This window comes from Musca domestica, unplaced genomic scaffold, assembly GCF_030504385.1.
Source record: "Musca domestica strain aabys unplaced genomic scaffold, Musca_domestica.polishedcontigs.V.1.1 47, whole genome shotgun sequence".
NCBI classification, from domain to species: Eukaryota; Metazoa; Arthropoda; class Insecta; order Diptera; family Muscidae; genus Musca; species Musca domestica.
In genome coordinates this window covers 1,279,509-1,416,260 of record NW_026712338.1, presented here as the reverse complement: position 1 = coordinate 1,416,260, position 136,752 = coordinate 1,279,509, and the positions used below count along the sequence as shown (strand labels likewise).

General features: G+C 35.4%; 12 protein-coding genes across 17 annotated transcripts; 5 read left to right on the top strand and 7 right to left on the bottom strand.

The window, feature by feature from the left end:
- Positions 1-12,340: 12,340 nt before the first annotated feature.
- LOC101900790 (histone deacetylase 6) lies at positions 12,341-25,651 on the bottom strand. Of its 5 annotated transcripts, XM_059127670.1 has the most exons (11): positions 25,118-25,650; positions 22,499-22,684; positions 22,291-22,421; positions 19,084-19,267; positions 18,876-19,012; positions 17,753-17,887; positions 16,988-17,688; positions 16,213-16,913; positions 15,533-16,150; positions 15,303-15,390; positions 12,341-13,594 (listed from the first exon to the last, which is right to left on the bottom strand). In XM_059127670.1, exons 1-11 carry the CDS (start codon positions 25,118-25,120, stop codon positions 13,179-13,181), a joined length of 3,300 nt encoding a protein of 1,099 aa, XP_058983653.1. In that variant the 5' UTR covers positions 25,121-25,650; the 3' UTR covers positions 12,341-13,178. The 5 variants fall into 5 exon arrangements, with proteins under 5 accessions (XP_058983653.1, XP_058983654.1, XP_058983655.1 ...); XM_059127672.1 differs by lacking the exon at positions 15,303-15,390 and having other exon boundaries at positions 13,451-13,594; positions 25,118-25,651; XM_059127673.1 differs by lacking the exon at positions 15,303-15,390 and having other exon boundaries at positions 13,451-13,594; positions 15,578-16,150; positions 25,118-25,651.
- A 5,260-nt stretch (positions 25,652-30,911) lies between these two features.
- Positions 30,912-33,301, bottom strand: LOC131804651 (26S proteasome non-ATPase regulatory subunit 5-like). The gene is made up of 3 exons (XM_059127709.1): positions 32,149-33,301; positions 31,448-31,631; positions 30,912-31,379 (listed from the first exon to the last, which is right to left on the bottom strand). Exons 1-3 carry the CDS (start codon positions 33,107-33,109, stop codon positions 31,016-31,018), a joined length of 1,509 nt encoding a protein of 502 aa, XP_058983692.1. The 5' UTR covers positions 33,110-33,301; the 3' UTR covers positions 30,912-31,015.
- A 5,338-nt stretch (positions 33,302-38,639) lies between these two features.
- LOC101899010 (structural maintenance of chromosomes protein 6) lies at positions 38,640-43,340 on the top strand. The gene is given in 19 exon segments (XM_059127705.1): positions 38,640-38,885; positions 38,949-39,180; positions 39,237-39,340; positions 39,398-39,510; positions 39,569-39,695; positions 39,979-40,056; positions 40,115-40,287; positions 40,346-40,549; positions 40,615-40,814; positions 40,875-41,006; positions 41,009-41,199; positions 41,259-41,581; positions 41,632-41,851; positions 41,913-42,083; positions 42,173-42,529; positions 42,589-42,672; positions 42,736-42,960; positions 43,020-43,150; positions 43,213-43,340. Coding segments are annotated over 19 exon segments (3,189 nt in total). The 5' UTR covers positions 38,640-38,786; the 3' UTR covers positions 43,238-43,340.
- Positions 43,341-45,501: 2,161 nt separating this feature from the next.
- Positions 45,502-47,200, bottom strand: LOC101897809 (transcription initiation factor TFIID subunit 8). The gene is made up of 5 exons (XM_005183272.4): positions 46,640-47,200; positions 46,284-46,570; positions 46,076-46,223; positions 45,892-46,014; positions 45,502-45,833 (listed from the first exon to the last, which is right to left on the bottom strand). Exons 1-5 carry the CDS (start codon positions 46,782-46,784, stop codon positions 45,568-45,570), a joined length of 969 nt encoding a protein of 322 aa, XP_005183329.2. The 5' UTR covers positions 46,785-47,200; the 3' UTR covers positions 45,502-45,567.
- Positions 47,201-50,364: 3,164 nt separating this feature from the next.
- On the bottom strand, positions 50,365-52,742 carry LOC131804650 (uncharacterized). Its single transcript, XM_059127708.1, has 2 exons — positions 52,611-52,742; positions 50,365-52,338 (listed from the first exon to the last, which is right to left on the bottom strand). The coding sequence occupies exon 2, from the start codon at positions 52,292-52,294 to the stop codon at positions 50,519-50,521; it is 1,776 nt and encodes a 591-aa protein (XP_058983691.1). The 5' UTR covers positions 52,295-52,338; positions 52,611-52,742; the 3' UTR covers positions 50,365-50,518.
- Positions 52,743-57,570: 4,828 nt separating this feature from the next.
- On the top strand, positions 57,571-60,919 carry LOC131804648 (dystrophin-1-like). 2 transcript variants are annotated; one of them, XM_059127707.1, is made up of 10 exons: positions 57,571-58,065; positions 58,127-58,249; positions 58,319-58,535; positions 58,613-58,862; positions 58,975-59,265; positions 59,330-59,612; positions 59,677-59,770; positions 59,883-60,000; positions 60,074-60,245; positions 60,302-60,919. In XM_059127707.1, the coding sequence occupies exons 1-10, from the start codon at positions 58,053-58,055 to the stop codon at positions 60,664-60,666; spliced, it is 1,926 nt and encodes a 641-aa protein (XP_058983690.1). In that variant the 5' UTR covers positions 57,571-58,052; the 3' UTR covers positions 60,667-60,919. The 2 variants fall into 2 exon arrangements, with proteins under 2 accessions (XP_058983690.1, XP_058983689.1); XM_059127706.1 differs by having other exon boundaries at positions 57,572-58,065; positions 60,071-60,245.
- Positions 60,920-61,021: 102 nt separating this feature from the next.
- On the bottom strand, positions 61,022-65,790 carry LOC131804647 (probable ATP-dependent RNA helicase DDX46). The gene is given in 7 exon segments (XM_059127704.1): positions 61,022-62,280; positions 62,367-63,367; positions 63,742-64,017; positions 64,020-64,836; positions 64,899-65,186; positions 65,432-65,490; positions 65,555-65,790. Coding segments are annotated over 6 exon segments (3,444 nt in total). The 5' UTR covers positions 65,449-65,490; positions 65,555-65,790; the 3' UTR covers positions 61,022-61,235.
- Positions 65,791-68,692: 2,902 nt separating this feature from the next.
- Positions 68,693-69,952, top strand: LOC101898143 (glucose-induced degradation protein 8 homolog). Its single transcript, XM_005183274.4, has 4 exons — positions 68,693-69,007; positions 69,074-69,299; positions 69,357-69,528; positions 69,585-69,952. Exons 1-4 carry the CDS (start codon positions 68,890-68,892, stop codon positions 69,756-69,758), a joined length of 690 nt encoding a protein of 229 aa, XP_005183331.1. The 5' UTR covers positions 68,693-68,889; the 3' UTR covers positions 69,759-69,952.
- Positions 69,953-70,431: 479 nt separating this feature from the next.
- On the bottom strand, positions 70,432-71,766 carry LOC101898317 (nucleoporin Nup35). Its single transcript, XM_005183275.4, has 2 exons — positions 70,774-71,766; positions 70,432-70,705 (listed from the first exon to the last, which is right to left on the bottom strand). Exons 1-2 carry the CDS (start codon positions 71,655-71,657, stop codon positions 70,561-70,563), a joined length of 1,029 nt encoding a protein of 342 aa, XP_005183332.2. The 5' UTR covers positions 71,658-71,766; the 3' UTR covers positions 70,432-70,560.
- Positions 71,767-78,622: 6,856 nt separating this feature from the next.
- On the top strand, positions 78,623-80,683 carry LOC131804660 (solute carrier family 35 member E1 homolog). Its single transcript, XM_059127721.1, has 5 exons — positions 78,623-79,214; positions 79,317-79,525; positions 79,695-79,820; positions 79,882-80,121; positions 80,190-80,683. Exons 1-5 carry the CDS (start codon positions 78,881-78,883, stop codon positions 80,406-80,408), a joined length of 1,128 nt encoding a protein of 375 aa, XP_058983704.1. The 5' UTR covers positions 78,623-78,880; the 3' UTR covers positions 80,409-80,683.
- Positions 80,684-81,115: 432 nt separating this feature from the next.
- On the bottom strand, positions 81,116-82,660 carry LOC101899689 (uncharacterized). The gene is made up of 5 exons (XM_005183283.4): positions 82,508-82,660; positions 82,162-82,445; positions 81,855-82,090; positions 81,594-81,791; positions 81,116-81,425 (listed from the first exon to the last, which is right to left on the bottom strand). The coding sequence occupies exons 2-5, from the start codon at positions 82,426-82,428 to the stop codon at positions 81,209-81,211; spliced, it is 918 nt and encodes a 305-aa protein (XP_005183340.2). The 5' UTR covers positions 82,429-82,445; positions 82,508-82,660; the 3' UTR covers positions 81,116-81,208.
- A 21,843-nt stretch (positions 82,661-104,503) lies between these two features.
- On the top strand, positions 104,504-113,387 carry LOC101899862 (protein tilB). Its single transcript, XM_005183284.3, has 6 exons — positions 104,504-104,610; positions 104,677-105,523; positions 108,188-108,390; positions 112,958-113,000; positions 113,069-113,156; positions 113,216-113,387. The coding sequence occupies exons 1-5, from the start codon at positions 104,526-104,528 to the stop codon at positions 113,148-113,150; spliced, it is 1,260 nt and encodes a 419-aa protein (XP_005183341.2). The 5' UTR covers positions 104,504-104,525; the 3' UTR covers positions 113,151-113,156; positions 113,216-113,387.
- The last annotated feature ends 23,365 nt before the right edge of the window (positions 113,388-136,752 follow it).

Genomic DNA, 136,752 nt, shown 5'->3' with positions numbered 1-136,752 from the left:
GAAAGACAATCGGACCCTTACATTACATTTTATATGCATTATAATTTTTTAAAATGTTGACCATTTGTAGGGTAGGTACTTGTTAAAATGGACCGATATTGTCCATTTACGCACCTGACCTAGCACTGATGCAAATATTGGGATTTTTCTGTGTATGTTTTTTTTTTTTGAAAATTTCGACCTTTTGTGGTACCTACAAGGAGTGGATCGATATTGTGCATCCCCGAACTCGATCTAAATTTGATAATAACATTACGATGTACCAAGTTTGGACCAAATCAAATACTCTCTTCGAGAGTTATCGTGCGCACCAGACTCCAAATGTCCTGAAACGGATTTGGTTCATTAGGGTCTAAAACCGTTATTTAGACTGGGCACGTTTTGACCAAAAGCGTGGATCTATACATGCTATGTTTCGCCACCGGAGCTGGAACCTATTATGACCAACAAATACCAATTTTTAGACAAACCCATGAAAAAATGTGGCAAAAATCGTCAAAATACCGAATATCGGGAGGTACCGTTATATGGGGGGTAAAACCAAAGCGTGGACCTATACATGCAAAGTTTCGCCACCGGAGCTAGAACCCATTATGACCTACAAATACCAATTTTCAGACAAATCCGTGAAAAAATGTGCAAAAAAAACTAAAATACCGAATATCAGGAGGTACCTTTATATGGGGCTATACCACAACGTGGACCTATACATGCAATGTTTTGCCACACGCTCAGGGGCCCGTTATGACCTACAAATACCAATTTTCAGACAAATCCGTAAAAAAATGTGGCATAAATCATCAAAATGCCGAATATCGGGAGGTACCGTTATATGGGGACTATACCAAAACGTGGACCGATATATCTCATTTTCAATACCAACCATCCTAGACACAATGAAAATTATTCTGCTAAATTTTGACGCTCTATGTCAAATAATGTGGTGTCGTGATTTCAACAGACAGACGGACACACAGACAGACAGACAGACAGACGGACATCGTTAAATCGTCTTAGAATTTTATGCTGATTATGAATATATATACATTATGGGGTCTACGACGAATATTTAGGGATGTTACAAACGGAATGACAAAGTTAATATACCCTCCTTTCCAAGGTGGAGGGTATAAAAACATGATTTACGTTATTCATATTTTTATTTGAATAAATTTCGAACAAATGAATATAAAACATGGCAATATGAATACATGTTGACCTTTTATGGGTCCGAATTTATACCCCTTTCAGAGGCATGCCCAATATACTTATTAGCATACGTCAATGACATTTCGATTGCAGCCAAATCAAAACAACAGATAAATGAAAATTCTGAAAGAAAATGTTGAAATTAAAAATCTTGGAGAAGTTGATCACTACTTGGGTCTTAAAGTTAGGAAAGTCTATGGTAACTTTTACATTCCTCAGAAATGTTGTATTAACAAACTTCCAAAAGAATATGGGCTTCAAGAAGCCAAGATAGCAAAGTTTCCAGTTGATTCAGTCCTTGGAAAAAAACGATCTCAGAGAAATAAGGTAATAATAACTGGCATCGGAAACTAATCGGATCTTTAGATGTTATACTGGTGCGAATTGGGCCGAAACGAAACAGATCTAAAATCCAACACAGGATTCATTTTTCAATTTAACAGTGAATCTATATCATGGCGTTGTCGGAAGCAAACTCATGTAGCTCTGTCATCTACTAAGTCCGAATTTATATACATTTCAGAGGCATGTAGATAAGCAATCTAGATACGAAAACTCCACAACTAAATGCCACAAAATTTGCGAACATAATCAAGGATGTCTTTTTATGATTGAAGAAGTGAAAATCAGTAATAGAAGGGACACATATTGACATCAAAATCTATTTTATAGAGCAATATATCGCGAATCGTGGCATAATATGTGAATCTAGATGAAACATCTCAGTATTAAAACAGGAATACTAGCCATTTGAGGACTGATATTATACTCTACCAAATTCGACTTGTGATACGAATCATACAATTATATCATAATAGGCTTCCGTAGTTGGATTTAGCAACTAAGCCTACCTTCTCTTCATTGTACCATGGTTTTTATATAATCTTCAATAAACCGTACAACACAACGTATCCAAGATTTCTTCGGAGACAGCGAGGTCCCAAGGTCAAATTTTCAAAGTCATCATTGTCCATTTTCACACTCCTCTTCACTATAGATCTATGGTTGACAAAAATATTGATATACGTGAAGTTTGAAGTAATTTTCGATTTGTTTCGCATTTTATGATATAATTATTCAGAATTTTCACCCATTCTGGAGGAGTGGGAAGCTAATAATACGATAATAACCAAATTTCATTTTTTTATAATTACAGGAAAAACCCAGTGCTATGAATATGCTAAATGCTTTTCATTATATGAGAACATGTTTTTTTTTGCAAAAAAAAGCAAGCAAGCTGGAATGGATACATTTTTTGTTCCCAAATTCGAAGAAGGCTGTAAATGATGGTCCACAGCAAGTGACTCTTATAATTTTTGGGACAGACATCGTAAAATTTTCCCATCTAGAAATATTGGGATGTACGAAATTTGAAGACAACTCCCTCTCCACATTTTATATGATATACAGGGTGAGATGAAAAAACTGCAACCAACTTCAGACTGCTGTCATTTCTAAACCACTCGTCCGATAGTTGTTAAAATTATTCCAGTGACAGCTCACTGTATTGTTTACAAGCGAACACAAGCACTTTGGTGAGAATTTTCCAGAAAAAAAGTTATTCGTGATGGCTGGAAAACCACATGTGGCTATCCAGCATTTAAATGTGAATAAATCTTCCATCTTAAAACCATCGCTCGTTACCGTGATACTGGTAGCGTAGCCCGACGTCAAGGAAGTTGACGGAAGAAAACAACAACATCGGCAGAAATGGTTCGAAAAGTAAAGAAGCGACTTGATCGAAACCCACGTCGCAGTGGCCGAAAAAAGGCTTGTGAGCTGAACCTATCGCAATATTCCATTCGGCAAATATTGAAAAATGAGCTCGGGGTAAAACCATTGAAATTCCAAAAAGTCCAAGAACATACACCGCAACAGAAAAAAATAGACTTAAAAGAGCTAAGAGTTGCTTCGCTTGGCCGAAAGTGGCGAACTGCAGAGTTTGGTTTTCTCCGATGAGAAAACATTCGTTGTCCAGCAGTTTGTAAACAAACAAAATTATTGCCAAAGAGGTCAGCTGAAAATGTGCACCTTCGGTTGGCCACCAAAACTCAAGCGCCGGCCATGGTGATGGTGTGGGCCGCCATAACAGCCGATGGTCGCTCTCCGCTCCTATTAATCGACCGTGGCATCAGAATAAATGCCGAATATTATCGCGAAAATATTCTGGAGGGTGTATTTGTCACGCAAACATTTTGGCCGCAGACGCTGGACATTCCAACAGACTCAGCACCATCGCACACACCACGCGCCACCCAAGAATAGTTACAAAATGAGGTTCCTCGCTTAATTTCCAGCGCACAATGGCCACCAAAATCTCCGGATACCAATCCGTTGGACTATTGTGTCTGGAGTATTTTGGAAAGCAAGGTTGGCATACGAAAAATACGAAAGCTTCGAATGAGCAAAATACCGCAGAGCAACATTCGAGCAGCGTGTGACGGTTTCTTTGGCCGTTTGAAGGCCATAATTCTCGAACAAATCTAAACTTATTCTAAAATTTGATGCTATTTCCGACATTTTTCGCTTTCATTCAATAAAATTAAAAAAAAATGTAAAAATGTATGACTTTGTTGCAGTATGAGGTTTTGTGGGGGAGAAGCCAAAATGAAGTTATCCCAACTCGCACTAGGTCCTCTATTGATGAAAATGTTAAGGTGTGCCGTTCAAGTCGCCTTTTATGGGCGTCATTGTTATTCAAAATTTTAATCCGCAGGGAAGGTACCAGCAGGAGTGGTCCGTTCTATCCATTCTTCATATCCAATTTAGTTAGTAGAAATATTAGAACCTACGAAATTTGAAGACAATTGGAGAAACTGGAAGAAGCCAGTCGGTATTGTCCCTTTTCACCTGACCGGGAACTGGTGCCAATATTAGTATTTATTTTGAAGGAGTTAACCAGTATATGTCAATCCTTGCACACAATATATGTTATTGTTTTCTAAAATTTGATACTCTTCTTAAGTGGCCGGCGTTCGGATGAGACGTGAAATCTTCTCCTATAGAATTTGTCCAATAATTCCATAATATAATAATCGTTAAGGTTGCTTCCCTTGAGTTTTTCCTCTGCAGTGTATCCAAAACAGGCTACGGAATCAAAGTTTAGAAATAACGAGGAAAAAAGTGCAATTTGGGAATCTTCGGAGTCCCATGACCCTAAGCTCAGAGTTCTCCCTGGAACTTTTAAACGACTTCTTTCTGAGAGAGTAAGGTAATTTGATTCTCTTTTGGAAGAAAACTTTGAAATGTTAACAAGCGGAATCCCTTTCAGAGCTTGCAAGCTGGTCAGCTGATTTGTGCAAACAAGACAAGTTGCCCCTCATAAAGGGAAACAAAACACCTACAAATGTTTCATTTTATAAAAATTGAAAAGAAAAGTTTTCAACAACAAATCAACGGATATCCAAGAAGAAAGAAGAGTTGCAAGTGATTGCAAAAAGAAATTTGTCCGACAAGAGTTTTCAAACTCTCGGTACAAGAATAGTTAAAGTGTTTCTCTCTCGAATCGCTCTTGTTTTGCAGAACTTTTGTGTTAACATACGTCTTCCACAATCAATTTACAACAATTGTTTCAATTGTAACCAGACAGACCTAATATGCCTTAACGTTTAAAGGTGGGAATACATCGGCTGGCTTCTTCGAAATGAACAAAGGAGCCTAGGGCCAAAATCGAACTAAGTCAACCTAAAATATCTTTGTTCATCTACGAAGAAGCCAGCCGATGACTTAAGCACCCAAATATGGGCTTTATGTATTTCCACCCTAAATGCAAGACGAAGCTAATCTTCGGAGTATCACCTTTAACTAGTATGATAGATGTACAGAATAATGAAAAAGAAAGTCATAAAAAAATTAAATATATGTGTTTATTTCTCCTTCGAGATGAAGTTAATGATCTGAAATTTGCACTGAAAAGTAAAGACAGATAGACACTTGGTAAACATTTTCAAACTAAAAAATAATCCGTGCGTTTATTGATGTTTCAATCATGACGGAGGAATGTTGTACACCTTTCTGCATAAAATCATCTTGACAAGTGCATTACATACGTTACATGGTAGAAGAATACAGGTAGATGCATCAACACTTGGGAACATTGATATATCAATATTTTTAAAATGTTCTGTCAACACTAAGTGGAGTTTTATGTGTTTTCTTATACGACGTCAATAGGAGGTTATAATAATACGCGTATTTCAATAATTTTTACAAATTTGAAAAAATTTGCATTCAAAAATTTCAAAATTTGTTTGACAGTTCATTGTCCCAGCAGCTGTGTCGATGCGTCTACCCGTATTATTCTACCATGATACGTTCCACCTTATTTACACAACATATTTATTTTAAATTTATAGTATTTCCCGCTGCCAAAAGATTTTATATGTAAATAATTTAATATGTTTTTATATTTTTTATAATAGATCATAAAATTGCCGTAATGGACTGACTGACTGACTGTCTGGATCCCTAAACCATATGCTTACAACTGACAAGAGTCCAATATTCTCTTGCGCGAGTACTTCAACTAGATTATTGCAAGTGCATTCAGACGTTAACCTTAGCTTACGAAAGACAAGAAACCCGAGTTCATGTATTGGCATCCATATAGTTACAAAAACAATAAAAATGCTCTGCTCCATAACCTGCAAGTATCTACTTGTTTTGCAATTATTTTTTCTATATCGTAAAGGAAATATTAGTTGTCCTAGAAACAAATTATAATCGGGAATTCATTGTACAAAACTTCACAAATTAAGCCATATGAATCACCATAACACCCTACGCATTACCAGACGTACTCCTTTAATGTTTTCACCTCTAGATTTGAATGCATGTATTCACATGAATGCTATGGAAATGCGTCGAGCGCACATAAATTTCAAAGTTAAACAAGCTGACAGAATTTATTTTTCTATGATCAAAATAAAATCAATTAAAACCAGTAAAAAGAGTCCTAAAGTCGGTCGGGGCCGACTTTATGATACCCTACAACACTTTGCTAATTTAGTAGAGCTCCACATAAAAATTAAAAGTTTTTATGGGAGAATTCAATCATACACGTTATGATTATAATTATAATTTAAAGTTTAAAGGACTAAATATTCCGAAGCATTTGTATCTTTTAAATTTGGACATAAATTAATTTGAAATCAGATAAAAATATATATGGGAGCTTTATTCTGAGCTGTATTTGATATATTTCCCTGAATATCGTTGTTACGGAGTGCATATTACGGCTGTGTGTAACAAATACTACAAATCGGATGAACAATATATATGGAAGCTATAGCTATATCTGAACCTATCATTTCAAATTTCACATACCAAATTTCACATACTAGTTTCTTGACTCAATTCGGTCGTAAGTGCCGAATTTCATCCTATTTGGACAAATATTAGACGTTTGGTGCACAATAAAAGGTAAGTCGGACGAAGTTATATATGGGAGCTATATTCAAATCTGAACCGATCTCGATAAAATTTAGCAAAGGTATTTCTGAGCTGCATTTGATATATTTCCCCAAATATTGTTGTTACAGAGTGCATAATACGGCTACGGAGGACAAAAATAACAAATCGGATGAACAATTTCGATTCCGATTTCGATAAAATACTTATTTTCAGGCCTAATTTGGTTGTATGTGTAAAAGTTCATACTATTCGGGCTGATATTACACGTTTGGTGCTCAATAAAAGGCAAATCGGACGAAAATATATATGGGAGCTACATCTAAATTTTTACCGATTGTCTCCAATTTCAATAGGGTTCGTCCTTGGGCCAGACAAATGTTGTTTGCAAAATTTCATTTCAATCGGATAACAAATGCGACCTGCACTTTGTTCACAAGAATACATGGACAGACGGACTGACATGCATAAATCAACTCAGAAAGTGATTCTATGGAGATCCTCAAAAGTAACTATGGGTCTATCTCGCTTCTTTCTCCCACCACTATGTGGTGCAGGGTATAAAAAGATAAAATGCAAATGTTTGGAACTGGATAAGACCATGGTACAATGAAGACAAGGTAGGCTAACTTTGAAAAAGAGGTCTACCTGTTTGTGAGAATTACTAGGTGTGTTTCATGGTATAATTATTACAGGTAACAGCAAGTCCCAGCTGATTTGACTCTATAGTAATACTAGTGTCAAATTCGATATGACGTTTCGTCGTTTAATTCCATTTATTGATATACAATAGGTATACCCTTTTTATACCCTACATCACATAGTGGTAAGGGTATTATGTCTTTGTGCATTTGTCTGTAACATGGAGAAAGAAGCGAGATAGACCCATAGTTACTTTTGAGGATCTCCATAGAATCACTTTCTGAGTTGATTTATGCATGTCAGTCCGTCTGTCCATGTATTCTTGTGAACAAAATGCAGGTCGCATTTATTATCCGACTGAGATGAAATTTTGCAAACAACATTTGTCTGGCCCAAGGACGAACCCTATTGAAATTGGTGAGAACCGGATCTCAGTTAGATATAGCTCGCATATATATATTCAACTGATTAGCCCAAATGATCTGAATTTTTGGTACATCCGACCAAATTCTGTCTGGAAGCAAGCACATCAAATTTGAAGAAGATCGGTTCAGATACTGCTATAGCTCCCATATATATGTTTCATCCGATTAAGTGTTTTAGTCCCTCACATTCGTAATATGCACTCCACAGGAATGATATTTGGTACCAGATATCAGATAAAGCCCATAAATAGTTGATTTTAATTTTATTAAAATCTGTGCAGATTTGGATATACCTCCCGTTTATATCTTCATCCGATGTCGGGTTAATTGTGCACCAAATGACCAATATCAGCCCAAATGGCATGAATTTTGGCACATGATATAAATTTTCACTGCAGGGCAACGTCAACATAGTTTTTGCCTAAGAATAGAAAAAATTGTCGTTGTACTTAACAAAACGCCAAAAGCGATGGTTCGGATTTTTTTCGGTTAAGGAACAGCGACACCACATTCGATAATATACTCGTATATTTCATGTCTCCCTAAATTGCAAAATGTAGAATACTTTATGTATGTATGCTGTTTGGTTTCAACTTGAAAAGGATGTTGAATTTTCCACGATTTTCTAGCGATTGCTTGAAGTGTTGAGAGATTAGGACCAACAGCTAAGAACTATACATTCAGGGGAATGACGTGAAAGCATTAAAATAAAATATTTTAAGAAATATTATTTTGCATTTTTAATTTAATAATTCAAATTCCAAAAATGTATATGTTTGTGTTTAAAATAATTTATTGAAAATCAATTATTTTGTTTACATTTTGGACATGGCACTTGTATTACGTACAAAATCAAATTTGTATGTGGTTGTTGTTACGATTGTTGTACAACAACACTTGCTGTTACCTATGGTACAATGATATCAAGGTAGGGCTATGATACCATATGATTTCAATTTTTATACCCTCCACCTTGGAAAGGAGGGTATATTAACTTTGTCATTCCGTTTGTAACATCCTTAAATATTCGTCTTAGACCCCATAAAGTATATATATTCATAATCAGCATAAAATTCTAAGTCGATTTAACGATGTCCGTCTGTCTGTCTGTCCGTCTGTATGTCTGTCTGTCTGTCTGTCTGTCCGTCTGTCTGTCTGTTGAAATCACGATACAGCCCACATTATTTGACGTAGAGCTCCAAAATTTAGCAGAGCTATTTGCATTGTGTCTAGGATGGTTGGTATTGAAAATGAGATATATCGGTCCACGTTCTGGTAAAGTCCCCATATAACGGTACCTCCCGATATTCGGTATTTTGATGATTTATGCCACGTTTTTTCACGGATTTGTCTTAAAATTGGTATTTGTAGGTCATAGCAGGTCCCTGAGCGTGTGGCAAAACATTGCATGTATGGGTCCAAAATTTGGTATAGCCCCCATATAACGGTACCTCCAGATATTCGGTAATTTGATGATTTTTGCAACATTTTTTCACGGATTTGTCTGAAAATCGGTATTTGTTGGTCATAATGGGTTACAGCTCCGGTGGCGAAACATTGCATGTATGGGTCCATGATTTGGTATAGCCCTCATATAACGGTACCTCCCGATATTCGGTATTTTGATGGTTTTTGCCACATTTTTTCACTGATTTGCCTAAAAATTGGTATTTGTGGGTCATAATGGGTCCTAGTTCGTGTGGCGAAACTTTGTAATTATAGGTCCACGTTTTGGTGTAGCCCCCATATTACGGTACCTCCCCATAATCGGCATTTTAATGGTTTTTGCCACATTTCTTCTAATGTTTATTTTACCCTAAGGTGGAGGGTATTAAAAGTTTGGCCCGGCCGAACTTAATGTTTTTTTACTTGTTTTATTTTCTTGGCTTAATATGTCATCTTTATTTGTTTATGTATGTGTTTTCTTTACAATAACAAAAAATTGTTCAGAAAACATTCAAATTCGGATGTTTTCAAAATGTTTATTTCATCATATGCATCGACAAAATCTAGAGTTTTTGTAGCGAAATAATCCTTTAGAGATATATAGAACCTGATTTTGAAAAGAAGTGTTGACCTTTCATTCAGTTTTCGCGGTTTTCAATTATTTATTCAAAATAAATACAACAAGTTGTTTGATTTTTTATTGTTTTGATACTAATTTTGACATTACAAGCCAAACAGGTAGACCTCTATACTTGCGATTTTTTCAAAGTTGACCTACCTTCTCTTCATTGTACCATGCTGTTACCTGTATTTTTCTACCATTGGTGTGTCTAGTTACGCTAAAATTGTTGCAAATTGTTACTGGAAGTCGTCTGTTAACACAAAATATCTTCAAAAGAGAGCGATTTGAGAGAGCAATTTTGACAGTTGACAAATTTCTTCTTGCAATCACTTGCAACTCTTCCTTTTCTGCTTTCGGCGATATATATTTTGGCAAGAAATTTTAAAACATATTTACTTAAAAACAAGTAAAAAGCTGTACGTTCGACCAGGCCGAACCTTGAATACCCTCTACCATTTGGAACGAATTTGGCAATTCTCAAAAACAAAAAAATCCGTTGAAAATTGTGTTAAACTCGTAAAAATACCGAATGTAGCTGTTATTTTAGGGTCTATACGACGACATGGACCTGCATAGGTAACTTTTGTCAAAAGCCATCACAATATTCAAATGCGAAACTTAAAAAAAAATTGGTGAATAGTGTAGCTAAAATAATCAAAATACCGAATATCGGTAGGTACCGTTATATGGGGACTATACGAAGATGTGGACCTGCACAGATAATTTTCTGTCTTCCGAACTTCAAATAACAAATTTGAAACAATTCCGGTAAATAATGTCGCTAAAATCATCAAAATACCGAATATCAGGTAGTACCCATGGTACAATGAAGAGAAGGTAGGTCAACTTTGAAAAAATTGCGAGTATAGAGGTCTACCTGTTTGGCTTGTAATGTCAGAATTAGTATCAAAACAATAAAAAATCAAACAACTTGTTGCATTGATTTTGAATAAATAATTTAAAACCGCGAAAACTGAATAAAAGGTCAACTTTTCTTTTCAAAATCATGTTCTATATATCTCTTATGGTTTATTTCGCGACAAAAACTGTAGACTTTGTCGATGCATACGTTGCAATAAGCATTTTGAAAACACCCGAATTTGAATATTTTCTGAACAATTTTTTTATTATTGAAAAAAAGACACACACATAAGCAAATGAAGTTGACATATTAAGCCAAGAAAATAAAAAAATTGAAATCATATGGTAGTTCTGCCCTACCTTGAATTCATTGTACCATGGTAGTACCGTTATATGCGGGCTATACCAAAACGTAGACCTACATGACCCATTTTCAATACCAATATATAGGGAGGTACCGTTACATCGGAGCTATACGAAGACCTGGACGTGCATAGACAATTTTCTCTTACATCCTGTAGCATCCAATACGAACTTCAAAAACGACATCTCCAACAATTTCAGTGAATATTGTACCTAAAATCGTTAAATTACCGAATATAAGGAGGTACTGATACATGGGGCCTATACGAAGACTTGGATCCACATAGACAACTTTCTGTTATAGGCTGTAGCATGTTACAATGATATCAAGGTAGGGCTATGATACCATATGATTTTAATTTTTTTTATTTTCTTGGCTTAATATGTCATCTTTATTTGTTTATGTATGTGTTTTCTTTTCAATAACAAAAAAAAAATGTTCAGAAAATATTCAAATTCGGGTGTTTTCAAAATGTTTATTTCAACGTATGCATCGACAAAATCTAGAGTTTTTGTAGCGAAATAATCCTTTATATAGTACATGATTTTGAAAAGAAGTGTTGACCTTTCATTCAGTTATCGCGTTTTTCAATTATTTATTCAAAATAAATGCAACAAGTTGTTTGATTTTTTATTGTTTTGAAACTAATTCTGACATTACAAGCCAAACAGGTAGATCTCTACACCTGCAATTTTTTCAAAGTTGACCTACCTTCTCTTCATTGTACCATGTATATATCCTTGATCAGTATAAAATTCTATGTCGATTTAGCGATGTCCGTCCGTCTGTGGAAATCACTCTAGCTTCCGAACGAATTGAAGTAAATTTGGTATTGAAAATGGGCCATGTAGGTCCACGTTTTGGACCATATGACGGCACCTTCCGATATTCGGTATTTTGATGATTTTTGCGACAATATTCATCGGAATTCTTTCAAATTTGGTATTTGAAATTTGAAATGAATACCCATGGTACAATGGTACCTCCCCCACTAAGGTTCAAAGTTTTGAATAATATAATAATATCCGAATCCATTCCAAACTTGGTACATCTCTATATTTCCATCAACACAAGATCTGTTAAAAAAATGGCAGAGGCCGGACCATTTTTTTTACTACCTGTCCCACATAGGGTTCTAGATTTTGAAAAACAAAACGCGCAAAAAAGCGAATTAGGCATCCAACTCTCCTCAAATTTCGCACATACAAACATTTTTGCTAATACAAGATCTGTTGTGAAGATGAATATATGTCTGGTACCTCACCCACAAAGGGTCACAATTTTAAATAGTTTTATCTGTCATCATGGGATTTTTACCAATTATTTCCATAAATTAGAAACTCCCACAAATAAAACAGCTGATTATTTTAGAGTACACAATAATTAATTTAATTTGTCCGTTAAATGTTACTTCCGATTTGTTTATTTTTGTTGTTTTTCTATAACAAAACTAAAACTATTAATGTGTTTTGTGTTTTTCTTTCTTTTTGTAATGAAACTTAAAATGTACAACATCATTCCTAATTTGTTACAATGATTATAGTCAAGTATGATTATAATGGTCATATTGATGTGGATGCAATTGAATATGTATTTGTTAGGGCTAATTTGTAATTATTTTACAATCGATCTAAACTACATTTATGATATTTGTTGTATTAAATTAGTTAGTGTATATCTATGTCTAGTTTAATTTTCTTCGTACTTGTAAACGTTAGAGATAAAAAGTCAACATTATTTTGTGGTTTTGTTTTAATAACAAATAATTGGTCGTATAATGAAAATTTAAATCAACATAAATCCAATAATACTAATAAAATTGGGTAAAGTTTGCAATAAAAACATTTGTATATAGAGTTTTAGGATAGCAAATATTAAGTATAACAGAAACAGAATTTGTAAAATTGTAAAGAATGTAACAATTCTTCGAGTTTCAGTGTGGAGGTGAAAGGGGCCTTCATTGTTGAAGACACAATTAGTTTTCTTAACAAGGACATGCATAAAAAAGTATTGGCATGGTCAGCAATTTAATCAAAGCTACAACTAATCAATTCGCCATAAAATAATGCAAAATATGTGTACACAGACGTTGTACCAAGGGGCAAATGTAGTGCAAAAGAAATTGAAAGACTGGACGCAACGAAGGAAACAGCGAACACAAATGATGCTGCACTGTCTCCACCAGTGCAGTGAGTAAATGTCAGTTATTCGAATCTACATTCAGTTGTATGTAATAGTTTTGCTGAGAGCCAAATGGTCGACTGCAACTGCTGCTGTCGTCGTCGTCATCATCATCATCACTGTCGTCATCTTTGCGTTTGCTCTTGTCCGGTTGTTCATCTTCCTCATACGCCCATTGCATTTCCTCGCCAAATTTATTTAAATGTGCTAGATTTTTGTATACATGTAGTTGTCTATTGTCAATGTACGATTCACAAGGATAACACCACACGGATAAATCACTAAAGCTCAAAGCCATCGGATGGGATGTTTCTATATTGTGGAACATCATATGTTCCATTACATAACGACCGCACAACACTTCGTGGCAACTGAGACACATCCAGTTTTCTGCCACCGAGGAACATTCATTACATGGTTGGTTTGTATTTATTGCTGTGGTTAAAGAGAAAAAGGAGAGAATTTAAATGTATTATTGAAAAATATTATTTAAAAAAATCCAAAATAATAAACACATAGAAAGAATATTTGGGCAAATTTACAGAGCACAAAAATAATAATTAATAATATTAAAATAAAGTAGATAAGTGCGAATTGCAGCAATGAAATCCTGATATGAAGCGATGAAAAAATTGAATAAGGAAAATAAAGAAAATATGTCTCTATGGACTCTAGTGCGATTTTTTCTTTACTTGCTCTTTCCAAGGATTCAAATGATACGGAACCTATTCAAATGATGCGGATCCTATTGTCCTTCCTTATCTGTAACTTACCAAAAATTATTTTACTTTTATTAACTTCTTAATGTAGTATTTTTGTCATGCTCGGATGTGTTCCAATTTTGTAAAGGAGTATATATATATAAGCCGTTGTAGTTACAAATTAAACCTACCTTCCAACCTTATATATATATTTTCTAGATGACTACCAACAATCTTGTTTTCCTACAGTATAATTGCAGCATAATTGAAACAGTATAATTGATCGATAAACAATAATTTTAATACCCTCCACCTGAGGGTATAGGAAACATTTTTATATAAAAATAAAAACCATAAAGTGAGTGGGCCGTTATATGGGGAAATTCCAAAACGGGAACCTCTATGGAAAATTATATATATACTTGAAGGATTGTCATCTATCAAATTGTCTAAAATACCAAATATGAAATAATTTTGTGGGTAAATGTGACTAGGATACCAAAATACGGCGGGTATCGTTATATGTGCGCTATAGGAAAACGTGGGACTAAATATTCAATGTTCTGTCACCGGGCTAGAACCCATTGTGAACTACAAATACCGATTTTTATCAAAATATCGAATATCGGCAGGTACCATTTTATGGGACGTGGACCTATACATACAATGTTTCGCCACGCGATATAGAACCCATTATGACCGCAAAAAATGTGGCAAAAATCATCAAAACATCGAATATCGTTATATGGGACTATACAAAACGTGGACCATACAAAGTTTCGACATACGATCTTGAACCCAATATAACCTACTAATACCAATTTTTAGACAAATCCGTGGAAAAATGTGGCAATAATCATCAAAATATCGAATATCTACAAGTACCGTTTTATGGGGTTATACCAAAACGTGGGTTTTCAAAACCAACCATCCTAGACACAATACAAATTGTTCTGGTAAGTTTTGACGCTCTACGTCAAATAATGTGGGCTGTATCGTGATTTCAACAGACAGACAGACGGACATCGTTAAATCGACTTAGAATTTTATGCTGATTTATGGGGTCTACGACGAATGTTTAGGGGTGTTACAAACGGAATGACAAAGTTAATATAGCATCCTTTTCAAGATGGAGGGTATAAAATCGAAAGAAATAGAAGACAAATGATTGAAAAATTAACAAAACAAAAGGTTCCAATTCTGCAAGAGAATAAAAAAACTTCAATGTAAGCAAAGAAAATGTATTAAAATTAGTATGAGTCCACCAAAACACAAATTTTGAAGCTCTACCTTATGAAAAATATGAAAGTTAGAAGCATAATACATATATAGGAACTATGAATGCGTAATGAATGAAATTATAATTACAATAATCCGATAAACACAGAACCAAATTAAAAAAGAACACATTAACGTTTATCATGTCGATATATCTTGCTTACATTTTGGCGCATCCTCAGGATGCAGCTGTGACAAATGAGGACAATGCTTTAAGGGCACAACAGCAAACATTTCATTATTTTCAAATGCCTATTGGAATGACGTTGTGTTGGATTAAATTGCCAAGTAAGTAATTGGAGGCGATGCATTGCAAGAAATGAAACAGACAAATGTTATATTTGGGATTAGACAATCAAGTTTGAGTCTGACATAGACGTTAGAAGTAAATTACCTGCATGTGCTCTGTGAGAAATTCTGTTAGGGTTTTAACTTTTACCTTCGGTTTACTGCCACTTGCCTCTAAAGATATATCCTGTTGGGCGTCGCCAGAACCACCAGCAGCACCCTGAACATCATCCCTTGTAATATCTAAATTTTGTAAAGTAGCAGAAAGAAAATCCTCGTTGTTGTTTTCGCCCGACACCTGGGGTAGCCGTTTTCCAAAGGCTAGACTTTTCCAATAGCGCTCCTGAACACTTATGCAGTTCTGTAACGTTTCGATGCAACTTAAATAGGCCGCCGTAGGTGGACGTATATAACTGCCATTTAACTGCACCGGAGGTATAGGATCTCCCAACAATGACTTTGTGCACATAGTCATGGCATATGATATTGAATTGACATTATAACCGCCTTCCAGGCAGACTATTATCCGGCCATTAGCCAGTGCCGATAACCAGTGTGTAAAAAGCCCATAAGCTTCCGGCGTTACCTTGCAACCGCCAAGAGGATCTCCAATGGCAGCATCGAAACCGGCCGACACCAAAACTAATTGCGGATCAAATTCATATGCAATTGGCATGATTATGTGCTGGAAGGCCATTATGTATTCCAAATCGCCCATGCCTTTCTGTTAGAAGCAAACAAAGAATGATTTATTATAATTGCAATGACATTGCCTACAAAGCTAACCTTATTCCATGGAATGTTTACATTGAATCCAATGCCAGCGCCCTTGCCAACACAATCAAAGTTGCCATCTTTACTCTTGGGGAAGAAGGAGGCATTGTCGTAACGATGTATACTTATGTATAAAACATTCGGATTCGACTCGAATATATGCTGTGTACCATTGCCATGATGAACATCCCAGTCAACAATAAGAACTCTTTTCAGGCCATGATCACGAATTGCGTATTGGGCAGCAATAGCCACGTTATTGAAAATACAAAAACCATGTGGTACATCAGATTCGGCATGATGGCCCGGGGGTCTTACAATGCAAACACCACTACGTGCCTCTCCCTTGACCACCTTGTCCACAACTTGCAATACTGAGCCCGCTGCCAGTGTGGCGCACTCGAATGTTTTAGGATGGAAGTAAACTGAATTAAACTTGGCACCCATATTCTGGAGCTCATCCTTTTCCCCAATACGTCGAATCGAGTTCAAATGCGACCTCGTATGGGCCAAACAAACTTCATCTGTTGTTGCTGAGCGAGATGGCAGCTTCTGCATGCGTTCTAATAATTTGTAATCTTGATGCATTTCGTAGATTCTTTGTATGCGTGCAGGTTGCTCGGGATGTCCCTCTTCGTAAGTGTTGGCATGTTGTAACATAAGTTCATCATAGACATAGCAGACCCGAACCTTAGGCGAAAACAATTTGGTTTCTAATAGAGTTGGGGAGAGGAGAAAGCGAGAATTCAATATAAATACGTTTTTATTATCTAAATTCACATCATACCTGCTTTAAGTCTTTTTAAACGTTGTGCATTGCGCTCAATCACATCCAGTGGAATTTTGGGAGCCGTATCTCTTGTCGGAAAACGTTCTGGCAGAGGCGGACCTCCGACAAACAACCGGCTTACTTTGTGTAAATTATTTTGTGGATTAACATTGTTGATGTCTTCCATGGTATAGGTACCTTGTGCTTGCAAGCACTTCCAGTACGATCGATGGGCATAAATGCAATTAAAAATGGACTCTTGTATGGAGGGACACGGTGGCTCCAGTTTCTCTACCAAGGCCGGACAAGGTTCCCCCAAAAGAGCTCTCAGTGTTAAGGCAGCACCTTCGGCTAAAGATTCCAAACAGTAACCTCCCTCTAAAACTACGGCCAGGCGGGAATTAGCCAACTTTAAAAGAGGATTTATTAGATGACTGTAAAAGGCAGGTGTAACTTCCATTTCGCCCTCGGGGCAACCCAGGGCTGCATCATAGCCGGCAGAAACGATTATTAATTCCGGTTGAAATTCACAGGCCACAGGTATTAAAATCTGTTGAAATATGGCTAGGTAATCGCCGTTTGTCATGCCGGTTTTATTCAGTGGTAGATTGAAATTATAACCTAAACCAGGACCATAACCGATGGCATCGAAATCGGACTCCTTGAGATTCGGCCAAAAGGTGCCGTGTTCAAATCGATGAATCGAAAAATATAAGACTCTGCAGTTACAAATACAATTTTTTAATTTTTTATTTAGATTTAATTTGATTTCGTGAGACTTACCGTGGATCGTGATAGAAAAAACGCTGTGTTCCCTGGCCGTGGTGCACGTCCCAATCAATAATCAAAATCTTATTTACTTTAAGTATATCCAAGGCATATTGTGTAGCAATGGCCACATTATTGAAAAAGCAATATCTTTAAAGACAAGACGAAACGTGATTAAGTGTAGATCCTTTTTTATTTTGCATTTTCTTCGAACTTACCCATGGTAGAATAATACAGGTAACAGCAAGTGTTGTTGTACAACAATCGTAACAACAACCACATACAAATTTGTTTTTGTACGTAATACAAGTGTCAGAGTTATATGTCCAAAAATGTAAACAAAATAACCTTTGTTTATTAGTGGAGAACGATGGTAATGTTTACCAGGGGGTAAGGCAGGGAATACCTAGGTTTCGGAAAGAGCCACCAATCCTCATCAGTTCCCTTGTTTTTGTCTGGGATATTCTCCCCAGAAGACAACAATAAAGGGATAAGCCTGACCATTTTGCAACAACAAAATACTACGGTATCCCGAACAAACAAGCCACACTGTTCTAAACAAAATAACTAATTTTCAATAGATTATTTTGATTTCAAAAATATACATTTTTGGAATTTTGTATTATTTAATTTAAAATGCAATCAATTATTCATCAATTATTTAATTTGAATGCTTTCATCATTCCCCTGAATGTATAGTTGTTAGCTGTAGGTCCTAATCTCTCAACACTTCAAGCTATCGCTTGAAAATCGTGGAAAAAAGCAACACCCCTTTTAAATTGAAACCAAACTGTAAACACACATAAAGTGTTTTACATTTTGAAATTTTAGGAAACATGAAATATACGACTATATTATCTAATATGGTGTCGCTGCTTTTTAACCTTGAAAAAAAGCTTTCGCACGATCACCATTAGCGTTTTGTTAAGTACAACGGCAATTTTTTCTATTATTATGCAAGAAATATGTTCACATTTCCCTGCAGTGAAATTTTATATCAAAAAACGTATACCGATTGTATATCAAAAAAATGAAATTATATCACAAAACGTCATATCGTGTTTGACACTAGTATTACTATTGAGTCAAATCAGCGGGGACTTGCTGCTACCTGTAATTATTATACCATGGGACTTACCCATTAAATTCGGCTTTCATGGCATGATGTCCCGGTGGCCTTATTATGGCCATGCCATTTTGTATCGTACCGCTTACAACATTTTCTACTAAATCTATGGTTGAACCAGCTGCCAGTAGTGACAAATCAAATGTGGTCTGCAAAAGCAAAAAGAGCAATTTAAAACCATACATGCTTTGCATTTTAAATGTGTATTGCAGAAACTTACTGGATGTATATAAACTGAGTCATAATGTGAACTAAAATCTTCCATTTTCTCATCGTCATGTACCCCTGATGTCTTTTCCAAAAGTTTGTAATGTTCCTCACTGTGCAAAAGCATGATTTCATCTTTTGTTGCTCGTCTCGATGATATGAGCTGACATCGTTCTACCAAATTCAATTCTCGGCAACTAAAAATTGAGAAGTAAAATTATTTTAAATGTTGTACATACATATGTATATATTATAATAAATCAAGAAGGATAATCAGACCATACAATGTAAAACAACAAAAAAAGGCCTAACTAAAAGTTTCTTGTCTCCATACGATAAAAACACAAGTTAACTAAAATTCATTTAGAACAAGTAATAATGTGAGGTATTAAAACCAAGTATGGACATTTTTTTAAGTTCATTATAAATGCTAATGAACTACAAGTACATACACATTCATACAAATGTAAATGAATACCCACCGCAAGAACTATAGCGAACATACTAGGAAAAAGTTATAAAACGAATGAAAAAATATAAATTAATTAGAACGAAAAAAACGAGTCATGTCTGTTGGATGAGTTTGAATGTGGAGAGAAAATACAATTACACCATTTCAAGTCAAATTCTAAAAAAGAGCTATGACAAAATCAATGTACCTAAAAATGCATGTAATTTTGTATCGTTCAAAAAAAATAAATCTGGTGTTAGAGGAAAGTGTAATAGGGTAAGGGATATGCCACCGAACGTTAAATAATGGCGGATGGTAGAATATAAACTCCATTCTTGTCGTTGGGATATTAAAAATCTTCATCAAACATTTGGTTTAGCATGCGAATTTTCTTAAAGACACAAAGCATCGACGAAATTTCGACTTTCCTTGTTATGGTACTTGCTTCGAAATTACCCAGAGCTACGCTATGGACCTCAAATGCTGTTAAAACAGACATTCTACCAAACCGACTGGATAAATTGTAAACAGACATGGGGGGAGATCGTGCTAATATACGAAAGGCAGTACAAGGTGAGATACAAAAACTGCAACAAAGTCAAACGCCATAATTTTTACATTTTTTTTTAATTTCAGTGAATGAAAGCAAAAATGTCGCAAATAGCATCAAATTTTAGAATAAGTTTAGATTTGTTCGAATTGGAGACCTTTGACACGAATTATGGCCTTCAAACCGCCAATGAAACAGTCGCACGCTGCCCGAATGTTGCTCTGCGGTATTTTGGCCCGTTCCCGGCGAAGCGCTTGCTTGAGGTGATCAACACTTTGGTATTTTTTAGTGCCAGCCTTGCTTTCCAAAATACTCCAGACACAATAGTCCAACAGATTGGTATCCGGAGTTTTTGGTGGCCATTGTGCACTGAAAATGAATAGAGGAACCTCAGTTTGTAATCATTCTTGGGTGGCGCGTACTGAGTGTGATGGTGCTAAATCCTGTTGGAATGTCCAAGGTCTGCGGTCAAAATGTTTGAATGCCCAAGGCTTTAATACACCCTCCAGAATATTTTCGCGAGAGCGACCATCGGCTGTTATGGCGGCCCACACACACCTGGTTGCCAATCGAAGGTCCACATTTTCAGCTGACCTCTTTGGCAAGTAAACACGATCATTTTGTTTGTTTACAAACTGTTGTACAACGAATGCTTTCTTATCGGAGAAAACCAAATTCGACAGTTCATCACTTTCGGCCAGGCGAAGCAACTCTTTAGCTCTTTTCAGTCTATTTTCTTTCTGTTACACCACTTCTTGCACTTTTTGGAATTTCAATAGCTTTACCCCGAACTTATTTTTTAATGTTTGCCGAATGGAATATTGCGATATGTTCAGCTCATGAGCCATTTTTCGGTCACTGTGACGCGGTTTTCGATCAAGTCTCTTCTTTACTTTTCGAAACAATTCTGCTGATGTTGCTGTTTTCTTCCAGTATCACGGTAACGAGCGATAGTACGAGACACAAAAGATTTATTCACATTTAAATGCTGGAGTGCTCTAACTTGTGGTTTTCCAGCCAAATATAAAGAAATCACAATATCACGCTTGAATTCCATCACGAATAACATTTTTTCTGGAAAATTCTCACCAAAATACTTTTGTACGCTTGTCAACCATATAATGAGCTGTCACTGGAATAATATTAACAGCTGTCGGACGAGTGGCTTAGAAATGACAGCAGTCTGAAGTTAGTTGCAGTCTTTTTATTTCACCCTGTACATCAGAGTGGGAACTTGTTTGGTAATTGGCTTGATAAACGATAAGTCTGAAGCAGTTGTGTCATTTCACTGTTCTTAAAGTTTAAATTCAAGGTACTTTGGTTTTTGGCGTTACCTCTTTCCGGGCCCTTCTCATGTTAGTTCAGAGCTACGATATGATCCTCAAACGTTGTCTAAATGGACATAAAAACGTGCTACTATATCAAAGTGTACTTCAGAGTGGGACCTATTTTGCAATTGGCTTGGTAAACGATAAGTAAGAACTGCAGTATATTCCAGGTGTATATCTTTGCTATACTAAGGACCCTAGTCTGATGCAGTTGTATCATTTCATTGAGGAACTCGTCAAGCTCTTATCGGACAATGAATCGCTTCGGATCTGGCCGAATACACTAGAGGTGGTAGAACTTGATCCATGTTTTCTCTTAGCTAGTTCCAGATCAAATCATGGTTGAATGTTGAACTTTGAAGTGGGACGGAATGGATATACGTTTTGCATGCTATTTGAGGACGAGGGGAGTCAAAGACACCTGCGTTGTACTTAGCTTAAAGGCAAAAGACAGAGAATCATGGGTGAGAAAAAATTCAAATTCTATCCTGTGGTTAGTAGTTAATTCCCTTTGTAAAAGTGACCAAGATTTTTTACTAGATCTGTTTTGAGCTATATTATTGGACTCTGTATATATATTTCCTAGTTACCGTAAAAGTCACAATATAACTAAGTATTGCCTTTGACTACTCGTCCAAACATTATTTTGGTCGTTATCTTCATGCCAATTTCAGTGAATGACAATAACATAGATTTACAATTTTTCTGCTTTGTTCCGGCTACAGAATTCTAACATTTTTGTTTTGGTAATCACATAATACTTTAGCAAATTCAAATACAAGCAAAGTGATGTCTACATCAGTTTAAACAACTCATCTAAAGTAATAGACTTCAATGTGTATGATATACATTTTTTTGGTAATTGTTTAAAATATATGAGGAATTACATACCGATCCAGTACCCTTATAAAACGCTCGGGACATTCTGGATGTTTGTCGTCCCATAGGCAACGGTGTTGGGACATTGATTCGTCATACACCAAACCCGTGGGACGTTGTTTCATATATTTTGCGTTAACAGCCTGCAATGGAAAAAAAACAAGAATAACATCGTTAATTGAATGTAGAAAGCGTCACTGCGGCATTTATTCATATTTACATTTTGAAATATATCCTTAACTGTTCCATCCAATTGTGTGGGTTGTTGCATTTTCAATAGCTTAGCTTTCCGTTTCGCCTCCATCAATGCTGCATTCGGCTTGCGATTCTCAACTGATGATTTGACCATGGCTCGCGTTTGTATTTTAGCTTTTTGTGCTCCCCGCCTTGTCACAATTGGCGAACTCTGATAAGAATTAAAATAATTTACTTTTATATGTCACAGCAGTTTCTCATCAAAAACAATACACTTGTTGACGATAGATAAGATTATTCCTATATTTTATTGGGTTATCAAAATTTGCAAAAATAAAAACATAAAAGATTCCTCTTGGAAAATTGTTTATACTTTGCTGTGTTTTAGTTCTTCAGCCGACTGCCAGAAGCCAACAGCTATGATTAAAAGCCGCAAATAAACTGATTCATTCAACAACAAAATGCTCGAATCCAGTTCAGTTTACCTTGTACTTCTCATGCTCCCACATAAACGTGAATGAACAGCTCAACCGCCGGTGGTATCTTTTGTTTTGCCGTAAAATATGCACAACAACAAGACAAGCTTTTGTTTGGGTGTTATGGCGTTCTTAGTTTTGAATTTTACTTTTATAGAGGAGTATGTATGTACATGTGTACATAAATATGGTATATATTAGTTTTAGCCGTCACTCAGCGGTGAGTTTTCGCGCTTTATGATTTATAAAGATATGAATTATTTTGCCACATCTAGAAATGGTATTTGTCTTGACGTCATTATTTTGCTACGTTTTCGGACGAATTAAAATGATGACAATTTTCATACACAAATACATATGAACATAGGCAAGTTCACTTAATTAATTATTAGTAATTTTTCTTTGAGGAATGGAGTGAATGTGAGCCCATAAAAAACCTTGAAAAGAAATAAATCACGACTTGGTTTGAATGTATTAGCTTTACTGGGGAGCGTGCTTCCCGAGCTACCATGCATTACCTACAATCCAAAGGAGGGTTTTGTTCCAGTAGTATAAAGAAAATACCAGAGAATGAAAAATAAGTAATAACGACGAACCGTCCTGAACGTATTTGAGCCAAATCTACCCTGATTTGCCATGGCAGACGGATGGGATGTACTATAAGGATGACATTTATACTGTAATATTTAACTACATCAGCGACTGCATTTGGATGAATGCTATTCTTCATGCAAATGGTCCACAGAATACTTTTGGCAGGTCTGAATACTTTTCCATTGCATTCCACCCGTATTCGGTTCGGCCCGGCTTATATTTCATATGGTCACTATTAAGAGAAAATGGTTTGGGCCCACTGTGGGAAAATGGTCAAAGATGCACCTTTGTGGTGTCCAATTTTGGAAGAGCATCGAAAATGCTCCTAGACCACTGATTTGGATAATATTCTGGATGGGGGTATTTAAGCCTTGGGCACGCAAACATTTTTGCCGCAGACCTTGGACATTCCAACAGGACTCAGCGGGCAGCGTGTGACGGTTTTATTGGCCGTTTGAAGGCCATAATTCGTGCCAAAGGTTACAAATTCGAACAAATTTAAACTTATTCTAAAATTTGGTGCTATTTCCGACATTTTTTGCTTTCATTGAATAAAATTTAAAAGAAATGTGAAAATTATGGCGTTTGCCTTTGTTGCAGTTTTTTATCTCACCCAGTATATCTGCTGGTCGAACACCCGAAATAAGACCAAATTTCCCAGCAGAGGCAGTCCCGCTGCGAATAAGCGTGATGATCCCAGAATCAGTGAACTGACAGTGTAAGTCAACAGGTTGGTAAAGGAGCACAAGCGGAAAAAGTGGATAGACCCTCAGAGGTGTTGCAACATTGGAACGACGTAACGTGACTGATCTGAAGAGGTGCCCAAGGCGTTTTAATCGCCAATTTGTCGAGCATCCCGAGAGTGATAGGGCGAAGCGAAGAGTCTTACGACGCATAGGATCTCTTCCAAAACGCTAAGTCATCCAAAGCGTTTGGCCCAGACGCAATATCAATTGTAATGTTGAAACAGTTGGATGCACCGGAAGTTGAGTATCTCACTCAAGTACTGCCATTCGTTTGTCTGATTTGTTATCACCCTTGGAGTCAAGGGTCCGTCCCCAAGAAAAAATTGTTTCTCGGAATCAGGGTAAAAATACCTACCTCTGGAAAAATATCGAAGAGTTTTTACTAAACTAGAGTTGTTCTCAGAAATTGTCGGGTATTCCACTGTCCAATACTAAATCAATAGCAACAAACATCGCCTCTTCTTACTTCACAAAAACCGATGACTTGAGCCAACATTTCTTCATCATTCAAAAGAATAAACCAATAAACTGCTGTACATTCTGACTATCCCATAAGCCGTCCCGGTATTCAATGTTTTCAAATGCCAAAAATATAATATAAACATATACTTCGGTCCGGGTCGGGGATTGTTCGAAACTTCTTTTGACGTTCGCTGTAGTAATGGGTTTTTTTTCTTTTTGACGTTTGCCAACACTCTCACATTGCAATAATAAACTACAAGAACAATTTTCTGGCGACAATCAAAACGACAAGAAATAGGACAAATGATGAATATTTACATACTCTTATTTTACAAACACACATACACACACATATTTTTCGCTTACCATTCTTGATTCTTGTGCGTGAATTTTCAAAAAAGAAATCCAGACAGACTGACTGGCAGGAGGCGGCTGGCAAAATGGCAGGTGATTTGTTGTTGTTGCTAAATTTTCTATTTTCCACAGATAATATATTGTAAACACTCACGCACGTTGCTCAAACCGAAAACGACCACTATGGTTGATTTTGATTACAGAATTCCGAAGAATGTTGAAAACATTGGCTTGCTTGGCTTTCAAGTTGACTACAAAATTATGCGATCAATTGCAGAGACACTATTTCACTATTTATATGCGTATGTATGAAACACCAAAGGGATTATTGATTTTATTATATTCTAGTTGCCATTTATTCTAATTACATACACACACAATTATTTTCTTAAATATTTTTACTCATTTTCTTTTAATTTCAAATCACAGATAGATATTTTTTCTTTTTCGGATGTTGTGTTTATAATTGTATCCCCTTCTAAATGTTTTTACGTGTAATTTTGCTCTGCTCACTCCCGGAAAATTCTTTTACATGAGGCAACCATAATAAAATAATACAGGTATGCGCATCGGCACAGCTGCTAGTGCATTGAAATGCCAAACCGTTTTGAGATGTCCAAATTTTGAATAAAAGACTAATTAAATTTGCTAAAATTGTTGAAAAATATATATAATAACAATCTCCAAAGCGCGTTTTGTAAGAAAACATATAAAAGTAAACTTATTTCTGCACAAACACAAACAAAATTTTTTGACAAATCAGTGTTCAGAAGTGCAAAAGCATCTACCTGAATTCATCTGTCATGGAGTTGCCACAATAGACACGGGCTGAACACAAAGAAACCGTTTTTCGCACAGCTTTCATGGCAAATCCGCAAAAGTTTTTTTGCTATGGTGTTGGCAATAGCAATTTCGAAGACACAAACATAACTATTTTAAAATAAAAAAAGACTTCAACTTTTCTAATAAACTTTCCAACTTCTCCCTTGGTTATTTTTTCTAAATTAAAAAAAAAAATCTGTTCAAGTAGACGACATCAGTCTAAATCATGGTAGAAGACCATGGTCTAACTTTTGCGCAAGGTTGCCACAGTTGGTAGAATGATGCCATGGCGCAATAACAAGGTGTTCCTGCAAATTATTAACATCAGATTAAATGTCAAAATTTGTTCACACTTTCTAGCTATTGTTTATGTTTTGTTCTGTAATTTGAATGACAATAATGCATTTTAACATTAAATTTGTATTCAGTTGGCTGTGTGTATACAATATGAACATTTTGACAATAAGATGTTTTTTTATACCCTCCACCATACATAGTATGGAGGGTATATTGAGTTCATCATTCCGTTTGTAACTCATCGAAATAATCATTTTAGACCCAACAAAGTATATATATTCTTGATCAGCGTAAACTAAGACGATTTAGCCCTGTCCGTCCGTCTGTCCGTCTGTTGTAATCACGCTACAGTCTAAACGAATTAAGATAGGAAGCTAAAATTTTGCACAGATCTCTCTTTTGTCTGCAGGCAGGTCAAGTTCGAAGATAGGCTATATCGGTCCACGATATCGTATAGCCACTATATAACGGTACCCCCGATATTCGGTATTTTGATGATTTTACCCACATTTTTCAACGGAATTGTCTGAAAATCCACACATGGAGTTCCTTGTGGGTACTTTATACCTCGACAGAGAATTATCTATATAGGTCCGCAATATCGTATAGCCCCCATATAACGGTACCCCCCGGTATTCGGCATTTTGATGATTTTAGCCACATTTTTCAATGGAATTGTCTTAAAATCCACACAAGTAGTTCCTTGCGAGTACTTTGTCCCCTGAAAGAGAATTGTCTATAAAGGTCCACGATATCGTACATCCCCCATATAACGGTACCCCCCGGTATTCGGCATTTTTATGATTTTAGCCACATTTTTCAATGGAATCGTCTGAAATTCCACAAAAGGAGTCCCTTGTGGGTATTTTACCCCCTCAAAGAGAATTGTCTATATAGATTCACGATATCGTATAGCCCTTATATAACTGTACCCCCGATATTCGGTGTTTTGATTATGTTAGCCACACTTTTCAATGGAATTTTCTTAAAATCCACACAAGTAGTTCCTTGTGGGTACTTTATACCTCGGCAGAGAATTATCTATATAGATCCACGATATCGTATAGCCGCCATATAACGGTGCCCCCGATATTCGGTATCTTGATGTTTTTAGCCACATTTTACAACGGAATGATCACAAGGGGTTCTTTGTACACAAGGCGTTCTTTGTGAGCAATTTACCCCCCGACAGAGAATTCTCTATATAGGTTAACGATAACGTATAGCTCCCATATTTTGGTATTTTGATGATTTTAGCCACATTTTCCAATCGTGTTGTCTTAAAATCCACACACGGAGTTCTTTGTGAGCACTTTACCCCCTGAAACGGAATTGTCTATATAGGTCCACAATATCGTATATCCGCATATAACGGTACTCCCCTATATTCGGTATTTTGATGATTTTAGCCACTTTTTCCAATGGAATTATCTGAAAATCCACAAAAGGAGTTCCTTGTTAGTACTTTATACCTAGACATAGATTTGTCTTTATAGGTCCACAATATCGTATATTCCCCCATATATCGGCGCCTTCCTATATTAGATATTTTAAAGATTTTAAAAGAAATTTTAATGGATTTTATTTTTTTGAAAATTTTCTAATTCGTTCCAAATGGTGGAAGGTATTCAAAGTTCGACCCGGCCGAACTTACTGCTTTTTTACTTGTTTTTAATTGTATGGAGTTAAATTTAAGCAAATGTAAGCATATGTGCTTCTCCAGATCTTCTTCTCTGATATTGCAATATAATATTGACGGTCATTCATTATCAACTGTTGTTATTTTTGTAGCAGTAGTACATGCATGTGTTTGCGTTCTGCTAATATGGCTTCAGTTCCAGGTTTAGAAATTCGGCTACTTTAACGGGCTGTAGCCAGAGATCTTCTGGAGTGAGTTGAGTAGGTTTGGCTGTGCAATTAAAGAGGTGTAGCGTATTGTGCGTATTATCAACTGTAGATTCATTTGTCGATCTTGGCCTCTTGATGGATCCAAAATTAAATTAAACGGTGGGCAAAAGAATTTTCTGATCCATATATAACAAAACAGTTATTTACGTCTCTTGTTAGACCTATAATAGAATATGGTTCTGTTGTATGGGATCCTCAATATGCAATATACTCGGATAAAATAGAATCGGTGCAAAAACAATTTCTGCTATTTGCCTTACGAAATTTAATAAAAAAAATTGTTGCACTAGTTTCGGAGTTGTGTTTTTTCAAAGTGAATTATAATGATTGTGTCATGATTCTATCAATTATTTTTAACTTGCTAGCTAACCATAAAAATATATTTAAGAAATAACCAAGTTACTGAGTTTATGTTACTGAACGAACAGAGCTTTTGTTATTGAACGATCGTAATAGAGCGTTTAGATGCAACATTTTATCCGGGTTAACCCACATTATCAGGATTTATTGCTTAAAAGCGCATCTATACTGTAGAAGATTAATCTTGTGTATTTAGATACACCCTACGAGACATAAATTCTGAGGGTTTTTTAAGATGAAGGGTTTAAAATCTCTATTTTTATAATTTTAAATATAAAACCAGATAAATGAATTCGGTAAGCTATTATTTATTACTTTTGTAAAATTTGCCACTGGTCAAACGTTAGTACTACAGTCATAAAAATAAATTTTATTTGAAAAATTATAAAGAGTTACCCTATTCGATTTAGCAAATGAGTCTACCTCTATTGTTTTTCCATGCTACAAAAGATGTATCCATGGTAGAAGAATACAGGTAGATTCATCAACGCTTGGAGACATTGACATCAGCAATAAGTAAATTTTTATATATCCAATCAGAGGTTATTACGATATGTATTTTTCAAAAGATTTTACAAATTTCAATAATTATTCATTGAAATTTTTCAATTCCAAAATTTGTTTGACAGTTCATTGTCCCAGCAGCTGTGTCGATACTACTACCTGTATTCTTCTACAATTTTACAATTACCAAGGTTTTCTCATGCAATTGTATGATTCAATTTTTTTATTTGATGTTCCTTCGATGTCAAATTTACATTTTGTAGTTCCTCCTTAAATATGGGCGTACAGTTGAAAGAAATTTAAATATTGTGAAGATTTTGCCAAACTATCCGAGCACCCAAATAGCTTGGCCCGCCAACTCCTACACTCTTTCTATCTCATAGGTTATGTTTGTCTTACTCTCTCTTTATTTTCAGCTCTTGTCTGGTTTTTTTCGTCGCCCACTGTTATAATTCTACAGGTAGTAGTATGCTAAAAGGGAAGCCGCTTCTGTGAAGAAATCGGAAGACTATTACTGTAGTCCGCGCGATTATTAGATATAACTGTATCTAAACAAAGCAACATTATATCCGTAAAACTATTCTTGTAGTCCGCGATTCACTTAGATATAACCATGGTACAATGAAGAGAAGGTAGGCCAACTTTGAAAAAATTGCAAGTATAGAGGTCCACCTGTTTGGCTTGTAATGTCAGAATTACTATCAAAACAATAAAAAAGCAAACAACTTGTTGCATTGATTTTGAATAAATAATTTAAAACCGCGAAAACTGAATGAATGGTCAAAATTTCTTTTCAATATCATGTTCTATATATCTTTTATGGTTTATTTCGCGACAAAAACTGTAAATTTTGTCGATGCATTCCTTGCAATAAGCATTTTGAAAACACCCGAATTTGAATATTTTCTGAACATTTTTTTATTATTGAAAAGAAGACACACACACATAAGCAAATGAAGTTGACATATTAAGCCAGAAAAGTAAAAAAAATTTAAATCATATGGTAGTTCTGCCCTACCTTGAATTCATTGTACCATGGATATAACTGTATCTAAAATAATCTGAATTACCCACTCAATTAATTCATGAATATAACTGTATCCACAACCCCACAAAAACACACATCTATATCTTAAAAAAATAAATAAAATTAATAATAATTAATATTTAAAGCATGAAAAAATATAGGGTGATTGTATTGACAACCTCCCTATAAAAAATAATCGTATGTAAGATATGAAACCTTATTGTTATTTTCATTGAAATATATGAAAGATTCAACAAATAATAATAATAATAAAATAGCAAATGAGTTTACCTCTATTGTTTTGCCAAGCAGCGTTACCTATTGATTACCTATTGACGTACTTGGTCGACGTAACTACTGAAATGCACTTACTTTCCGTCAGAATTATTCAAAATGATATACAACAAGTTGTTTTTATTAAGATAATATTTTACCTTGTCTTTTTAAATCAGTTAAAAAGCATGAAAGATGGCTGAAATGCCGGGAATTTCTTTCAAAAATATGATCCAAAGCGTTTCTAATTTTCTATTCCAACATTTTCTGTTTTTATACAAAACTGTTACCATAAATTAAAATTATAAAACCAATATTTCTTGAAACAAAATTGTGACACATATTTTGGAAAGGCAAGAGTGTGCACTATAGTTTGCATTGTAGTTCCTATTGTATATTCCCATAATGCACCATTTTCGTCGTTTTGGGGGGTTTTCCGATAAGAAAATATGGATTTTCTTCTAATGGAATGGTATTTCATAGTATCTTTTTATCCGGTTTACCGGGTTTTATCTCCAGAATTGTCCATATGTGATAAAAAGTTCAGTTAATCAGTTATTTCAGTTCCAATCCTAATATCAGTCTGCATATGCTCTTTAATTCTATTACAGTTAGTTATGTAGTTTTTAAGGATATATTTTATTGTAAAAATTGTTATGCATAAATGGTTGAATTACATTTACATTGTAAAATAAATGTATAAAGTCAAATAATTTTATTCAATTCCCCTCTACAGCAACATCCATGATTGACTGCACATAATAAGGGCCCTCGTTGACATACGTACGCAATTGGTTGTTTGTCTCAACATCAAAAGCACAGCTTTCCGCTAAAATTTTGATAACACAATATTTTGCATATTTCGCTTCTTTGTCGAATTCAATTTTACGATCTAAAAGATATTCCAAAAAGCCAGCTGTATTTTTCAATGTCTCAATACCCCAGGGGTACAGGCATGCAGCACCAATTAAATTCAGTGTAGAAATTTTAATATCCGGGAATGGATTGCGACAAAAGTCCATAAGAAATTGCATATGTTTTTCTCCGCCATTCAAGTGACCAAACCATTTGCGCAAAATATCACTTAGCCAAAAATAATTAAATTAATTCGAATTCTAATTTGTTAAAAGAATTTAAATAATCTAACATACCTCACATTATTCGAAACGGGTTCATCAAATGTAAATATAATTTCCAAACTACTAAATGCTCGATTTTTTAATTCTGATGGCAAGTTCCTCAAATAAGAACTATAATCCTCTAAACTTTCCTTAACATCATTACTATAGTGTTCCTCCAACAGAACGACACCTTGTTGAGATTGGCATAGATTAGCTGAAATATGTAAAGCAAAATGAATTTGAAAATATCAACGCAATGTGGAACGGGGTTTCTTATAGGCTTAGATTAATTAATTTATCAAAATTACAAACCAGACTGGTCATGTTTAACCTTCGGATTTTCTCATAGAAATAAGTCACCATTTAGGTTAATTAGTTTCTGTCAGTAATTTTAAACCGACTTTCACAGAACTATATTACTTTAACTCGTCGTAAATTGTATATTTTGCAAATAACATTGCAATACATTTTTGGTTGTACCTGGCTCATGGTGAGTAAGCGATCCTTACCCTAAGGGTAATTGCAATTGAATTCTATCTATGGTCGTGTATGGGTAAAACTCTGAGAATAGCGACTACGTTAACCAAAAACATTTTATATTATTTCTTAAGACTGGAACTTTCGATACCATTAAAATGTTGTAGTGTATTGCATTTTACGAAATTTCTTTTTTAAAAGACGGGATTATTTTTGCTGAAAAAATATTAAACAAAAAATAAGAGAAATATTACCCAACGTATCGAAAGCTGCTGGCAAGAGGGATACATCTCCAGAGTGTAAACACTCAAACAAACATTGTATCATTCGCGGATAACCAGTTATGATCTTCTGCGGTTGTATACTTGAAATTTTACCGAAGAACTTCATTATGCCTGGTACCAATAAACGATCTAATGGATTCTGTTCGATAAGCTCAACTTTTTTGCTAATGACATCAAAAACTTGCTGCTTTTCCAAAAATGTTATACCATGATTTTGTTCAGCCAGCGAAGCAAGAATTTCCAGGATATTTACTTGCAACAAAACATCATCGTTGTCTAGTTCCGACAATGCATGATCAAGTACGAAACCCACTTTTTCTAAAGTTGCAGCAGATCCTTTTGAAAGATTAACAGCCAACTCGTAAAGTCGACACTTGACTACTTCAGAACCCTTTAGTGCTTCTAAAAATGTATCTTTTATAAAGGGCTTTTCCAAATGATCTTCTAAAACAATGGTCAGAATTTTGAGAGCCGGACTGCCTAGTTGTGTCTCAGGTTCTTGCAAGGCTCTTAACAGGTGTCGTAGTAGGTCGTCAGAAATGGCATCTCCCATATTGTCATCACTTATTTGATTTTCTAATTCCTTGAGTATGGCATTCAATGCTAAGGCACGTATTCGTGGCCTCTTGTGCTGCAATGCTCTGTCCAACAGTTTTGGTAAATCGTTTTGCCTCAAGGATAAATTGGACATACATATGGAGAGAATGTCGCTCACCAAGTTCATAGGATCAGCGCTGGCATCTACTGGCGCCTCATCATCCTCCACTTCCAAGCAGTCATATATTTCGGGAGATGTTAGCAAACGGTTTGTAACCTTAGATGCTAAGTTGGGAGTTTCATTAAGACGACCTCTAATCTCCTCCAAGGTAGACAAACGATTCTCCTTTATTTTTAAGTTCTCCAGTTTTTCGCAACACCATTCTTCAGTCATTTTTGGAAACTTTCAAACTGCTTAAAAAGTGGTTTTCAATTCGGACTTTTGAAAGAAAGTAAACTGCAAACTAATCTTTGTTAGGGATCTCAAATTTGAAAATTGACCGTGGGAGTCTGTCTAATAATCTGACAGGCGTACGACGTAAGCGATTACGCCGCATCAGCCGTTACATGGATTTTTGAATTTTCAATGGTTTCTTTAAGGTTGTTATCCTGACAATTGAAAGTCGATTGGTATTAGAAAATCTGACACAAAAATAACTTATGTTCGTAATGAAATAATAGTAACAGCGTTACCTATATTTAAACGTAGCGTACACTCTACTCAACATCCCCACTATGGTAAAATGTTTTGTGAGTCCACATTACCCAAATACGCCATTGAATTTTCAATGGTTTCTTTAATGCTAGGAACACAATTGGAGCGAACGACGAATTTTTTCGCGGCGTATGTTCGTCGTCAAAAATAAAACACATATGTGTATATGGAAGTGCACACAATCACGGCACCGGCGAAAATTTCGTCGGTCGCCGCGAACTCAATTAGCTTTATTTCTATTTCATACGCCGGCGACCGGCGAACAAAACAGTACAAGGTGGCCATACTTGTACGAATTTTATGTGTTTTAGTAAATAAAGTTACTTTTTACTTTAAAATTTGTTATGGTCACTCTACTATCTGTTACTCGTATAAAAAAACATAATTAATTTGTTTATTTATTTGTGTACTTGCGCCTGAGTGAAGATGGATATCAGTGAATTTATAATAGAGAAGATGGACATAAGTGAAATTATAATAGAGAACGTAAAGAATTATGTGTTCTTGTATAATTCATTGTAGTCAACAAATGAGCAAAAAGTAAACAACTTCATCAGCTGTTTTATAATGCTAGGAACACAATTGGAGCGAACGACGAATTTCGCCCTACGCGGCGACAAAATGAGCCGCGAAAATTCGTCGTATGGAACACAATACCGACGAAATTATAAAACAGCTGATGAAGTTGTTTACTTTTTGCTCATTTGTTGACTACAATGAATTATACAAGAACACATAATTCTTTACGTTCTCTATTATAATTTCACTAATGTCCATCTTCTCTATTATAAATTCACTGATATCCATCTTCACTCAGGCGCAAGTACACAAATAAATAAACAAATTAATTATGTTTTTTTTTATACGAGTAACAGATAGTAGAGTGACCATAACAAATTTTAAAGTAAAAAGTAACTTTATTTACTAAAACACATAAAATTCGTACAAGTATGGCCACCTTGTACTGTTTTGTTCGCCGGTCGCCGGCGTATGAAATAGAAATAAAGCTAATTGAGTTCGCGGCGACCGACGAAATTTTCGCCGGTGCCGTGATTGTGTGCACTTCCATATACACATATGTGTTTTATTTTTGACGACGAACATACGCCGCGAAAAAATTCGTCGTTCGCTCCAATTGTGTTCCTAGCATAAGGTTGTTATCCTGACAATTGAAAGTCGATTGGTATTAGAAAATCTGACACAAAAATAACTTATGTTCGTAATGAAATAATAGTAACAGCTTTACCTAAATTTAAACGTAGCACTCTACACTCTACTCAACATCCCCACTATGGTAAAATGTTTTGTGAGTCCACATTACCCAAATACGCCAGGTCCACATTTCAGAATCTACCAAACAAAAATATTGTAAAAATTAATACATTTTTCAGTTCAATTCCAATTTCTAACATTAAATTTTTTGTATTATTAAGTTATATCATGATAGAACTAAGAACATATTTTTAGAAATGTATATTTATATATCCATTGTACATACACATATACATACACAAAAAAAAGAAATTGTATTAATAAATAAGTAATATCATGGCTCAATAAGAAAGGTTGCTCAACTTCAAAGAAACTAGAAAAATGCAACTCTGTAACTTATAGTGTTAAATATAATTTTAAATATGCAACAGTGGTTTTGTTCATATTTATTTTTTTTTTTACAAAATTCTTAAATTTGCAAAAATCCGCGATACTAGAATGGGCTTATTCTACGAGATTGAATCTAAAATAATAGGACAATACAGTTTTATTCCAAAATTAGGTCCATTAGCGTCGTGTTTTGACAGAATACAGCACAAAAGAAAAAAAATTAAAAATAAGAAAATCAACACACAGAGTTTTGTTTTTGTGTCTCCGTAGATTCTTTATGCTATAAAAAGTAAATAGATCGCGAGAATAATGTTATGCACTGTTGTGTCAAATGCCTACTAAAAAACGAAAAGCTATTCAATTCAATCAACATTAGACATCTTATGGTTTGTTTGTTTTAGCTTCTTGACCTTAGGTTTTATATACAAAATAAAACAAAATTATTTTATTTTGTATTTTATTCCCGACGTTTCGTCGCTTTTTTGGCGACTTCTTCTGGGGAATTCGTCTATTTAAATAAATCAAAAATTAACATTTCAATTCCATATTAATTCACAAGATGGGATAAACTTACAATATAATTTTTAAGACGAGTTTACATAGAACATATAATAAACTACACTACTTAAAAATTAGTATCACAGTTTTTTACTTTATTGCCACTCCATAGCACGAACTTATGTTGTCAGTATCTTCTTTTAGGTTCATCGTCTTGTCAATATGTTGTTGTATTCTATTTATATTAAATTCATGGTATAATCAAGAAGAGCTACCTAATAAATTTTTTTCTGGTGAGTACATAAACTGCTTGAGGTCTTTGCATGACATATTTTGTGACATATCATAAAGAGATGCCAACGCAGCACTCGAATCCTATTATAATTTGATATTAAAATGCCTATCCATGATCCCAAGCCGCTCATGTACCCTCACCTTAAATGTACCCGACTTCTGTCATTGTTGTGTATGTATTTTTTGTTTTGAATAATAAAAACAACATATTTTCAAAACTGATGATTGGAAGAAAAGAACATTGCCGGGCGTGCATTACAGAGATTTACAAGTTTTGTCCATGGTAAATAATAATAATTCGTAAAACTACAGAAAAACAGCCCTTAGGCTATGCCCGCTTCCAGTCAGACTCATTCAAAATTATACACAAGTTATTATTTTCTTTTCGTATTTTTCCTTTTTTTCGTATTTTTTTTAAAATTAGTTAAATTGCGCCAAAAGTGGATGAAATGCCGGGATTTTCTCTTTCAAAAATAAGTACATTTTAAAAGTTTTGTTATACGACACTAATGGTTAATTAGAAATATGAATAATTTTAAATTTAAAAATTGGTTTAACTGTTCATTTTCCCAGCAGCTATGCGATGCGACTACCTGTATTGTTCTACCATGGTTTTGAAGTTTGTTTTGGTTGCAATGAATTCAAATTTAATTGGCAGATCGTTTGGTAATCAGCTGAGCTGGAAGGGGGACCTAATACTTGGATCATGAGTGAGAGTTTTCGAATTCTTCATGGTAGAAAAATATAGGTAGACGCGTCGACACTGCTGCTGGGACAATGAACTGTCAAACCAATTTTGGAATTAAAATGTTGAATGAAAAATTATTTAAATTTGTAAAAATTGTTCAAAAACGCGAATTATAATAGCCTCCGAATGACGTACTATAAGAAAACATATTCTTCTTCTCATTCGTCGACATTCAATCAGATGTTTTATATTGTTTATTTATTTCTTTTTGTGCTTTCAATCTGAATTGTTTTTGAATTAGGAATACTAATTGTTTTTGGAGAACAAGTTTACAAAATTTGAAAAACGTCGTTTTTCATTATAATTTGGCATTAATATGCCTAGCCATGACTTCAAGCTTTTTATGTATTTGCAGCCTTAATCATCGGCTGGCTTCAGGGCCTAAATCGAACTAAGTTAACCTAAATCTCCTTTGTTCCTCTACGAAGAATCCAGTCGATGACTTAAGCCAGTCAAATAAGCCCTTAATGTATTCCCACCTTTACTCTCTAAGAAAGATGTTGCTGGACAATTCCTGTAGGAAAAGTAACCAGACACACCTTATATTGATAAAATTGTCAACATATGATTGAATGACTTTATCTTCTTAATTCTATATAGCTTTTATTGATATTAAATAATTATATAAATTAGAGTTGTTATAAAAAATAGTTGCAAATGAATTTATTTTTCCAAAATTGATTAAATATTTTTGACATGGCAATCTGCATCTACCACGAACTCTCTTCTACTTTATTTTGCGCACAAAAGAGAAACAAGGAACCCCTTTGTGTGAATCACAACGTAGCTCTAGATTCTAGAATTGCATTTTTGTTTGTGTTTTCATTTCTGATTTTTATACACTCCACCATACTATGGAGGGTATATTAACTTTGTCATTCCGTTTGTAACTCCTCGAAATACTCATGTCAGACCCAACAAAGTATATATATTCTTGATCAGCGTAAAATTCTAAGTCGATTTAGCGATGTCCATCTGTCTGTCTGTCCGTCCGTCCGTCTGTTGTAATCTCGCTTTCATATAGCCCCCATATAACGGTACCTCCCTGTATTCGGCATTTTGATGATTTTAGCGACATTATTCACCCGAATTGTTTCAAATTTGGTATTTGAAGTTCCAAATGGATACTACACCCTAAGATAGAAAATTGTCTGTGTAAGTCCATGTCTTCGTATAGCCCCCATATAACGGTACCTCCCGATATTCGGTATTTTGATGATTTTAGCGACCTTTTTCCCGGAAGTAATTTAAAATTTGGTATTTGAAGTTCAAAATGCATACTACACCCTAAGACAGAAAATTGTCTGTGCAGGTCCACGTCTTCGTATAGCCCCCATATAACGGTACCTCCCGATATTCGGTATTTTGATGATTTTAGCGATATTATTCACGGGAATTGTTTCAAATTTGGTATTTAAAGTTCAAAATGGATACTACACCCTAAGACAGAAAATTATTTGTGCAGGTCCACGTCTTCGTATAGCCCCCATATAACGGTACCTCCCTATATTCGGTATTTTGATGATTTTAGCGACATTATTCACCGGAATTGTTTCAAAATTGGTATTTGAACTACAGTCTATGACAGAAAATTGTCTGTGCGGGTCCAGGTCTTCGTATAGGCCCCATATATCAGTACCTCCCTATATTCAGCATTTTGACGGTTTTAGGTACAATACCCACCGAAATTGTTTGAGATATGGTATTTGAAGTTCGTAATGGATGCTACAGCCTGTGACAAAAAATTGTCTATGCTGGTTAAGGTCTTCGCACAGCTCCAATTTAACGGCACCTCCTTATATACGATATTTTGATGATTTTAGCTACATTATTCACCGTTTATTTCAAGTTTCGAATTTGAATATGCTAATGGCTTATGACAAGCAATGCCTATGTATGTCCACGTCGTATAGAACCCAATATAACGGCTATATTCGGTATTTTTAAAATTTTAACAGAATTTTTTAAGGATTTTATATTTTGAAAATTTCCAAATTCGTTGTAAATGGTGGAGGGTATTAAAAGTTCGGCCCGGCCGAACTTACTGCTTTTTAACTTGTTACTCTCTGTTTTCTTATTCAGTTATAACATAATGCGCATTAATTCTTGAATATTAAATATTGAATATTTGTTGAGTTTAAAACAAAAGCAAAAATAATATTAAAGGCATCATATGGGCACCAAAGACAACTTGTATCACTTTAAAGAGTCGAAATGAGTTTAAGCTTGGTTCGCAAGCGGCGGATTTCCGGCGGTGGTGTAAATGATTCCCAAACAGCACCTACCAAACGACGATTAACGCAAAACAATTCTGTGAGATGAACAAATCTATTCATAAAAGAACAAGATTAAAGAAACTTATCCAAAATATTCTAGACACAATCTCAAGGAGCCAACACTAGTATAATCCAGGATAAGCGATGTGGAAAGATATTGTTGATGCATCTAACAAACTTTATGTGTCACTCTAATCTAACCGTTGAATTTCATTCTCGAGTAAATTTTTTGGTGGGAAGCAATGGAAGTGGCAAAAGTGCTATACTTGCTGCTTTGGTGTTGGGATTGGGTGGAAGTGCCAGAACGACCAACAGGTCTCGAAGTGCAAAAGGTTTGTTTAAAAAAGATAATCCACCAGTTATTACTTACCACCTCTTCAATCACCAGCTTTTATAAAGAATGGGGAAACCAGCGCAAAAATTGAAATAGTTTTGGCGAATGATGGTGCCCAGCCGTATGAGCCCGACGTATATGGTGACAAGATTATCATAGTAAGAACTATTTCATTATTCTCCGGTTCGTATGTAATAAAGAGTGATTCTGGACAGGTTGTCAGTAAGAAAGTCGATGATTTGCACAGAATTCTTATGTATCATAATGTGCAAGTGGATAATCCGGTTTTTGTACTAAACCAGGACAGCGCTAGAGAATTTTTAAAGGAGTATGTTTCAAATTGATTTCATTTAAAAGTAATTTAATTGGAGTATCGTATATTTCAGATTGGAACCTTCAAAAAATTATCAGCTTTTTCTAAAAGCGACACAAATTGATGTCGTTCATGAAAAACTAGCCGATTCCCTTCATTTACACAAAGATCACATGGAAGAATTAAAAAATTATGAAATTGTAAGTACATTCCCCATAGACTACGATAATTTATTAAACAAATATAAACTAGGCAAAAATTAGATATCATGTAAATGTATTTTGGGGGTGAAATCTAAACTTAACCCGAAATCTACCACTTGAAGTTTTATTGAAATAGAATATTACATTATTTTAAAGGGCTTTTCGTGAATTTTCATTGATTTTAAGTATGCTTTAAATTTAACACATTACAATATGTTTACCGATTTTCTTATTAAGGAAGTTTAACAAAGAGTCCTATTTATATATTCTATCCTTTCAGAGATTAAAAAAAGAAAAGGAAGATATAGCCGAACATGAAAATAAACTGAAAGAGCTTTTATCATTTGAAAAACTAATGGTAATTATAGAAATAGAGCATTTTTGTGTTCAATAAGTAGAAAAAATCTCTATTTAAGGATGTTCTTAAACGCTTGGAAATCGAGCATGCATGGCAAAAAGTTCAGCAATGTGAGAATCAACTTCATGAAATAAGCGATAAACTTGCAAAATACGACGAAAAGGAGCGTGAACTTAAAAATCTAATACAGAACAAAGATGAAGTTTGCCAAATATTAAGTCAGGAAATCAGGTAAATAATAACTTGTGATTAAATAAATACTTGATTGGAGACTTAATTTATATTATAGAAAAGATGAAGAAGGAATAACGTTGAAAAACAGTAATTATGATAAAGTCAACAGGGAGTACAGGGAGTTAAAGAATAAAGATGATGAGATAAACAAGCTAACATCCGAATTTAAAAACTCCCTAGACATACTAAAAAAGAAAAAATCTCGGTTGGAGCATCAGATTGAAGAAATTAAGAAATATATCGATGAAAAATCTCAAGGGTAAGTTACATAACATAACCGCTGAAGCGAGTTCATATAAAATATGTGTCTCATAACTTTTTTAGCAATCAAGATGATGTAGATACTTTACGTGCTCAAAACCAAAATGAAATTTTAAAACTTCGCCAGCAATGTGAAAGTCATGTAGGCCCAATGATTGAAAATATTAAGCGCGAACTTAAACTCCATAATGATAGCAAGGCACAAAAGGAACAAGTAGTAAATGAAATTAAACGCCAACAAAGGGAGTGCTTAGACGAAATACGTAAGTCGCCAAAAATAAATTTGAAACTACGATTTGCCTTAACCTTTGTTCCCATTCCAGGTCTTCGAAGTGTAGAGATAGCCAATGTAAAAGCCAGTGCCAAAAATAAGATATTAATATACGGAAAGCATATGCCCGAGCTTTTGACAGATATTCGAAAAGCACATTCACAAGGCCTTTTTTCTACGTTACCAAGGGACCTATTGGCAGTTATGTAGATGTGGCCAACAGCCAATACCGAGATGTTATTGAAAACTCCATCGGCCGTGGATTGCTGGGAGCATTTCTAGTAAACAATGCAAAAGATAGGCAAATCTTGGAAAACATTTTTACTAAATATGAAAATTGTCGTCCTATTATAATAACTGTAGCATTTTCCGACAAGGTAAGAAATTTTGGTATTGCAATTTTTTCATCAAAGTTTACCGGCTTGTTTCTTGAAAGGTCTATGATGTTAGTGGTGGGTGTGTAAACCCACCGAAAGGCACGCATTTGCTTCTTCACGAAATCAGATGTTCTGATGCAACTGTAATGAACTGCCTTATTGACCGTCTTGGCATCGAATCTATTTTGCTTACAAATAGTAAAGAAATTGCCGAAACAATTACTTCGCATATTGAAAATGTTCCCAAAAATCTATCGAGGGTCTTGGTTCTCAAAGAAGGCAACAGTTGTATGGAATATTATCCTATGCCGAAGTATCGAATGTATTCAAATAAAGTTAGACCAGCCAATTACATACAAGTTAATATCGAAGAACGTATTAGGTAAGTCGTTTTTTTATTTAATTGAAAAATACAAATAATGTTGGTTATAGGCACTTGGAAAATGAAAAACAATCACTAGAGCTAAAGAATAAATCATATGAAACCGATCTGAGTCAAATGAGCAATCAAATACCTCAAGTTATTAAGCTCATACAAGAGCAACGGGAACTTTTATTAAAACAAGAAAATGCCCACCGAGAGATTATGGAAAAAATAGCGGAACTGGACAATATAGAATATGCTGATTATAGTAACGAAATTCAGTTCTTGGTAAGAATAAAAACGATTAGCACAATTAAACTTTTTAATGGCACGTTTGTTTAAAAAAAAGGAAAAAGAAATGGGTGATTATGAAACTCACCTAGCAGAAATTGAACAAAAAATAAGTGAAACGAGAGGTCAATTATCGGATGTTGACAATGAAAAAATTCAAATTGGAGCGGAGCTGCAATCCAAAGAAAATGAACTTCAGAAAATAAAAAATGACATAGAGGCTTTCAAGGTTTGTTAACTTTCTAACAACATTAACTACATTTATTTTGAAAACATATTAATATAAGAAGCAATCGTTAGTTATAAACAAATGTTCAGTCTACTGTAGATCGAAAGAAAATGAAACTCCGTAGTGTTAACAACAACGATTCTTCGTATCGCGTCAAATTGTCGGAAGTGCAAGACGTCATAAATAAATTGAAAGCTGAGCATATGGAAATGTCAAGAAAAGTTGATGCTTGTACAAAAGATGCTGCAGAAAAAGGTGAACGAATTGAAAGCGATCTAAGTGGAGATCAACTCCAAGACGAGATATCAAAAGTAAAGGCAAAAATTAAACATGGTAAGCCAGTGAGCTTGGACCCACGGTCCATGCGACAGCTAATTATGACAAAGAAAGAGGCATTACTAGCCAATGAAGGCAAATATGAGAACATAAAGCACTCCATTTATTCGGTAATTGACTAATAACCGTTTAATTTACACTGGGTTTAAAATATCTACTCTTCACACAGCTAAGAAAATCTTTAAGATTCCGTTTCGACTTTTTAAAGAAACTGAAGGAACACATGGCAATGCTTTTACAAATATCGTTTAACGTAATTATCATCCAAATTAGAGCAATGACTTGGAAATTTTAATATGTTTTCTCTTATTATTAGACGATTCTGCGATTGCGCAACTTTGAAGGTTCATTGGATGTAAATCACCAGCAGAAAACATTGAAGCTTTCGGTTATACCACGCGGTCATAATAAAAATGCAGTTTCCGACACGAAATCTTTGTCTGGAGGAGAACGGTCTTATAGCACTGTAGCTTTTCTCATATCTTTATGGTCATGTGTTGATCATCCTTTTTGTTTTTTGGATGAGTACGATGTTTTTACGGTGAGCATAAAGGCATCCGATCTCATATTTTTGTTTCTAAATACGATCGTTTATATTAGGATGAAGTGAACCGAGAGTACATGACACGTCTGCTCATCGATGAAGGACGTAGACGTCCACTTCGACAGTATTCTTTCTTAACGCCTCAAGATATGACATTGATGTCCGAAGACTTTATAAAGATATTACGGTAAGTATTTTTTTGCATTTGTAATTAAAAATTGAAAGTAATTGAGATTTTCATCTTAACAGATTGGAAGAACCAGAACGCATTTAATGTATTATTTAAATTTGTTGGTTATTTTATAACAGCAACTGGAATTGCAAACATTTTATTACACTAAATATAATATGCATATGTACCTTTTTATTACTTTTTATACCAAATATTTTGTATTGGTATAATTTTGAATACGTTTTTATGTGTCATTGAAAAGACACGAAGTCCAATAAAATGCTTTTTCATAAATGCCGGGTGTAAATGGGTCAAATTTCAATAAATAGTTGCTGTGACAACTAAAATATGTCAAAGACATGTAATTCGTGGCCTATGATAGGAAAATTATGTTTATTATGTGTTTGATCTTATGAAATTATTTTTTTATTTTTTACAATTATACATATAGTTAATGTAAGGATAATTACACGGAGTGCAGGAACATTAGCTACAAAGTCAAACGCCAAAATTTTTACATTCTTTTTTAAATTTAATTTAATGAAAGCAAAACATGTCGGAAATAGCATCAAATGTTAGAATAAGTTTAGATTTGTTCAAATTGGTCACCTTTGGCACGAACTGTAGCCTTTAAACGCCAATGGTGCTCTGCGCTATTTTGACCAATTCCCGACAAAGCACTTGCTTGAGGTGATCGACACTTTGGTATTTTTAGTGCCAACCTTGCTTTCCAAAATACTCTAGACACAACAGACCAACGGATTGGTATCGGGATATTTTAGTGGCCATTGTGCTCTGGAAATGAAGCGGGGAACCTCATTTTGTAACCATTCTTGGGTGGCGCGTGCTGAGTGCGATTGTGCTTAGTCCTGTTGGAATGTCCAAGATCTGCGGCCAAAATGTTTGCGTGCCCAAGGTTTTAATACACCCTCCAAAATATTTTCGCGATAATATTCGGCATTTATTCTGATGCCACATTAGATTAATACGAGCGAAGAGCGACCTTCGGCTGTTATGGCGGCCCACACCATCACCATGACCGGCGATTGAGTTCTGCTGGCCAAACGAAGGTGCACATTTTCAGCTGACCACTTTGACAAGTAAACACGATCATTTTGTTTGTTTACAAACTCCTGGACAACGAATTTTTTCTCATCGGATAAAACCAAAGTCGGCAGTTCACCAAGCGAAGCAACTCTTTAGCTCTTTTGTGTGCCAGTATCACGGTAACGAGCGATGGTACGAGACACAAAAGATTTATTCACATTTAAATGCTTGAGTGCTCTAACGATATCCACTTGTGGGTTTTCAGCCAAATGATAGTGTGATTTCTACTATCACGCTTAAATTCCATCACGAATAACTTTTTTTATGGAAAATTCTCACCAAAATGCTTTTGTACGCTTGTAAACAATATAATGAGCTGTCACTGGAATAATTGTAACAGCTGTCGGACGAGTGGCATAGAAATGACAGCAGTCTGAAGAAAGATGCAGTTTTTTCATCTCACCCTGTATATTTAATTGTTTTTCAAATGATTAAGTTGTTTCGTGTTATGTACATAAATATTGAGTTTACATTTTTTGAGTGACGGTTTTAAGTAAATCAACGCCTCTGCTCTGCAAAAGTGTGCGTTGTTGTTGGGATAGTTTGCGGCAAGAAGAATGTGTTTGACGTCAACATCAGGTCCGCATTTGGGACATTATTATCCGTATTCTTATTAATTAGGTGTTGGTAGCATTGTATGCCCCTATTATTATGTTTTCAAAATTTAATCATAATTTCCATGAAAAGATTATTTTATGATCATTCAAATTCTTGATGGTGATCGATTTATGCCAAAACGAGTCGACATTGTTTCATCAAAATTCCGTTAAAACGAGCAATTTTTCATTAGGATTGTAGTAATCCATTGTCAAAAGAACGTAGAAGCCAATAATATGATATAAAATTTTCCACGTTGGTGAAAATAAAGAAAAAAAAATAAATCATTTTGATGTTTCATCTACTATGTGGCACATTGTAAAATTGAAATCTCTTTAGCATTAAATGTGAGCATAGTCAACCTGCCGAGAATGTTATAAAAGCAGACCTAAAGTCGGCCGAGCTCTTACACATTTTAAGAAATAAAAATATTAGTTTTTCTATATTATATGGACAAATAACACAATAACAATGCCGAATCAGTTTTCTTAATTAAAAAAGTAAAAAGTAAGGCCTTGAAGGCTTTAGTATTAAGTATGAATTAAATACGATCTGCCGACCACAGCACCATGACATACCGACATTTAAAAAGCAGTGGCAAAAAATCATTATTTTACATAATTTCAAGTTTTCACCAAATTTGAATAAAATCACAACTCTAATTGTGTTACTATCAAATTCTTTTAATGCACAAAAATATCGACTTTTTAATAACACCATCATGTACATTATAATGACACCGCCGCCAAGGGATCTGGTTTTGTGCGCTTCGGTAGCGTTGCCGCTCTTAAATACGGATTGTCAATATTGGGATTTTCTAAAATGGCTTTATTTGTTGTTGAGTTTGGCTTTATGTCATTTTCTGGCTTAACTTCCTTTTCCGGTTTTTCTGATTTTTTCTCCGCTTCGTCAGTAACGCCACCACTACCGCTACCCCCTCCATTATCATTGCTTCCACCTTCTTCATCATTTCCGCTTTCATTTTCATCATCGTCTAAGAAATTAAAGAATATGCAAAAAACCGGCATTGCTGCAAATCTCATTTAAAATACCTTTGCAATCTTCTGTTCTATTGGCCACCAAATAGTGATATTCCAATTCCTCAAAATCAAACACTTGGTCTGTGGGATTTAAAGCGGCTAGATAAGTTGGAAACGCTGGTTTGCAAGCAATCACTATAAAATAAAAAAGGCCTTAAATTAATGTTCTTTTAAAAATTATATTAATATTGCTTACGAGGAAACATATTATCTTCAGTGTCAAAGAGACTGTGAGTCTCCGATGTTTTTGCCAAAAATTTTGTTAGAGCCTTTTCGATGTCTCTTTTTTGGGTAGCTGCTTTTTCTCTAATTGCTTCGTATTCTGTTACGGGTTGTTTGTGGGTCTACAACATGACATGTGAAATTATTTGCAAATCAAAATTGACCAGACCAACACATCTTACCGGTGTTCGGACATAGGCATGAGGATCTGGGAAGAGTGGCAGATACGGTAAAATATGTGGAGGATGCTGGGATTTTGTACCAGCTTGTAATAACGGTAATTGTTTGTTAGATTGCTGTTGTGGCGGCATTGATATGATTTGTCGACCTTCTCGCTTGGCAAATGCCTCAATGCCCTGCAAAGAAACTCCCATATTTACCAGAGCAACAACCACATCACCAACTACTGGGATAGTACGTCCTGATAGTTCACAGTAGCTTCTGGCAGATTGTCCTACTTCAACGAGTACTAAAAGAATAAGGCAAACGCATAATGTATAGTTTTTAATTATTATTTCAGTAAAGATTTCCCACTCACAACTTTGTAACATCTCCGTCAGTGTTTCCAGGCATTCCTTGTCAGCGCTGTCGAATCCCTTTTCCATAAGAATTTGCGAAACAGCTAGACTTAATATTTTACGTCTAGCATTACCAGTGATCTGAGTGCTTTCAGTTTTTTCCATTTTTAAACAAACTTACAAAGTTTATGTTTATAAACAATCAAGCAATGGAACTCACAAAAGTAGGTCTCTCCAGATCGAAAACGGGTGGAATTAACAAAGAAAGCGAAACAAATGCTCTGTTCCAGTCTCTGCACGAATCTACTAGTGTTGCAACTTTAACATTCTTGCAGCTCTGGAACAGACCAATATTTAATCCCTTTTCCTTGTTGCTGTTAATCCCTTTTTGTAGCCTAGAAGGAGTGGAAAGATATATGTCCTTCCCTTTTCTACACGAAGAATTGTTGTTGGGAATGACAATGAAGGAGTGAAAAATATATTTCCTTCTCCTTACTTGGTTTTTGGTCGTTTGAAAATTTCACTGATAAGAAAACGGTTCTAGGCTTACAAAAATCGCCATTTTGAGTTATTATATGAAGCTGAGAAAGATATAATTTAAAAATCAACCCAGTGAACATGGAAGAATTATGTTTGCCACGTCCACTAAAAGAGGAAAATCTTTTGGCTTATAAGAAACTAGAAAAATGTAACTCTGTAATGGAGTCTTATATAGACTTTTAAATATGCAACAGTAGGCTTTGTTTAATTTTAATTTTTTTTTTACAAAACTCTTATATTAAGGAAAACCCGCCAAACAAGAATGGAATTTTTGGGTTATTGAACAGGGTTGAATCTAAAATTGTAGGATAATAAAGTTTTATCACCAAAAGAAAAAAATTGTATTTAGGGGGTAGCTTTTTTCTACATTCAGTTATTTTGCCATGGCTTAACTCTAGTAAAAATTCTTCAAGATTTTTGCATCCTTTCTTTTTTTTTTTATTTCGCGTAGCCGGCGTTGGACTTACTAAAGTATCATATTTAGAAAACTTTGTTTCGTGTTAACCATTGTGGACATACCCAGAGCAGAACATCTCAAGCCCCGGCCGAAGGCCGTATACTTGCAAAAAGTATCAAATTTAGAAAACTTTGGCTCGCGTTAGCCGGTGTCAAATTTGATATGACGTTTTGTGAATTAATCCCATTTCTCGATATACAATAGGTACACACTTTTTCTACCATCCACCTTGAAAATGAGGTCATCATTCCATTTGTAACATACCTAAATGTTCCTCGTAGACCCCATATAGTATAAATGTATTCATAATCAGCATAAAATTCTATGTCGATTTAACGATGTCCGTCTGTCTGTCTGTTGAAATCATGATACAGGCCACATTATTTGACGTAGAGCGTAACGTAGTATATTAGGTCCACGTTTTGGTATAGCTCCTCCTGTTATTCGGTATTTTTGCCACATTTTTTCACGGATTTGTCTAAGAATTGGTATTTGCCATAATGGGTTCTAGCTCCGGTGGTGAAACATTGTATGCATAGTTGCACGTTTATATATAGGTTTCAAATAACGGTACCTCCCGATATTCAGTATTTTGATTATTTTTGCCACATTTTTTACGAATTTGTCTAAAAAATGGTATTTGTCATAATGTGTTCTAGCTCCGGTGGCGCATTGTACGAATATGTACACGTTTATGTACCTTCCAATATTCAGTATTTTGATGATTTTTGCCACACATTTCCACGGATTCTAGCTCCAGTGGCGGAACAAAGTAAGTATAATTCCACTTTTTCGTATAGCCACCACATAATAGTACCTCTGGATATTCAGAATTTTGCCACACATTTCCACGGATTTGTCTAAAAATTGGTATTTGTAGTTCATGGCTCTGGCAGCAGAACATTGGATATTTAGGTCCACGTTTTCCTATACCGCACATAAAACGATACCGATATTCCCGTTTTGGTATGGTCCCTTCATGGTTTTTAGAAAGTTTAACAGCATTCTCCAAACGATCTTACTGGTATTTGTAGATTGAAGTGGGACACGTTAGAATCCAGATACTATATCCAAAAGTGGAGGGTTTTAAAAGTTCGGCCCGGCGAACTTAATGTTATGAGATAAAATTTAACTGCAGGGCAATGTGAACGTATTTTTTGTCTAATAACAGAAAAATTCGAAACGCCAATGGCGATGGTGCGGAAACTTTTTTCGTGACACTATATTAGATAAATTGCGCAATCTAGAGTACTTTATGTATGCAGTTTGCTCCAATTTGAGAGGGATCTTGCTTTTTCCACGATTTTCCAGCGATTGCTTGAAGTGTTGAGAGATTTGGACATACAGCATTTTTAATTTAAAAATCTAAATTCCAAAAATGTACAATTTTAAAATAAATTTAATTTATTGAAAATTACTTGTTCTTTTTACTTGTATTACATACAAAAACAAATTTGTATGTGGTTGATATTTAAAACGAATCGGGAGTTACCTCTAAATTATCGATTTTTTGGACTAAACTAGAGTTAAACCCTAAAGGATCTGTTAGGACGCGTAAGAGACTGAAATGGTCGAACATTTTCTCTGTTCAACTCTCTCCGATAACCCAAAAGCGCGAGTAAAGAGAGCAATTTTTGACACTTGCGTTACCTAGAGTTTGAAAAAACTTATTGGAAAGAACGCTAAAGGTTGGAGGGAGAGACAGCTTGTTTGACCATGATATTCACACTAAACCAGTTTTCTCACAAGGGAAGTTAGGCGAATACATCTTTTCATATTCCTCGCATGGAGGAATAAGCCAAGTCCTGGCAGAGCAATAATCCACATAAGTAACGTCTGGAGGATATAGAACCCCGAAAATATGAAGATTAAACAGTGCCACTCTTCGGGGTTTGGATTTCTCGTTAATTATCCAACGTCTCAAACTTAGACGGAGGGTAGTTCTCTTAACTTTCTTAAACTGTGTGAAGTGTTTGTACTGTTATAGATATAACACACCGTAGTACTTTTCGTTTCAACCAGGGCCTTCGGTCACTGTTACGTCGTTAAAGGTGACTGAGTTTCTATCACCACTCTCTAGGACCCAATAGCGACTTACGCGCTACCCACAACTTATACGTTCGTTTTAAATTTATATGCAATTACAGCAATTTTTACCCTTTTCTGTACACGAAATATTTTATATCGAAAGACGTTTTGACCAAAGTGATCACTACATTTTCCATAGGAAATGTTTGTAATTTGATATTCTATCCTGTAATGTGATATTCTAGGTGTATAGCACATTCTCGCTGTTGTAAACCAACAAACTTACATGGTTATGCTTCTTCGTTCAGGTAGAACGAAAGCATAACAAGTGGAGAAAGATGTAAATGTTTGTAAGTGCGGTTGTAAGATTTAGAAGATTTTCCAAAAGAATTTTAGTTTTATTTAATTCTTTGGTTCCTCCTCACTTGGATAAAAAACGTTTTTGTCATAGAAGTTATATAACTTCTGGGGGAGAATATACCAGACGAAAAGAACAAGGGAACTGATGAGGATTGGTGTCTCTTTCCAAACCTAGGTATTCCCTGCTTTACCCCCTGGTAAACATTGCCATCTTTCTCCACTAATAAACAAACGTTGTTTTTATAAAAACAACAATAAAGGTATAAAGCCTAACCATTTTGCAACAACAAAATACTATGATATCCCGAATAAACAAAGCCAACACTGTTCTGAAGACGGAAAATTTAAAAGACAACTGGATTTATATTCAACGAAACGGTAAATTCTAAATTGAATGTATTTAAAAAATTGGTAATTGGCTCTATATCATATTACGTTTCCAAAAAGTAAAGATTTCAATTTAAAAAATAACCTAAGATAAAGCATATTTACACAATTTTATTATTACATACATTTACGAAGCATTCAATGTTTCGTCTTTCAACCTTTTAAATATTTTGTCAGAATTCAATTGAGTACTTTGGAATTCAGAAAATAATTTCGACCACTGTTCAAAATTTCCCTCAGTTCGTTCCTCCTTAAAGAGTTCCATCAGTAGTTTGAGTTCCTCCCTCAAAGCGTTTTCAAATTCTACAACATTTTGGGCAGCAGGCAAATACTTTCTAACATTCCGAATTGTTATGATGTTACACTTAAGCGTAGCTAAATCACTTAAAAATATTTTCATAAAAACTACAGCATTTTCCACAGTGGGGATGTAAAATTTCCAACAAGTTATTGAGTAATCATTTTCATCTTCTTCTATTTCCTTGTAGCGCAAACACACACATCCATACCACTGCGAGCTTCGAAAATGATTGTAGTATATAGTATGATGTAAGGTATCTTCTGTAAAGGATGGTAATTTTACAAACTGGAATTTTTCTTGCAAACAACTTTCAAAAACATCCAAATCATTTTGAAGTTGGAAGGTAATTTCTAAATTCAGTTCAAACGAAGACATAGCTGTAGCTAAGAAGTCTTGATGTAGAGCGCTTTCTTTAAATGATATTTCGTAATCGGTACGATGTCCATAAAGTATGTCGTTGAAGTCCAAAATTCCCAAATATATTTGTAAAGTTGTATTGGAGATTGACGATCCATAGTTTTTTGATACGTCATATTGAAGCAGAATTGGACATTGATTAAGGTCAACAATGTCGTACACTTTAAATTTCATAACAAGAATTCCAAACGACTCGGGGAGTAGCTGACAATCTACACTTGAAATCCATGTTTTCTTTTGAAAATCCTCATCCTCAGATTGTAGAAATGTTTCAATGCTATCCAAGTCATAGAATGACAATTTAAGTTGATACAAACGATATTTGATTGACGTTGACGATTCTTCATTACCGGAACCGACATCCAAAAGAGGATATATATTGTGGATTATTGTAAGATTCTGTGCAGAACATTGATTTATTAATGGTACTCCAACTACTAGATCATTCTGCGAAGTAAGTCTTTTCCATATATCGCCACAACGTGCCAATATCTGCTTCTCTTCCAACTTCAAACTTCTCACATGTGGAAGACCATAGGTTAATTTATCTTGTAGTCGATCGAAAGATTGTGCGGTTAAGCTTTCATGTAGCTTCAACTCTGACTTAGCGCTACGAATGCGATCCAACAGTTGCTTCAATTCCGACCGTTGATTCTCAAAATCATTTATTTCTATTTTCTCTTTTTCAAAATCACATTTTAATACCGATCCGCCAACAAACTCCAGCTCCAATACTGTTGAGTACTTCACGGATCCATGCACAATTCGAAAGCCATAAAGATTTTCATGTTCACCAATTATTGTAAATCCACCCTTATTGGGCAAACGCTGCAATATAACACATTTATCCCAACACTTTACTATTACATAGACTTTCAGCACATTCAAAGTGTGAAAAACGTATTTTCCAACGCAAATATTAAACGAGCTTGGCACAGTATTCTCATCATAAGATGAATATTTCGGGCCTTCATACGCCATTATTTGATCCTTTACATTTTGTAGACATGTGTTCGAAAGATTTACACTGGCCACAAGTGTTTTGCGATAAAATTCAAAGAACTTTAAATTTTTTGTAAATACCCACCAAGTCTTCTGCCTTTGAAGGTCAACAAAACTATCCACAAATGCTAAGTAGTGGCAAACAAATTCAGGTATTTCTCGTTTAATATTAGCGGGAATCATATTCCTTCACCTTTATCGCTTCATTCGAATATCCTGTTAAAAATCTAAAATGAAATTATAAAATGTACGGAATAAATCAAATTACGAAATAATTAAATTATTTGTTCTTGAACTGGAACAGAATAGACAAATGTTTAAAAATTTCGCGCCCTATATGACACCAAAATTGTAATTGTAGAAATAAAATACATTCAAACGCTGTGCATTTGGCAGGAATCATAATACTCTGGCGTTTAGATTCTGAAGCCCGAACCGAAATAAAACTGTAGTGTCTTTAACTATTTATTAGTTTTTCGTGGACGTTTTTAATACTTACTTGCTACGAAGTGCCCACGTTAAAATAAGGGGTGGATGCTGCTTTGTTACCAGTTGCCGGTGTTTTGTTTTGTTACGAATGTCTGGTGAAACCAAAATAAAAAAAAACGTCCACGAAGAAACAAAAAGAAGAAAATTAGAGGTTCTCTTGTTTACGAATGAGTTTAATGTATAACTTCGAGGGCAATGCATTCAGTAGTAAAATTCATTAAAACAACCCACTGAACTAGTGTACTAATGAAATTAGAGGAGAAATATTATTTTGAATCTGCATCATTCCTGGCTTCTGTCCTCTAATTCGTCTTCTTGTCATCTTCGCGGTAGAAAACGATAAAGTACAGACAATTCCTTGCCCTTAAAGGAGAATTAATATGTTATATCTTATAGATAATGACGGAATCACAAAATATATGGACAATCCGTATCATTCTGCCATGGTACAATAAAAAGGTAAGGTAGAGCTCCCATCTGGTTGCAATTTTTTTCTAAGTGTGCCCGACTTCTGCCTACTTTGTGTATGTATTTGTTGTTTTGAAAAATAAAAACAAAATATTTTTAAAATCAATGATTGGAAGAAACTTGAAATGCGAGGCGCGCACCGAACACATAGGATCATATTTTTGAGGGAACATCCAGGCATTTCATTCATCTTTCGCGTTATTTGACTCACTTTAGAAATGAACAAAAAATATCAAAAAAATGAAAACAACTTGTTACCTATAATTTTGAAAAATTCTGACAGGAAGCGGGCTGTATTTCTGCCTCAGGGCTGTATTTCTGCAGTTTCACGAAGCTGTTCTACCTCCTTACTGTACCATGCTTTCTGCCAAGAGTATGGGGAGCTTTATACAATTACCAAGGCAATCTCATGCTACCACACGATTACATTTTTTTTATTTTATGTCCCTTCATTGTCAAATTTATAATTTTAAAGTATGGACGTGCAGCTGGCAAGAATTTTGCATTTATTTCGGACCAAATATTTTCTTATATTCACGCCTTTTAGCGGGTATAAAAGCCAAGGAAGAATATAATCTAAAACTGAAAACTACAATATTAGTCTGATAAGTCAGTAAGACTTAATTATGGAATGGTTGATATCATGGTATAATTATTACAGGTAACAGCAAGTCCCAACTGATTTGATTCTATAGTAATACTAGTGTCATGCTCGATGTGACGTTTTCTGATTTAATTCCATTTCTTGATATACAATAGGTATAACCTTTTTTGATATAAATGTTCACTGCAGGGCAATGAGAATAGAAAAAATTGTCGTTGTACTTAACAAAACGCCAAAGGCGATGGTTCGGAATTATTTTCGGTTAAGGTACAGCGACACCACGTTCGATAAAATATTCGTATATTTCATGTTTCCTAAAATTACAAAATGTAGAATACTTTAAGTGTGTATGCAGTGTGGTTTCAATTTGAAAGCAATGATGTTTTTTCTACGATTTACTACTGATTGCTTGAAGTGTTGGAAGCTTAGGATCTACTGCACATTCAGGGGAATGATAATAAGGCATTCAAATTAGATAATTGAGGAACTATTCTTCTGCATTTTAAATTTTATAATCTAAATTCCAAAAAAGTATATTTTTGAAATTAAAATAATTTATAGAAAATTAATTTTGTTGTTCCGAAATAGTTAGGTTTAATCCCATTATTGTTGTTTTTATAAAAGTAACGTACGTTTATTAGTGGAGAATATGATAATGTTTAAAATGGTTAGTATTTGTTTTTATAAAAAGTCGAGTTCTTCAGAAAATGGTTGCCATATTCAATTTAGCAAATGAGTTTATGTGCCCAGCAACATCATTTTATTATCTATCGAAAAGATGTAATAACCGACCTATCTCTATAGTTTTGTCATGTGTGAACTTATTGCGCATTCATGCTACTGAGGATGAATTCTAAATTAAATTTTAATATCAATGTAATAACAATGGTAAATAAAGCAATTGGTGTTCTAGGTTTTGTTAAATGGTGGGCCAAATAATTTTCTCATCCATATATAACAAAAAAGTTATTTAAGTCTCTTGTTAGACCAATATTAGACTACGGTTCTGTTGTATAGGATCCTCAATATGAAATATACTCAGATTAAATAGAATACGTGCAGAAACAATTTCTGCTATTTGCCTTACGAGGTTTAAATTGCAATAGTAATTGTGTTTTGCCTTTTTATACTAAAATTAATTAGATTACCTTGATTCTACCATGACTAGATCTAAACAGAACATTAACTCTAATTGATGTGATTAGGAAATCTGAAATGAGGAAATCAGATTTCCTAATCACATCTATTAGAGTTAATGTTCTGTTTAGATCTAGTCATGGTAGAATCAAGGAGGTAATAAAAAAATTTCCGAAAATGCAGAGATGGGCATGGTACAATAAGGAGGTAGAACAGCTTCGTAAACTGCAGAAATACAGCCCTGAGGCTAAGCCCGCTTCCTGTCACAATTATTCAAAATTATAGGCAACAAGTTGTTTTCATTTATTTGATATTTTTTGTTCATTACTAAAGTGAGTCAAATAACGCGAAAGATGAATGAAATGCCTGGATGTTCTCTTAAAAATATGATCCTAAGTGTTCAATGCGCTCCTCGCATTTTAAGTTTCTTCCAATCATTGATTTTGAAAATATTTTGTTTTTATTTTTCAAAACAACAAATATAACAAATAATTTTACCATGGATTTAGTAGATACTATAAATTATTGTGGACCGATTTTCACCGCACGAATTACTCAATGGGCGAACCTCTTAGTAAAATGTGCGTTGACTTTAATTTTGTGTACTGTAATGTAGAATTTGGTATGAGTTTAGAAGTTATTAAGTCTAGAATAATTTTACTTTTGAACAATTAATCATGGTAAAATTAAGGATGTAAAGTCATTTCAAATAAGCATATCCATCTCTGCATTTTCTGTAATTTACCTTGTCGAATTTCACTGCATAAAAAACAGGTTTCCATCTCTGTTTTCTTTTTTACAATAAATATAAATTTTGACATTGAGATGCTGTTAAGTGAATAATTTCGAAAAAAATGTGAACATATGACTGCATGACTATACCCAATGAATTAGCTTCTGTAGGCGTGGGAACGTTCGAAAAAGAAAAGATTAACCCCTGGATTTAATAGATCCAGTGGGTTAAACATGGGTGTTTAGATACACCCATGGTAGAAGAATACAGGAAGATCCATGGCTCAATAAGAAGAAAGGTTGCTGAACTTCAAAGAAACTAGAAAAATGCAGCTATATGCTGGAGTCTTATAGTGTCAAATAGACTTTTAAATATGCAACAGTTGGTTTTGTTTATTTTTGATGTTTCATCAAAATTATTCTATTGGAAAACCCCGCTAAACAAGAATGGAATTTTTGGGTTATTCCTCAAGATTGATCTAAAATAGTAAGACAATACAGTTTTGTCCCAATATATTACTATGTGTTGCTCATAAACAACGAAAGCATGCATTTATTTTGCAACCGAATTTGAAATAATTTCAAAACATTGTTTTTTTATTCAAAACAATGTTTTGACATAATAAAGACACTAAAAGAAAAAATTGTATTTAGGGGGTAGCTTTGTTCTACTTCTGTAATTGCGCCATGGGTAGATCCATCAACGTTTGGGAACATTGATATGTCAAAATTTTTCAAATGTTTTGTCAAAAATGAGTAGATTTTCTTATGTTTTCTTATACGACGCAAATTTCAATAATTTTTCAATCAACATTTTCAATCCAAAATCAGTTTGACATTTCACTGTCCCAGCAGCTGTGTTGTTGCGATTATTCTTCTAGCCACTGGGCTAATTATGCTATGTTCTCATTACACTTTCAATCACGTTGTTCGCTCTCAGAGTTATGTACACGAATTAACCCGTTCATACGGCACGATTCGTAGTTCATAGTAAAATAATTCCTTTTTTCAATAAAATTGTCTCTTGATTTTAATGGGAATTTATAGGAAAATACATCAAATTCTCACTAATATGAATAGAAGAAATTATATTTTTTCTCCCAAAGATTTATAATATCATTAATTTTACAATTTTCATTCACGTTTTCAGCTTTGTGTGTAAATATTGACATTTTGAGAATATTTTTGTATTTTTAAATTCAGCTGGAGAGACATTGTCAAAAATTTTTTCTGCCGATACAAACATTTTGAAAATATCGCCTTTTTTGTTTGCAATTTTCTGTGGAAATTCCAACTCGTGGACAAAATGCGTACCTCAAATGAGAGAAAACAAAATGTATTTTCGTTTGAATGTACATACGCCATTCAACATTGTAGTTTGCATACATAATTTTCAGTCTTCCCAAAATAATTTAAAATGCGATTAAATATTTCTATTTTTAATTTTTAAATGTCATAATTTATTTTTTAGGTAAATGTTCTCATTTGTTAGGATTGTTTAATGTTTTATCAAAAATAAGTAGATAGGTAGATAAGTTTTTTTTTTCAATAATAAGTTAATTTCTTTATAATTATATTTGACATTAATATACCTAGCCATGACTTCAAGCTTCTTATGTACTTACAGCTTAAATCCTGATAATGTGGGTTAATCCGGATACAATATTGTATCTATAAAATTTTACATCGCGTAAATGTGTAAATAGTTTATGTAAAGTACAATAAAAAGGTGTTTCATGGCTACACGTTGATTTATTTTTTTTTTTTTTCCTGAATATGCCCGAATTCAGTTTCTCCTGTTTCTGTATTTGTTATTTGAATAAAAAACAATATTTTCAAAGTTAGTGGTTAAAAAAGTATTTATTTTGTCTGGTACAATAAATTCCAAGGTATTTTTTTTGCGCCTGAACACATTATTTTTATTTTGGCAGTCCTGTAATGTCAAAATACATAAACAGTTTCTGTATGTGTACGTATAATTTTAAATAGTATAATAAATTATTTTGAAAGTGTTTAAATTCTGTCGAAATTTAAATTCACATATACCATTTTTGGGTATATGCAAAAGCATATTAGGAACTCGATATAGTGAGCAAATCGCGGCGTACCAGGAGAAAAGTGGTAGATAAACAATAGCAAATATGAAATTACCTGATTCTAGCTTCAGGGTTGTGTTTTTCAAAGTTAATCAACCTGCTCTTCCTTGTAATGATTGTATTACGTTCCCATTATCTGAGTTAATGGGGCTGCCTGTATTGTTACACCATGATAGCAACACAGCTATTGTGATTGACGAACAGTGCGGGTAACATTGCGTGACAGAAATGTAAACAATATTCAAAATTGACTTTGACACTTCTTTTAACGAATTAAGCGGGCACTCAATGAATAAAAAGAATTAAAAAGTGATTAAAACGCGATAAAACCATAAAAGTGTGTTGAAGGAAATACCTCATAGAATTAACATTAGGAATCTTTAGTCTTCCCTGGTCAGCCCTTAAGTGAAGAAACATGGAGGAAACAGGTTTGAGAATCTATTTCATTTCCAACTCATAACTAACACTTGCTTTCCGTGATCCTAACAGGTGGTTTTCATTTTCCTACATTAACCAATATCCTAAATGAACTTCAGGCTGAATTTGAGGGATACAAATTTACAGTATACAGATGTGCGGCAAAATTTGTTAAACTGCAGAAAATTGTTTTCAGTGAGTTATATTTTTGATTCCAACTTAAAAATTATTTATAAGTTTTATTATATTATTTATTCCTCTTAGCCAATAATATTCCGTATAAGTTGGTGCTCGCTGTTATGGATCGTCATGGAATGCATGATGATGTTAATTTAATGGTACCGCCATTTCAATTGACGTCTTTAATACATGATATTTTCTTTGCCTGCGAGAAATTAGGACATTTTACAAAAGTGTCCACATATTCCTTGGAGTCTGCAACTGCAATTCTTTCGAATCTTTTTTGGAATATATTTGACCCGTAAGTATGAACCAGGGTCATAATGATGAAATATCTAATGCATACTCATATTTATTACATACTCTACATTGTGACAGACATAGACGACATTCTATTTCTTTACTTGAAATAAAGATGACATTCCTCTTACTCTGCAAGCTCTATGCCTCCGATCAGATGGTTATGGAGTTTTATAGTCTTTTAAAAAATTATAAAACGAAATGTGTTTCCAAACTTAATTTTGAATATATGTTAAGCATTCTGGCCAAAATATTTGCATATCTTGGAGAAGGAGCTGCGTATGGTGCACAGAATATTGCTTTGATTTTGGATCAGTGTTATTCCAGGGTAAGACACTTTTATCTCCGTTTCGTTAGTTGTTTCGGATAAAATATTGCTCTAGCAACTCCACTGTTTTTAGTTCTGTTGGACTTTATAATAACATTTTTTTTATTATCAGTGCCACAACCTGTCTGGACTGACGGACTATCAATTCCTTTGTTTGTGGACCACAACACAAACCCGATTCCTTATATATGCTAATCTGATTGCATTAATCAAGCGAATTGAAGATACGGAAAGACTAATTCATCTCAACACCTGTGCATCGTGCTGTTTGGATAAAATTACAGGAATTCGTTTCAAATGCCAGACGTGTAAAGACTTATCACTGTGTCTAAAATGCTTTGCAACTGGTTATACAAATAATAAGCACGGAATCGGTCACCGCATGTATGAAGTTTTTACAGAAGTAAGCGTTTAAATAAAAAATAAAAACTTTAATACTTTAATATTTAAATACTATAATCAAACAGGATATACCACCAAAAAAATTTTCATACTATTTGTCAAAATTATGTAGCGGAGTATTTTGTGCGGCCAAAAAATCGAGCGAGGAAAGCAAAGGGTTTGCGAATGAAACAATAACACAAAATGACACTGAACTTGTTACGATAGCCACAAACAGATCATCGAATGCATCTACAATTAGCGTTAAGACATCTCATGCTAAACCGATTTCCATTGAGAAACCAGTTATAGTAGCGAAGGACAAGGCAAATATTCAGATAAAACAAAGTCCCAAGTCAGACGTCGATGGTACGAATAATTAAATTTTCTATGATTCATATATTTCTTATATTTTCATTTGCATTATTTATAGCTTCTATAGCTTGTCTAACAACAACAGCATCGACGGCTGTAAATGTCTCTGAAAAGTTACAAAACATAATTGACAAACTTTTGCATCAGAATGAGTAAGTTTAACCCATAAGCTATTAAAGCAAAACAGCGAATTATACGACACTAACAAGATATCTTATCAATCTAAACTTTGAGTAAAAGATAATTATCTTAATTTAATTGCAGAAAACTCGAAGATCAACTTAAATGTATAGATACATCAACAGCAGATGAAATCTCTGTGTTCTTAAGAAAACATCAGCAATTTTTGAATGACATTATAATGGAAATGCGAAATTTTTCGGTAAGAATAACAGTAATAATAATAGATTTAGAAAAAAGTACATAATGATCCATATAATTTTCCTGTACAGCAGAATTCATCGGCAAGCATTGAAGCATTTCCCCCCTCCAGTACACCAAATCGCTGGGGCCATCTTACCACATCTCCTAATATCGACAATGTAAGCGCTGTTGTGAATGTAAAATCGATATGCGGAACGAATCTCCCTATTAGCTACACTACTAAAGATAATTTAACTCATTCCAGTAAGTGATTTCAAATTCTAAAAAAGAAATTGATGTTCTTAGACCAAATTTTCTAGTTAATGGAGCCGATCTAAATCGCACTTACTTAGATGCAAACAAATCCGATTACTCAATCAATGATTTGAGTTCTTGGTTTAACCAGAGGCGCTTCTCATCACTTCCACCAACTTCACTGAACTCGAATCAGCAACCTCTATCCGTACTAGCCGAAGTGCCGTCACAACACGAACTCACTTATTACGGTGTTAATCCACGTGAAACAGAAATGGCGAACTTTAAGCTTTTATTAAATAAAGTTAAGGAAATTGTTGATGACTCCCACAGCGACAATACGGATTTATCCGAAGCAACCCAAAACTTAGAGAACGTATTGGACTCAATTATAAACACTGCTGAATGTCGGAGAAAAAGTCTGAATTGAGATGTAATTTGAACAGTATTATTAGGGCAAGAAAACTTACAATGTATTTAATACTCCAAGTTGTATGAAATTAAACGTGCCTTTTAAATTTGTTTTACCTACATGATTGAGAGTATAGCGAACTTCCAGATTTCCAATAGCGATGTTTAGCATAGAAATATTAAAGCTAAAATAATTAGTTAAATAAGGATTGTCTACATATTTTCTAAATAACAGTGTAATGAGTAAAATAAAATCACACGAAGTAGTTAAATGGAAATGCATTTATTTACAGTAAAAAACAGTCTTGATCTTTACCAACAAAATCGAAGGAATCGTACCTAATGCAACCAAAAAATAATAATAAAAAACACGGTTCTGGTCAAAATTGGAAATATTCCAAACATTTGGATCTTCTCCCTTTATTAGTTTTTTAGGTCTTTAAAAATCGTTACGATTCTTTGTCTTATATTTCTAGAACTTAGACCGAAAAATAGAGCAATTATAAAATGATCAAATAGTTTCTTAACTAGATTTACCGCAAGTCTATTGTGACCGTTATCATTAAACTGCGAATCTTGTCTGGCCATTTATAAAACTTTATATCTGCCTTTATTGAAGACATGATGTGCTGAGCTCAGTTTCAACAACTCCTCTTTGATAAGGCGGGTTATTTCTCGCTTGGCTTTCTGGACAGCTAATTCGCTGCAGCTTTCTATTGCCAAATACAATTTACGTTCGCCTTCGGGTGGATTCTTGCCTGGCGGAACATACGTTCCACGCACTGTGAGACCAGCTTCGGAATATTCTGATATTTGGGCCAATGCCTCTTTCGACGTTACCTTCCAACGTGCCTGCTGTGGGAAATCGTTGATCTCCAGCTCTTCCTCATACTTTGTGAAGGAGTTAGCTTGATTTGGCAAAAGGCCCGATGCAGCACCTTCCTCGTCATCTTTAGGCTGATAGTTAAGTTTGTTATTGAGTTTGGCAGCCAACTGTTCTACTACGGAACGGGCAGTAATCATTGGCTGTGTAGCACTGGAACCCTTAAGTATGGCTTCGGCTGCAACTTGTGTACATGCCTTACCATCGGCACCCAAATTCTTGTTGGTACTAATTTTGGAAGCCAACCGTTTGGCTAACTCAAGCTTGTCAGAACCAACAGGATTGGCACCTGCTGCAGTATTTCCACCAGCAATGACAGTACTGCCAGACGCAGGAGCAGTGGCTACCATAGTAACGGCTGGCGTTGGCACTGATGTATCTTTCACAGTGCGCTTAGCTGCAAATAGTTGCTCGATTTGTTGATCAATATCATTCTCTATGTCTTCTTCGTCATCGGAATCCGCCAGGCCCAATGCAGCCTTTTGCAGTTTTTTGCTCTCCTTAGCCGCATTGGCTTCTTGCTCGTCAAATTTAAACCCTTTACCGCTAAAACCACCTCCTGTGTGTACTTTCTTTCCTTCGGCCTCCTGGCCAGCTTTGTACTCATTCCAAAGTTTCTGCAGCTCCTCAGGAACCGGAGTTTCTGATAATTCCAAAGCTCTTATGATATCACCAGCATAGCGGCCTTGGTCATATGTCAAAAATGTCCATGCGCTTCCTTTCTTACCCGCTCTACCTGTTCGACCACATCTAAATAATGATAATAATAAAAATCAATATATTTGGTTTCGTTTTAACACGGAATCCTAATGAATACCATTTCAATGCCAACATACCTGTGAACATAGTCCTCATAATGATTGGGAACATCATAATTTACAACTAAAATCAAATCCTTGACATCTAAGCCACGCGCTGCTACAGATGTAGCTATTAAAAGACGCACCTTACCAGATTTAAAATCTAATATCGTTGAGTCTCTATCGAATTGATCTATTCCGCCATGTAAACTCATACACGGGTAGGAAGCCTTCATTAGGTCTCTCAAAAGAATATCGGCGTTCTCTTGCTTATCGACGAACACAATAATGCTACCCTTTTCTTGGTAAATGCCCAACAATTCCAACAGCTTGAAGAATTTGGCATCGTCTTCCATTATGGCTACATGTTGTTCCACATCTTTGCAAACGACGGATCGTCCGCCAACAATTACTTCAATTGGCTTCTTGAGAATACGTCTGGCTAAAGCCTCCATTTGTCTTGGAAAGGTTGCACTAAACATAACCGTTTGACGGTCTGGCCTTACATTATCAATGATACGCATTACCTGAGGTTCGAAACCCATGTCGAACATACGATCAGCTTCGTCCAAAACAATGTAGGTGACACGACGTAAATTAGTCACCCGGCCCGAATTGGCTGCCAACATATCTATCATGCGCCCTGGTGTACAGACAATTATTTCGGCTCCACGTTTCAGCTCGGCGATCTGTTCAAACATGCCCGTACCACCATAGACGCAAACGACGCGCAAATTCAAACTTTTGGAGAATTTTCGAATATCCTTGCCGATTTGCATACACAATTCACGGGTCGGAGCCATTATTATCGATATAGGTCCATCACCATCTTCCAGTTCTGGCTGATCGAGAATGTGCCTAAACATGGGTAAAATGAATGCTAGCGTTTTGCCACTGCCAGTTTTTGCAATACCTATTAAATCTCGCCCAGACATAATTGCCGGAATCGCTTGGCACTGGATGGGTGTGGGCTTGTCGAAGCCTAATTTACGTAAAATGTCCATTTCCTTTTTACTGACGCCACAGTGTGCCCAAGTCTGCATGAAAAAAATAAAAGAATCGATTGAGAAGGCAAATCCCAAAGAAGAAAGTAACAACCATGGATTAACAAAATAAACTACATTCGAAATAGAGCAACTATATTAACTATATTTTTTAAGACTAAAAACAATGCCAAAAACAGTGTTTTAAGTCTACTTTTTAGGTATTAGCATTTCAGGCAATTTCAAGGCAAGATAGTAATAAAATGATTTTAGGAAACGAAACATTTGCAATATGAAATTAATTTAGGCACACAAAAAAAAAAACATTTTGAAAAAAATCGAAAATTTACGGGCGTACTGACAACAACCTATATCCAAAGCCTAAAATACACTAATTAGGTAAATCGCGTATAAAAGAAAAACATTACCTTAATGGGTTTGGGACAACCTTTGCCCTTGACCTGTACGCCTTCCAAATCAGCTCGATATTTTTCCACTTCTTGTTGTGTCATACGTGCCAATTCGGGTACCTCAACGTAAAAGTTTTTACGAAATGATGCATATTCAACGCCGGAATGATCTATTTTGGGCAAGTCCTTGCGATGTTTATTTGCCAAGCTAGCAGCAGTATCTTTAATATCTTCCAGTTCTTCTTCACTCGAATACTCCAAGCTGTCCATATTTTGCTCTATTAATTCTCCTTTGTTTTATTTACCGTGGACTTCTTTTTGGCCATGCCGGTCAAAATAACAACACCCTGCTGTTTTTTGGGTTGCGTAATGATATGATTGACTTGTCTCACTTCTTTGGCCACCTCCTGCATATAAGCATCCAAGGGATCAATCTCGTCGTTTTCTTCGGCCTCAGCCGACAATTTTGCGGCTGCCGCTTCTTTTTTGGAATATTCCTCTTCTTCTCTGACCTTTTTCAACTGCTCAACTTTGAGTTCTTCTTCTTCTCGCAAAGCTTCAATTTTTGCTTTCGCGGCAATAACAATGCTCTTCGATGATTTTAGTCTATCAACTTTTTCATCCTCATCGTCATCCCTAGGTTTCTTTATACGATGAAATTTTGAAGGTGGTGAGTCGGGCTCTTTACTGAGATCAACTGTGGCAATTGTGTTGTCTTCTTCTTCGGATTCATCTTCAAGACTCCATTTTTTGGAAACAATATTTGTAGTGGGCGGGGGCAACAACGATTTTAGGTCTTTTTTATTGGCTTCCAGTTCTTTAAGCTTTCTCTCAGCACGCCAACGTTCAATGCGTTCACGGCGTTTTATCATTTCCAGCTCCAGTCGTCGTTGTTCTTCTTCTTTATCAATTTCTTCCTCCTCCGGCGATGAGCTGCTTGAATCTTCATTGATGACAATTGTTGCGGGAGGAGCTGGTTTTGTCTGGTTTTCCTCAACAATCTTTTCACGAATAAGTTCCCGTTGACGTTCCCGTTCTTTGTCCCGTTCTCTTTCGCGATCCCTTTCACGTTCTTTCTCTCTTTCCCGATCACGTTCTCTTTCCATTTGACGCCTAAAAGCGAATAATTTCATAAAAATGATTCTGGGTTATTTCTGAAACAATTTGTTGCTTACATCTTTTCCCGTTCGTATTCCTTCAACTTTGATTGGGATGGTGACTCCCTTCTTCGTTTTTCCTCCCGTCTGCGGTCAAAATCGCGATGATCACGCTCGTTTCTATCCCTCTTTCGTTCATCGCGGTTGCGACTGCTGCTACTCGCACCGTTTCCATTGCGGGAAGATCGCTCCTTTGGAGACCTAGACCTACTCCTTGAATAACGGCGTTTTCTCTCGCGATCTCGCTCACGTTCCCTCTCATAATCTCGGTCCCGGTCACGTTCTCTTTCGCGGTCACGATCCCTTCTACAAGAAATATAGGCATTAAAAATGGAATATAACAAAGCATTTCTCTAAAAATTGCCCCGTGAAACGAAAAACACAGATTTGCGATGCTCAATTTGGGCCATAGGTGTCCACAAAAGTAAAGACCCTTATTTCGATAGAATATGAGCAAGATTTAAAATTTATCTTCTTCTCCTTAATTCTAAGGATTCGCACACCATGCCAATTGTTCCTCGGTCACTATTGCAAATGACTTGAAAACTTACCCAGAACTTTTCGACATTTTTAAAATCCCGCGTTGCAAGATAACGTATGGAATAGGATACTGCAATGGAATTAAACAAAATATCATAATATTTCTTAAAATTAAAATAATGCAATGCACAAACTTGGGAAACAACAGGAAAATGCCGGACCAATAATCGCACAAAGCTTTCACTCACGGCACTCACGGTATTTGTTCGCTTTGTATTTAAAAATCGTGTATTCTTAAGATTGACACACAACTGTTGATATTTTTTATGAAAATTTATTTAATTTTCTTAATTTTACCAATTATTTTTTTTATTTTGACAGCAGCACTAACCACACAAGAATGTTGTTCGATTTTTTCTCCGGTGCAAATGGTTCCCGCAGCCGCTGCCTAAACAATTACGCCGTTTAGACACGGGAGAATAAGGAAATAACCGATAAAGGCCAATAATCAGAACAAAAGAAACAACGTAGCTAGGCTTTCACAGATCGACATATCGATGTAGGGCATTCGTGCGCAGAACAATGCGTTTGCGTTATTTCTCTTAAGTGGGTTCTTAGCGATCGTTGTTGAAACAGCAATAAATCAATTTTAGTATTTAGGATGGTATAATAATGACGTTACAGTAATTCAGCGCCTAGGCTATGCCCGCTTCCTGTGAGAATTATTCAAAATTATAACCAACAAGTTCTTCTCATTTATTTGATATTTTCCTCATTATTTTCTTTCAAAAACATGATTTCCCAATATAAAAAGAGTTGAAATTTGGCAAATGAAACTACGTTTTTTATTCCGCATAGAACTTGTTATTGTATGTAATGCTTATGCCGCAATGTTGGGCCATGGTTATCCTTATTTTATATGTCATTTTTTGTTAATTTTTTGTTAAAAATATAATTTTTCTTTGTGCATAGTTGACAACATGATAAAATTATATAATTTTATAATTATATAGATTACCCATGGTATTTAAAATAAATGACTTTACCTCCTTAATTTTTTCTAATCATGGTAAAATGAATGAGGTAAACTCATTTTAAATAAATGCACCCACCTCTGCATTTTTTGTAATTTGCTTTGTTTAATTTCACTGCATAGAAAACAGGCTCCCGTCTCTGATTTGATATGCAATGATTTTAAATATGCATTTTGACAATGAGATGTTGTTAAATGAATAATTTTGAAAAAATTGTGAACATATGATTGCATAACTTTACCTTCTTAATTTTAGCATGATTCTAATATCGAATGCAGAGCTGCTTGTCATTTGATTCAAGTTGTCTTACATATTTACTGAGCGCATCGATATCTGTATGTGTGGGTCATAATCTTTACTATCACACACATTATTTTATGCGACAGCGCATAAGGTCATTTATTTTTAATTGTTAGATTTTCCCTGCGTCTCACCCGATCTCAAAAGAATGTACAAAATACTTTGTACATATGGTGCAATAAGGAGGTAGAACAGCTTCGTAAAACTACAGAAATACAGCCTTGAGGCTATGCCCGCTTCCTGTCAGAATTATTCAAAATTATAGGCAACAAGTTGTTTTCGTTTATTGATATGTTTTGTTCATTTTTGAAATGAGTCGAATAGCGCGAAAGATGAACGAAATGCTAGGATATTCTTCAAAAATATGATCCTAACTTTTCAATCCTTCAATTCCATGGCAAATCTGGTTAATATCATTAATGCGTGCCCCGCAATTTAAGTTTCTTCCCATCATTGATTTTGAAAATATTTTGTTTTTATTTTTCAAAACAACAAATACATACACAAAATTTGCAGAAGTCAGGCACACTTAGAAAAAAATTGTAATAAAAAAATTGCTAGCTCTACCTTACGTTTTTATTGTACCATGGTAACATATGATTTACAATGTTTTTCGTAGCATTCAAAATTAAAAAAAGTAAAAAAAGCGTGATGTTCAACCGGCAGATCTTTATGAAAATAAGATTTAATTTTGCGAAAGACCACAAAGTAAGCGTTACCATTATATGGGACTATACCCACAAGGACAATCTATGGCGAGTTTCACATAGCAAATTTGCAACAAATTCGTTAAAAAATGTGGCTAAAATCATAAAAATTCCGAATATCGGGAGGTACCGTTATGTGGTGGCTACCCGTTATCGTGAACCCATATGACATATATTCGAACTTGACCTACCTGCAGACTAATTAAATCTCTGTGTAAATGTAAGCTTCTTATCGCAAGTTTCAATGCAGAATAAGGTGGAGAATTATTTTTTCCTAAAAATAGAACAAAGTTTGTAGAATTTGCAGAATTCCGCTAAAGGCCGCTCCTCTTTCGTACTCGTGCTAATATGATCTTCCTCTGTCAAATTTGGTAAGCTTCCTTCGCAATGTTCTGACCTTCAAGAAATGCGGTGGTTTTTCGACAATGTGGTTCAACAACTATTCACACGGCAAAGAAAACATTCTGAATTCAATTTATATCTCTAAAACGTTTTAATATATTTAGCATATCAATATTAACAAGTCCTAATGCATATACCTGCTTTCCTCTGCCCTACTCATGGTAAAATTAAGAAGGTAAGGTCATTTCAAATAACCATATATAAATATATGGTTATTTGATAAATACATATCTTGACAATGAGATGTCAAATAATTCATTTTGAAAAAATTGTAACAATATGTTTTCATGACTTTTCTTTCTTAATCCAACCATGGCCATGCTCTTTCTACTAGTTTTACGTACGATGCGTAAAAATAAATACGGTTGCATTCATGGTACAATGAAGAGAAGGTAGGAAAACTTTGAAAAAATTGCAAGTATAGAGATCTACCTGTTTGGCTTGTAATGTCAGAAATAGTATCAAAACAATATCAAAATCAAACAACTTGTTGCATTTGTTTTGAATAAATAATTGAAAACCGCGAAAACTGAATGAAAGGTCAACACTTCTTTTCAAAACCAGGTTCTATATATCTCTAAAGGATTATTTCGCTACAAAAACTCTAGATTTTGTCGATGCATACGATGAAATAAACATTTTGAAAACATCCGAAATTGAATGTTTTCTGAGCAATTTTTTTGTTATTGAAAAGAAAACACATACATAAACAAATAAAGATGACATATTAAACCAAGAAAATAAAAAAATTAAAATCATATGGTATCATAGCCCTACCTTGATATCATTGTACCATGGTTGTATTCTTCTTTACAGAAAAAAAGTTTCTTAGCAAATATCTTGTTTTATTGGCAACCCTTGTTGCTCTTCAACCAAAGTCGACTTCTGCTTCCCTATTTAACAAACCTAAACACAAAGAGGAGTTGTATGTGTATGTGTGTGTATTTTTTTATTTTTTGCCTGTAATCAACGTCGTTTGCCTTAAAAAAATAAAAATACGCGTTAAGTTGTTAACAATCAGCATTAGTTTCTTTTCATTTGTTTAAAAACGGCTTCAAAATTGGAAAAATAAGGAAAAACAAGAAAATGAGTTACAACGACAAGAACGATGGGATTACTAAAGAGGAATGGATGATGCGTTTGGAACAATTCCCGTTTAAACAAGCAGACATGAATCGATTGATCATGAATTACTTGGTAACTGGTAAGTTAGCTAGTGCTTAAAACCTCTTTGATGCATTTTTTACATCTGCAATTTGATGTCTCCTAGAGGGTTTCAAAGAGGCGGCAGAGAAATTTCAAGTTGAGGCTGGTCTGTTGGAGCCTTCGGTGGAGTTGAATTCATTGGATGATCGTATACTGATACGCGAAGCCATACAAAATGGACGGATTCAGGAAGCGACCCAATTGGTAAATCAACTGCATCCCGAGTTGCTTGATAGCGACCGATATCTATACTTTCATTTGCAACAATTACAATTAATTGAACTTATAAGGTATAAATATTTACCAGTAATATGCGTTTGACGATTTTAATTAGATTACTGTTTTAGGGCTGGAAAAATCGAAGAAGCTTTATCCTTTGCTCAAACTCGCCTCTCGGAAGCCGGTGAAGACATACCAGAGGTGTTGTGCGAACTCGAACGTACCTTGGCTTTATTGGCATTCGAAAAACCGCAGGAAAGCCCATTTTCATATCTTCTTGAGCAGTCGCATAGACAAAAAGTGAGATGCAGTTGCATTGTATTATTTGAAAATTAATAATAATGTATTTGTTTCAGATTGCCAGTGAACTGAATGCAGCTATCTTAAAGAGTGAGCATAGTGCTGATTCTACACCCAAAATAATGTTTCTGTTAAAGTTAATTATGTGGGCACAGTCGAAATTGGATGCCCGCGAGGTCAATTATCCGAAGATGAAAGATCTTGAGAATGCAATCATTGAGCCTAAATAAATTATTAGTTTACGATTAGACTACACGTACATGTTTTGCAATACGAAACGATTTGATGGCTTGAGTGGAGAGGAAAGTAAATCTTTAGAAAATCACATATAATTTTAATGTACCTATCATTATATAAATCATTTGTTTACATAACATATTTTAAACCCGTAGACTTAAAATATATAATATAAACCCTAATACAATATCAAGGTGTTTTTAGAAATCTTGTTTAAATTTGACATTTCTTTTGTGTCCGAATAGATCTTTTAAACCTACATTTGACATGAAAAGATGTTGGCTTTCAAACTGGTGTAATGTCCATGCAAAAGAGCATTTTTAACAGTCGATACAACTTCAAGTCAATCTACTAAACCATTATTTTTACAAGGTCATGGTACCTGAATTGAGTACTATTTTTTGGCTTTAAAACTCGACTAACTAGCAGAAAAAGGGATCTGCTTAGTTTTTATATTGAAATCGCAAACTTATTATTTGTACTTAAATACACCACACACGTTGCCACAGTAGTGCTATAGTGTTGCTTAAAATCTTATATCTACTCACAACCTACGGTTTTTGTAGTAGGGCGTTGGTACTTGGTATTCAAATAAATCTAAAATAATGTATGTACGGAGCATACAGATTCAAAATTTTTGCTGGGTAATGATTTGAACACATAATATCAGGATGGTATTGGTGTCGTTATAAACAATATATATTTTTCGAAACAATTTAAAAGAGATACACAATTTTTTGACAAACTATTTAGTATGAATTTTGAATAAATGCTAAGACTGTTATATAAATTCAACTACCAGCCAAAAAATAGATCCATAGCTTTGTTCATTATGCCAGAGCTTTTTTGCGGTGCATTAGCATTTGCCACAACAGATGTATCGTTTTGAGCACTTTTGTATGCTGTTTGGGCCAATGGACGAACTTTTTGTACAGTGGGTCTATAAATAAATATTAATTAAGTTAAAGTGTTATCGCATAAAATGTCCTTTTGGAAAAGATTACTTACTGAGTGTTTGTTTCACAAATATTCTCTTTATCGATAATTGCTTTATCTTTGCACTGGGTAACACCTATCATTATATTATTGGCTAAGATTTTTTCATTGTAATTTAAGGCTTTGTCACATTCAAGTCTGGACGAATATTTTAGATGTACCCAATTTCCATTTTGGGAGGGAAAAACTTTATCCACAATAGTTCCACATTGAGCGAAGTGTTGCAAAATAACTGGAGTCGCACTAGAAGGAAAGCCAAAGACTGTTATCCAAAATTCAGTGTAGCGTGGAGGTTGTGGACACTGCAGTTGTGCTGCATTAATACCAGTTGTAACGTTGCCTGGCGTTCCTGGAAGTAACGGCGACATTACACCGGCTCTTGACATATTAAAGGAGTTGTTGTTGTAGGATTCATTGTATTGTGACTGGATGCTTTGATTCAAACCATAAGTAGCTGCTAAACTATTATTTGGATGTCCCATGATTGGAGTCCCAAGCTGTGATTGAGTCTGCAAAGTTCTCGTTGGTGTTTGTATTTGGTTGCGCTCGCTTCGCAGGGAATCGAAAAGACCTTGGGTTGGTGGTCCGGATATGCTTGAATTGTGATTTTGAATTGGGGTGCCCGGAAAATTCGTGTTTTGACCAACCGAGGGCGTTTGATAGCCACCAAATAATGTCTTTTGTCCCAAAGCTGATCTGTTATAATCTTGCTGTGGTGAAGCTGCACCGGGCGAGGTAGCGAAACCAAACGAAAGATTCCTTGAGCCGGCTTTGTTTGGAGAAAGAGTGTTGTTTCTTGGAGTTGTTGGAGTCTGTTGCTCGCCCAATAGAAATGATGGTAAGTATGGATTGGTTGCAGGGCTACCGCTTGGACTACCTAGTGCCATCGGTTCCATTTTAAACAATAATTTAACAAGAAGTGAAGGTAATCAACAAAATGCGGGATATGTATAATTCTTCCTCTTCTTCTCTTGAAGGAAAGATTCAGGAATGAATGACACGCTGAGTCAATAATGTTACCCAACTCTAATGTGTTTCAAAAGAGATGCCATATCGTTTTAAAATTTGCTCATATTTAAGTAAATTTGAATTGTCAAGGATAGGAACACAAGGAAATTGTCTTGAATATAGGTGAGAATCGTGGTACAAGAATACAAGTAGATGCATCAACGCTTGGGAACATTGACATGTCGATTTATTTGTAAATGTTTCTTCAAAAACAAGTATATTTGTATATGTTTTCCTATACGACGCCAATCGGAGGTTATTATTATATGCAAATTTGAATACTTTCTCATTTGTTTGGACAGTTCATTGTCCCAGCAAATGTGTCGAAGCGACTACCTGTATTCTTCTACCATGGCTGAGAATACACAAAACGCTTGTTTGCACCACGGCTGGCTTCTTTGTAAAAGAACAAAGGAGCGTGGGTTGAGCATGTATAAAATATTGACTGAAATTGAACTAATAGTCTGTTTACAGAACTTTTGTTCAAGACAGACAAGCAATTGCTACCCAGATAACATGGAAAAAGAATATAGGTAGACGCATCGACACAGCTGCTGGGACAATGAACTGTCAAACCAATTTTGGAATTGAAAATGTTGAATGAAAAATTATTTAAATTTTGTAGAAGTTGTTGAAAAACGCTTATTATAATAACTTCCGAATGGCGTCGTAGATGAAAAAAAAAAAAATAAAAATTCACTTATATTTGAAAAGACATTTGAAATTTTTTGACATATAAATGTTCCCAAACGTTGATGCATCTACCCATGGTACAATGATATCAAGGTAGGGCTATGATACCATACATGGTACAATGAAGAGAAGGTAGGCCAACTTTAAAAAAATTGCAAGTATGGAGGTCTACCTGTTTGGCTTGTACTGTCAGAATTAGTATCAAAACAATAAAAAATCAAACAACTTGTTGCATTTACTTTGAATAAATAATTGAAAACCGCGATAAGTGATCAACCGCTAAAATCATCAAAATACCGAATATCGGGAGGTATCAATATAGGGGGGGCTATACGAAGACATGGACCTGCATGCTCGATTTTTTGTTATAGGTTGCAGTATATATCCACTTAACAAAATCTAGCTTAGCCACAAAAAAGCCTACAAGCTACCGGGTACGGGAAAATCCACAATTTAATATCAAAACAGCTGAGTTCCCTGAGCTAAACAAGAGGAATGAAACCACCGCTCCTAATTACAATCTCCCCTCACAGAATATGCAATACTTATATTCTGATACTTTGAAAAATGACTCACCCAACTATAAAAATTCAAATATAGAATCATCTATCGAAAAACTAATCGTCACCATGAATTCTTTTATGACAAGTATGCAAAGCATGATGCAAGATATTGTGAGAAATCAATCTATGATTATGCAAATAGTTTTAAAACAAAAATAGATAAAATTCGAATCTGTTTTTGGAACGCAAACGGCTTAAGCCAACATAAACACGAGGTCGAAAACTTTATTCACTCACTCAACATACACATTTTACTGGTATCTGAAACTCATTTCACTTCTAGAAACTGTTTTAGAATAAACGGTTACAGTACATACGACACTAAACACCCTAGTGGGAGAGCTTGCGGTGGCACCGCGGTGATAATTTCTAATAAAATTCAGCATTACCCCATGCCAGAATATAAGTTTGACCACCTACAAGCTACAACAGTTGCACTATCTTCAACGAATACAGCTATATCTGCAATATATTGTCCTCCGAGACATAGTATAAGCAAAGATGAATTTGCACACTTTTTCTCAGTAGATTCATTGCAGCTGGAGATTATAATGCCAAACACACCTTCTGGGGATCTAGACTTATTACAGCTTTTAAACTCCATTTCGTCCGCTAAACTGGACGTGTTATCTACTGGCCAGCCTACTTACTGGCCTTCAGACCTGCAAAAACGTCCTGACTTAATTGACTTTGCGGTAACAAAGAATATTAAGAGGGAACAAATGTCCGTGGTACCCTCGTTTGACTTGTCGTCAGACCATTCCCCAACTATAATAACATTAAATGATGTTCAACTCGCAACATCCCCGGATTATCTACCAAATAAATATACAAACTGGTGAAGTACAAAAAATATGTCAGTACACATGTGAATTCTAACACTCCTCTAAAGTCCGGAGAAGAAATTGACAATGCAGTTAAAATATTTACTTCGATAGTCAACACCGCTGTCAATGTTGCCACTCCCACTAAATTTTCAAAACTAGAAAATAATTCCTATAATCCATCGACCATTCGAATGGTCTGATAAAAGGAAGGCCAGAAGAGAATGGCAGAAGCACCGATCACCTAGGTTTCGGGAAAAACTAAAAGAATGTGAAAAACTCTTACAACAAGCACTCAGATTAAATGAAGAGCGAAACCTAAAAATATTCCTAAATAACCTGGATCCCACAGAGAGAACTGACTACAGCTTATGGAAACCCACAAAAAACTTGAGAAGACCTATCGCCCACGAATCTCCAATTCGCCTAGAAAATGGGACTTGGGCAAGATCTACAGAAGAAAAAGTAAAGGCATTTGCCGAACATCTTGAATCTGTATTTACCCCAAATCCCGGACCATCGACAGTTGTTCAACCTTTAATTGACGACATTGTTCCGAATCCAATACGATTTTCTCTAAAAGAAATCGAAAGTTCTGTAGCCTCGATAAAACAAAAAAAAAATCCCCGGGTAAAGATAGAATTACTCCAAACATGCTCAAGAAATTACCAACACCGGCCGTTAAACTATTGCTATTTATATTTAACAGCATTCTTCGAGTAGGGTACTTCCCGTCTGTATGGAAAGAATCTGAAATAGTAATGATTCCGAAATCTGGAAAAGATCCAACGCAGTTAAAATCGTATAGACCCATCAGTCTTCTATCTATACTCTCAAAGCTGTTCGAAACAACATTACTAAGGAAGTTAACTCCCCATATTACAAATAGCAATATTATCCCCGACCACCAATTCGGCTTCCGTAAGAACCACAGTACTATTGAGCAAGTGCACCGCATAGTCACAAATATTAGAATGGCATTCGAAAGGAAGGAGTACTGCTCGGCGCTATTTATAGACATTTCCCAAGCGTTTGACAGAGTCTGGCATCTTGGAATTCTATACAAAATTTGTGAAACTCTACCTAAAAACACTCATAAACTTTTTTGTAGTTAATTGTCAAATCGTACGTTTGTTGTTAAATCGAAAGACATACTTTCAAATTCGAGAAAAATACTGGCTGGCGTCCCACAGGGTAGTATCTTAGGACCAATTCTGTACGTGTTATTTACTGCCGATATGCCCACAACCAATGAAACTCTAACCTCAACGTTTGCGGATGATACTGCTTTCATTAGCATACACAAGGATCCTCTGATTGCGTCGGAAAAACTACAATACCATGTATATCTTCTCGAAAATTGGCTGACAAAATGGAGAATATCGGTAAATGCAAGCAAGTGCATACATGTTACTTTTGCTCTAAGACGTGAACTTTGCCCCACGATAAAAATCTTTAATACTCAAGTTCCACAGAAAGATACCATAAAATATCTCGGAATGCACCTGGATCGAAGACTTACATGGAAGCAACACATCGATGCAAAAATCACACAGATTAAGCTAAAAAAGGCCAATCTTGAGTGGTTAATTGGTATACGTTCTTCTATTAAATTAGAATATAAAGTCCTATTATATAAGACTATAATAAAGCCAATTTGGACGTATGGCATACAGCTCTGGGGCACAGCTAGTGCCTCTAACGTAAGTAAACTACAAAGAAGACAGTCGAATATTCTTCGATCTATTACAGGTGCACCATGGTACATAAGGAACGCAAACATCCACAAGGACCTAAATATACTTACTGTTGAAGAAGAAATAAAGAAGCTTTGCCGCAAGTACTTAAACAAACTATCCGAGCACCCAAATAACTTGGCCCGCCAACTCCTACTATTCGGAGGACACGATAGACTGCGCAGACGTGACACTCTTTCTATCATATAGTTTATTTTTTGTCTTACGCTCTCATTATTTTCAGCTCTTGTCTGGCCAATTGAACGTCGCCCACTTTTATACTTCTACAGGTAGTAGTATGCTAAATTGGAAGCTGCTTCTGTGAAGAAATCGAAAAGACTATTACTGTAGTCCGCGGGATGATTAGATATAACTGTATCTAAACAAAGCAAAATTATATCCGTAAGACTATTTCTGTAATCCGCGATTCACTTAGATATATCTGTATCTAAACTAATCTTAACTACCTACTCAATCAATTCACGGATATAACTGTATCCACAAGCCCACAAAATAACACACATCTATATCATAAAAAAAAAAACAATAATAATTAAAGCATGAAAAAAATATGGGATGATTGTATTGACAACCTCCCTATAAAAATATTAGTATATAAGATATGAAACCTTATTGTTATTTTCATTAAATATATGAAAGATTCAATAAATTAAACAATAAAAAAAAAAGGTTGCAGTACCCAGTTAGAACTTTGAATACAAAATTTCAAACTATTCAGGTGAAAAATGTCGCTAAAATCCTATACTTTGTTGGGTGCGACATAAATATTTCGAGGAGTTACAAACGAAATGACAAAGCTAATATAGAATAGAATGGTGGAGGGTATAATAAAAGTGACGGAAATATCAACCTAATCCGCAAATGGTGATGCCACAAACTATTTGGAACTTCCAGAACATTGGTCAGTGCATTAATGCAAATTTTCCAGATTCGGCAGTCTCTCTACAGGTCATAATTATGGGAAATCGCTCTTTTTTCTACCAGTTGACTTGCAAATATTAGAAAAATACTATTGCTGAACAGACTATAAAGGTGTAAGTACATAAGTAGCTTGAAGTCATGGCTAGGCATATTTTTTGACATTTTATAAAGGGATTACAGAGACGCACTTAAATCCTACTGTCGTTTTCCATTATAATTTGACATTAATATGCCTAGCCATGACTTCAAGCTTTTTATGTACTTGCACCTTAAGACAAACTACAACTCATGGTAGAAGACAATGAACGGTCAAACCAATTTTGAAATTGACATTTTTGAATGAAAATTGTTCAACTTCGTAAAAATTCTTAAAAATGTATATCATAACAAACACTGATCGGTGTCGTGTAGGAAAATATATTAGCGTTGATGCAGCTACTTGCATTCTTCCATGCTAAAACTTCTTTGTTCATTTACGAAAAATCCAGCCGATGACTCACGCCTGTCAAAAAACATTTTATGTATTCTTAATTTAAGAGTTGTATTTTTTCTAGTATATACTGTATATTCTAGTATATACATTGTTTAATTCTGTCTAGTCGACAGCAAGTGGTAACAATTTTTGACTTTGCAAGCCAATTATGAAAAAAAAAAATAGTAAAGAAAGTCCTAAAGTCGGGCGGGGCCGATCTGAACCGATCTTCGCCGAATTTGACATACTATCATCTAGACTCAATTCGGTCGTAAGTGCCAAATTTCAAATATTCGTCTCAATTCGTATTGGGCACGAATTGATGAAGATGTGCGTGACGCCTGCCCGGCGTGCGATACAGGCCCGCACAATACGCTACACCTTTTTAATTGCTCAGCCAAACCTACCCAATTCTCTCCAGAAGATCTCTGGCTACAGCCCGTTAAAGTAGCCGAATTTCTAAACCTGGAGCTGGAACCAGATTAGCAGAACGCAAACACATACATGTACTACTGCTACATCAACAACAACAGAGATACCGCCCTGAGGCTGTCCGCTTCTTGTCAGAATTCTTTCAAATTATACGCAACAAGTAGTTGCCATTAATATGATATTTTCCCTCATTTTTAAAATGATTTAAATAGCGTGAAAAATTAATTATATTCCTGGATTTTCTTTCAAAAATATTATACAAACGGTTTGTTTCAAATCTTTGGTAAAACTGATTACTATCTTTAACACGCAATGTACGTTTCTTCCAATCATTGATTTTGAAAATATTTTGTTTTTTTTTATTCAAAGCAATAAATACATACACAAAATTGGCAGAAAATGGGCTCCCTTAGAAAAAAAATGTAATCAGATTTTAGTTCTACCATAACTTTTCATTGAACCGTGAGTCATGCTATCCACACAAGGTGGGGCAGAATCATGGTAGTAGAATATAGGTAGATGCATCGACGCGGCTGCTGGGACAATGAACTGTAAAACCAATTTTGGAATGGAAAATGTTGAATGAAAAATTATATAAATTTGTAAAAATTGTTGAAAAGCGGGAATTATAATAACCTCCGAGTGACGTCGTATAAGAAAACATATAAAAATCTACTTATATTTAAAAAAACTTTTAAATTTTGCATCTACCTGTATTTTCTACCATGGGCAGAATGATTAATTTTGAGAAACACAACCCTTAAGCTGGAGTCTTGTAACTTCAAACTATTTATTTTATATGACACTTTTCTCCCTATATTTTAATGTAAAACAAATTAGCGATAACCGAATGGAACGCTGTGGACTTTTCACAACATCAATTCTTTTTCAAAATTGCAACGCTTTTTCATCCCAAAAAGTTTTAATATGTAAAGTAATTTGAAAAAAAATTAGATTATTTCGTTTGTTATTTAAAACAGTACATAAACATACATAAACTGTATACATGTTATGACATTACAGGACTACCAAATGGAAAAATTGTATTCAGGGGATTGCTATTTCAGATTGTAGGATTTCTCCAATGTGTCACTTAAGGGTTAAAGATATTTCTTTTTCGACATGACATTGCCATATTCATTTTGAAAATACACTAATTGTGTGGCAGCTCCATGCAATTGTCACGTCAACAAAACGTCAACAACTGCTTGTGGAAGATTGAAACCAGACCAATTGAATCTACCGAATAGGAATAAATATTTACGTTCGATTTAAATCCACAAATTAGTTAGGAACTCGTCTCACAAATGCAACAAAAATGCTTGGGCAATATTAGAATAAGTTAGTTTAGTTAGTGCACATAAATGATCTAAGTGACAAGTTGAGGCCTCAACGTTAAACATTATTTAATTACGAATAGCTCTTGAATAATACAAGAAGAAACTAATTATGAGTGGAGTTGCGAAACGTACGGGTTCCAGACATGTCTTGGTGGTATTGACCCTCTGCATTGTTTGGTACATTATTTCATCCAGCAACAATGTGATTGGAAAAATGGTGCTGAACGAATTTCCATTTCCGATGACAGTGACAATGGTCCAGCTTTGTAGCATCACGCTATATAGTGGACCATTCTTCAATTTGTGGAAAATACGAAAGTATCAAGACTTGCCTAGAGGTTACTATCTTAAGTTGATTATACCGCTTGCCTTTGGTAAATTTCTGGCCTCGGTGACGTCCCACATTTCGTTGTGGAAAGTTCCTGTTTCATATGCTCATACAGGTAGGTAGAAGAAAGCATAAATGTCTTCCTACTGACGTGTTCAACTTCGTCTAATACATGTTTTCCAAAATATGTAAATAATTGTTGTTTTTGCATTCCTAGTTAAAGCCACAATGCCGCTATTCACGGTGATACTTTCTCGGTTACTGTTTAAAGAAAAACAGTCCACCATGATTTACCTTAGCCTTATACCAATTATAACAGGAGTTGGAATTGCCACTTTAACTGAAATCTCTTTTGATATGTTGGGCTTAATATCGGCATTGGTATCCACAATGGGATTCTCATTGCAAAATATATTTTCAAAAAAGGTAAGAATTGTTTCACTTAAATACGAAATGGATTTTCCGGACTGCGCATGTGAACGCGAATTGTACCCTAGGTTCAAAACAAAGGACGTTTACATTGGTGACACAGAACATACATTTAGCCCTTAGTTTTCGCTACCAAAGCTTCCAAAATAAAAGAAGTATTTTTTAGGTTCTTAAAGATACCGGAATACATCATTTGCGTTTGCTGCATTTGCTTGGTAAATTGGCATTAGTTATGTTCCTACCCATTTGGCTGTATATGGACAGTTTTAAAGTAATTCAACATCCCGCAATTGTAAGTATAGATTTCCTGTACATGACAGAGGGCTTATTAATATGTATATAATTCATTTCAGACAAATTTGGATTACCGAGTTATAGCACTGCTCTTTGCCGATGGAGTTTTGAACTGGCTACAGAACATCATAGCATTCTCGGTATTGTCGCTGGTGACGCCTTTAACATATGCAGTGGCCAGTGCATCGAAACGTATATTTGTGATAGCCGTATCACTGCTGATTTTAGGAAATCCTGTGACATGGGTGAATTGCTTTGGCATGGGTCTGGCCATTGTGGGTGTATTGTGTTATAATAGGGTGAGACTATTATCAATTATTTCCTCCTACTATATGAGAAGATATTAATTTTATGTCTTCAATTTCAGGCCAAGCAAATTACGAAAGAGAAACCTATAATACCAACCACTACAAAAACCAGTATCAATTATTCCCCCTTATCAAATTCAGTGGATCCTTATTATCGGGGTTCAGTTTTAACAAATTACAAGACAACGAATGGTTACAATTCTAGCACAACAAACAGTCTTTTGGCGAATGGAAGCGGGATGCCCAATGGAAGTACAACACGACTTTTATTTGTTTAGCTTAATAAAATTTCAATAACGATGTTACAAAATGATTTTTAGGCAATTTTTGTAAATATGAGTATACAGGTATAAGCGAGCCATTTTTAACTACAATTGATGTAATGTTTTTCTTAACTCATAAAAAATTCAGTTTATTTTTGTTTTAACTCAGTATTTATATATTTATATATGTATTTTGTGTAAATAGACGTGGCATCAGTGTGTGAAGTTTAAGAAAATAAAAACCGACTTTCTTACGCATTGTATATAGACGAAAGTTAATGTAAACTTAACTAAGCAATTTTTCAATGAGTAGGAACAAAATATGCCTCAGTGCTAATTATTTTTATATTGAAAAGGAGGAATGAAGGAACTTTACACCATAAACAAATTGATCACACATCCGCGCGCGTCTAGTAGAATATATATTGTTAACGAAGAATATACAAGACGACGAAACAGCACTTTGAAAAAATGGTTTGAAACCCAAAACACGACCATGTCACTATATTCAAAATTGAAACAGCGAGTAATAATAAAAGTAATTATTGTTACAGTATATATGGAATGGAAAACACCAATCTGTCTCGAATTACAATGTTTTGCATTACATACAATGCCATTCGATTGTCACTTCAAAAATGTGCCAAGATGACTTTTCACATCACATAGGCGATGTATAGCCAAGAAGACTTCGTTGCAATCGCGATGGTGTAAGGAATAACAAAAAATAAAAGGTGTTGCGCTTTTTCTGAAAAAAAAACCATTTCCCATGATGTTTTATTCTAAATTTCCGTCACAAAATACTCTCAAATATGTCATAATTTATTAGCTACATTTTCCAGTTGTATCCATTCATAAACAACGGCTCTCTCAAATCCAACTTTTTGCAGCAATGTTTCAGATTTTACATTTCCAACTACAACCCATGCCGTTACGGGTATTCTTTCAGTTTCAGCAATAATTGCAGTTAATGCTTCAACTAAGATCCTTCCAAAACCTTTTCTTTGGTGAGTTGGCAGAACTTGAAGTATGCTAAAAAGAAATTACATATGTATATTTTTAAGCCAATGACCAGTTTTTCGGTTGGATATAAGATGTGACAAAAATGAGAAAAAGTCTTCTTCAATGGTTGGAAAATTAATGATAATATAATTTATAATGATTTTTTTTATCATTTAAAAGTTTTCAAAATATACATACGCTATACCACTGAATTCGTTTTGAAAAATCCAGCCAACTAATTCATTACTCGATGCTTCATACAGCCCAACAGATTTATTAATCTTTATATGACCTCTGATATAATCCAAGGAACCTTCTTTGTTATTAGCCCATAAGGAATGTATTAAATCGGCGTGTTTTTCCTGCACCTTTCCCAATTCATAGCCATCGGGAATGCTAGGGTCAAATACGAATATGAGCTATGTTACTGTGTTAGTATCTAATGCTGTTCCAACATACCTGGTTTTATTAAAATTCAAAGAATTTGTGCGCTTAAAAATCAAACCTTGACAAGATCTGGCTCTCCGTATGGCACCTCCTTTCCTTTGGACAAGATTTTTCACAATTTCTGAACACTCCGGTGCCACATTTATAAGTAATGCTTCATTTTTCCATTGAATTAAATTGGTGTTTTCCAAACACTCCAATAACTCATTGCAATTCGGTTGCCAGGTGTGAAAAGTGACACTTTGTATCTGAATTATGGGCACAAACATTTTGGGATTTATTAAAAGAGGAAGGAGATTTGGAAGACGAATATGCTTACTAGGTCTTGATGTAGACACACGTATGTACCATATTTGCGAAAGTCACCATTAACATGGGTATAAAATTTCTTTCTGAATGAAATCCACTTTTCATCTTGTTCATCGATGTGTTTTTCACGTAATTTCTTATTCCATTGAAGCTGAGTGTAAATAAGCAAATATTGAAAACTGTCAATGCCACTTTTAAGTGCATACAATTGCAATAGATCCTCAAGTTCTGGGTCTGACAATAGTCTCAAAACATCATTGCTGCCTTGTTGGTACATTATTTTCTGCTAATGTTCTGAAATAGTTTTTATTGAAATGATTATTTTATGGTGTGGTTAGTTAAGTACAACTGATTACTTTCCGTCTCGAATCGTAAATTTTTACTATTGTCCGGCGATTGATAACTCAAAAGAACACTAGCATTAGATTTTCTTTCATTATCATGATTTGACTTCTAAGGAGATAAAGGGCGAACATGAGAGACACCAATGAAAAGAGACTAGCGATCGGCACTCACACTTAATTGATTTTAATCGAGTACAATTGACGGTTGTGGATACTGTTAACGTAAATACTTGAAAGATCGGGTGGTTGATAGATTACAGGGGAGCGTTTGAAAATGTGTACATATGCAATATTACGATATTATAAAAAAAGGAAATAGAGATTTCGCCAAAGCAACATAAAACATTAATTAATCAAATGAAACTTTGTGTATTTATGAACACTTGATTAAACAATTGATATTGACTTTACAATGTTATTCATATATTTTAGGCCATCTGAAAAGTATCCATGAATAAGACTCAATTCATATGCACTCAACTGTTATCATGTCTAGTGTATTTCAAGCTGAAATACTTTTGATACTAAAACACGATGTGTCACATCGGAAAAGCGGGTTTACACCATATTGCTCATTTACTCAAAGTGTGTTACATATCAAAAATTTAGGGCCAAAGTCTTGCATTCGATATCGAAAATTTTTCGATCAGAATGAATTTCTGTAGAAATTTTTTTTAACTCAAGCAATCAAGATTTAGTAGTTTCTACAGAAATATTCAACTAAATAAAGCTAAAAATTACATATTAAATTTCATTTTGATCGAAATTTTGTCGATATCGAATGAATAATTTGGCCCCAGTTGAAATGTGGCTTTAAGAATTAAAAAGATTTTTACACAAAAAATAATGTAAGTGCATAGACAATTAGTCCGAATTTATATTACAGGTAGCAGTAAGCCCCAACGACGTTTTGCGATTAATTCCATTTCTTGATATACAATATATACACTTTTTATACCCTCCACCGTAGTATGGAGTCATTCCGTGTGTAAGACCTCGAAATATAGATTTTAGACCCCACAAAATATATATATATGTTCTTGATTAGCATAAAATTATATGTGCGTCTGTGGAAATCACTTTAACTTCCGAACGAAATAAAGAATGCCAATAAAATTTTACTCAGATTTGTGTTTGTTCGGCAGGACTTTTGATACTGAAAATGGTCTATATAGGTCCACATTTTGGGATAGCCCCCATAAAACTGTACCTCCTTTTATTTGATATTTTGATGATTTTAGCGACTTTATTCACCGGAATTGCTTCAAATTTCGTATTAGAAGTTCCTAATGAGTAGTACAGTCTATGACGGAAAATTTTCTATGCAGACACAGGTCTTCGTATAGCCTCCATATATCGGTACCCTCCTTATATTCGGTATTTTGATGATTTTAGCTACATAATTAACCGGAATTGTTTTAAATTTCGTATTTGCACCTCGAAATTGCCACTGCAGCCTGTGACAGACAGTATATCCCTATATTCGGAATTTTGATGATTTTAGCTACATTATTCGCCGGAATTATTTTAAATTTCATATTTGAATATTGTCCGGCCGAACTTACTCCTTTTAGATATAAAAGTTCACTGCAGGGTACTGAGAACATATTATTTACCTAATAAGAGAAAAATTCGCAGCTATATTTAACAAAACGTCAACGGTGCGGAACTTTTTTACACCACATTAGGTAATGTAGTCGTATATTTGATGCTTCTAAAATTGAAAAATGAAGAATACTTTATGTGTATATGTCGTTTGGTTTCAATTTGAAATGGATGTTGCTTTTTTCACGATTTTCTTGCGATTGCTTGAAGTGTTGAGATATTTGGACATAAAGCTAACAGCTTATAAATCGGTAACTTTCAAACGCAACATTTTGATATAAAAAGAAGTAAAAGTTTGCAACATTGCTATCTATCGGTGGGCCTTAGCGACTACTTTGATGTCGTCGCTAACTTACCGGCAAATTTTATGATTAGAAGCATTTGAATTGTAAATTATAAGCATTTGAATTGTACCGATTTCTGTCGGTATCTCATAAGTTGAGTTAGAGACTCCAACAATAGGAAGGTTGCTCAAGATTCTCGCTTCAAACACCGAAGAGTGAACAAGTCAAGCAAAGAAAAAATAACTGTTGCGTGCTTGCGGATAATTCTGGTACCGTCTTTTAAATTTCTTCTGGTAGGAGGAAAAGTGTCTTGTTTTTTGAATATTCTGGATTTATCTCTTCAAATCTCGCAAACATTCGTCATCATTTATTAACTATTAACATCATCTCATTTAACATCACCATACATTTTTTCATCAATCTCTGGCATTTTGACATTTCGAAATTTCTGGAATTAGGTATGATTTCCGCAGTGGTTCTTCCTTGGTTCTTCTTCCTGAAAAAGATTTCTGTAAAGGATACGGTCGTTGGAAAGATACCAGGTAAGGAAGTTTGTAGTAGGGAGAGGATGCGTGGCAAGACTAAGGAAAGAAAAGTGGAAACGTGTATAGGGACTGACACTGGCATAGTGAAAGATGCCGAAAGTTGTGATGTGGATAATACCAACGGACTACCAAACCAAACTTTTTGATCATTTTATTTCTAGGTTGGGATTAATTTATTCGGTTGAGAAGACCGTTACTGAGCATGAAATGAGACAATACTTTCAATGCGAAGTGCCCATACTTAATACAAAAAGTCCAGAAAAGGGAGAAGAATGAACTATGGCACAATTACAGATGGTACAACAAAGCTTATTTGTAACAGTTGTTACAAATTGTAGGGTAACCAGACAATTCTCATCGTGCTGTAATGAAATTTACCTTCCTTTCAGCGGCAAATTTCAGCAGCAAAATGTCAGTTATCCACTTAAATAGACGAATCCGTCAGCTAAATCTTAAACAGAAAGGGACTGAGATTGAACAGGTCAGAAAAATTAAATATCTGGGATATTATCATGGTAAAATTAAAAAGGTAAAGCCAATTTAAATAAGCATTTCCATCTTATAAATTATATCTGCATTTTCTGTTGTAAAAACAGGACCCCATCCCTGATATGTGTGCGTACAATGAATTTTTATACCCTCAGCCATATGGATAGAGAGGGTATATATCATTTGATACGGCCAAAACGTGCCTCATCGAAAAAACGGTTTTAGACCCTAGGTCTCTTTGGACCATATCTGTTTCAGAACATTTGGAGTCGATCTAGCGATGTCCTGTCTGGCTGACTGGTGCGCACGATAACTCTCGAAGGGAATATCCGAATTGATCAAAACTTGGTACATCGTAATGTTATTGTCAAACTTAGATCGAGATGGGCAATATCGGACATTCCTTCTGGTACAAAATGTCAATATGCCCAGAAAGAGATAGGATAATCCGATTTCGCTCTAACTTTGCAAATCCTAATATTTGCATCAATGCGAGCTAAGGTGCGAAAATGGGCAATATCGATCCACTCTATCAAGTACCTGCCCCACAAAAGGTCAACATTTTGAATAATTACAACTCTTATAAAATGTGATATAAGAGTCCGATTGTCTTTAAATTTCACACATCCCAATATTTTTATCAACCCAAGGTCTGGTGTTAAGATATTAGGACTTGCAAAGTTGGAGCAAAATCGGATTATTTTTTCTCCTTCTGTTCAGTATTTTTTTTTTAACATTTCGATCGTTTTTGGGGGATTTACCAGAAGGAGTGGACCGATATTGCCCATCGCCGAACTAGATCTAAGTTTAACAATAATATTACGATGTACCAAGTTTGGACCAAATTGGATAATCCCTTCGAGAGTTATTGTGCGCACCAGCCAGACAGACTGGCGGACAGACGGAGGTACGGCCATCGTTAGATCGACTCCAAATTACCTGAAATGGATTTGGTCCAAAGAGACATAGGATCTAAAATCGTTATTTCGATGAGGCACGTTTTGGCCGTGTCTAATGATATATACCCTCTGTAGCCATGTGGCTGAGGGTACAATGAATCCAAGATAGTAGGACAAGATTGTTTTATCCCAATATAATATATTTTGTTGCTCATTTCTGTTGTCTTTAAATCTGTATATATTAAAGAAAGTTGTGTTAGTTCCTACGCTTATAACTCAAACAACGCTGATCTGATTTTAACGATTCAGACAAATTTGGAGTTGTCTCATGGGGGAAAAGGATAAAATCCCAAAAAATCGCGTAAAAATGTGAAATTTGAACATTTTTATTTTGACTTTTGAAATGTACAATAGTAGTGTTTTATTTGGCATGATATTTTTATTTTGACTTACTATTTTCGAATGTACATTTCTGGTGTTTTTTTTCTAATATGATGTGATGTGTTAGTCTAAAATCGGGAAAAAATCGAAAAAATATGTTTAATGGAATCGAATTTTAAAATAATAGCACATTCTATTGAAAAACTTCGCAAGAAATTTTAAACATTGCTCTATAAAATCAGAGAAAAAGTTGAAGGTTTTTTTTCTTTTTTAATTTTTTTCAATCGTTTTTTGGGAACAAAATAAAGAGGTTGTTTCACAATATAAAGGAAAGTTATGTTATAGCATGTTTCCATTGGAAACCGAACAACGTTGTTCGCTCTCAGAATTAGGTACACGAATTAACCCGTTCATACGGCACGATTCGTAATTCATAGTAAAATAATTCCTTTTTTCAAAAAAATTGTTTGTTGATTTTAAAGGGAATTTATACGAAAATACATGAAATTCTCACTTATATGAATATAAGAAATTTTTGTTTTTCTCCCAAAGATTTATTATATCATTAATTTTACAATTTTCATTCACGTTTTCAACTTTTTGTGTAAATGTTGACATTTTGAACATATTGTTACGTTCTTGGATTTTACTTAATCCCGTGTAGACGTTGTTTTATTTCCCAATACAGCTCGTACCAAATAAAACGCGGGTTCTTTCGGATTACGATTATTACAATGATTTTATTCATACAACTTTACTTTGCACTTTACTTTACTCGACGGTTTCAATTCGCGATCTGATTCACAACTGACTAACTGCCTTTCCATTTCCCCTATTTATATGAGCCTCGCCTGTCGCTACAGAAGTTTCTAGACGATCTGGTAACGCCTAGATTACGAACAATCTACCAATGCAACAAACACATACAAACTCACATTGAGTGAACAATAACAACAACACATACAAACTTACATTGAGTGAACAATAACAACAACACATACACAGGCGATCATCAATGATGACGTTTAACAAGAATTGTACGTCAGCAACAAAATAGACAATGAAAGAGGAAATGGAAGGATGTAGAAAAATCTATACAGTAGTTGTTGTTGTGAAGTTATTCAAATAAACTGCGTAGTAGAAATTTACGTTACAATTCAAATTCTTAAATTCATTAAATCTAAAGTTATATTCGTAACATTGCCCCCCGCTTAAGCCTGTTCGTCCCGAATAGGCACAGTTCCCGTTCCGTAGGGGGTCAGCCGCTCCAAATGTACAACTTTCATCTTCGACCTGGGACTGTCGCTCCTCTGGATGCGATAAACGACGTCATTTATTTTCGTGACAATCTTGTAGGGTCCTTCCCAGTGCGTTTGTAATTTGGGGCATAGTCCTTTCTTTCGTTGTGGGTTGAACAATAGTACCAGTTGCCCTTCTTGAAACCCATCGGTATTTGCCGCTCGATCGTACCTTGCCTTCATGCGGTTGCTAACCATTTTTATTCGATGTCGGACTGCATCGTGGACTTTACTAAGAGAGTTTTGACTGTCTTCATCTTGGTTCACATCGTCGTTTGGGGTAGCACCGAATATCAAATCGCCAGGTAGCTTTAATTCATTTCCGAACAGAACTTTGGCAGGGGTCCGGGATGTGGAATCATGAATGGCCGATCTATAAGCCAGTAAAAACTTGGGAATATGCTCATCCCAGTCTCGTTGGCCACTGTCCACCACTTTCCGTAGATGTTCTTCCAGGGTGCGATTGAATCTTTCCACCATGCCATCTGATTGCGGATGTAGGGGCGTCGTTCTGGTTTTCTTGATTCCGTAGGAGTCACACATTTCCTTGAAGATCGCTGATTCAAAATTCCTCCCTTGATCGGAATGAACCTCAGATGGAACACCATAGCGACAAATCCAATTTCTGCTGAACACATCCACAATTGTCCTGGCTTCTTGATTTGGGATAGCATAAACCTCTGGCCATTTACTGAAGTAATCCATGACCACTAAGACATACCGGTTCCCAGAGTCGCTTGTTGGGAACGGTCCAGCTACATCCATTGCGATTCTTTCAAAAGGGGCTCCTGAATTATACTGCTGCATGTAGCCTCGACTCTTCCGTGTTGGACCTTTAGCTCTTATGCACCTTTCACAATTGGCGATCCAGTCGGCAATGGATTTTTGACAGCCGACCCAGTAGAATCTCTGCTTTACCTTTTCAGCGGTTTTTGCTATGCCAAGATGTCCTCCACTTGGCCCATCGTGAAACTCCGACAAGACATCTCTTATTTTGAAGTCTGGGACGACGATCAAGTTCCGGTGAGATTTACCGTCCTCACTTTCCCATTTGCGATATAGGCAACCATCTATTATAAGTAGACTGTCCCACTGGGCCCAATAGGATTTCAAAAGAGGGCTTCCGGAGGTAATTTCTTTGCGACTAGGTCGTTTGCCCGTTTCTATGGCCGAAATTACTTTGCCCAGAATGGGATCTCTTCGTTGTTCCGTCGACCAATCTTCACCCGACTCAAATTGCAATAGTCGGACATCAACGATATTCTCTTTATTTTCAGCCTTTGAGCAGTGCTTGCATGCTACTTTGCATGGCCGACGAGACAGGGCATCAGCATTACCGTGTTTTCCGCCTTTTCTGTGCTCGATTCTGAAGTCATAACTCTGGAGCCTCTCGATCCAACGGGCTAGTTGACCTTCCGGATTCTTAAACTGCAGCAACCATTGGAGAGCAGCGTGGTCGGTCCTCAGCAGGAAATGCTGGCCATATAGGTATTTGTGGAAGTGTTTAACGCACTCAAGGACAGCAAGCAGCTCTCTCCTCGTCACACAGTAATTCCTCTCAGGTTTCGACAATGTCCGGCTGTAGTACCCGATGACTTTTTCCTGTCCGTCGATTTCCTGGGAAAGGACGCCACCGATGCCGCACGCACTTGCGTCTGTGTCCAGGACAAACTTGCCGCCAGGTATAGGGTATGCCAAAATGGGGGCTCTGCATAGCATGTCTTTGAGCTTTCTGAATGCCTCCTCCTGGTCGTTGCCCCACTGAAACCTCTGGCCTTTTTGCGTCAAACGGTGTAGACAGGCGGCGATGTTGGCAAAATTTTGGACAAATCGACGGTAGTATGTGCAGAGACCCAGAAAGCTTCGCAGCTCATGGAGATTTCGGGGCTGCGGCCAATCTCTGACGGCTTGAATTTTCTCCTTATCCGTCGATATGCCCTCCGGCGTCACGTGGTGCCCCAGGAACTTCACCTCTCGTTGGAAGAGACTGCACTTCTTTGGGTTCAGCTTGAGGCCTGAAGACGAAAGCTGCTGTAGAACATCCTTTAAGTTCTTGATGTGTTCGTCGAAGTTGCGTCCCATGACTATGATGTCATCCAGGTATATGAGGCACGACTTCCACTGCAGCCCTTTTAACACACGCTCCATCAGCCTTTCAAATGTAGCCGGGGCGTTGCAGAGTCCGAATGGCATGACATTGAACTGCCAGAGACCCCCATTTACGCCAAACGCTGTTTTCTCCTTATCTTTCTCGGCGATCTCTACTTGCCAGTACCCACTCTGCAGGTCGAGGGTGGAGAACCATGACGTCACGGCTAATGTGTCCAATGTGTCGTCGATTCTTGGGAGCGGATAGCTGTCTTTCTTGGTGACATCATTCAACTTTCTGTAGTCCACACAAAATCGGGTGCTTCCGTCTTTCTTCTTGACCAAGACCACTGGGGAGCACCATGGACTTGACGATGGTTCTATTACACCACTCTTTTCCATTTCACTTATCAGCTTCTGAACCTCGTCTCTTTTTGCCAGGGGAACACTTCTTGGAGGCTGTTTAATGGGTCTCGCGTCTGCTGTATTGATTTCATGCTTCACCACTGATGTTCTTCCTTGGTGCTCTTTTGTCAACGCAAAGGTAGAGGCATATTTCCATAATAGCTGCTTAGCCTTGTTCCTCTCGGAAGGTGATAATTGGTGTGTCCACTCTTTTATGTAGCCGTCGAGGTGCTTCTTCTCCATGGCAGCTGGCTTTTTGGTGCTAGTTTCCAAATTAACTACAGCTTCAGCTGGTGTGCATTGTCCAAAATCGGAAAATTGGCAAATTTGCTCTTGCTTGTTTGACAGGTTCAAAACTCTAACAGGAATTAATCCGTCCTTGTTGCTTTTCACCAGGGCATTCGCTATTAGGATGTTACTGTTTCTGTTTTCTGCTGGTTCCACCACCCACAACTTCTTGGCTCCACAATCTCCATTCATTGGTACCCATATTATTGCTTCGGCACAGGGCGGTATTATCTCTGGATGGTCCGTGGTCAGACGTCTAATGGGTGTACTTTCATCGTAGCCCACGTTTAACGGAATTTCGACGTTAGACCAGGTCATCACACGTTCTTTCATATCCAGATTGATACCAAAGGCAATCATAAAATCTGCGCCTATTATCACTTCGTCTACGATATCGGCAACTATAAACTCGTAATTCTCCGATTTATTGGCAATAGTTAGTCTCAGGGTAATCTTGCCGTGTACTGCCGCGGGCTCCCCCGTTGCTGTGCGCAGTCTGACTCCATTAAGTTGCGTTATTTTTCCCTTTACCAGATCTGATCTTACGATGGACTTTGATGCGCCAGTATCTAACGTCAGAACTCGCTTATCACCATTGATGTACCCAGTTGTTGTTAGGTTGTGACTTTCCTGTTGTACTATTGCTATGGAGATTGTGGGGCCATCGTCGATGGGAGCCAGTTCATGCCCCGCTGGACTGGCTCGATTTAGTTTAACTGTGACTCATTGGTGGACTGTTGGGCCATTCTTCTACCATCTTTCGTTGGAGGTGGTGACGATGACCTGGATCGTTTGCGCTTAGCTCTGCATTCGCGCGCAATATGACCTGCTTTATCGCAGTTGTAGCATCTAACCCTGGGCTTAGTCATCCCAACTAACTTTGTCTCTTCTATTACCCGCCTCATGGCGTCTTCGATCGAGTTAACGAGAGATTTGGGTTCGCAACCTTCGGTCTCCAGTTGGCGAATCTTGTGGGTCTGGGGCTTTACAACTATTCTTGCCGTCTCTTGGGCAAGGGCAAACGACACAGTTTCGGAAAATGATGCTTTTGGTGACGCATATGTTGCATACTTAATCTCAGGGTCACGTATGCCATTCACAAAGGTTTCGATTTTCATACGGTCCAGCAATGGGTGATCCTCTCCTGGATACGTCATTAGCACCAAACGTTCCACCTCAGCTGCAAAGTCTTGTAACGTCTCGTTTGCCCTCTGTACTCTTCCCCTTAATTCCATAAGGTAGATGTTTCGTTTATGTTCGCCACCGTACTTACGTTCCAGTGCAGCAATAACATCTTCATAGTTGTTTCTAGAAGCGACAGGAATACTCTGTATAACATCAGCAGCACTGCCCTTCAATGCCAGAAGTAGTGCAACCGCTTTGTCGCTGTCGTTCCACGAATTTCTAGAAGCCACTGTCTCGAACTGTAACTTGAAAACATTGAATGACGTAGAGCCGTCGAATACAGGAGGTTTGATTTTTAGTGTGTTGTCAGGAACTCGCACCGGACCACCTTTGATTTCCAGTTCCGAAATTTTCTTCTCCAGATTTGTAACCCTATGGTCGTGGGACAGAAATTTCTCGTCAACCGACTGCACTTTCTTATCCAACTCTTTAATTTGGACCTCCACGGTTTCCATTCTCCTTCCAATAACTTCTGTAATGTACTCGAGTTTCTCGTTCGTTATTCTCGAATTTTCTTCGACTCTTCTGAAATTTTCCTCAAACATTTTGGCTAGCATTTCTCTGAAATCGTCACCCCTGGCAGCTACTGACGAGACTTCCCCACCGTTGGATTCGCCCATTTCCGATAAATCCACTTCATCCTTACTGTCAAACTCATATGTATCGATGTTCATACCACGGCGCTCGAACTCATCCAACAGACGTTTTTGTAGTTCAGCCTTGTTGCCAGTAGAGGACAATTCCAATTTATTAAGTTCCTTCTTCAAGTCTTCCACTCGTAGATCCTTAAACTTCATCGTAGTATTATCGTAATCTCACTTCCGACACCAATTGTTACGTTCTTGGATTTTACTTAATCCCGTGTAGACGTTGTTTTATTTCCCAATACAGCTCGTACCAAATAAAACGCAGGTTCTTTCGGATTACGATTATTACAATGATTTTATTCACACAACTTTACTTTGCACTTTACTTTACTCGACGGTTTCAATTCGCGATCTGATTCACAACTGACTGACTGCCTTTCCATTTCCCCTATTTATATGAGCCTCGCCTGTCGCTACAGAAGTTTCTAGACGATCTGGTAACGCCTAGATTACGAACAATCTACCAATGCAACGAACACATACAAACTTACATTGAGTGAACAATAACAACAACACATACAAACTTACATTGAGTGAACAATAACAACAACACATACACAGGCGAGGGGGGAACAAAGAAAGAGGAATTAAGCGATCATCAATGATGACGTTTAACAAGAATTGTACGTCAGCAACAAAATAGAAAATGAAAGAGGAAATGGAAGGATGTAGAAAAATCTATACAGTAGTTGTTGTTGTGAAGTTATTCAAATAAACTGCGTAGTAGAAATTTACGTTACAATTCAAATTCTTAAATTCATTAAATCTAAAGTTATATTCGTAACAATATTTTTGTGTTTTTCCATTTTTAAATTCTGCTGAAGAGACACTTGTCAAACATTTTTTCTGCCGATAGAAACATTTTGAAAATATTGACTATTTTGTTTGCAGTTTTCTGTAGAAATTTTAACTCGTGGACCAAATGCGTACCTCGAATGAGAGAGAAAACAAAATTTACTTTCGTTTGAATGTACATACGCCATTCAACATTGTAGTTTTCATTCATAATTTCCAGTCTTCCCAAAAATTTTTAAAATTTCATTAAATTTTTCTATTTATAATTTTTAAATGTCATAATTTATTTTTTCGATAAATGCTCTCATTTGTTAGGGATGGCACATATTTTTTCGTTGTTCTGAGAGTGATTTGATTTGAACAACGTACAAATATGAGTGTTCGCTCAGGAAATTTTGTGTGAAGAATTAGGTAGTTTTTTCATAGTTAAGGGTCAAACAACGAATAGAGAGCGAATCAAGTGCAGTGGAAACGCCACATTAGTTACTACGCTTATAACACAAGAACGGCTTGACGGATTTAACAATTCATACAATTTCGGAATGGAATATTGGCAAAAAATATCGTGAAAATATGCCAATAAAAATGTGAATGAAAAAAAAACATTTTTGGCGTGAATTTTTTTTTTTCAATTTGACGTACTATATTGATGTGCACATTTTTTATTGTTTTGAATGCTCAATCAATAATATTAAAAATGAAATGAGTGAGCAACACGATGTTAAATGACGATCTCATTTCTCATTTTAAAACGTGGGCATACTTCTTTCATATATCAATAATCCGCCCAATAAAAACTCAATATGCAAAATTCATTGGGACTGCTATCAATGAAATACCGAATAAAAATAGCAGAGCAAATTTGACATTTAGTAAGAAAAGGATTTATATCCAGAAAGGCCATGATACGGGTCATAACACCCCGATAAGTTTACAACCTGATTTCAAGTATATTTTTTGTACATTTCATTTTTCATACTAATTTCGGAAAATGTTGGTAATTTGAGAAGAAACTGTCCATGCAATATGTGATCACGTTTTGGTATAACCATCATATGATTTAAACTATTTTCGGGGTCTTGACCACAATTTTCATTTTTTTTTGGCTTTTATTTGGGATCTTTGTTTCTAAGAGGGTACAAAACCTCTTCTCATAATATTTTCAGTTTTCGGAGTTGGGTCCATCTTGGTCTTGACCACATTTATCAATTGAATTGGCTAAAAATTTGTATTTACACAACTCTGGTAGAGAACCATCTTACAGATAATTGTCCACATAGGTATTTATTTAAGTATAGTCCCCACATTAGTGGGGACCAACCATTGTGTGAAAGTCAGAAAAGAAAATTTTGTAAAAATAAATTTTTTTGTTGAGAACATAAATTTTGGGATGTACACCTATAAGCAAGCAACACACGATACAACCGTTGGTACAACCTGGAGGGTTGTCAAGTTGTATGCTTTGGCCATAAACGATACAACTTTGTGTACAACCTCTTTGTACGACTTCACTTTTCGAAGAGTTCATTTGAGTTAAGATGACACCGGAAATAATTTCGTGCTCTATAATTTACTTAATAGCCTTTATTTATTATTAATTTTTGAAATTCTGTTTTAAATATATATTTTTTTTTATATTTTCATTGAAATCACACATTTGATTGGATTTCGTGTTGTTTTGATGTGCGAAATAATGGTGTTGCCTCTTCGAAAATAAACACAAAATGAAATTTTATGCGACATGCCCACTAACGTTACAATCGGTTGGTACAACATGTCAAATATCAACAATTTTTGATTTTTCATACAACCGAGACACAACCTCGTACAACCGGGTCACAAACGATACAATCTCTCCAAGTTGTACAACCAATTGTATCGTGTGTGGCTTGCATAAGAAATAAACTCCGAAATGTCAAACTGGGACTTATTCAGTCGAAAATGCCTGGACTGGGACTTATTCAGTCAAAAAAATGCGAATATTAGAAAGTAGCACGGGACCGAACATTTGTTTAATCGTTATTGAATTATACAATGATGATATGTGGGTCTTTATGGGGTCTCAAACGCCCAAGATAAATGACAAAAAATAATTCCCTTCTTATTATAGTGAGGTGTGTAAATAAGTAATTTTCTTTGACTTTTCTGAAATCACTCTGCTCCTAATTATGAGATGGACAGAACTTTATACCACGCAGCACGACCGTCTAAACGTTGGAAATACAAATTCCAAATTACAGCTAATTTAAATGGCAAATGCTGATAAGCCCTTAACAATACCAAAAATTGAGCTGGGTTTTCACCTGAGGCTATTATAGATGTTCTATATCAAATAGCTTTTTAACAATCAAATTAAAGCCTATGGATGAAAAATAAGATCAGGCTCTTCAAAATATCTAAAACCGACGATAGGTGAACATCTATTATAGCTTTTGACATGAATTTCTGAGATTTATTATACTTTAAAAAATATACACTAACAACTAAAAGTACGGGCCGGCAACGCGGACCGGGCCAGCTAGTTTTAAAAAATTGCAAATTATTTTCCATTTTTATTCAAAACAATAGGCACACATATACAAACTATGCATAGATTTAATATTGCGGAGTAACCCCAACATTTCATTCATGTTTTTGGCTTAAGAATTTTGTTAAAAAAGGTAAAATAAATAAAACCAATTGTTGCACATTTAAAAGTCTATTTGACACTGTAAGATTCCGGCACAGAGTTGAATATTTTCCTAGCTTCTTGAAGTTGAGGAACCTTTCTGATTGAACTACCCATCGTAGCATTTTTATACCCTCCACCATACATAGTATGGAGGGTATATTAAGTTCGTCATTCCGTTTGTAACTCATCGAAATAATAATTTTAGACCTAACAAAGTATATATGTATTCTTGATCAGCGTAAAATTCTAAGACGATTTAGACCTGTTCGTCTGTCTGTCCGTCCGTCTGTTGGCATCACGCTACAAAACGAATTAAGATAGGAAGCTAAAATTTTGCACAGATCTGTCTTTTGGCACCTTTCGATAGGGTGCCGATATATGGGGGGGGGGGGGTGTATCATTTGATACGGCCAAAACGAAACACCTAGTCGAAATAACGGTTTTGAACCCCAGGTCTCTTTGAACCAAATCCGTTTCAGGACATTTGGAGTCAATGGTGCGCACTATAACTCTCGAAGGGAGTATCCGATTTGGTCCAAACTTGGTACATCGTAATATTTTTGTCATACTTAGATCGAGTTCGGAGACGGTCCACTCCTTCTGGTATCTCCCCCACAAAAGGCCGAAATTTTCAAAAAAATATATTTTCTGCATAGAAGGAGAAACCGTAATTCGATTTTGCTTCAACTTTGCAAATTCTAATATTTGCGTCAGTTCTACGTCGGGTGCGAAAATGGACAATATCGGTCCACTCCATCAAGTACCTCCCTCACAAAGGATCAAAATTTTGAATAAATACAAATCTTATAAAATGTGTGAATGAGAAAAGAAAACCAACCGAATGGTTTGGCTGTTGATTCAATTCTGATTTTATTTCAAAAATATGTTTCTTAAGTGCTACAAAAACTAAACTTAACCTAATCGCAGCCACACAATTATTCTTATCTATTCTAATATTGAATGGAGAACATTGCAGGGCTGCTTGTCATTTCATTCTAGTGGTCTTGTGCATCTACTGAGCGCATCGATATCGGTACGTGTGGGTCATAACCTTTATTATCTGATACATTATCGAATGCGTCGGCGCACAAGAACACCGAATTGTTCACAAGTGGTATTTTATGGCGGCTGAGAAATATGTTAAATTTTGAATATTGATTGTTTACCGCACTCAAAAGTATGTACAATGTATTTTGTACAATGTGGTATAATAGTCCGATTGTTTTCAAATTTCACACATCCCAATATTTTTATGAACCCAAGGTCTGGTGTTAATATGTAATATATCGGTCCGCTCCTTCTGGTACCTCCCCCACAAAAAGTCGAAATTTTCAAAAAAATATTTTTTTTGCACAGAAAGAGAAAGGATAATCAGATTTTGCTCCAACTTTTCAAATCCTAATATTTGCGCCAGTGCTAGATCTGGTGCAAAAAAAGGAAAAAATTCCGGTCCACTCCATCAAGTGCCTCCCCCACAAGGGGTAAAAAATTTTAATAGTTATAACATTTACAAAATATGACGATTGTCTCAAAATTGCGCACATCCCAATATTTTTATTAACCCAAGATTTGGTGCTAAGATGGAATATATCAGTCCACTCCTCCTGGTACCTCCCCCACAAAAGGTCGAAATTTTGAATATCCACGAAGCTTATAAAAAGAAGAAATTAACATCCGATTCCATTCAGACTTGGTACATCTCAATATTTCCATCAACACAAGATCTGTTATAAAGATGGTAGCGATCGGATCATTCCTTCTGGTGCCTCCCCCACAATAGGTCAAAGTTTCGAATAATTATAACTTTTATAAAATATGATGCAAGTGTCCGATTGTCTTCAAATTGCACAAATCACAAAATTTTTGCTAACCCAGGGTCTGTTGTGAAAAAGGAATATATCGGCCGACTCCTTCTTATACCTCCCCCACAAAGGGTCAAAATTTTGAATATCCATGTTGCATTTATTTTGAACTAGCTGGCCCGGTCCGCGTTGCCGGCCCGTAATTTTAGTCTTTAATGCTTATTATATCCCCCACCTTGGAAAGGAGGGTATATTAACTTTTTCATTCCGTTTGTAACATCCCTAAATGTTCGTCATAGACTCCGTCTGTATGTCTGTTTATTTAAATTACGATACAGCCCATATTATTTGACGTAGAGCTTCAAAATTTAGCAGAACAATTTGTACTGTGTATAGGATGGTTAGCATAGCATAATATTTCACAAATCTAGCTCATAAAGGTGAACAAATTTTAATATAAATATTGATTCGACTAAATAGAAATAAATAACTATGGAAGGAGGGCAAAATAGTTTCTGAATAGTCAAAGTTAATTACGCTTTTACACCCATTACCATAGCACCTCAAATTGCGCATTAGAGTCCCCAAAAAGTCTATGTTCTTGTTCATAGTAAAATTCAATGACGATTAAACAATACCCGCGTTGTTGTCCGCCAATCGGTAAACATCACTATAGATCGGCGGGCCTGGGGACTATATGGGGACTGTACCAAAATATTTACGTATGTTGACATTTTTCTGTAAGACGGTTCTCTACTCACAAAGTAGCCTAAATACAGCAAATAATGGCCAAATCAGTTGAAAAACGTGGCCAAGACCACGGTCACAGCTGAAATCAGGGATACATTTATATAAGGGTTATACCAAAACGTGGCCCAACCAATATTCTCTTGGGGGTTACAAATTCAATAGAAAACAAAATTTTCTTTTCTGACCACCAATTAGATGTGAAAGTGGACTTGGAGATACTCCATTGTGGGGACTTTATTTAAATAAATTCCTGTGTGGCAATTATCTGTATGATGGTTCCCTACCCCAGGGTAGCATAAATACAATTTTTAGCCAAATCAATTAATGAATATGGTCAAGACCAAAATGGGCCCTACTCTGAAAATTTCAAACTTTATGCGAAGAGGTTTTCTACCTCCTTAGAAACAAATATGCCAAATAATGTCCAAAATATTAAAAAAGTGACCAAGACACCAAAAAAACTTAAATCATAAGATGGTTATATAAATATGGAATCGGGTTGTACCCTTATCCGTGAGTTATGATCGATATCATGACCTGCAAAAGCGATTAAAGGTATCTCGAATGTTTGGGAAGAATTTCTGCAAGGATAGAAATTCTTTTCTTACTAAGAGTCCCATTCGCTCTACTATTTTCCACCCTTTATATTTGGTATTTTTCTGATTGTACATTGGACGGATTATTGTGACAGGAAAGAAGTAGTTCCACGCTTTGAAATGAGCCCCATTAGGGTTTTTCGGTAATTTTCGTTTGTTCAAATGTGTTCGCATCTTCCAGCTGAACCACGATGTCGGCCCTGGAGTTGAAAGGTAGATGTCAGTTAACATCGTATTTCCCACTTATTTAATTTTTGGGTGAAAATTTGTATATAGTGAAAAATTATTCTTTATTTTGTTCTCAAAAAATTTACTGAATTCAATTAGATAATACAAATTGAAAAAAAAAAGTGACAAAAGAAGAATAACACATTGAAAAAATCTTCAACTTGTTCGCTGATTTTTTACAGAAAATGTTTAAAGATCCTTATATAGTTTGTCAATAGAATGTACTTCTATTTTAAAATTCGATTCCATTAAATTATTTCGACATCATCTATTCCGTTTCGCCACCACATAATTCGGTACTACACTTCCATGTAACTCGCCATCAATTTCATTTCTCAAGAAATCAAGTCAATTAAATAAATTGGTATTAATATTTGAATTCAAAAAAAAAAAAAAAAAAAAAATAAATAAATAAAAATAAAAAAACACTACAAATGTACATTAGAAAAAAGTAAGTCAAAATGGAAAAAAATTATGCAAAATAAAACATTACTATTGTACATTTCAAAAGTCAAAATGAAAATGTTAATATAACACATTTTTACGCGATTTTTTTGGATATTATCCTTTTCGGAGAGGAGACAATTCCGAATTTGTATGAATCGTTAAAATTAGTCCAGCGGTTCTTAAGTTATAAGCGTAGTAACTAACACAACTTTCTTTTATATATATAGATAAATAATTGAAAAACGCGATAACTGAATGAAAGGTCAGAACTTCTTTACAAATCATGTACTATATATCTCTAAAGGATTATTTCGCTACAAAAACTGTAGATTTTGTAGATGCATACGTTGCAACAAACATTTTGAAAACACTCGAATTTGAATATTTTCTGAAAATTTTTTATTATTGAAAATAATAAAATAATCTATATATATAAAAGAAAGTTGTGTTAGTTACTACGCTTATAACTTAAGAACCGCTGGACTAATTTTAACGATTCATACAAATTCGGAATTGTCTCCTCTCCGAAAAGGATAATATCCAAAAAAAATCGCGTAAAAATGTGTTATATTAACATTTTCATTTTGACTTTTGAAATGTACAATAGTAATGTTTTATTTTGCATAATTTTTTTCCATTTTGACTTACTTTTTCTAATGTACATTTGTAGTGTTTTTTTTATTTTTATTTTTATTTTTTTTTTTTTTTTTGAATTCAAATATTAATACCAATTTATTTAATTGACTTGATTTCTTGAGAAATGAAATTGATGGCGAGTTACATGGAAGTGTAGTACCGAATTATGTGGTGGCGAAACGGAATAGATGATGTCGAAATAATTTAATGGAATCGAATTTTAAAATAGAAGTACATTCTATTGACAAACTATATAAGGATCTTTAAACATTTTCTGTAAATAATCAGCGAACAAGTTGAAGATTTTTTCAATGTGTTATTCTTCTTTTGTCACTTTTTTTTTTCAATTTGTATTATCTAATTGAATTCAGTAAATTTTTTGTGAACAAAATAAAAAATAATTTTTCACTATATACAAATTTTCACCCAAAAATTAAATAAGTGGGAAATACGATGTTAACTGACATCTACCTTTCAACTCCAGGGCCGACATCGTGGTTCAGCTGGAAGATGCGAACACATTTGAACAAACGAAAATTACCGAAAAACCCTAATGGGGCTCATTTCAAAACGTGGAACTACTTCTTTCCTGTCACAATAATCCGTCCAATGTACAATCAGAAAAATACCAAATATAAAGGGTGGAAAATAGTAGAGCGAATGGGACTCTTAGTAAGAAAAGAATTTCTATCCTTGCAGAAATTCTTCCCAAACATTCGTGATACCTTTAATCGTCAGGTCATGATATCGATCATAACTCACGGATAAGGGTACAACCCGATTCCATATTTATATAACCATCGTATGATTTAAGTTTTTTTGGTGTCTTGGTCACTTTTTTAATATTTTGGACATTATTTGGCATATTTGTTTCTAAGGAGGTAGAAAACCTCTTCGCATAAAGTTTGAAATTTTCAGAGTAGGGCCCATTTTGGTCTTGACCATATTCATTAATTGATTTGGCTAAAAATTGTATTTATGCTACCCTGGGGTAGGGAACCATCATACAGATAATTGCCACACAGGAATTTATTTAAATAAAGTCCCCACAATGGAGTATCTCCAAGTCCACTTTCACATCTAATTGGTGGTCAGAAAAGAAAATTTTGTTTTCTATTGAATTTGTAACCCCCAAGAGAATATTGGTTGGGCCACGTTTTGGTATAACCCTTATATAAATGTATCCCTGATTTCAGCTGTGACCGTGGTCTTGGCCACGTTTTTCAACTGATTTGGCCATTATTTGCTGTATTTAGGCTACTTTGTGAGTAGAGAACCGTCTTACAGAAAAATGTCAACATACGTAAATATTTTGGTACAGTCCCCATATAGTCCCCAGGCCCGCCGATCTATAGTGATGTTTACCGATTGGCGGACAACAACGCGGGTATTGTTTAATCGTCATTGAATTTTACTATGAACAAGAACATAGACTTTTTGGGGACTCTAATGCGCAATTTGAGGTGCTATGGTAATGGGTGTAAAAGCGTAATTAACTTTGACTATTCAGAAATTATTTTGCCCTCCTTCCATCGTTATTTATTTCTATTTAGTCGAATCAATATTTATATTAAAATTTGTTCACCTTTATGAGCTAGATTTGTGAAATATTATGCTATGCTAAATTTGCATTATGAACTAAAACTACGGGCCGACAACGCGGACAAATCCGATGAGAAATGTGACAAAAATCGTCAAAATAACGAATTTCGAGAGGTACCGTTATATGGGTACTATACCAAAACGTGGACCATTTTCAATACCAACCATCCTATACACAGTACAAATTGTTCTACTAAATTTTGAAGCTCTACGTCAAATAATATGGGCTGTATCGTAATTTAAATAAACAGACATACAGACGGAGTCTATGACGAACATTTAGGGATGTTACAAACGGAATGAAAAAGTTAATATACCCTCCTTTCCAAGGTGGGGGATATAATAAGCATTAAAGACTAAAATTACGGGCCGGCAACGCGGACCGGGCCAGCTAGTAATAACATAAACAAATAAAGTTGATATATCAAGGAAGAAAATAAAAAAAATTGAAATCATATGGTATCATAGCCCTACCTTGATTTTATTGATTTTTTAGGAATTTATGAGAATCGTTAAATCAGCTATAATTTAAAGTCGAAATGAACTAATATTTGGCAGGTTTCTATCGTATTCTACAAAATTCGACGAAGGCATTTGTGTCTGAACCGATATTCATCAAAATTAATCCTATTTGATCTGATATTACCATTTTTAGGCACAATAAACGTGATATCGGGTGAAGATATAAATGGGGCAAATATCCAAATCTGAAGCGATCTCTATAAAACTTAGCAGAGGTATTTCTATTCTGTATCTGATAGTTGGCACCGAATATCTTTGTTGTCGGAGAGTATTTTACGGGTGTGAGGGAGTAAAATACAAAATCGGATGAAACATATATATGGGACCTATAGTTATATCTTAACCGATTTTCACCAAATTTGATACACTTTCTTCCAGGCTAACATCGTTCGTGTTTGTCAAAATCCATTCAATTCGGGATTATTTTAACTATTTGGTGCACAATAAACTTGAAATAGAGTGAAAGTATATATATGAGAGCCATATCCAAATCTGAACCGATCTCGATAAATTTTGGCAAAGTATTTCTGACCCATTATCTCTAATCTCAATACGGTTCTTCCTTGGACCAAACAAATGTTGGTCCAAGTTGGTACAGTGTGATGCAGAGTATAAGAAGAAGGTCCCAGTTATGCAGCTCACTCTATCAAAGGATGTTTCTCCTATTTAATAAAGAAAAAGTTAAAAAACAGTAAGTTCGGCCGGGCCGAAGTTTGAATACCCTCCACCATTTGAAGGAATTTTTAAATTTTCAAAAAACAAAATCCGCTAAAAATTCTGTTAAAATCTTAAAAATACCGAATATAGCCGTTATATTGAAGTCTATATGACATGGACCTACGTAGGCATTGTTGTCATAAGCCATTACCATATTCAAATTCGAAACTTGAATTAAACGGTGAATAATGTAGCTAAAATCATTAAAATATCGTATATAGGGAGGTACCGTTATATCGGAGCTATACGAAGACCTGGACTTGCATAGACAATTTTCTGTTACAGCCTGTATCATCCATTACGAACTTCAAATACGACATCTCAAACAATCTCGGTGAGTATTGTACCTAAAATTGTCAAAATACCGAATATAGGGAGGTACTGATATATAGGGCCTATACGAAGACCTAGACCTGCATAGACTTTTTTCTGTCACAGACTGTACTTCCCATTTCGAACTCTAAATACGTAAGTTGAAACTACTCCGGTGAGTAATGTCACTAAAATCATAAAAATACCGAATACCGGGAGGTACCGTTACATTGGAGCTATACGAAGACTTGGACTTGCATAGACAATTTTCTGTTACAGCCTGTACCTTCCATTACGAACTTCAAATACGACATCTCAAACAATCTCGGTGAGTATTATACCTAAAATCGTCAAAATACAGAATATCGGGAGGTACTGATATATGGGGCCTATACGAAGACCTGGACCTGTATAGACAACTTTCTGTTACAGGCTGTAGTATCCATTACGAACTTCAAATATCAAATTTGAAACAATTCCGGTGAATAGTGTCGCTAAAATCATCAAAATACCGAATACCGGGAGGTACTGTTACATAGGGGCTATATGATAACGTGGACCTACATGGCCCACTTTCGAACTTAACTTGCCTACTGGGAAAATAAACATGTCTCCAAAATTTTGGCCTTTTATCTTGATTCGTTCGAAGGATAGCGTGATTACAACAGGCAGACGGACAGACAGACAGAATTTTTACGAATTTTACGAATTTTACGCTGATCAAGAATATATGTACTTTGTTGGGTCTTACATGAGCATTTCGAGGAGTTACAAACGGAATGACAAAGTTAATATACCCTCCAAGTATGGTGGAGGGCATAAAAATGGCAACTCTAGTATGTCGTCATGGAAACCAAATAAATTTGTTATTTTTTGTATTTTGATTAAAAAAAAAAAACAATTAAAGACCGACATGGTTCGAAGTAAGTAACACAGACAAATTAAGCCATTATATTAAATTCTAAAACATATTAAATATTGAAATTTAGTTACAGAAGAATTGGTGCGAAAGAAATCAGAACATAATGAAATGCTTATTGGTACCTTGGAAGAACTGTCCCTGCATCAGGAGGACATCGAACGCATTGAACATCTTCAGAATTGGTGTCGAGACTTGAAGATCCTGCTGCTGCAATCAAATCTGATTGCAAAAATCGAAAATCTTTACAAACTGAAACGTTTGGAATATCTGAATTTGGCCTTGAACAATATCGAACGTGTGGAAAATCTACAGCCATTGGAATCACTCAATAAATTGGATTTAACTTTGAATTTCATTGGTGAATTGACTTCGATTGAGTGTCTGACAGAGAATTACAACTTGAAAACTCTCATTCTGACGGGTAATCCATGTAGTGATTATCCCAATTATCGGGAGTATGTTATTGGGACTCTCACCCAGCTGGAAAGTTTGGATTGTCAAGATGTAACGGCCACGCAGAAGTTGCAAGCCAAGCCACATCTTAGGGAATATCGTGCGATTATTGTTCAGCGACAGGCCGTCTATGCTATGCAACGAGATGAGCAGAAGATACGTTTTCTGCAACAGAAGCAGCAGTTGGAAGCAAAAATGTCTACTATTGAAGATGAAAGTGAACGCATTAAAACATTTTGGGATTCCACGAGCGAAAATTGCCCCGAGATACGCATCGAAATGGCGCGGTATCAAAAGCAGTGTCGTAACAAGAAAAATACAGGTGAAACTGAAAAACCAATTAAAAAGGAACCAACGTTGTTTGCGCCATGTGGTCGTCCATACAATCTCAATAAACCGGAACTCACATTCAAATTGAAGGATGAAGCTAACGAATATATTCTGGAATTGGATGTTTATAAGTATGTATGGGCATATGTTTTTTTTTGACGACTTACTATGTACCTCCAACTTATTTTCATGTTTCGGTATTGCCTGCATGTAAGAGTACCTGTCGTTGTTAGTATTTTCAATGTTTTGAAGTTGATTTGCAACCGATCTGGCTATAATTTGACATTTGGGTTCTAGCCTTGATAGAAAGTATAAAATAGTGATATGAAATGTGTAATAGCCCTCATATAATTGTAAAATTTAAATTAAATTGGCTTTAATATTCTCCATCATAGAGTTAGGGAACCCTCTGATGGAAAAAGAAAATACCACTTTCCCGACCTATTTAATTTTTGAAAACGTGAAAAAGTGATACAGAATTTCAAATAGTATCACATGAAGGTTCGAATTTATATTGGGCAAGTCTCTGTAGGAAGAGGGGTAATAGGGATGGAAATTGATATGAAATTAAATGGAAAAAGCAAGAAAACAGTGAAATTCCCACTGCTGACAGTTTTCCTTCCTTTCCTTTCCCATCCCGAAAACTCTGCCTAGCAAACTTGCCACCATAAAGATAGAATTTTCTATACATTATAAAACAAGTCATCCTAAGTATCAGTCGGTTTTGCCGACAGATGTATACCCTCAGCCAATTTTCGATTATTAAAATATATTTCGACTTCTGTTATGATTTTTCAAATTATTGACCCTCTATGGAGTAGGTCCTAAATCTATATATATATAAAAATCAATTGAAGTTCGTTGGTAATGAAATCAGGACGGCTGGACCGATTTGCATAATTTTTTGTACAAACGAGTACGAGTATATATATATAAACACCAATTGTTGTTCCTTGGTTATTGACCCAGTTAAGAACGGCTAGAACGATTTGGATATATATATCTTTTTCTTAATGTTCGTCCTATACATTTTATGCAAAGAAAAAAAAGTGATCATGCCCAATTTCACACCCTAATATTTGCCAAGATCATGAAGATATCTGTTCCACAGTTAGTATACGACGTAATCTTGGCTCTCCCTCAAACCCTACGTATCAGAGTAACTGGAAACACCTACTTTTTAAATCTATATGTAAAAAATTTAAAAAAGTATATCAGTTGAGAACGGCTTGTCCGATTTGACTTAAATCTTCTTTTTCTGATAGAAATTTTTGAGAAAAGCCTCTATAAAAATCGAGGAACTGAAAGAATTGACTTTTCTATTTTGATATGGAATTTTATAGGATGCCTATTGGAATTGAAAATTCTTATTGACAAAAAAAAAAAAAACAAGTAAAAAAGCAGTAAGTTCAGCCGGGCCGACCACCATTTGGAACGAATTGGGAAATTTTCAAAAAAAAAAAAAAACATTCGACAAAAATTCTGTTAAAATCTTAAAAATACCAAATATAGCCGTTTTGTTAGGGTCTATACGAAGACGAAACTTGAAAAAAAAAAAAAAACTAAAAAGCAATAAGTTCGGCCGGGCCGAAATTTGAATACCCTCCACCATTTGGATCGAATTAGGAAATTTTCACAAAAAATAAGTCCATTAAAAATTTTGTTAAAATCTTAAAAATATCGAATATCGTAAGGTGCCGATATATTGGGGGGATATTGTGGACCTATACAAACCAGAAGGAGTAGACCGATATATTCCGTCTACACACCCGACACGCCGAATAAAAATATAGTGATATGTGTAATTTGAAGGCAAACGGACTCTTACATCACTTTTTATAAGACTTTTAATTATTCAAAATTTTGACCCTTTGTGGGGAAGGTACTTGTTGGAGTGGGCCGATATTGTCCAAACATTAGGATTTTCAAACTTGAAGCAAAAATGGATTGTCCTTTTTCATTCTCTGCCGTAAAATATTTTTAGAACAGTGTTGGTATGTTTGTTCGGGACACCATAGTATTTGGATGTTGCAAAATAGACAGGCTTAACCATATTATTGTTGTCATAAGAACAACAACGCTTGTTTATTAGAGGAAACAATGGTAATGTTTACCAGGAAGACCTAGGTTTCGGAAAGAGCTATGAATCCTCATCAGTTCCCTCGTTTTTTGTCTGGGATATTTTCCCCAGGAGTTATTTTAAAAATAACTCCTATGACAATAAAACATAGAAGAGGAACCAAAGCTAGAAGAGGAACCAAAGAATTAAATAAAACTAAAATTCTTTTGAAAAATTGTCTAAATCTTACAACCGCACTTATAAACATTTTCATCTTTCTCTCTGTTTACCAGGGAGTAAGGCAGGGTAAACCTTACCCCCTGGTACAAATTAGCATCGTTCTCCACTAATAAACAAACGTCGTTTTTATAAAAACAACAAAAATGTGATTAAGCCTGACTAAAAATTTCGACCTTTTTTGGAGAGTTAAGAGAAGGAGTGGCCCGATATTGCCCATCTCCGAACTCGATCTAAATTTGATAATAATATTACGATCGAGAGTTATGGTGCACACAAGCCAGCCAGACAGACGGACGGACGGACATCGCTAGATCAACTACAAATCCCCTCAACGGATTTGGTCCAAAGAGACTTGGGGTCTATACGATTTAGCCGTATCAAATGATATATACCCCTCTGTAGTTGAGGGTATACAAATCGACCCGCCGAACTTATATTTCGTAATATTTCACTATTATTGTTATACTAATTGTTATATTGTTATAATAACTTTCAGATACCTTGAAACATCTCACCTTAAAGTCGATGTTGAAATCAACTACATTCGAGTTGTGGTAAAAGGAAAAATATTTCAAATCGCACTCAACGAAGAAGTTAAACCATATGCGGCCACTGTTCGACGTTCACAAATTACGGGTCAGTTGGTTATTACAGCACCGAAATTAAATGAAAATAAACTTTTGGCTTTTAAACCTGAAGGTAAGTTATACATTTTAAGTGGATATCGTCTCATATATATTGCCATCATAGGAATTATTCAAGGGTGGACAGACTTTTTAATCATACAAGGACGAAGTATGTGTTTGTATTTGGATTAAAATTGTCATATTCATCATCACCATGGTAGAAGAATAGAGGTAGATGCATCAACGCTTGGGAACATCGATATGTCAAACATCTTCAAGTTCTTTTTTTTGTTGTTGCAAAATGGTCAGACTTAATCCCATTATTGTTGTTTTTATAAAAATAAAGTTTGTTTATCAGTGGAGAACGATGGTAATGTTTACCAGGGGTTAAGGCAGGGTATACCTAGGATTCGGAAAGAGCCACCAATCCTCATCAGTTCAGTTGAAACGTTGTTTTTATACAAACAGCAATAATGGGATTAAGCCTGACCATTTCACAACAATAAAATACTATGGTATTCCGAACAAACATGCCAACACGGTTTTCTTTTAAATAAGTAATTTTTATATGTTTTGTTATACGACGCCAATCGGAGTTTGCTATGGTCATAGACAAATGAAAATATAGACAACGAAATGCTCTCACCGTTCATCTTCGAAAAAAATCGGATCAGCAGATGTCGTCTATATCGTTTCAGGGGTTTGAGTGGGAATTTTGAAGTCACTCAATTCTAAAACGTTAAAAATAACAAAAACTGTAGGATATTTGTCAGTTGAAAATTGTTCCATAATAAAATACAAGTGAAAACTATGCAGTGACATCGAAAAAAATGAGAATATTCCAGTGAAATTCTTGAAAAACTATAAAATGTGTTTTCGAAGTCGAGTGGCTTGAACGCGTAAATCAGCATGTTGACTATGCAAAACATGATGAGAGCCACCTGGATAAAAAGACAAAACTACCTATTCGTTGTCTATATCTTCATTTGTCTATGCTATGGTATGCATTTCTCAATAATTTTAACGAATTTGAATATTTTTTTATGCCCTCCACCTTGGGACGGAGGGTATATTAACTTTGTCATTCCGTTTGTAACATCCCTAAATATTCGCCGTAGACCCCCATAAAGTATATATATTCATAATCAGCATAAAATTCTATGTCGATTTAACGATGTCCGTCTGTCTGTCCGACTGTCCGTCTGTTGAAATCACGATACAACCCACATTATTTGATGTCAAAATTTGGCAGAACAATTTGTATTGTGTCTAGGGTGGTTGGTATTGAAAATGAGATATATCCGTCCATGTTTTGGTATAGTCTCCATATAACAGTACCTCCCAATATTCTGTATTTTGATAATTTTTGCCACATTTCTTCGCGGATTTGTCTAAAAATTGGTATTTGTGTGTCCTCATGGGTTCTAACACCGTTGCCGAAACATTGTATGTATAGGTCCACGTTTTTGTATAGCCCCATACAGCGATACCTTCCGATATTCGATATTTTGATGATTTTTGCGATATTTTCCCACGAATATATTGGTATTTGTGGGTCACAATGTTTCCTTTACCCTAAGATGGAGGGTATTAAAAGTTCGGCCCGGCCAAACTTAATGTTTTTTTACTTGTTTTAATTTAAAAATTTCCATCCATCCACCTGACAGGCTCAAAAAAAAAAAAACATATTGCATACGTGTAGGCAACTATTATATTTAGGGGATGATATCAAATTGGAAAATACTCACAACCATTTGGTTTCAGGTTGAAAAATATGTGCTCGTCGTCTTTATATGGCTATTTAGATATGGCTACTATTGACAACGCTTATTATCTCTAGAATTTCAGAAGTAGCATCAGTTTGACATAGTTTATGCTGCCAAGTCAGCAAACAGATCTTGACCGATTTGGAGTTGATACCCATCTTGTCCAAGGAATTTGAGTGTATCACCCAATTTATGTTATGTTATGTTTATTGATTTCGTTTTTTACCCTCCACCATACATAGTATGGAGGGTATATTAAGTTCGTCATTCCTTTTGTAACTCAATGAAATAAATGTCTGAATTGTCTGAAAATCCACACAAGGAGTTCTTTTGGAGTACTTTACCCCCTAGATGAGAATTGTTTATATAGGTCTACGATATCGTATAGCCCCCATATAACGGTACCTCCGATATTCAGTATTTTAACGATTTAAGCCACATTTTCCAATGGAATTGTCTGAAAATCCACACAATGAGTTCTTTCTAAATACTATAACCCCTAGAAGAGAATTATTCATATGGGTCTGCAATAGCGTATAGCCCCCATATAACGGTACCTCCCGATATTCGGTATTTTAATGATTTTAGCTACATTTTTCAACGAAATTGTCTAAAAATGCACATGAGGACCTACTTCTGAGTACTTTAACCTTTGAAGAGAATTATCTATATAGGGCCACGATGTCGTATAGCCCCCATATAACGGTACCTCCGATCAGTATTTTGATGATTTAAGCCACATTTTCCAATGGAATTGTCTGAAAATCCACACAAGAAGTTCCTTGTGAGTACTTTATCCCCTAGAATAGAATTATTTATTGGTCCACGATATAGTATAACCCCCATATAATGATACCCCCGATATTCGGTGTTGTAATGATTTCAGACAATTTTTTTAATGGAATTGTCTTTGAAACCACACATGGGGTCCTTTTTGAGTACTCTACCCTCAGAAGAGAATTATCTAAATAGCTCTACGTTTCAGTATAGCGCCCATATAACGGTACCCCCAGATATTCGGTATTTTCATGATTTTTGCGACATTATTCACCGGAATTGTTTCAAATTACAAACATTTTTTCATTTGTAGATATAGAAGACGAAGGAGAGAATACGTTAAATTTATTGTGATTGGTTTATTATCACTTTAAAAAAAAAAACAAGTAAAAAAGATGTAAGTTCGGCAGGGCCGAACTTTGAATGTCCTCCACCATTTGGAACGAATTTGGCAATTCTCAAAACAAAAAAACAAAAAACAGTAAAGAAAACATTAAAGTCGGGCGGGGCCGACTTTATGATACCCTACACCGCTTTGCTAGTTTAGTAGAGCTCCACATAACAATTAAAAGTTTTTATGGGAGAATTCAATCATACACGCTATGATTATAATTATAATTTAAAGTTCAAGGACTAAATATGTCGAAGCATTTGCATCTTTTAAATTCGGACATGTGTTGCCCATTTGGTGCACAAATAATTTAAAATCGGATGAAAATATATATATGGGAGCTATATCCAAATCTGAACCGATCTCGATATAATTTGGCAAAGATATTTCTGAGCTGTATTTGATATATTTCCCTGAATATCGTTGTTACGGAGTGCATATTACGGCTGTGGGTAACAAATATGACAAATCGGATGAACAGTATATATGGGAGCTATAGCTACATCTGAACAGATCTTCACCAAATTTGACATACTAGCTTCTAGACCCAATTCGGTCGTAAGTGCCAAATTGCATCGCATTTGGACAAATATTAGACGTTTGGTGCACAATAAAAGGTAAATCGAACGAAGTTATATATGGGAGCTATATCCAAATCTGAACCGATCTCGATGAAATTTGGCAAATATATTTCTGAGCTGTATTTGATATATTTCCCTAAATATTGTTGTTGTAGAGTGCATATTACGGCTGCGGAGGACAAAAATATCAAATCGGATGAACAATATATATGGGAGCTATAGCTATATTTGAATCGATTTCGATCAAATTTGGCATACTTAGTTTTAGGCCTAATTTGGTTGTATGTGCAAAATTCCATACTATTACACGTTTGGTACACAATAAAAGCCAAATCGGACGAAGATATATGTGGGAGCTATATATAAATTTTGACCGATTATCAATAGGGTTCGTCCTTGGGCCAAGCAAATGATCTGTGCAAATTTTCATCTGGATCGGGCAATAAATGCGACCTGTACTTTGTTTACAAAAATACATGGACAGACGGACAGACAGACAGACGGACGGACGGATAGACGGACGAATATGCAAAAATCGACTCAGAATGTGATTCTATGCAGATCATCAAAAGGAACTATGGGTCTATCTCGTTTCCTTCTGCCTGTTACAAACAAATGCACAAAGACATAATACCCTGACCACCTTGTGGTGTAGGGTATAAAAACCAACCATAAGGTAAAGTAGTACAACCTTATGTTTACATTTTTTTAATTATAGCTTTGATAACATCCCTTTGTCAAAATTTATGTTTTTTATGTCTTTAAATTTGACAAGGTAAATTGCGGATAATGCAGAGCTGGGAATGCTCATTTGAATAAATTTGAACAGTTATGAATGTATGATTGCATGACTTGACCTTTCTAGTTCTGCCATGATATTGAACTACTCACAAAAAATTGAATTCCTAATCGAACGCTCACTCTGATCATTTTAAAGAATGAAAGGCGATGTTGATGAGATAATTCTTCTAAGCTTTCTTCCAAAAACTCAGTATTTTTAGGTAGTGTTTAGTGTGTGGTTTGTATGTGAAAGAATCAGATTTTTCTGTAATGGTTAAATTTAATGAAAACAATATTTTATAATAATTCATTTTCATTTCAAAAATATGTTCTCCTAATTTACAGGAAAATCCTTGGACGAATGCAATCAAAAGGCGGCAACACGACAGTAGGTATCAGCATTTAATTAAAATGTATTTATTTTCTAAATTACATATTTTCTTTTTCATATTTTAGACGAGCCACTCTTAATGGAACCGTTGATATAAAGAATATTTGCAATAAACGAAATAACGATGAAATACCAGATTTAATTTAGATTCTTGTAAACAAAAAATTTATAATAATTCTATTTAGAATAATTGTAATATCCATGTATTTCAGGGCAATTAAAAAGATGCAGACGACGTTTTGCACGAATTGAGACGACTGCACCTTTCGGAACGTAGTTTGGTCAAAACTATTCTCTTTCGTCTAGGCAGCGTTCGTTTTCAATTATAATTCGAGGTGTTTATTTATAAAATTCCAATTAAAATTATTTTGTTATTAATTCAAATTTTTCATTTGCAACACGAGTTATTTTATTTGGAATTTGAATTAGTCCATTTCGATTTCGGATCATTTTATTTGCAATTTAAAAAAGGCAAAACAATTTTAATGCCCTCCAGCGTTTTGTTCCGTAACACCTCGAAATATAAATTTTAGACCAGACAAAATGTATATACAGGGTGAGATCAAAGAATTGCAACCAACTTTAGACAACTTATTCCAGTGACAGCTTATTTTATTGTTTACAGAAAAAAACAGTAAAGAAAGTTCTAAAGTCGGGTGGGGCCGATTTTATGATACCCTACACCACTTTGCTAATTTAGTTGAGCTCCACATAACAATTAAAAGTTTTTATGGGAGAATTCAATCTCATACACGCTATGATTATAATTATAATTTAAAATTCAAAGGACTAAATATGCCGAAGCATTTGTATCATTTAAATTCGGACTTGTATTGCCCATTTGGTGCAAAATTAATTTGAAATCGGATAAAATATCTATGGGAGCTATATCCAAATCTGAACCGATCTCGATAAAATTTGGCAAAGATATTTCTGAGCTGTATTTGATATATTTCCCTGAATATCGTTGTTACGGAGTGCATATTACGGCTGTGGGTAACAAATACAACAAATCGGATGAACAATATATATGGGAGCTATAGCTATATCTGAACCGATCAAATTTGGCATACTACCTTCTAAACTCAATTCGGTCGTAGGTGCCAAATTCCATTCCATTTGGGCAAATATTAGACGTTTAGTGCACAATAAAAGGTAAATCGGATGAAGTTATATATGGGAGCTATATCCAAATCTGAACCGATTTCGATAAAATTTAGCAAAGGTATTTCTGAGCTGCATTTGATATATTTCCCCAAATATTGTTGTTACAGAGTACATATTACGGCTGCGGAGGACAAAAATAACAAATCGGATGAACAATATATATGGGGGCTATAGCTATATCTGAAACGATTTCGATCAAATTTGGCATACTTATTTTCAGGTCTAATTTGGTTGTATGTGCAAAATTACGTACTATTCGGGCTGATATTACACGTTTGGTGCACAATAAAAGGCAAATCGGACGAAGATATATATGGGAGCTATATCTCATTTTTTACCGATTATCTCCTATTTCAATAGGGTTCGTCCTTGGGCCAAACAAATGTTGTTTGGAAAATTTCCTCTCAATCGGATAATAAATGCGACCTGCATTTTGTTCACAAGAATACATGGACAGACGGACTAACATGCATAAATCAACTCAGAAAGTGATTCTATGGAGATCCTCAAAAGTAACTATGGGTCTATCTCGTTTCCTTCTCCATGTTACAAACAAATGCAGAAAGACATAATACCCTTACCACTAGGTGGTGTAGGGTATAATTAATAATAAATAAAGGCTATTAAGTAAATTATAGAGCACGAAATTATTTCCGGTGTCATCTTAACTCAAATTAACTCTTCGAAAAGGGAAGTCGTACAAAGGGTTTTAAACAAAGTTGTATCGATTGTGGCCGAAGCATACAACTTGACAACCCTCTAGGTTGTACCAACGGTTGTATCGTGTGAGGCTTGCATAAGACAAAAAATTGTCTGTGCAGATCCACGTCTTCGTATAGCCCCAATATAACGGTACCTTCCGATATTCGGTATTTTCATGATTTTAGCAACATTATTGATCGGAATCAAATTTGGTATTTGAAGTTCGAAATGAATACTACAGCCTATGAAATAAAATTGTCTGTGCTGGTTCACGTCTTTTTAGAGCCCCCATATAACAGTACCTCCCTAAAAATTTCGTGTTTGAAGTTCATAATGGTTACTGCAGCATAAGACAGAAAATTGTCTGTGCGGGTCCATATTTTGGTATAGCCCTCATATAATAGTACATCCCTATATTGATGATTTTAGCTACATTATTCACCGATTTTTTCAAGTTTCGCATTTGAATGCTGTAATGGCTTATGGCAAAAACTGCCTATGCAGGTCCACGACGTCGTTTAGACCCTAATATGACGGCTACATTCGGTATTTTTAAGATTTTAAAAGAATATTTAACGGTTATTATTATTTTTAAAATTGCCAAATTCGTTCCAAATGTTGGAGGGTATTCAAAGTTCGTCCCGGCCGAACTTACAGCTTTTTTACTTGCTTTCATTCATATTTTTATTGGCATAATATTACGCGATTTTTTTTATACCCTCCACCATAGTATGGAGGGTATATTAATTTTGTCATTCCGTTTGTAACTCCTCGAAATACTCATGTCAGACCCAACAAAGTATATATATTCTTGATCAGCGTAAAATTCTAAGACGATTTAGCCATGTCCGTCTGTCTGTCTGTGTGTCTGTCTGTCTGTCTGTCCGTCTGTCTGTCCGTCTGTCTGTCTGTCTGTTGTAATCACGCTATCTTTCGAAAAAATTGAGATAGAAGGCTAAAATTGTGCACACATGTATATTTTGCCAGTAGGCAGGTTAAGTTCGTAAATGGGCCATGTAGGTCCAAGTTATCAAATAGCACCCATATATCGGTACCTCCCGATATTCGGTATTTTGATGATTTTAGCGACATTATTCACCGGAATTGTTTCAAATTTGGCATTTGAAGTTCGTAATGGATACTACAGTCTAAGACAGAAAATTATCTGTGCAGGTCCACGTCTTCGTGTAGCCCCCATATAACGGTACCCCCCGATATTCGGTATTTTGATGATTTTAGCGACATTATTTAGCGAAATCGTTCCAAATTTGGTATTTGAAGTTCGTAATAGATACTGCAGCATAAAACAGAAAATGGGCCATATAGGTCCACGGAAAATTATCTGTGCAGGTCCACGTCTTCGTGTAGCCCCCATATAACGGTACCCCCATATTCGGTATTTTGATGATTTTAGTTTCTCATTAAAATATTGTAATAACTTATGACAAAAGTTGCCTAGCAGGCCCACGTCGTCGTATAAGCATTCGGTATTTTTAAGATTTTAACTGAATTTTTAACGGAATTTATTTTTTTTTTTTGGAAATTGCCAAATTTGTACCAAATGGTGGAGGGCATTAAAAGTTCGGCCCGCCCGAACTTACAGCTTTTTTACTTGTTTTGTTTTGCTTAGAGACCATTCCGAAATAAAGATAGGACAAGACAGAGTCAAAATATGGCAACTCTGTGAAAATACCTCTGTTGTTACGATATCATAACAACATAGCTGCCAATGTTAACTGATTTAAATCGCTAAGGCAATTGCAAATTTTTGGAAAGGTCTATGGAATAAAATTTTGAAACCATATTTTTTGATTTTTCAAACTTTTATTTGTCTTTGGTTTCTGTAATTGTGGTTTTTATATCAACATGCCTCTGACATGAGCTGTTACCAAAGATGGGACAAGATAGAGTCAAGATATGGCAACCCTGTGAAAATACCTCTGTTGTTATAATATCGTAACAACATAGTTAGCAATGTTAGCGATTTAAACCGCTTAGACAATATGCATTTAATTTGAATAGTCTATGGAATAGAATTTTGAAACCCAATTTTTGGATTTTTCAAAGTATTGTTTGTTATTTTTTTCTATAAATGTATTTATACCCTACAACACTATGTGTTGGGGGTATTATAAGTTTGATTGGGCCAAAAATTATGTAACACCACGAAATATTGGTTTCCCACATAGGAAAGTATATATGGATCATCCTAGCTCGCCGAGCTGAGTCGATCTAGCTATGTATGTCCGTCCGTCCGTCTGTCCGTCTGTCCGTCTGTCCATGTTAATTTGTAATCACTCTACAGGTCGCAATTATGGCCCGATCTTCACGAAATTTGGAATGGAGGTCGGGGTTGGGCCAGAATAGAACCCTATTTCTTTTTGAGATGATCGCCAAATGTTTAGGGGTTGAAATGGACCAAATACTGAAAAAATGTCGGATTTTGCAGTAGCTATACAGGTCGCAATTATAGACCAATCGACGCGGAATTTAGCATGTAGCTAGAGTTTAGGACGGGGAAGAAGCCTACCAATTTGGGTGGTCATCGGATAATATTTAGCGGGTAAAATAGACCATATCTTTTGTGTTGAAAAAATTCAAAATTTTTCATTAAACCGCGAATATTTTAAATCCCAGCGAAATCACAAAGCCATGACAAGGTTACTTCTGATCTTTACATTGATGTTAACATCCAACAAAACGGATATATCGCTAAATATGTGCGATTTATATGTTTATCAAAGAAGATATGCTTGAAAAATCTCTTATATGTCGAGAACGGCTGAACTGATTTCGACAGTTCTCATTAATTCAGAATGGCCTCTTGGCAGGAAAGAAAAAACATCTAAAAAATCGCATAAAAATATCTCTCTAAAGATGAAAATATTGATTTTGTTAAATTTTCTCATATTTTTTCAATTTTGTCATATTTTTGGCATATTTTCATTTTGAATTAAACATTTGGTAATATTTCTACAGCTAACAAAACTAAGTAGTTATGACATCAGAATATCATATACAGATCGCATTTATGGCCCGATCCTTACGAAATTTTGCATGGGGATAAGATGAGGGTCAGAATAGAAGCCTACTCTTTTTGGAGATGATCGCCATATATTTAGGGGCTGAAATGGACCAAAAAACTGCAAAATTGTCGGCAGGTCGTAATTATCGCCCGATCCTCACGCACATTTGAAATGGGGTTACCGGACATTGCAAAAGCCAAGCAGTTTTGGAAAATATTCAATGTGTGAAATAGTTTGCCAACTTTTTTTCGAGAATTCACAAATACAGGAAAGACGCACTTCTGACTATTTCGTTAACGAATATAGTCAAATGTCTGTATCTCATATAGATGCGTTTCAGTCAAAACCCAATAATAAATGTTAATCTTTGGCCCCTTCTAAGAAATTATAGGTCTTTGGGAAATATTGGTTCCAGATCTAGGAAGACCATTTACGTGCAACATCTACTAATAAATTGGAAATGAGCAAATTCGTTTAAGTTGCTATTATTCGAAAGAACGAAACCTGATGATTTTCTTTTATAATTTGTCACAATATCTTGTGGAATTCTTTCGAGTATCTTGCCTATATAAACTGTATCGTTTATTATAGTGTTGTAGGGTATTCAACGGTCGGCCCCGCTCGACTGTAGCCTTTGCTTACTTGTTTTTATATTAACATGGTCCTGCCATGAACTGTTATCTAGATAGTATAGACACAAACCTTTTGCTCAGAATGCATTTTGTCTAGTCTTCTTATACTACCCAAAAAAATACACATCATATTAGAATTCAAAAAACAAAAACAAAAAACCCTACGAATGTACATCCGAATATAGTAAGTCAAATTGAACAAAAAACATGCAAAATAAAACATTACTAACGTACATTTCAAAAATCAAAATGAAAAACTTCAAATCTTTCATTTTAACTCGATTTTTTTTTATTTTATCCTTTCCCTCCAAGAGACAATTCCGAATTTGTCTGAGTCATTAAATTTAGACCTGCGGTTCTTGAGTTATAAGCGTAGTAATTAACACAATTTTCTTTTATATATAGTATAGAAGATTAATATTTATTTCAGAATAATTTAACACAATAATTCATTTGGAGAACTTGTAAAGAAAATCCACAAGACCAGTCGGGGCTGTGGTCAAAAGGAAACTAGCTGTGAAATGTAGAATTGTCATTAAGTTACACAGACAACTTAAGATAAAGGCCATTAGCAATAACAACAATTTTGTTGCAATCGAAGTGAAACGATTATTGGCCTCCACATGGAGGAGAGTCCATATGGTTGAAGATCCCACCAGAGCATAGCGCAGTTGTTGTATTTGATTGAGAAACCAGTGGAAAAACAATTGAAAATATTGGAGGGCCTTTGACACCAGGACGGCAGTAAAGAGTCCGATTAGCATTATGAAATTCATGCGATTCCAGTCGTTATTGCCACTAGTTTCGAACGTATTGTGGCGAATGAGAAATGACTCGTTGTCGATCTCATGATCTGGGACTTTTGGCTGAACCTCTGCAGCAAGGATTGCTGAAATGTTGGTTGAATTGTGTACATCTTTGGAATCTTTGAAAAACGTTTCGTCCACAGTTGCTGCTGTGGAGGAAATTGTTGACCTTGGCGTTTCATTGTGGAATGAACGATGCGAATTGCTGCAGATAGGTGGTGTGTTTGGTCTTGGGATTAGTGTTCGCCGTAGATCGAATTTCTTTAGCCTTGAATCTTCTGTTAGTCTTGTTAGATTTTTGGCCTCGTCCATGTTTTGGCGTTTAGCAGAATTGGTTTGAAGTCCATCCAATTGGAGCTGATTCTCATCCAACGAACTTTTAAGTTGATGATCTTCTTTAAATGCATTTTTAAGTGCCTGCAGCGTTGGATGACCGTTACTCGAATATTTGGTCCAATCAAAACGATATTCATTGTCGCAATTATTGTTGAGATTCAAGCCATTAAATTTGTATTTCAATGGCCTTGGATTAGTTTCATCAGAAACATTGTTTTCATCGTCATCGGGGAGTTCCTCGTTCTGCATCGGAGTGCTATAGAGCGAATTTCTACGTTCCATTGTAGCTGTGTATTGTTTAGCAATCTGACAAAGGTATTTGTTCAAATCAGTTTGAAGTTTTTTTTTTTCAATTTAATTTTTTGATTGATTTTCAATTTGATGTTTTAAGAAACGAATACTGCTTGGAGAATTAGGAAAATGATTAAAGTAAATTAAGGGTAATAAAATGGGTTTATTTTAGCAAAATAAGGATCTATGTGGCATCTTTTTCTTCTTCTTTATTTGAAGAACAGGAAAATGTTTGTATGTTTGTTTGTAATTTATAGACTCAAAAACAGCTGTACAGATTTTCCTGTAATTTTCCAGATATATTACACCATCGCCTGCAAGTGACACTTGGAACTGTAGATATAGCATCAGAATCGGAGGTTCCTCCATAAATTTTAGATTTTGCATACAAATATCTTTTGATCGATTATAGCTACAGTCTTCAAATTTGGAATGGGTAACGGAATTGGGCACAAAAAATAAATTTACCAAATTATATTGAAATCGGTTCGGATATGGATATAGCTCCCCCATAAGTTTTCGTCCGATTTCATGTATTTGATATAAAAACCACGCCATAAATCTCAATGAAATTTTAGAATATGCGATGGAAAATATAAAAAAATTAATTTGATATATTATATTGAAAAAGGTTTAGATTTGGGTATAGCTCCCACATACATTTTCGTCCGATTTCATGTATTTGATGCACCAACCATGATACGTATGTCCGATTGAAATAAATTTTGGAATGTGCGATGGAATTTTGTACAAAACTAAATTTATCAAATTATATTGAAATCGGTTCAGATTTGGAGATAGCTCTTATATATTTTTTTCTGCCTAAAATTCTAACAGTAAAAAAGTACGCAATTTAACTAAGACTACAATTATTGCGGGGAAGTATGTAGGTTCATATGTATTGCTACCTCGAATCCAACTAATAGAAAAACAAGTAAAACAAGTAAGCAAAGGCTACAGTCGAGCGGGGCCGACCGTTGAATACCCTAACACTACAATAAACGATACACTTTATATAGGCGAGATACTCGAAAGATCAGGTTTCGTTCTCTTATTTTCGAATAATAGCAACTTAAACTAATTTGCTCATTTCCAATTTATTGGTAGATGTTGCACGTAAATGGTCTTCCTAGATCTGGAACCAATATATCCCAAAGACCCATAATCTCTCAGAAGTGGCAAAAGATTATTGGTTTTTGACTGAAACGCATCTATAGGAGATACAGATATTTGACTATATTCTTCAACGAAATCAGCGTTAACGAAATAGTCAGAAATGCGTCTTTCCTGTATTTGTGATTCTCCAAAGAGTCACTGGAATGGACATTTTCGTATTTAGTCTACAAAAGTTGGCAAACTATTTCGCAGATTGAATATTTTTGGATGGCCATCCAAAACTGCTTGGCTTTTGCAATGTCCGGTAACCCCCATTCAAATGTGCGTGAGGATCGGGCTATAATTACGACCTGCTGACAATTTTGAAGTTTTTTGGTCCATTTCAACCCCTAAATATATGGCGATCATCTCCAAAAAGAGTAGGCTTCTATTCTGTCCCTCATCTGATCCCCATGCAAAATTTCGTTATGATCGGGCCATAAATGCGATCTGTATATGATATCCGGATATCCTAACTACTTAGTTTTGTTAGCTGTAGAAATATTACCAAATGTTTAATTCAAAATGAAAATATGACAAAATTGAAAAAATATGAGAAAATTTTAGAAAATCAATGTTTTCATCTTTAGAGAGACATTTTTATGCGATTTTTTAGACGTTTTTTCTTTCCTGCCAAGAGGCCATTCTGAATTTATGAGAACTGTCGAAATCAGTTCAGCCGTTCTCGACATATAACAGATCTTTCAAGCATATCTTCTTTGATAGACATATATATCGCACATATTTTGCTATATATTCGATTTGGTGGATCTTAACATCAATGTAAAGGTCAGAAGTAACCTTGTCAAGGCTTTGTGATTTCGCCGGGATTTAAAATATTCGCGGTTTAATGAAAAATTTTGAATTTTTTCAACACAAAATATATGGTCTATTTTACCCGCTAAATATTATCCGATGACCACCCAAATTGGTAGGCTTCTTCCCCAACCTAAACCCTAGCTACATGCGAAATTCCTCGTCGATTGGTCTATAATTGCGACCTGTATAGCTACTGCAAAATCTGACATTTTTTCAGTATTTGGTCCATTTCAACCCCTAAACATTTGGCGATCATCTCAAAAAGAAATAGGGTTCTATTCTGGCCCAACCCCGACATCTATTCCAAATTTCGTGAAGATCGGGCCATAATTGCGACCTGTAGAGTGATTACAAATTAACATGGACAGACGGACAGACGGACGGACGGACATACATAGCTAGATCGACTCAGCTCGGCGAGCTAGGATGATCCATATATACTTTCCCATGTGGGAAACCAATATTTCGCGGTGTTACATAATTTTTGGCCCAATCAAACTTATAATACCCCCAACACATAGTGTTGTAGGGTATAAAAACATTAAGTTCGGCCGGGCCAAACTTTTAATACCCTCCAACTTAGGGTAAAAGAAACATTAGAAGAAATGTGGCAAAAACCATTAAAATGCCGAATATCGGGAGGTACCGTTATATGGGGGCTACACCAAAACGTGGACCTATAATTACAATGTTTCGCCACACGAACTAGGACTCATTATGACCCACAAATACCAATTTTTATACAAATCAGTGGAAAAATGTGGCAAAAACCATCAAAATACCGAATATCGGGAGGTACCGCTATATGGGGGCTATATCAAATCATGAACCCATGCATGCAATATTTCGCCACCGAAGCTGGAAGCCATTATGACCAACAAATACCAATTTTCAGACAAATCCGTGAAAAAATGTGGCAAAAAAAACTAAAATACCGAATATCGGGAGGTACCTTTATATGGGGGCTATACCACAACGTGGACCTATACATGCAATGTTTTGCCACACGCTCAGGGACCCATTATGACCTACAAATACCAATTTCCAGACAAATCCGTGAAAAAATGTGGCATAAATCATCAAAATACCGAATATCGGGAGGTACCGTTATATGGGTACTATACCCGAACGTGGACCGATATATCAAATTTTCAATACCAACCATCCTAGACACAATGCAAATAGCTCTGCTAAATTTTGGCGCTCTACGTCAAATAATGTTGGCTGTATCGTGATTTCAACAGACGGACAGACAGACAGACAGACGGACAGACAGAGAGACAGACAGACAGACGGACATCGTTAAATCGACTTAGAATTTTATGCTGATTATGAATATATATACTTTATGGGGTCTAAGACGAATATTTAAGGATGTAACAAACGGAATGACAAAGTTAATATACCCTCCTTTCCAAGGTGGAGGGTATAAAAATGCGGTTCAACTTCTAAAGATTTCAGTTTCTCGTACATTTTCTTTGGCTATTAATAAATCCAATTAATAAACTCTTCGTGTACACGGACTACATTTAGCACGTTTTTATACCCTCAACCACATGGCTAGAGAGGGTATATATCATTTGATACGGTCAAAACGTGCCTAGTCGAGATAAGGATTTTAGACCCTAGGTCTCTTTGGACCAAATCCGTTTCAGGACATTTAGTGTCGATCTAGCGATGTCCGTCCGTCTGTCTGGCTGGGGCGCACGATAACTCTCGAAGGGAGTATCCCATTCGGTCCAAACTTGATACATCGTAATATTTTTGTCAAACTTAAATCGAGTTCTGAGATGGACAATATCGGTCCACTCCCTCTGGTACTTCCCCCACGATATGTCGAAATTTTCCAAAAATATATTTTCTCACAGAAAGAGAAAAGACAATCCGATTTTGCTCCAACTTTGCAAATCCGAATATTTGCGTCAGTGCTAGGTCAGGTGCGAAAATGGACAATATCGATCCACTCTATCAAGTACCCCCCACAAAGGGTCAAAATTTTGAATAATCACAACTCTTATGAAATGTGATGTAAGAGTCCGATTGTCTTCGAGTTGCATACATCCCATTAACTTAATTTTAATAAAGGCGGTAGCGATCGGACCATTCCCTCTGGTACCTCCCCCACAAAGGGTCAAAGTTTTGAATAACGAAAACGTTAATAAAATCCGAAATAAGCATCAGGTTCTCTTTATATTTCACACATTCCGAGATGGGATATATCGGTCCCCTCCTTCTGGTACCTCCCCCACTAAGGGTCAAAATTTTGAATATCCATGGAGCTCATAAAACGCGAAATTAACATCCGATTCCACTTAGACTTGGCATATCTCAACATTTCCATCAACACAAGATCTGTTATAAAGATGGTAGAGATCGGACCATTTCTTCTAGTACTTCTGTCCATAGGTTTCAAGATTTTGAGATCCAACTCTCTTCAAATTTCACACACAAAAACATTTTTGCTAGCACAAGATCTGTTGTGAAGATGATATATACATATCTGCGAAACCGTTCTTGTGTCTCACTCACAAAGGGTCACAATTTTCAATACTTTTATCTGTCATAACTTGCTGCGAAACATGTCCGCGATTCTGTACAATTTGATATATCAAAATATATTTCTCAACCAGAAACTTGGGATGAATTTGGATTTTATGATGAAGTTACCAATATAGAAGAAACCTGGGACCAAACCAATATTTATATCGTATTTATTTAGGTCCGATATGAAATGGTCCTTCCTTCAGAACCAACTCCATAGAGGGTCAAGAGTTTGAATAACCATAACAGAAGTTAAAATATATTTAAATAATCGAACATTGTCTGAGGGTATACGTCCGTCGGCAGAACCGACTGATACTTTTTAACTTGTTATTTTTTATTTTACATTCTTTAACATTACAACCACAAAATATTTGCATATATATTTTTGAATGCATATAAAACGAAAGGAGTAGCGAAGCGCGCCGGATTCAACTAGTTATTCACAATTTGGAAGGCAAAGAAAAAAAAAATGACGTTGAAATCCCCTACTGCGCCATAATGTGCCATAATGAGTTGAATTAGTACAAAAACATTAATTTCGGTGGCGCTGAACATTCAATACCCCCACCATGAGGAAACAAAAACATTTGAGAATATAGGGCTAAGTACATAAGAAGCTTGAAGTCATGACAAGGCATATTTTGTGACATTTCACAAAGGGATTACTGAGCTGCACTAAAATCCCGTTTTCCATTATAATTTGACATTAATATGTCTAGCCATGACTTCAAGCTTTTTATGTACTTGCACCCTATGTCCTAATATACCCGTCCCGAATTAGTTTTCCAGTACAGTTTTCTTTGCTTCAACTTTTAGACCTAAAATCCAAACGGTTGTAAAATGTCGGGCAGAACCATAATTTGAGGACCTATATCAAACGAACTGTGGAAGGTCTAGAAATATTCATTGGGTCGTGATTCCAAATTGCAAATAAACGTGGTTTGACATTAAGTCATGTCCTTAAAAATACTTAAATTGGGAAGTGCCTACAAAGTACCTTAAATTGAAGCCTACAAAGTTCCATAAATGTCACTGCATAAAATCTAGGTTTCCATCTCTAATTAGTGTATTTACAAGGGATTTATAAATATATATTTTGACAACGTTTTAAAAAAAATGTAAACATATGTTTACATGTCCTTATCTTCTTGATTCTACCATGAGCTTGACGTACTCTGTGGGAAATAACACATTACATTAAATCTAATGATTACACATCAGCAGTGTTATCTATTATAAATAAATATTAAAGGAAATAATATCTATTATTTCCTCTTTCAAAAGTGAATTCTTGACATTCCTTTTCCCCTGAAAACTTTTAATAATTGTGTGAATAGTTTCCACAATACAATACACATAACCATACGCCATACTCCGTCAAATACTGCCTATCTTACAATCCACCGAGAACAAGGTGGATGTGGATGACGTTAAAAGGGGGAGTTTCCAGTGGACATCAAACCTCAATGTATGTTTGAACAACAAATGTATGAGGGTTTGCATGAAATCATGTTGTAATGATACAACAACAATAGTAATTGCAAGTCCTTAATACAAATTGTTGTAATGACACATGTTCCACATTTTTCAACAGCGTTTCAAGCAAACCTTCATACATTTGTTGTTCAAACATACAGTCATGTTTGAAATCCATAGCATTTCCTCATTTTTTCACATTCTCCTTCGAACTTTATGCCTGTTCTTTAATGGTTAGAGGGTGGACACTATTTAAAGGAGTATTGCGTGCAATATGTGTATTGCATTCGTGGAAACTGTCTACACCAATGTTTGGTGATTGCAAGGGGATAAATAGTGGGATTCCCTAGCTATTTTTGTCGTTGCCGACTAAAATCGGTAGCTTTAAAGTACAAAACTTCCATACAAAAGGTAATTATGATCACCTACATTTTTATACCCTACACCACAAGGTGGTCAGGGTATTATGTCTTTGTGCATTTGTTTGTAACAGGCAGAAGGAAACGAGATAGACCCATAGTTCCTTTTGATGATCTGCATAGAATCACATTCTGAGTCGATTTATGCATGTCCGTCCGTCCGTCTGTCCATGTATTTTTGTAAACAAAGTACAGGTCGCATTTATTGTCTGATCCAGATGAAATTTTGCACAAATTATTTGTTTGGCCCAAGGACGAACCCTATTGAAATTGGAAATAATCGGTCAAAATTTAGATATAGCTCCCATATATATCTTCGTCCGATTTGCCTTGTATTGTGCACCAAACGTGTAATATCAGCCCGAATTGTATGGAATTTATACACCCAAATTAGGTCTGAAAATATGTATGCCAAATTTGATCGAAATCGGTTCAGATATAGCTATATATATTGTTCATCCGATTTGTTATTTTTGTCCACCGCCTCCGTAATATGCACTCTGCAACATCAATATTTGGGAAAATATATATAATGCAGCTCAGAAATACATTTGCTAAATTTTATCGAGATCGGTTCAGATTTGGATATAGCTCCCATACATAACTTCGTCCGATTTACCTTTTACTGTGCACCAAACGTCTAATATTTGTCCAAATGGGATGGAATTTGGCACTTACGAATTGAGTCTAGAAGCTAGTATGTCAAATTTGGTGAAGATCGGTTCAGATATAGCAATAGCTCCCATATATATTGTTCATCCGATTTGTCGTATTTGTTACCCACAGCCGTAGTATGCACTCCGTAACAACGATATTCAGGGAAATATATCAAATACAGCTCAGAAATATCTTTGCCAAATTTTATCGAGATCGGTTCAGATTTGGATATAGCTCTCATATATATATTTATCCGATTTCAAATTAATTGTGCACCAAATGGGCAATACAATTCCGAATTTAAAAGATACAAATGCTTCGGCATATTTAGTCCTTTGAACTTTAAATTATAATTATAATCATAGCGTGTATGATTGAATTCTCCCATAAAAACTTTTATTGTTATGTGGAGCTCTACTAAATTAGCAAAGTGGTGTAGGGTATCATAAAGTCGGCCCCGCCCGACTTTAAGACTTTCTTTACTGGTTTAATTTAAAAAATCGTTGTTTCTCAAAAACGTTTTTCAAAGTGTATCTTCCAAAATTTGTGAATTTTTTTGAATTATTTTCCAAAAAAATTGCGAGTAAAACTTGTTGTAATTTTATTATCCGATTGAGCTGAAATTTTGCAAACAATATTAGTTTGGCACGAGGGCGAACCCAGATTTAGATATAGCTCCCATATATCTTCAACCGATTTAGGATTAATTGCGTACCAAATGGCTAATATAAGTCCAAATGACCTGTATTTTGGTACATCCCACCGAATTTAGTCTAGAAGCAAGTACATCAAATTTGGAGAATATCAGTTCAGATATATCTATAGTTCCCATATATATGTTTCATCCGATTTGGGGTTTTAAGTCCCTCACATGCGTAATATGCACTCCCAGAAGATTGATATTTGGTACAGGACATCAGATACTGCTCGAAAATACCTCTGTTAAATTTTATAGAGATCGGTTCAGATTAGGATATAGCTCCAACATATATCTTTATCCCAAAGTATCAGGTTTATTGTGCATCAAATGGGGGTTTTAGGTCCCTCTCATGCGTAATATGCATTCCACAACAATGATCTTTGATACCAAATATCAGATACAGTTCCGAAATATTATATTTAATATTATTAAATTGTGCACCAAATGACCAATATCTGTCCAAATAACCTGAATTTTGTCATATCCGACCGAATTCAGACTAGAAACAACTACATCAAATTCAGTTCAGATATAGCTATAGTTACCATACATATGTTTCATCTGATTTGGTCCCTCACATTCGTAATATGCATTCGATAACAATGATATTTGCAAATTTTATCAAAATCGGTTCAGATTTGGATATAGGTCCCATATGTATCTTCAACTGTTTTTGGGTTTATTGTGCAAATTTGGCTAAATCAGCCCAAATGGAGTGAAATTCGGGCGTAGTTTTCCATTTTGTGCAACTCGGTTCCTATATATATTTTTATACCCTCAGCCATATGGCTAGAGAGGGTATATATCATTTGATACGGTCAAAACGGTCTCTTTGGACCAAATTCGTTTCAGGACATTTGGAGTCGACCTAGCGATTTCCGTCCGTCCGTTTGTCTGGCTGGCTGGTGCGCACGATAACTCTCGAAGGGAGTATCCGATTTGGTCCAAACTTGGTACATCGTAATATTTTTGTTAAACTTAGATCGAGTTCAGAGATGGGCAACATTGGTCCACTCCTTCTGGTTCCTCCCCTCGAAATTCTCAAATATATATATTTTCTGCACAGAAAGAAAAAAGATAATCCGATTTTGATTCAACTTTGCAAATCCGAATATTTGCGTCAGTGCTAGGTCAGGTGCGAAAACGGACAATATCTGTCCACTCTCTCAAGTACCTCTCCCACAAAGGTTCAGAATTTTGAATAAATACAACTCGTATAAAATGTGATGTAAGAGTCCGATTGTCTTCAAATTTCACACATCCCAATAATTTTATTAACCCAAGGTCTGGTGTTGAGATGGAATATATCGGTCCACTCCTTCTGGTACCTCCCCTCGCAAAAGGTTGAAATATTCATGAAGTTCATAAAAAGCGAAATCAACATTTTTATCACGACAAGATTTGGTACTTCAAGGGGTCAAAGTTTTGAAAAACCAAAACGTTTATAAAATCCGAAATAAGCATCAGATTCTCTTCATATTCCATTATTTATACTAAAACAAAATCTGTTGTGTAGATGGGATATATTGTTCCTTTTTTTTGATACCTCCCCCACAAAGGGGCAAAACACCCATGGAGTTCATAAAGCGCGAAATTAACATCCGATTTCCTTTAGACTTGACACATCTCAATGCTTCCATCAATAGAAGATCTGTTATAAAGATGGTAGAGATCGGACCATTTATTTTGCTACCTGCCCCACATAGGTTTCAAGGTTTTGAAAAACAAAGCGAAAGAATCATCAACTCTCTTCAAATTTCACACATACAAACATTTTTGCTAACACAAAATCTGTTGTGAAGATGATATATATATATGCCAACCCCACAAAGGGTAACAATTTCCAATGCTTATACAATTTGCTATATCTAAATATTTCTCTCAACCAGAAACTTGGGATGAATTCGGATTTTATGATGAAGTTACCAATATAGTCCAAACCCGAGACGTTGCAATATTTATATCGTATTTATTTAGGTCCGATATGAAATGGACAATATTGGCCCATTCCTTCAGAATCAACTCCATAGAGGGTCATGAGTTTGAATAATCATAATAGAAGTCAACATATATTTTAATAATCCAACATTGGCTGAGGGTAAACGTCTGCCGGCAGAACCGACTGATACTTTTTAACTTGTTTTAATATAATCCTTCTCCAAGTGATATCATGCACTCTATAGCAAACTATAACTGTTCTGAATGTTGATATGTGGCATGATGTACTTAAAATAAATTATTTTGTTACGGGAGCTCTACTAAATATACATTGTGGTGTGGAATATCATATAGTAGTCCCGCCTGACTTTTGACTTTTCCTTACAGTTTTTTTTTGGAAAATTTCGACTTTTTGTGGGTGAGGTACCAGAAGCAGTGGATCAATATCGATCGATCATCTCCGAACTCGATTTAAATTTGATAATAATATTACGATGTACAAAGTTTGGACCAAATCGGATAGTCTCATCGAGAGTTATAGTGCACATTATCCAGACGGACGGACGGATGGATGGTCGAACATCGCTAGATTGACTCCAAATGTCCTGAAAGGGATTTGCTTCAAAGAGACCTAGTGTCCAAAACCGTTATTTCGACTAGGCATGTTTTGGCCGTATCAAATGATATATACTCTCTGTTGCCATATGGTTGAGGGTATAAAATTATTAAAAACGCTTTTCTTGTGTTTTTTCTTCATTTTTTCAGTTCTTTATTTATTTTGTTCCTTCTGGACAACAAGAGTTAGTCATGTTAATCGCAAATGCAATGTCCAATTAATAGAAAACTTCAATGGAATAACATTTTGAGCCCAAATTGTAGGTCATGGTCATTGTGTAAAAATTTGATGGTAGAAATTAATACAGACAAAGCCCCCAAAAAACCCACTTTCACGATAGATTTTCAACATACCAGTGTGGCTTCCAAGAACTTCGACCATTGAATAAACATTCCTTTAAGTTACCAATATTAATCGAAAAACTCAATTTTTTGTTGTCTTTAACTTTATTAAATTTCAATAATTTGTTGGAAATAAAATTGACACTCCTATTACTTTCAACAAGACTTCAGTACTTGCAGTTACCTTGTAATAATTATACCATTATTGTAAGCTTACTATTTTTTTTTTATACCCTACAACACTATGTGTTGGGGGTATTATAAGTTTGATTGGGCCAAAAATTATGTAACACCTCGAAATATTGATTTCCCACATAGGAAAGTATATATGGATCTTCCTATCTCGCCGAGTTGAGTCGATCTAGCTATGTATGTCCGTCCGTCCGTCTGTCCGTCTGTCCGTCTGTCCGTCTGTCCATGTTAATTTGTAATCACTCTACAGGTCGCAATTATGGCCCGATCTTCACGAAATTTAGAATGGAGGTGGGTCTGGGGTCAGAATAGAACCCTATTTCTTTTGGAGATGATCGCATAATATTTAGGGGTCGAAATGGACCAAAAACTGAAAAAATGTCGGATTTTGCAGTAGCTATACAGGTCGCAATTATAGACCAATCGATTATTGCGGGGAAGTATGTAGGTTCATATGTATTGCTACCTCGAATCCAACTAATAGAAAAACAAGTAAAACAAGTAAGCAAAGGCTACAGTCGAGCGGGGCCGACCGTTGAATACCCTAACACTACAATAAACGATACACTTTATATAGGCGAGATACTCGAAAGATCAGGTTTCGTTCTCTTATTTTCGAATAATAGCAACTTAAACTAATTTGCTCATTTCCAATTTATTGGTAGATGTTGCACGTAAATGGTCTTCCTAGATCTGGAACCAATATATCCCAAAGACCCATAATCTCTCAGAAGTGGCAAAAGATTATTGGTTTTTGACTGAAACGCATCTATAGGAGATACAGATATTTGACTATATTCTTCAACGAAATCAGCGTTAACGAAATAGTCAGAAATGCGTCTTTCCTGTATTTGTGATTCTCCAAAGAGTCACTGGAATGGACATTTTCGTATTTAGTCTACAAAAGTTGGCAAACTATTTCGCAGATTGAATATTTTTGGATGGCCATCCAAAACTGCTTGGCTTTTGCAATGTCCGGTAACCCCCATTCAAATGTGCGTGAGGATCGGGCTATAATTACGACCTGCTGACAATTTTGAAGTTTTTTGGTCCATTTCAACCCCTAAATATATGGCGATCATCTCCAAAAAGAGTAGGCTTCTATTCTGTCCCTCATCTGATCCCCATGCAAAATTTCGTTATGATCGGGCCATAAATGCGATCTGTATATGATATCCGGATATCCTAACTACTTAGTTTTGTTAGCTGTAGAAATATTACCAAATGTTTAATTCAAAATGAAAATATGACAAAATTGAAAAAATATGAGAAAATTTTAGAAAATCAATGTTTTCATCTTTAGAGAGACATTTTTATGCGATTTTTTAGACGTTTTTTCTTTCCTGCCAAGAGGCCATTCTGAATTTATGAGAACTGTCGAAATCAGTTCAGCCGTTCTCGACATATAACAGATCTTTCAAGCATATCTTCTTTGATAGACATATATATCGCACATATTTTGCTATATATTCGATTTGGTGGATCTTAACATCAATGTAAAGGTCAGAAGTAACCTTGTCAAGGCTTTGTGATTTCGCCGGGATTTAAAATATTCGCGGTTTAATGAAAAATTTTGAATTTTTTCAACACAAAATATATGGTCTATTTTACCCGCTAAATATTATCCGATGACCACCCAAATTGGTAGGCTTCTTCCCCAACCTAAACCCTAGCTACATGCGAAATTCCTCGTCGATTGGTCTATAATTGCGACCTGTATAGCTACTGCAAAATCTGACATTTTTTCAGTATTTGGTCCATTTCAACCCCTAAACATTTGGCGATCATCTCAAAAAGAAATAGGGTTCTATTCTGGCCCAACCCCGACATCTATTCCAAATTTCGTGAAGATCGGGCCATAATTGCGACCTGTAGAGTGATTACAAATTAACATGGACAGACGGACAGACGGACAGACGGACGGACGGACGGACGGACATACATAGCTAGATCGACTCAGCTCGGCGAGCTAGGATGATCCATATATACTTTCCCATGTGGGAAACCAATATTTCGCGGTGTTACATAATTTTTGGCCCAATCAAACTTATAATACCCCCAACACATAGTGTTGTAGGGTATAAAAACATTAAGTTCGGCCGGGCCAAACTTTTAATACCCTCCAACTTAGGGTAAAAGAAACATTAGAAGAAATGTGGCAAAAACCATTAAAATGCCGAATATCGGGAGGTACCGTTATATGGGGGCTACACCAAAACGTGGACCTATAATTACAATGTTTCGCCACACGAACTAGGACTCATTATGACCCACAAATACCAATTTTTATACAAATCAGTGGAAAAATGTGGCAAAAACCATCAAAATACCGAATATCGGGAGGTACCGCTATATGGGGGCTATATCAAATCATGAACCCATGCATGCAATATTTCGCCACCGAAGCTGGAAGCCATTATGACCAACAAATACCAATTTTCAGACAAATCCGTGAAAAAATGTGGCAAAAAAAACTAAAATACCGAATATCGGGAGGTACCTTTATATGGGGGCTATACCACAACGTGGACCTATACATGCAATGTTTTGCCACACGCTCAGGGACCCATTATGACCTACAAATACCAATTTCCAGACAAATCCGTGAAAAAATGTGGCATAAATCATCAAAATACCGAATATCGGGAGGTACCGTTATATGGGTACTATACCCGAACGTGGACCGATATATCAAATTTTCAATACCAACCATCCTAGACACAATGCAAATAGCTCTGCTAAATTTTGGCGCTCTACGTCAAATAATGTTGGCTGTATCGTGATTTCAACAGACGGACAGACAGACAGACAGACGAACAGACGGACAGACAGAGAGACAGACAGACAGACGGACATCGTTAAATCGACTTAGAATTTTATGCTGATTATGAATATATATACTTTATGGGGTCTAAGACGAATATTTAAGGATGTAACAAACGGAATGACAAAGTTAATATACCCTCCTTTCCAAGGTGGAGGGTATAAAAATGCGGTTCAACTTCTAAAGATTTCAGTTTCTCGTACATTTTCTTTGGCTATTAATAAATCCAATTAATAAACTCTTCGTGTACACGGACTACATTTAGCACGTTTTTATACCCTCAACCACATGGCTAGAGAGGGTATATATCATTTGATACGGTCAAAACGTGCCTAGTCGAGATAAGGATTTTAGACCCTAGGTCTCTTTGGACCAAATCCGTTTCAGGACATTTAGTGTCGATCTAGCGATGTCCGTCCGTCTGTCTGGCTGGGGCGCACGATAACTCTCGAAGGGAGTATCCCATTCGGTCCAAACTTGATACATCGTAATATTTTTGTCAAACTTAAATCGAGTTCTGAGATGGACAATATCGGTCCACTCCCTCTGGTACTTCCCCCACGATATGTCGAAATTTTCCAAAAATATATTTTCTCACAGAAAGAGAAAAGACAATCCGATTTTGCTCCAACTTTGCAAATCCGAATATTTGCGTCAGTGCTAGGTCAGGTGCGAAAATGGACAATATCGATCCACTCTATCAAGTACCCCCCACAAAGGGTCAAAATTTTGAATAATCACAACTCTTATGAAATGTGATGTAAGAGTCCGATTGTCTTCGAGTTGCATACATCCCATTAACTTAATTTTAATAAAGGCGGTAGCGATCGGACCATTCCCTCTGGTACCTCCCCCACAAAGGGTCAAAGTTTTGAATAACGAAAACGTTAATAAAATCCGAAATAAGCATCAGGTTCTCTTTATATTTCACACATTCCGAGATGGGATATATCGGTCCCCTCCTTCTGGTACCTCCCCCACTAAGGGTCAAAATTTTGAATATCCATGGAGCTCATAAAACGCGAAATTAACATCCGATTCCACTTAGACTTGGCATATCTCAACATTTCCATCAACACAAGATCTGTTATAAAGATGGTAGAGATCGGACCATTTCTTCTAGTACTTCTGTCCATAGGTTTCAAGATTTTGAGATCCAACTCTCTTCAAATTTCACACACAAAAACATTTTTGCTAGCACAAGATCTGTTGTGAAGATGATATATACATATCTGCGAAACCGTTCTTGTGTCTCACTCACAAAGGGTCACAATTTTCAATACTTTTATCTGTCATAACTTGCTGCGAAACATGTCCGCGATTCTGTACAATTTGATATATCAAAATATATTTCTCAACCAGAAACTTGGGATGAATTTGGATTTTATGATGAAGTTACCAATATAGAAGAAACCTGGGACCAAACCAATATTTATATCGTATTTATTTAGGTCCGATATGAAATGGTCCTTCCTTCAGAACCAACTCCATAGAGGGTCAAGAGTTTGAATAACCATAACAGAAGTTAAAATATATTTAAATAATCGAACATTGTCTGAGGGTATACGTCCGTCGGCAGAACCGACTGATACTTTTTAACTTGTTATTTTTTATTTTACATTCTTTAACATTACAACCACAAAATATTTGCATATATATTTTTGAATGCATATAAAACGAAAGGAGTAGCGAAGCGCGCCGGATTCAACTAGTTATTCACAATTTGGAAGGCAAAGAAAAAAAAATGACGTTGAAATCCCCTACTGCGCCATAATGTGCCATAATGAGTTGAATTAGTACAAAAACATTAATTTCGGTGGCGCTGAACATTCAATACCCCCACCATGAGGAAACAAAAACATTTGAGAATATAGGGCTAAGTACATAAGAAGCTTGAAGTCATGACAAGGCATATTTTGTGACATTTCACAAAGGGATTACTGAGCTGCACTAAAATCCCGTTTTCCATTATAATTTGACATTAATATGTCTAGCCATGACTTCAAGCTTTTTATGTACTTGCACCCTATGTCCTAATATACCCGTCCCGAATTAGTTTTCCAGTACAGTTTTCTTTGCTTCAACTTTTAGACCTAAAATCCAAACGGTTGTAAAATGTCGGGCAGAACCATAATTTGAGGACCTATATCAAACGAACTGTGGAAGGTCTAGAAATATTCATTGGGTCGTGATTCCAAATTGCAAATAAACGTGGTTTGACATTAAGTCATGTCCTTAAAAATACTTAAATTGGGAAGTGCCTACAAAGTACCTTAAATTGAAGCCTACAAAGTTCCATAAATGTCACTGCATAAAATCTAGGTTTCCATCTCTAATTAGTGTATTTACAAGGGATTTATAAATATATATTTTGACAACGTTTTAAAAAAAATGTAAACATATGTTTACATGTCCTTATCTTCTTGATTCTACCATGAGCTTGACGTACTCTGTGGGAAATAACACATTACATTAAATCTAATGATTACACATCAGCAGTGTTATCTATTATAAATAAATATTAAAGGAAATAATATCTATTATTTCCTCTTTCAAAAGTGAATTCTTGACATTCCTTTTCCCCTGAAAACTTTTAATAATTGTGTGAATAGTTTCCACAATACAATACACATAACCATACGCCATACTCCGTCAAATACTGCCTATCTTACAATCCACCGAGAACAAGGTGGATGTGGATGACGTTAAAAGGGGGAGTTTCCAGTGGACATCAAACCTCAATGTATGTTTGAACAACAAATGTATGAGGGTTTGCATGAAATCATGTTGTAATGATACAACAACAATAGTAATTGCAAGTCCTTAATACAAATTGTTGTAATGACACATGTTCCACATTTTTCAACAGCGTTTCAAGCAAACCTTCATACATTTGTTGTTCAAACATACAGTCATGTTTGAAATCCATAGCATTTCCTCATTTTTTCACATTCTCCTTCGAACTTTATGCCTGTTCTTTAATGGTTAGAGGGTGGACACTATTTAAAGGAGTATTGCGTGCAATATGTGTATTGCATTCGTGGAAACTGTCTACACCAATGTTTGGTGATTGCAAGGGGATAAATAGTGGGATTCCCTAGCTATTTT

Coding starts and splice junctions, on each gene's coding strand:
- LOC101900790 (XM_059127670.1), bottom strand. Junction 17,888..18,875: donor ATGAAAGCCGAATTTAATGG/GTAAGTCCCATG, acceptor TTGTCTTTAAAG/ATATTGCTTTTTCAATAATG. Junction 16,151..16,212: donor TAAACATTCCATGGAATAAG/GTTAGCTTTGTA, acceptor TGCTTCTAACAG/AAAGGCATGGGCGATTTGGA.
- LOC131804651 (XM_059127709.1), bottom strand. CDS start 33,109: ATGACTGAAGAATGGTGTTGCGAAAAACTGGAGAACTTAAAAATAAAG. Junction 31,632..32,148: donor AGCAGCTTTCGATACGTTGG/GTAATATTTCTC, acceptor TACATATTTCAG/CTAATCTATGCCAATCTCAA. Junction 31,380..31,447: donor CCCGTTTCGAATAATGTGAG/GTATGTTAGATT, acceptor TTTTTGGCTAAG/TGATATTTTGCGCAAATGGT.
- LOC101897809 (XM_005183272.4), bottom strand. CDS start 46,784: ATGGAAAAAACTGAAAGCACTCAGATCACTGGTAATGCTAGACGTAAA. Junction 46,571..46,639: donor GACGGAGATGTTACAAAGTT/GTGAGTGGGAAA, acceptor TTATTCTTTTAG/TACTCGTTGAAGTAGGACAA. Junction 45,834..45,891: donor TAGAACAGAAGATTGCAAAG/GTATTTTAAATG, acceptor TTAATTTCTTAG/ACGATGATGAAAATGAAAGC.
- LOC131804650 (XM_059127708.1), bottom strand. CDS start 52,294: ATGATTCCCGCTAATATTAAACGAGAAATACCTGAATTTGTTTGCCAC.
- LOC131804648 (XM_059127706.1), top strand. Junction 58,863..58,974: donor TGGATCAGTGTTATTCCAGG/GTAAGACACTTT, acceptor TTTTATTATCAG/TGCCACAACCTGTCTGGACT. Junction 60,246..60,301: donor AGATAATTTAACTCATTCCA/GTAAGTGATTTC, acceptor CAAATTTTCTAG/TTAATGGAGCCGATCTAAAT.
- LOC101898143 (XM_005183274.4), top strand. CDS start 68,890: ATGAGTTACAACGACAAGAACGATGGGATTACTAAAGAGGAATGGATG. Junction 69,300..69,356: donor CAATTAATTGAACTTATAAG/GTATAAATATTT, acceptor TTACTGTTTTAG/GGCTGGAAAAATCGAAGAAG. Junction 69,529..69,584: donor AGCAGTCGCATAGACAAAAA/GTGAGATGCAGT, acceptor TATTTGTTTCAG/ATTGCCAGTGAACTGAATGC.
- LOC101898317 (XM_005183275.4), bottom strand. CDS start 71,657: ATGGAACCGATGGCACTAGGTAGTCCAAGCGGTAGCCCTGCAACCAAT. Junction 70,706..70,773: donor ATTTGTGAAACAAACACTCA/GTAAGTAATCTT, acceptor ATTTATTTATAG/ACCCACTGTACAAAAAGTTC.
- LOC131804660 (XM_059127721.1), top strand. CDS start 78,881: ATGAGTGGAGTTGCGAAACGTACGGGTTCCAGACATGTCTTGGTGGTA. Junction 79,215..79,316: donor TGTTTCATATGCTCATACAG/GTAGGTAGAAGA, acceptor TTGCATTCCTAG/TTAAAGCCACAATGCCGCTA. Junction 80,122..80,189: donor GTGTATTGTGTTATAATAGG/GTGAGACTATTA, acceptor CTTCAATTTCAG/GCCAAGCAAATTACGAAAGA.
- LOC101899689 (XM_005183283.4), bottom strand. CDS start 82,428: ATGTACCAACAAGGCAGCAATGATGTTTTGAGACTATTGTCAGACCCA. Junction 82,091..82,161: donor TGTGTCTACATCAAGACCTA/GTAAGCATATTC, acceptor CCCATAATTCAG/ATACAAAGTGTCACTTTTCA. Junction 81,426..81,593: donor AACGAATTCAGTGGTATAGC/GTATGTATATTT, acceptor ATTTCTTTTTAG/CATACTTCAAGTTCTGCCAA.
- LOC101899862 (XM_005183284.3), top strand. CDS start 104,526: ATGTCGTCATGGAAACCAAATAAATTTGTTATTTTTTGTATTTTGATT. Junction 105,524..108,187: donor CTGGAATTGGATGTTTATAA/GTATGTATGGGC, acceptor AATAACTTTCAG/ATACCTTGAAACATCTCACC. Junction 113,001..113,068: donor CAAAAGGCGGCAACACGACA/GTAGGTATCAGC, acceptor TTCATATTTTAG/ACGAGCCACTCTTAATGGAA.